This window comes from Dryobates pubescens, chromosome 10 (genome assembly GCF_014839835.1).
Source record: "Dryobates pubescens isolate bDryPub1 chromosome 10, bDryPub1.pri, whole genome shotgun sequence".
Classification (NCBI taxonomy): domain Eukaryota; kingdom Metazoa; phylum Chordata; class Aves; order Piciformes; family Picidae; genus Dryobates; species Dryobates pubescens.
In genome coordinates, this window is record NC_071621.1 from 21,963,081 (window position 1) to 22,107,259 (window position 144,179).

General features: G+C 42.9%; 1 protein-coding gene across 1 annotated transcript; it reads left to right on the plus strand.

The window, feature by feature from the left end:
* Positions 1 to 27,238: 27,238 nt before the first annotated feature.
* On the plus strand, positions 27,239 to 90,436 carry UBL3 (ubiquitin like 3). Its single transcript, XM_054164805.1, has 5 exons — positions 27,239 to 27,320; positions 79,830 to 79,938; positions 83,747 to 83,833; positions 88,287 to 88,364; positions 89,316 to 90,436. The coding sequence occupies exons 1-5, from the start codon at positions 27,294 to 27,296 to the stop codon at positions 89,366 to 89,368; spliced, it is 354 nt and encodes a 117-aa protein (XP_054020780.1). The 5' UTR covers positions 27,239 to 27,293; the 3' UTR covers positions 89,369 to 90,436.
* The last annotated feature ends 53,743 nt before the right edge of the window (positions 90,437 to 144,179 follow it).

Consider the following 144,179-nt stretch of genomic DNA (forward strand, 5'->3'; position numbering starts at 1 on the left):
CAGGGGCATGCACTACAGCACCTGGCACAGAATGCAGAAGTCCCTTGGTGGGTGCCTGCCCTTCATCATGCACTGCAGTCTCATGGTGATGCCTTATCCTCCAGACCCTTGCTGATACACACAGGTGATTTGTCACCCAGTGAGGGAGCATGGTGGCATTAAAACAACCAGATGCAAGGGGCCATCTGCTCCTCTGTCTCTGCCATCCACCTGAGTCCTTCCTTCCCTCCCTCCCTGCCTCTCTCCCTCCCATTTAGCTCTGTAGGGCTCAGTTCAAAGCACTCCTTCAAGGTGAAGATGACTTCCAGTAAGTCTGCAGGAATGACCCAGGAATTTTTCAGCACCCCTCATAGATGGGGACCCCTGTATAACCCTCTCAAGTTCCTAGACTTGCTGGAGGGGCAGCAGCTCATCTACAGAAGATTTCCTGTATGCACTTTACCATTTCATATTTCTTTCAGAAGTGTTTAGTCTGAATGAGAAGCTGCCTGTGTCTACTGTGCCTGAGCATGCCTCGCCCACAGGCTACAGCTCAGAGCACTCACAGTGCATCCATCTCATAGTCTTTGGGAAGACTGTAGTTAATAAAATGCATTGCAAACAGAAGAGGGTCACAACTTCCCTAACACTGGAATTACTGAATTTGTCTCCTCAAGCTTATTTCTTCAACTTCCTCCCTATTTATAGCAAAATAGTCTTACCAAATCACTAGGGATCACAGGATCACAGGATGTTAGTGGTGGACGGGACCTCTGAAGACCATTGAGTCCAACCCCAGTGCCAAACCATAGAATCTAGCACAGGTCTCACAGGAATACATCCAGATGGGTCTTGGCAGTCTCCAGAGGAGACTCCACAACCCCTGTGGGGAGCCCGTTCCAGTGCCCTGTGACCCTCAGTGAAGAACCTCCTGTGCTGTAGTTTAGATCCATTACCCCTTGTCCTATCACAGGGTGCAACTGAAAAGAGACTGTCTCCTCCCTTTTGACACCCACCCCTCAGATATTTACAAGCAGTCTTCTCCAGACGAAACAGCCCCAGGGCTCTCAGCCTCTCCTCACAGGCCAGGGTGCTCCAATCCCTTAATCATCCTGGTAGCCCTCCATTGGACTCTGTCCAGTAGATCCCTGTCCCTCTTGAACTGGGGAGCTCAAAACTGGATGCAATATTCCAGGTGTGGCCTCACTAAGGCAGAGAGAGGCAGCTAAGCTTTCCAAGGGCAAGTTGAGAGAAAAGGCAGGCATATGTTCCATCTCAGCTCTGTTCCTGACTCCATGTGTGGGTTTGGGCAAGTCATGCACGGGTAAGATGCACATAAAGTCCTAGGCAGCACTGTCTGCCTCTGGCCAAAACTGATCTGATAGCCAAAGGGTATGTTGTGTGATTCCTGTGGTCTTAGGTGTTCTGGAAGAGAAGGTGTGCCCACTGTGCACTGGGACATGAAGGGCTTTGGGACTGAAGTACTGCTCACCTTCCCTTCCCAGCATGGCTGTTGCAGCTGCTCAGGAATAAGAAGCTTTACAGCTCTTGGGAGCAACTTAAAGACATTCCCTATCTGCTCAGACATGTCCTGCAAGCTAAAAGTGAGCCTGGAAGGGACTGTATGGCTGTTGAAATTTCTTACCTTTAAGACAATCAGGCACAGGAGAGAGAAGAGAAGCCTGACTATGCTGCTGAGCAGGCAGCAGACCAGGCAGGGCAGAGAATGTGCAGTCCGTGTTTCTGGGCTTGTTTCTGAGTTTCTCTTTGTATTTTCTCTTGTGAGTTTGTGAATCACCAAGGGAGACTTCTGCTGCTACCCACATAAAGCCCTGTGTCAGGGGCACAGAGGAGGCCTGTGGCAGAGGGGGAAATTTTAGATAGGTCCTCTCAATGCCCATGGAGCTGTCTGAGCAGCACCTGAGCGTCCTCCAGCCCAGCATCCTCCCTTTCCACCCCAAACCCACCTGAACAGTACTCCTCCTCATGCTTTCTGACAGTATGTGTATGGACCTCTGCTCCCCAAGGGGGTTAGTTACTGCCGTTGGGGTGACCGGTGACACAGCCACCTGCACTTCGGCTCCCACCCACACACCCCATTTGCTCAGCCTGGGACACCCACTCACTGCCACCGGTCTGCACCCTGGCGCTGAAAATCACAGTAGTGAAACCAAAGATTGTACGGTACAGGGTGCAGAGCTGTGTGCTGGGCGAGAGGCAGGGAGGGGACCAGGCTGGCTGTGGCCAGCAGGTGGCATTGCCACGCTCACCGTCCTCGACCGGGAAATCAGGAAGAGAGTCTTTTTCTTCTTTTCTTTTTTTTTTTCTTTTCTTTTCTTTTCTTTTCTTTTCTTTTCTTTTCTTTTCTTTTCTTTTCTTTTCTTTTCTTTTCTTTTCTTTTCTTTTCTTTTCTTTTCTTTTCTTTTCTTTTCTTTTCTTTTCTTTTCTTTTCTTTTCTTTTCTTTTCTTTTCTTTTCTTTTCTTTTCTTTTCTTTTCTTTTTCTTTTCTTTTCTTTTCTTTTTTCTTTTCTTTTCTCTTTTCTTTTCTTTTCTCTTTTCTTTTCTTTTCTTTTCTTTTCTTTTCTTTTCTTTTCTTTTCTTTTCTTTTCTTTTCTTTTCTTCTCTTTTCTTTTCTTCTCTTTTCTTTTCTTCTCTTTTCTTTTCTTCTCTTTTCTTTTCTTCTCTTTTCTTTTCTTTTTTATCTTTTCTTTTCTTTTATTTTATTTTCTTCTCTTTTCTTTTATTTTCTTTTTCTTTTCTTTTCTTCTTTCATTTTCTTTCGTTTTCTTTCCTTTTTTCTTTCCTTTTCTTTTTTCTTTTTCTTTTCTTCTCTCTTCTTCTCTTTTCTTTTCCTTTTCTTTTCTTTCTTTTTTTTTCTTTCTTTTTTTTCCTCTTCTCTTCCTTTTCCCCTTCCCTTCCCTTCCCTTCCCATCCCTTCCCTTCCCTTCCCTTCCCAAAATAAGCATATAAACCATGCAAACCTAATGAAGGAACGCTGCCCTGTTTAATTCCAGAAAACGAAGGGCTGGGTGTGCAATATGCCAAGCATTATTACATCTTCCTAACCCGAGGAGCTGAGGGTATTCAGTGCCTTGGGTAAGGCCCCAAGAGGGCCACATATCTCTTGTGCAGCATCTCAGAGTGCCTGTGAGGTGACAAAGAATTGTGCTGGATGCTAAGCACAGCCTGCTTGCCTGCCAGCTCCTACATTTCACCCTGTGTCGCCGAAGCCCTGCCTGAGCAAAGCACTGCCCAGGGAAGACAAACTGCGCCTTCAAAAGCAAGTGAGTCAGCAAAATAAGGCTGACTAAGCATTTGCCTGTTAGATGCCGGACATCCAGAACAAAGCATCAATGACTTTGCATTTATTAGGAGAATTACTGGGAAGGCTACAAGCTGTAAGCCCTGAAGAACCCACACACTCTCTTTCAAATGTAACAACTAAGTCCAAGTGATAAAGATTTCAATTCCTTCCCTCCCAGAGAGAGGCAGATTTGTCCTGGAGAAGCTTAAAACAATATAGCCTGTCATCTCTTAAATACTCTTCCAACACATCACAGGGTCAAGCATGTTATATTTCACACATACCATTTATGATTAACTGCTGTCTGTAGATGAACTTGGTTTTTTTTTCTTGGCTTTAAAAAAAGAGACCTTGAAAGATTAAATGGGAAACCAGCCTGGGGTTGGCTCCAGTGGGTGTTTATGACAATAGCATTGATGGTACAGAAGATTAGAAGGCATTTGAAATGTCAGGCTTTTGGATTGTTTTGTTTTGTTTTGTTTTGTTTTGCTTGGTTGTTTTTTTGAGGGGTTGGGGGGTTTTGCTGATCTGTTCCTGGTAGGTTCAAAAATGGTTAGAAAAGCATGGGAGAAAAAAAAAAACCAAACAGGTTTGTGGTTGAGGCACATAATTTCCTGGTCTGGTCATCACCTCTATGTGACTTTGAACAGATCCCTCAGAAAGAAAAATGAGAATGGAGTATCCATGACTCCTCTTTCTAAGCTTTTACAAGTCCAAGTTGTGACAGAAAACCCTGAGTCAGGGTCTTCCCCTGAGTTCTGGGGGCAGGTGGCACAAATACCATGGGCTTCCCTGAAGGTGGTTGTGTAGGTTCTCCTTACAGCTGATGAAGGGTAACTCATCCTACCTCCTTTGGGATAGGATGAAGTGTTCTTTGGGAGAACCTGCTAAAAATAACATTTTGGAAGAGAGGTTGTTGACTTAGCTTAGCTGCCTAATTTTGAGATGGCTGAAGATGGCTAGCATGAATCCTAGCTTTAATGTCCCCAGGATCTTGCCTTTGAATTAGGAATAACTATCCCTCCTCCTGTCTCATCCATTTGTATATTAAGATAGTCCCAGAAAGGATCAATTCCTACAGTACAGTAGAAGCCTCCAGCAAGCTTGTGTGCCCGCTCATGCACACACATGGCAGAGCTCTACAGACATCTCTAGTAGCTCTTGGCTGCATCAAGCCTTTTGGTACATGCCTTGTGGGATCACAAAGGTTTGGTCAGCTCTCCTCCAGGCACTGTGTGAATGTGGGAATAGGTAGCTACAGTGATGGCAAGAGCACGGCAACGCTGGTTTGCAGGCATGTACCTCAGCTGGATGACATGAGATACCTTATTGTTGACTCCTACCTTGGTGGCCAGTGTTGGACAACACATTTACTGGCAGCCCATGAGCTCTCTGTGCCAAGGCTGAGAGTGCCTGTGCAGGAAGCTAGTTGCTGGGTGCAGCTCTGCCGTAGCTGTAGAAACCCCCTCAAAATGGACATCAAAAGGACCACAGAAAGAAACATCTCCCAGGAGAATCATAGAACAGTTTGGATTGGAAGGGATCTTTAAAGGTCACCTAGTCCAACTTCTCTGCAATGAGCAGGGTGGAAAAGGACTTGGGGATACTGGTGGATCCCCAGAAGGCTGATTACATCTCAGGCTGCATGAAAAAGAAGCATGGCCACCAGATCAAGAGAGGTGATTCAGCCACTCTAGTCTAGTGAGACCTCAGTGTTCTGTGTTCAGCTCTGGGGCCCTCAACACAAGAAAGACTTGATGGAGCGAGTCCAGAGGGGTGCCACAAAAATGGTCAGAGGGCAGTAACACCCATCCTATGAAGACAGAGAGAGCTGGGGTTGTTCAGCCTGGATAAGATCAGGCTCTGAGGAGACCTTATAGCAGTCTTCTAGTACCTGAATGGTCCTACAGGAAAGCTGGGAGGGACTGTTTACAAAGGCATGTAAGACTAGGACAAGGGGCAATGGTTTAAAACTAGAGAAGGTAGATAGAGGTTGGACATTGGGAAGAATTTATTTGTTATGAGGGTCGTAGAACACCAGAGCAGGTTTCCCTGGGAGGTGGCGGAGGCCCCATCACTGGAGACATTCAAAGTCAGGTTTGATGGGGCTCTGAGCAACCTGATACAACTGGGGATGTCCCTGCTTAGTGCAGGGCGGGGGTTGACTAGATGACCTCTAGATGTCCTTTCCAACCAGTGCATTCTATGATTCTATGATTCTGTGATTCTATGATTCTATGATCTTCAGCTTGATCAGGTTGTTCAGAGCCACATTTAACCTGACTTTGAATGTTGCCAGAGATGGGGCATCAACTACCTCTCTGGGCAGGAGGTCCTACCTCTCCACAGCTCAGCTTTCACATACATATACCCTGAAGATAAAAAAAAAAATTATATGAAAGTAGCTATGACCAAATTATGGTTTAAAAAACAGTCTCTGGTCATTGAGGGGGAGATGGAAGTGCAAATATAGAGTCACAGACCAGTCAGTTACTGTGCACAGAGACTGTATTGATGGGCATGTTAAAAATATCTGGATGGTTGTAAGCCATAAACCATTCTGTGTCTAAACTGGGATTTCATTTCCTTGCCTTTTGTTTTTGTTCCAATTTTTATGAAGGCCTCTTTCCATTATTACCTATGTCAATGCTTCACACTCCAGTTGTCGTGAGGTAGGGAGGATTTTTTTAATCTGCTAAGGTGCTCACAGTGACATTTTAAATGGTATGATACAGACAAACTTGCAGGTACAGCTCTGGTTCATTGCTGCAGAGTCTGCTGCACTGAGGAGCAGAAAGCTCAACACATCACTTCTCCCTCCAGCTCTGCAGGGAGCTGGTCTGTCCTGGGGAAGAGCAAAGGGTTAAAAATCATAATGTCCTAGGAAAGGTCAGGTTGGAAGGAGCTTCTGGAGATTACCTGGTGTGACTTTCCCTTGAAAGCAGGACCTTAGATTGGATTTTCCAACTTGCAAAGTACTGTGGCAGCCATCCACTTTTCCTCAGAGGTTGCTCAGAGCCCCATCAAAGTGTCTTTTGAACTGGGGGCATCAAAACTGGATCAGGCCTATGAACTGTGTAGAGGAGTGCTGCAGGGGCATGCTGCTGACTTAGATTTGGGAAGCTGCATTTCTCCTTCTCAGAGATAGTTTGGAAGGCTGATTTCAGGGGACAGGTACATAGTAATATGTGTGGATCTGTTTGGGAGCAAATAATTGATATACACTGGATATGTGTATCCAACAAAGGATAATCTGTTAGATGCAACAAGACTATTGCAAAAGAAGCAGAAGAATATAAAAGTCTTCTGACCAGGAGCTACAAGTATTTTAAGTGATCCTCCAATGAGTTAAACCTTTCCTTCAAAGCAGCCAGTTGTATTTCAGCATATAAATGTAGTGCATTCCTCAAAATGAATGTAAGCATCAGGAAGCTTCTACCAAAGGTTCCCAATTAGCTTCTGGACAGAGTTTCACACTGCAAAATTCCAAGACATTGTGTGAAGAGAGCAGGTAGATCTTCTCTAGCATAATGGTGGTCCTTTGTGAGACGTGACAGCTAACTTCCTAATTAATCTTTGAAATGTCAGAGCCTGCTGGAAGTAATTGGGCCTGACAGTTCAAGGGCTAATTAACTTCAAACTTTGCATTTTCTCTTGCTTCCTCCACAGTTCTAGGTAACTTGTTTACTTAAAAAAAAAATTAAACACAATTTGTAATGTTCTAGAGTGTGTCCATATCTGCTCTTCTGGACATGAAGTTTAAGACTGAAGGTGCTAGGTTGTGTGTGTGGCACCTTTTGAATCCTTCTGGAGTATCTTGACTTCACAGGAGAAGAAAGCTGCTGTAAGCAGAGGGCTGGTCCCTGGGGAGCAGCTCACTGCACAGGATGCTGGCTACAGCCTCCTGGGGCCTCCTGTTTGCTAGGAGGTGTCAGCAGTACCCAGGAGCAGGGATCAGGTTGTATTCCTGAGGCCCGGCATCCTATTGAGTGGAGCCAGTGTCAGTCATCGTCATCCCCATCCCAGCGAGGCAGCAGAGAGCAGTTTTCAGGGGCTTGTAGCTCTGCAGTTGCACAGCTCAACTTCATGTGAGCAGCGTTATGTGTGCTACAACCTGCTGTCTCGGCAAGCCTCTGCTGGCCTCCTGCATCAGGTCTCCTGGGGCTAGTGTCCCATTTGTCTTTCTCTCTCTGCAGTCTTGCTTGACCCTTGGCTGAAAAAAGATGAAGGACTTTTGCAGCAAATCCCATCCCCTGCTGGCTGTGCCCATGCTGAATGACCTTGTGGCTATTACTAGTAATGCATGAAAAGCCTTTTTTCTGGTTGACAGGCTCAGTCTCTGCTAGCACATGGATGCAGAGCACGACTTTGTGAAAGCAGTGTGTGTAGACTCCTGAGCTGACCCCTGCATCTCTTTGGCTTCCACAAGGCAAATTTACAAGGATGAGAGAGGCAAAGAGCTACTTGGGAGGCATTTCCCATAGGCACACCTGCACCAGGAGCCATGGGGCTGCCTGCAGGCTCCCTGGCAGGAGAAGCCCAGCAGTGGAGCAGGGTCCTTCACCAGCTGCTGACCTCTGCCAGCACTGCCCGGGTCCCTGCTGGGGCATGAGCACAGAGCAGCAGCAGCCCTCTGCTACCTCCTGCTCACAGGGATGGAAGTCACAAGGGCCACATTAATTCAGTCTCTTTTTGCCTCAGGCCTAGCTGTGGTGACTATATTTGCCCTCAGTGTAAAAGAGTATGAAGAATGGGAAGGAAAACCTATTAGACTGCAAACTATTTGGGAGGAAGAGAGAGTTTCCATCTGCCCAGGTCTGAGCACAACAAAGCTGCAATTTGTGTCTCTAAGTGACTGAAGTGAAATCACGGCAGCAGGAATCTCCCATTTAGCCATTAGCCTCAGAGATACACAGCTCATACCTGAGCAGAAGGATCATCTGCTCCGGAGAGCAGGGGCAGGAAAAGCTGTATCTGATTTCTTTGCTTTGTTTTTTAATCCTCACTTCCTCTCAGCTAGGGCTTTCTTACAGCTGCTGTGTAACACTCTCCAGACAATATCTAAGCTGTCTGTCACAGGCGTATCAAGATGTCCCTTGAGTGTGGTACCTAGTGGTGACTGACAACTGTCATTAAGTGCTACTCCTCAAATGACAAGGCTCATTTCGTTAACAGGATTGCAGAGATTCAGCCTGCAATCTCAGAAGAGGGGGAGAAAAAAGCCATATGTTCACCATCCCTGTCATTTGGTATCTCAACAAAATGAAAAACGTGTGATGATACTAACCATATATTTGATATATATCTTTGTGGCTTACTTTTAAGGGTTCTGTCAAAGAAATGGAAGCTTGATCTTATTCAGGCTGTTTTCTTTGACCAAATGTTGCCCAAGTCACAGTAAGTTGTCAGAGCCAAAGAAATAGAGGTGAAACGTTAAAGGAGAAGATGTTTCTGAAAAGCCACTACCTTATGGTAAAGCAGTAGTGGTGGCAGAAAGCAAATAGAATGAACCAGAGAGCAAATAGCAGTATGAATCCTTTCCATACAGACATTGCAATACTTCCTCTGCAGTTATGGCTTTTTTTTCCTTCACACTCTTCCAGGAAAGCAATATGAAAGCACTATTATTTTCAGTTTTTCCTGGTCACCTTTCTATCCTGTGTTGAATGATGCCATGGTGACAACACTTCAACACCACCAACTGAAATCAGCCCTGCTATGAATTAAACTACTTGTTAGAGAAGTCAGGGGTTCATCAGACACAGGAATCCAATATCAGAAGTAATAAGTCTTTTGTTCATGCTAGAAAGGTTCCAGAAGTGTAAGGAAATCACCTCCTCCAGCTTCCCTTCCTCAGTATTGCAAACAAGGCACAGCAGGAGCTGGTGATGCTGAAGGAGGGGGAATGACTTTGAGCAAAGACTCCTGGGTTTCTTGCCTCTGTTTGCATGGATGAGGTATTTATCCTTGCTTCAGTCTGCAAATGCTCCACCACTTGCCCTGGCTACTCTGCCTGGCTCTGGCAGACAGGATAACATGGAGCCTCCCTTCTGTGAATAATGGAGAGACCACCACCTTGGGTGCCCTCATACAGCACCACAGTACATTGATGCTCTTCCGTCTCGTGCCTCTGTCCTTTGTGTCTGTGCACAAACTTTACCGCATACAAAGATAAAAGTTAAATGAGGACCATTTCTCTTTGAAGATGTTGGTATTGGGGCAGGATGCTCCTGGAGTGAAAAGGTCATTTGTTTTCCTTAGTGAGGTCCAGCTGCAATCAAAGCAGAGAGACACTCCTAAATGTGTAGGTGCTTCCAGCAGCTGAGATTGTTGCCCAAGGGATTTTGTAGGCTTATTTTCTTCTTGACTTTGCATGAAATACTGTCTGCATTAAAACAACACCGCTAGAAACACTACTTGACAGATTCCAGCACAGAGCCACAAGGATGATTAAGGGAATGGAACATCTCCTGTATGAGGAGAGACTGAGGGAGCTGGAGCTCTTTAGCTTAGAGCAGAGGAGACTGGGAGGAGACCTCATCAGTGTCTATAAATGTGTAAAGGGTGAGTGCCAAGAGGATGGAGCCAGGCTATTCTCAGTGGTGCCCAATGACAGAACAAGGGGCAGTGGGTGGAAGACCTGGCATAGGAAGTTTCACATAAATATGAGGAAAAATCTTTTCACTGTGAGCGTGACAGAGCAGTGGAACAGGCTGCCCAGGGAGGTTGTGGAGTCTCCCTCACTGGACATACTCAAAACTTGCCTGGATGTGTTCCTGTGTAATACGGTGGAGGTGATCCTGCTCTGGCAGGGGGGTTGGACTAGATGATCTTTTGAGGTCCCTTCCAGCCCCTGAAATTCTGTGTTTCTGTGTAACATTCAAATTTGGGTTTAGCCCAATTCTTCTTCTGAATGTAGCTGTTTCTTCCCTCCCTGTCACTGATGTATTGGGAGGAAACGGGAAAGATCAGGGTACCTGGGTTCCTGACTGCAAGCGTGAAGCCAGGCACACCAGTAAGTCCATCCAGATAGAGATAACCATTCTTTGAGCTGTCTGTCAACAAATCAAACAAACCACTGGTGTTTTCTCATGAGAGAACTTCTTGTGGTCTGGAAATAACCAAGGAGAAGAGCAGCTACTTGTGATTATGCCTCTAGCAAGCATTGTGCTCTCAGGGGTCTATACCTGGTTACTGCTACTTTTTTTTTCCCCCCTTCACTCTCCACCAAATCTGTGACTTTTATTGCATCTACAAGCAGAGCCAGATGATTTTCATTGTGCTTCAAAAGCTAGAGCAGAGCAGTAGTGTGCAGCAGTGAGTGGAACTGATAGTATTTACTCGGACCACCGCTGCCTTCTCCGTTTTATAGAGCATTGCTGGAGGAGTGTAGGAATGGCAGTGGACCTTCTGTTGCTGTCTCCAGAGAGAGGAATGGTTTTGCAGGCATTTACATTTTGGCAGATGGAAACCCCAGTGTCACATGTAGTGCTGTGCACTCACTTTCTAGCAAGGTGCTCAGGCACTGGGCTTTTTCCTGATGCTAACAAAGATTTGTCCATCCTTTCTCCTCTTGCACTCAAGGACAAGCCTGAAAGTAATCAAAGAAGGCTTTCTCCTCTCCCAGCCAGAAGGCATTCGGGGATGGTGCTGGGAGCCAAAGCCAGCATGTGCCTTTCTGGGTGTGAAATGTGGAGCCAAACAGTGGAGAGAAAATCCTCATGGGTTCCTGCATCTGGCTGTCATTACAAAATTAAGTGATTACATTTTCTGCTTTGTGTGTGTTTAGATTTTTTAAAGGCACAAGCACTTTCTGGTTTCAAATTGAGAAGCAGTAAATACGCTGGAACAGAAGTGGCTTTTGAGTGTTCCTATTGTCTTCATTTTCCAGCTCCTGCATGAGGAGAGACTGCCAGATTTTGCTTTATGGGATGCACAAGCTACCTGGGGCTCTGTGCTATTGCCTTTCTCTGACTTCACTGTGTGTAGGTGAGACCATCATTTCCATAACGTACAAGTAAAAGCTCATTGGTAGCGCAGGCGTTTCCAGTGATTAATGCTGGAAAGGTTAGGCATAGATCCCTTTTTCAGATATCACTGTGCACTAGCAAGGATTGCTTTGCTACTGTGCACAAGTGGTTTGTTGTTTTAAGAACAGTGAAGTGTTTTGTTGCTTTAAAATTATGGAGTTGTTTAATTCCAAAGTACTGGCCCAAATCCCTTGAGCACTCCGTTGTTCTCAGCCCAAGGCTGCTTGCTGCAGCCGGAGGGGGTATTTTTCCTTTTCTGCATATCAGCAGAGCAGGAATGCTCTGGCAGCAGGAATGCTACAGTACCACATCTCAGCTGAGAGGCAGCCACTTCTTAAAGTTGATCTGGCATGACATGAAGTACTTGGGCTTTATGGGAAAGGAACAACAGGCTCTGTAGGGGGACCCACAGCCACTCAGTTTGTCTTAAGATTGAAAATTAAATGTTAGGGTTTCTATCACTCAAATATGGCTCTTTGGGAGTCAGATATCTAATGTAAGACAGCCTCTTTGGTCAGAAGAGAGATGGGTTGCCAAATATGGTTCATCCCTCCAAAGACAGGTGCCAGTGTGGATGGGATGATTTGCCCACTGCTCTTGCTTTTCTTTGTTGGTCATTTGAATCTTAAGTTAAACACCAACATTTCAGATGGCTTTGAGAGGAATCTACTTCTAAATGTTCAAAGCTTCTCTAGAAGACTTCTCTCTGCACTGGGCAACTGATATTTTCTCCATGAGACTATGTTGTTGGAGTGTTTTTTTCTGAACCAGCATGCTTGCAGCAAATGTGAAACGTGGTAAGAAATTAACAGAGGGGGGTTTCTGGCTTGGTTTGTGGGTTTGGTTGTTTTTTGGGGGGTTGTTTTGGTTTTATTGCCCCCCCCCTCCTCTGCCCCTCCCCCCAATCTATGTCAGTATTTTCCAAGGGAGATATTTGATCTGAGACAGGCTCATGTGAGGAATGGGTTGTAGAGATCCCCTCAGAAAAAAGAATTCTGGTTCCCCCTTAGGGAAGAGAAGGTGGTCACAGAGCTGAGAGGAGGATAAAAAGAACAGGACTCTTGGCATTTCCTCTCCCATTTGCTAGCAAAACAAGCCTACCCAATATTTAATTTGGTAGATTAACAAAAGAAGCCATCCCTGCAGAGCTAGAAACAAGCTTCATTATGCCACATCTTTAAAATTGCCAACAAGTCTCTACAGGACCTAATTTAACACATTCATTTGCTCACAAAAGTGCTTGAAGAACAACAAACTTGTCCTGTACAAGGACAAAGAAACTCTCTATTCCCATACTTTGCCAAGCTGAACCAATCATAACAGCAACTGTAGCCTCCTCTGCTTTATTTGTACGTGTACAGCATTCTGCACAACAAGTGAGAACACCCACCAAACATCCATGGGGCCACAGAGTGTTTTGGACTCTCAACTAAAACATGCCAAATGCCCTTCACTAGCAGACCCCACCAAATATGTCAGTCTGCAACAATCCAAAATACCCAGAGGACCAAGCACCAGGTAACAGCACTTGAAGACAGGGCATTTTGGTTAAAATAAGCAACCAGTTTATTCATGTACACACTCATGTAGGTTTTTTAAAATACATATATATTTTTATAACTGGTTGGTTGGTTTGGGTTTGGGTTTGGGTTTGGTTTTCTTTGTTGACTTATCTGATCAATACTTTTCCTTGGCTTCTCCAAGAACTGCTGTTCACTGGTAGGAATACCTGGACTCTCTCAGGAGAAATTAGCTGATTGATACATAACACATCCATCAACAGCAACCATCAGCCTCCATCACACATTGCTCTTACACAAATTCCCTGACAATGAGCCAAGGTAAGAGTGAGAAGAGACTGTTCCCATGGCACTTCTGACAGATCTGGTCACCTACTTTGTGAGAAAAGAGCAAGGAATGATTCAGAGTCCCTGTTCTCTAGAGCTGCAAAGTCAGGAGTTGGTCTGCAAAAAGGAGTGAGAAAACAGGGCTGCGGCCAGATGTGCCACACTATGGACCTTACAAGCAGAATACATGCTGAAACATCTAAGATGGACTTCAGCTAACCATTTGAGCTTGACTTTTAGATCGGACCTCCTGCATAGCTTACTGATCTCCTGAATTTGGTTGCCAGAGCAGGTGCCTAAGCCTGATCTCCATGGACATCACGCGCATGACCTGAGGGCTGTCTCATGCCCACAGGGAGAGGATGTCTTCTTTCCACCATTGCCCAGTGGACATGGGCACGGCACACATGGTATAGGCTTTCTGAGGAGATGACAGATCCCCTCACAATCTCAGCACAGACCAATAAAATACTGAAGTTTATGGTTAGTAGCCACACATCGATAGCCTGGAATTACTGATGTTCTTCAGATTAAGCTTTTGCAAAAAAAACCCTTGTCAGTAGAAGGAAAGGAAGAGTATGAGAATGGAGGCCAGTGGTAAGGAGACAGATACACATTCTGTTAGCTGGTTTAATGCAAACAAAATATTTGGGACAAGATCAAATTAATGCTGCCCAAACTATTCAGCTACTTGTTCACCTGCAAAACATCACATCAAATCCTGTTAAGCTAATTGGAAAATACTTTTAAAATGGGAAAACTACTCTCACCTTTTTCATTTTGTCTAGCCATTTCTGAGTCTATAGAGATCTTGTCTCAACCATCACTGTAAGTGCTTATTTGTATTTGCTAGCATGCAAATTCCTTTTAAGAAATCAGCTGTCTTTAGCTTAGAGGGCTGAATGGAAGCCTCAAATGCCAAAGAAATCAGCGCATTCGTTTATTTGTCAACATTCCCTGATACAGTGATCCTGTGACGCATCAGTCAGATGCTCATTACCAAGAAGGAATGGGACTGCAGTCAGTGAAATGAAACTGAATCTAATGATGCATGCCAGCAGCAGGGGGAAAAAAAAAGAAGGGGAAAAAATTGCTTTGAAAAAAAATAATTTATAAGCAAACTGTTTCAATTGTTTGTTTCTCCAAACCAGTACAGCCTCTGGTGTCACCCACCTTTCCTCCTCACTGCTCTTGATACAAGTTGCTACAGCAACTTCTTGTTTATTTAAGGATTCAGGGGCAGAAAAGGAAAAACAAATGTGGAAAAGCTTACTGCTTTGCTGCTTTCACCTTCTACAAAATACTGCCAATGGCTAAGAAAATACAGGAAATGCACCAGTTGCTTCTGTGGGTTCTCGTGTAATTTCAGGAAGGCACATACTGCTGCCATGGCTCACCTGGCAGGGAAGTGACAGTTCAGTGATGGTGAGAGTATGGCAAACACATGATGCTCAATTCTTCACTGGTCTTTCAACTCTGTATCTGCGTTACTACCTGGGCAGTACATAAGGACTAAGCCAAAACCAGAGGTAAGAATCAGCAGGGTAGTGTTGGTAAATGGCTGTGTTTTAATGAGAATGTTCTGCCTTAGTCCCCGAGTTTATGAATTGCTTAGCTATGTGTTCATTCCTCTTTATTGCTCTTCTCTATCTTAGAGGCTGTGAGCTACTCAAACTTAATACTCTTGCATTTCCATGTTCACACTGTTTTTCTCATGTCTTTTTTAACCTGACTCATATTTGCCACATTCTAGGCTCGGATGTGATTAAGAATCACCAGATGGTATTACTGGAGATGGCTTTGCTGATCTTATTTAAACAGACTTAGATTTCCTTCCTGAAGAAATGTTTATGCCCAAGCGAGATACATTGCTAATCTCAGTTGTGGAAAGGCTGATGAATAAAAACTATTTTGTCTAAGTGAGGGGGTTTTTTGAAGACTGATGTGTGGTTTCTGCCTGTTGATTACGTCTATGCAAGCAAGCAGCCAGAAGCCTTGTAAATCCAAAATGAATCTATGAAGAAGTTTGCCTGTATTATTAGGTTTGTTGGGATCCTAAAAAGAACTGTGAAGGTCTGACACTCTTGGGAGATGGACAGTCAAAGCAGCACGAAAGCTTTGCTGGATCACTGACAACCTACAGAAATGTCCTGCTTTGAAACTCAGATCTTTATCAAAAGAGTTTTGGGCATGTATTGGCTGTGAAAGTTAAAATGGAAAAGCAGTTTTTCTTTCATCATGCTATGCACAGTAATCAGGAATAGAACAATTCAGTCTGATAAGTTTTCACTCCTTTTCTTTTAGGGGAAAAGCCCCATACTGAATAGCTCTTTGCTTTTCAGTACTTACCTTGTTTCTCTACGCTAATGTACAGCTTTCACTTGCTTTTTCAACTGCCACTTACACACTTTCTAAAGCACAGGGAAATTAGTTTTTCACACAAAAGGGAAGAGGTGTTTCATAAATAAGGAAAAGCAGGAGTTCACTTTTACTGCAGTCATTTGTCACAGAATGGGCAGGAAAAGTGAACAAGGTCTTTGTTTGGTGGCATTTTTAGTACTCTTGAAAATACTCTGTAATATTCTCTGTAACCAGTCTCAGTTTAAGAACTGCCTCTTGCTGCATCTGCAAAGAAATCTGCAGCAGTGAACTAGAAAGGATACACGTTAGAGGCCATATTACAGCATGAAGAAAAAGAGATCTAGGCATGGTTTTTCCAGGCTTTCACTTCCTCTTATTATTCTCTCCCAATAAGCCTTTAACCATCAGCTCCCTCACTGTATCCTCAGTGCCCTAGATATAGACCCTTCTAGAAAAATGAAAGGTTTTCAGACCAAATGCAATTCTCACCTTGGTAGTGGGACTCTGCCCATACAGTTTAATAGCAGCCAGACGGGGCCTTGAGGACCTGACATTGCAGACTCTGGGACAACCGCTGTGATCACTGAAGAGCCTCATTTAGTACAACAGGCAACCCATAACCTTCTCACCTCTCTCAGGAGAGCACTGAGGTGTTTTAAGTGATGCCATGATTGTAAAGCTTCCAAAGTTACTACATAATTTCAAAAACTGAGCTAATTAAGTGACAATAGCAAGTTTTGTGCTGCAAAGGAAACAGAAGAACATTTTCTTGCCTTGAGGTGATTATTGTTTAAGCCTTGATCCTGCCAAAGTTTATGCACCTGCTTAAGTACATAAACAGTTCTGCCTGCTCTTAGCTCATTCAGCCTGTGCTCGCTGACTCCAGCCACAGCACTATCATTTCCATGCAGAAGGTCCTGCATAAATGTCTGCAGCATCCCTGGTCTTGAATTGCAGCACCCTGGAACATGAACAATGCCAAGGTCTGGATGGGTTGGTAGAGGACAGCTACAAATCATAGTCATCTTCCCAGATAAGTGGTGTGTGGAGCTGAAAATGCCATGTTGGTGGGGAGAAGTGGAAGAGATTGGAGAAAGATTCACCATATTTATGTTCAGCTGTATAAAACTTAAGCATCAAGCCTAAACTAATTGTACAGGCTGTTTTAATAGTCAATAGAGTGAAGTTAAGTGGCTCATCTAAGAGGTCAAAGTGGTGGATATACCTTGCTCCACTGATGACAGATGGAGGCTGGACAAGTAGCTTAGATAAGATATCCAGTATTTATAGAGGACTACATTTAGGTGAGTTGAATCCCACAATAAGTGTCTGATAAAGGGAATCTGAAAATGTGGCATATGTTTTTTGCACATGGACAAATATTGACACTACTGCTTCTCATTCATTTGTTGTGCCTGCAGCTGGCACCCAAGACACCAGTCCAATGCCAATGCCAGACAGTGAGTAATGAGACTGATGTCTCACAAATTCCTCTTCCGTTTACCTTGAAACTAAAAGAGTTTTAACAAATTAGTAGAATTAAAATTAATAAAAATTAATAAATCTCTTCAACATCAACCACACATATATAGAACAAACTCTGATGTGGTAAAACATGTCCACTCAGTCTTTCAGAGTCTGTTGCTCTCTTGCTGACAGTAAAGCAATTAGATGATTTTTAGTTCTGGCTGTTTTGGGAGCAGTTGCCTATACTACACAGACACCTATTACTGTTTTTGTAGGCCTAGGGACTGGAATGAGAAAGGGAAGCTAGAATTAAATCAGGCCCTCTTGGGTTTTATGGTCATGATGAGTGAAAGTGAAAATAGAGAAAAAAATCAATCCCAACACTGGCAGCATTCAGAACCCAAGTGACTGTGAGCTTAGGAGTAACATGGAATTCAAGCTCCTATTAATTTGCCCAGTCCCTCTCTCACCGTATTGTAAACCTTGACTCATTTGGATTACATCAATGGGACCAAACTCATATAAAATGAATGTAAGATCTCAATGCAGCCCAAAGCTTCTGCTCAAAAAAGAAATAAAAAATTTTCTATATGCAAGGGTCCATTCCCCAGAGCTATTTTGTTCTGTATTTTCCCCTGTAAGTCTGAAAGAAAGGGGTCCTTTCAGCAAAACAAAAAGCAGTTATTCAGTGTTTCATATACTGACAACATTCATGCTCAGGAAGTCTTTGTTGATTGTGCCTCGCATGTATAGTAATAAAGTAAAAGCAACACAAAACTGTGCTGTCTCCATATCCTATGGATGACATGAGACTATTGTCCTGTTATATTTAAACAATGCGCCCCTGCTCATGGAGAGTCTCCCCAACAACAGTAACCAGTTACCAGGGGTCAAGCAATCTCTTCAGCCAATTAAAAATAGCATTTGTAGACACTGCCTCATTCAGAGATTGTTTCTGGTTTGGAGCCTAATGAATGATAGAAAATAAGGCAGATGAAATGTTATATTACATTGGCGTAATGTAAGTAAACAACAATTATCTCCTCAGCACAGTTTTTGTTTCAGTTTAAGCAGCATAGAATCAGACTTGAGTGCAATCTATCTGAGTGCTACAGTTCATTAAAAAAATGTTCAAAGAATTAATACATGTGTACACAGAGATTTAAAGCCTATATAAACATATTACAAGAAGGATATGGACTTGCTGGAGTGTGTCCAGAGAAGGGCCACGAGGATGATCAGAGGGCTGGAGCTCCTCTCCTATGGAGACCCACTCAGAGAGTTGGGGTTATTCAGTTTGGAGAGGAAAGGGCTCCGAGGAGACCTTATTGCGTCTTTCCAGTACCAGAAGGGAGCCTACAAGAAAGCTGGTGAGGGACATTATAGGATGTTAAGTAGTGATGGGACTAGAGGGAAAGAAGCAAAACCAGAAATAGGTAGATTCAAATTGGATATTAGTAAGAAATTCTTCACCATGAGGGCAGTGAGACACTGGAAGAGGTTGCCTAGTGAGGTAGTGGAATCCCCATCCCTGGAAGTTTTTAAAGCCAAGCTGAATGGGGCTCCGAGCAACCTGCTCTAGTGTGAGGTATCCCTGCCCATGGCAGGGGAGTTGGAAGTGAATGATCTTTGAGGTCCTTTCCAACCCTAACAATTCTATGATTCTATATGTACACATGCATATGCATATAAGTAAGAGTCTTAAATTAAAGACATATGAAAATCCTTAAATAAAAAACCTCAAGAATTCTAAGGTCCTGTAGGCAAGAGACAGGAAAATCAGAAGTGCAATAATGGTTTTTTTTACCTCAATTTAGTATTTTTAGTACTAATTTTATAAATAGTAAATATGAACTACTCATGTTTAGCTGCTTGCTGGAGACCCTTACAGTTTAAACAAACAAACAAACAAACAAACAAACAAACAGAAAACCACAACAAAAAACCTAGCCTCCTGATAATGTAAAAAATAACCTGCTCTAGTCAGCAGGACAGAGGGATGATAAAACACAGTCAGTACTCCAAGGTCCCCACTGAGTTTGGTTCTGCGCAGCTAATAGGCTACACTCAGCCTTGAGCTGCAGCAGCTTCTGTAAGGCATAAATGAAAGCTGGGATCCTGGTGGCACCAACAAGCAATTTGAGCTTTAGCTGCTGTGTCTAACAGTTTCACAAAGCCATTTTCCTTATACATCAGACTGAGAGTAATTTCTGGTGCTCTTTCACCATCCCCTCTTGAACATTTACTATGTATTTTTCTTTAATTATTTTCTAGATGGTTTCTTTTGTAATGCTGAGTTTGGCAACCGCCATTCCCCAAAACTCTTGTTCCTTTTTCTGCTGAGCTGTCATTGAATGTGAAATGGCACTGCCAGGGGTCTTTGACCTCCCTCTTCTCCAAAACTTTAATAATTTTTGCCACCATAATCCTTACAACCAGTTGCATAGGACTTTTGAATTTCCAGGCATTTGATTTCTCGCTATAAGGATCATTTTACTGCTATGCTTTGAAAATCCTTTGATAAATTTGTTTCAAGTTCAGAGCCTGAGCAGTGTTTCAATGTTCCCCTCAGTTCCTCTTTGTCAGTAAGCTGATATGCAGAGAGGATGCTTCTCTGCTAAAACTTCTTCCTGGTTCTTGTCTGTTATATAATAGCAATCTTCTTCCAATTGTTTTCAGGTTTATTTTTCTGTATGGACTGAAGAGATGTATCTGTTAATTCCTAGATGTGCAGATAGTCAAATCACCTCAAGAATGTTGGTGATTTGAGCACTCTCTTGAACAGGCCTGGGGACTTCTTGTTCTTATTTATGTTATTCCTTTCCTTCTCCTTACTCCACCTTTGTACCCTCCTCTATCAATCTTCACCTCTGCCCTTAGGAGTTCCCTGACTTAATTGATGGCATGAGTAACTTTAACACCATTATGACATATCTTTCCTACACCCATCAGAATGGCCTTGTTCAGCTGTGTCAGGAATAACCTCTAGCACTTGGTATCATTTGGTTACCTCCTTTTGCCTTGTATTTGAATACAGGTAATGCAAATGTGAGAGGGGAAAGTAAATGCTTAAAGCACATTGGAACATTCAGAAGCACAATGTAAGTTGTTTTAAATAGCTGTGCAATTCCACCTTCCAGTAAGATCTGTCTTACAAGTAACTTAAACAATAAATAAATAAACCATGATTCTGGCCAGCAATGTGTATTATAAACTCTACAAAACCTCAGAGGTCCTTTTGTTGCCACCTTGCTGTTTCTGAGACAGGTGAGGATTGCTAAATCCTATTCCCAGAAGCCATCTGGCACTAAACAAGAGGCCAGTAGCACCCACATGCTGGTTTGGCTTGACACAGAAGCAACAAACAGGCAAGAATTAATGTTCTTCTAATGGGAAAGGAATTGGTTTATAGAACAATGGAATCATATAATTATTTTGGTTGGAAAACACTTATAGGATCATCAAGTCCTACCATCATTTAGTCTCAAAAAAAAATGTGAAAATGCAAAATCTGAGGTTCTTCCTGTGGCCACCATTAGAAACTGACAGTACACAGGAGTGGACAGAAGGCAGCAAGCATGCTGCAGGATCCAGCCCTCATTTCCAGTGTAACTTTTTGCCTGAACACTCCCTTGCAAGGTGCATGAATTCAACAGGACTGAGTCACACAAAATTAAATGCAAGCTTGGCTCCATATGAGTTAACAAAAATGGCCACGTGTTTCTACAGAGGTATTAAAAGTATCCTGTTGACTAACTCAGTGTGTTTCTTGCTGCCCTGGATATCTTGCCTCTGTGGCTGCCAGAGAGGGAAAGAATCCTGATCTGTCTCACAGCCAAACCTTGGAGAATTAAACCCTTTGTCTCAGGAGCCTTTCACTTTCTCAGGCTGCCCTGAAAATCTGGAGAGAAATCAGAACCGATGGACGTTTTTGTCGTAAAAGAAATTTCATCATGATGTGTTCTGTCTCCTGAAGATGCTTCTCTCCACAGCTTGCCTCAAGTGGAAAATGCCAGAGCGCTGCAAGGGGCTGAAAGCTTTTAATGTCAACCTGTGAGTGTAAGTTTGATGTGGTCTCTAACCCCAGCAATAACAACCATCGGAAGACAGTGCTGCTCTTTTGAAAAATGGCAATTGGTCTTACGTGCTATCGATGGGTTGTTCTGCCATTTAGGCTGCAAAGGACGTGAAGTTTTGTGCTTTGGGGCATAAACCAGCCTCTCTGATAGCCTTGGCAGCAGTGGAAACTTAGCAAATAAGAAGATTATAACATGATTGTCCATTGTGGAGGTTTGTGTGTCTTTCTCTGAAGCATTTCATGCTGGCCACTGCTGGAGACAGGATATGACATTGGCTAGACTACTAATCTGATTTAGAATAACAGAGCTTTTATTCCTATTAAGCACATCTCAGTACAGAGTCAGGTTTCAACTAGTACTGATGACCATGGAACACTAGAACCACAGCCCAATCTACTCATAGATACAGGCACAATTCTTCTCTAAGGGAAGGCTGCTTGGCAAAACTCTACTTACTTACTTATGCTATGTCATATCTTTCAAATGAGGAGCAAAATATCAGTTGTATACTTCTTCATTTTCCTACATCAATTGCCAGAGTAATGATGATGAATGATTTTGTACCTCAACAGCTAAATTCACATGACAGTTCTGAAAGGGAGATTTAATGGAAATAAGATTTGAGCATCTGAGTACAGGATGAGGTCCTGAAAGCAGAATAGCCTTTTTAGCTCTCCGTGTTGTTAGCACTCCTCTTAAACAGCACCGCCCTTTTTTCTTGGTCCTTGAATGTGGGAAAGATTTGTTTTCAGATGTGAATGCCTGTAGCACTTTCTCAAGGTTTATCTGAAAGCTGATTCCAGACCTAGCATGCAGTTATGCTTTTTCAGGGTCTCTTGCTCCAGATGATGACTGCTGACCACAGCTCTCATTTCCTCTCTATGCAGAATGAATGCTATCAAAACAGCCTTTCTTAGTATGTGCCAAAAAGAAAAGATCTTTTTCAGTTTGATATTGGACCATGCTGGATTTCAGATGCATGCAAAACTGGTGGGATTTACCCCTGTTGTCATACATAGTACAACTTCTACCAGCACCTTTTTGTATTTATTTGCCCAACATAAAATGCTATGTAGCATCTATCAGCTGTGTTGGATTCTCCACATTTTTGTGTTGGGTGATCACAGGTGAGAGCCAGGGTAAAAACTCATGCAAGTGTGATATAAATGTCAGCTCTTGAGTCAATCCAGCACTATGAATCTTTGAGGATGGAAACTGGCATTTGCTTGTCTTCTGCTATGTCTAATACAGTGGCATTGGGGCCTGAAGTATGTGTTTTTACTACTACTAATGATTAAAAAGCTATTGTTTTCATGTTGTCTCTAGGACAGCACAGCTGGGTGTCGGAGAGGAACTGATCTTCATCCATACAACACTTGGCAGAAAAGCTGACCAACTTAAGTGAATACACGAAGTAGTAAGGACAGTCCTCTGATTCCTCCTGTAATCCACTACTTCACCAACATGAAATGCATGATCCTTAATTTTAATGGATTTTTACACTAGAGGCAAAAAAAGCAAAAGCCACAGAATCATACTGGTTTAGGCTGTATGTCTTCTGAAGTCTTTCTTACAGTTCTGTCCTACAGAGGTACCTATCTGTATGTGCCACAGATGAGCTCATCCATCTAAATAATTTAAGAGAGTCATCTTCAATGCAGCAGATGTGCCTTGCTGCTGCCTGCTTGCCTTGCTGACCCCTCATCCAGTTTGCCTGTACTTCCTGTTGTCCTTGCTTGCCTGACTTGCTTGGGCACATGGACTTCCTGATGCTCAAGCAAAGAGTGTTTCCACATAACATTTGGCAATTCACCCTGTGAACGGTAAACTATTGCAAAGCCCCTGCCTTCTTGTAGCAGAAGAGGTGGGAAGGGGCCATGCACCTCAGCTGTCATGGCACCACCAAGGACAGAATTTTGAGTTGCCACCAATTTCAGTTTACATAAGGAGATGGTTATGAGCTGCAGTGCCTGAAAAGCAGGCAATGGTACCTATTCTCTTGCCTGTACTATGAGACTGTTAGCAGGAAAGGTATGGACAAAACTCCTCCTGGGTTAAACTGAGATCATCTCAAGGCACCAGTACAGGGCTGCTGTCTGCATAGAGTGAAGGTCTGCAGGATGGCCTTGGAGTAGATCTCAAGAGCCTGTTTAAACTTGAGCTGTTGTATGAAAGGGGTTTTTATTTTTTTTTCAGGGAAAAGCCCACATTAATCACATTCTAAGTATAAACTCTATTCAGCAAGATCTATTTATAGTGCTTCAGTCTGTTGCTGATTTAATCAGAAAGTTATGTATGCCCAGGAATGCATATTATTTGGGAGGGAGAGAGATCTTCAAGTCTTATCCTTTGGACCCTCATCTGTAAGTATTATTATTTAGATGATAATATGAAATATTTTATGAAAATAAAATATTAAAATAATATTTTTAAAAAGATGAGAACCCCTTGTGTTTTCTCTGTCCTTCAAGGTCAGAGGAAAAGTAAGCAATGCTTCAACAATGTGCTATTCCTCCCACAAACACAATCCTTTTTATTCCCTTAGTGGCTAGAAGACCTGGCTATGATTGAAGTTAATGATATAAGGTACTACAAAAACATTTTTTTTTCAGGGGAAAGTCACAGCCACAGCATCATTCGTGTTGGAAGGGACTTCTGGAGGTCATCTGGTCTAATCCCTTGCTCAAGCAAGGTCAGCCAGTGCAGTTTGTCCATGACCATATCTAGTTGGGGTTTGGATATCTTCCAGACACAGGCTTCACAGCCTCTTTGGGCAACCTGTGCCAGTGTTGGTTACCCTCACAGTAAAAAAAATAATTATTTTCTCGTGCTCACATTGCATTTATTAATTCTCATCTGGTTCTCATTGCCTTGTTCTGTCAGAGAGCACCACTGAAAAGAGCCTGGCTCACTCTTATCCCTTTCCTCATACTTCCACTGCTGAGATCCCTCTGATACAGAATCACAGAACCACTGTGGTTAGCAAAGACCTTTAAGATAATGAAGTCCAAGCATTATCTAACTCTACCAGGGCCACTATTGCACCATGTCCTTGAACATGTCTAGAATATGAACATGTCCAGATGGCTTTTAAATAGATCCAGGGATGGCAATTCAACCACTTCCCTGGGCATCCTGATCCAGTCTTGGATAATGCTTTTGGTATAGAAGTTTTCTCTAGTGTCTAACCTAAACCTCCCCTATTGAAACTTTATGCTATTTCCTCTTGTCCTCTCAGTTGTGAGTTGTGAGAAGAGACCAACAACCACCTCTCTACAACTGCCTTTCAGGGGGTCATAGTAAGCAATAAGGTCTCCCCTCAGCCTCCTTTTATTCAGACTAAATAACCCCAGCTCCTTCAGCTGCTGCTCACAGGATTATTCTCAAGACCCTTCACCAGCTTCATTGCCTTTCTCTGGACCAACACCAGAGACCCAATGTCTCATACTGCAGCATCCAAAGCTGAACACAGTACTGAAGATGTGGCCTCACCAGTGTGGAGTACAGTGGGACAATCACCCCTCTAGTCCTGCTGGCCACACTATTCCTGATGCAGGCCAAGATGCTGTTTGGCCAAACAGCCCCAGCTCTCAGCCTCTCCTCCTGTGAGAGAGAGCTCAGTCACTGCCTCCCAAAAAAATGTACCATCTAAGCAAACCAGGCTGACAAGGGAGGGAGTGATGTGCCTGAAGTTACACAATGTGTGACAGCACAGGATCCTCATGGAGGGCATGTGTGTGGGGCCACCTCTGCGGGCCCCCAACTCTTCTCCCAGGCATCAAACAGGGCTGCTCGCTGTCAGATCTGTCTTCTGAAGCCAGTAGCTTTGTGCTATTTTGGAACAGAGTATAAAGAGAAGAATTACAACCTCTGCAAGGGCCAGTGTCATGCCAGGGATTGCCTTTGCAAGTCCTAAAGAGGAAAGGCAGCCTCAAACTTTTACTGTTAAAGGGAACAACTCTTGTCTTAATTTCCGGTGTTTTTACATGAGATCTGTCCCTGAAGGAACCAGGCTGCATCTGTCACAAGCTCCATCTGCCTGATCTTTTTTTTTTTCTTGGACAGTTTTACAGTATGAGCATATGAATGTGTTTCTACACACTCTTCTCAGAAGGCCTACACATTTCTTCAGGTAGATGTTTTGTCAGGTTTTCTTGTGGCTTTGAGGTGGGATACATTTTTCACCAGGTACAGTCTTTTTTTTTTTGTTTAATGCTTATATCCAGGAGCAGCCTGGAGTAAGGAATTAAATACCCACTGCAATACACCATTTCAGATAGCATGGATCCATAACGTGAAGCTTTTCAGGGAGCAGGATGATTTCTGAAGGGAGCATTTTGCATGCTCTTTCTCCAAGACGCTTCCAAGCTGGGGGTTATAACGACCGGATGATCTTAGAAAGTCTTTTGCCATTGAAACGATTCTATGATTCTGTAATTTTCACTGTGAATCTTACAGGAGCTTTCTTCAACAAAACTAGACAGTTAAAAAAAAAAAAAAAGAAAGAAAGAAAAAAAGAAAACCAAGAACCTTGGTATTTCAAATGCTAGAAAATAATGTAAGAAATGAGAAAGACACAGAAACGGTGTGCAGGCCTGGACTTGTGGATCCAGGGCACAAGAAAAATAAAATGGTTCGATTTATGGTGGTTGTAGGTTGCTGGAGTTTGGGGTCTTTTTTTGGTGTGGGTTGTTCTTGGGTGTTTTGGGGTTTTGGTTGGTTGGTTGGTTGGTTTTTTGGAAGCTGCCCACGCTCTGGGAATGGGATCCATGAAGAAGGGGCTCCAGGGGCTCCACGGGAAGCCCCGAACGACCTGTAGAGACTGCAGACGTCCTTGGGCAAACGACACCTTATTTGTCCGGGTGGTGGCTGGGGGTTTCCCAGCTGCCAGGGCGACGAAACGGCGGCCAGGCCCCCGCGGTGTCCCGGGGACCCCACGGTGCGCCCAAGCCACAGCAAGGAGAGCGTGGGGCGGCACGAAGGGCCCCGGGGAAAACGGGAGGCCCCGGCACCCAGCGGAGAGAGGCCCCGCGCCACGGCGAACCGCTTCCCACCGTAGCAACCGTTGCTGAGGAGCGGGGGCGGGGCTGCGGCGCAGCGCGGCTCGGCGGGACCGTGCTGGCGCCGCCCCGCTCCCCCCGGCAGCCTACAAGCCCCATGGTGCCGCGCGGGGTGGCGGTGCGTGACGCGGCGGGAGCGGGGAAGGCGGAGGCGGAGGAGGGGGTCTGTCTCTCCCCTGCCGTGTCCCCTTTCTCGGCTCCGCGGACGCCATGTTGGTTTGAGCCGAAGATGACAGGGGGCGGCTGCGGGCGAGGATCGCGTTGAGGACTGGCAGCTCCGGTTCGCAGCGGGGCGAAGCAGCGCGGCTCGCGGGGAGGTGGGGCGCCCGGAGCCGCCGGACGACGAGGCGACGGAGGGCGGGCGGGCTGAAGCGGCGGCGATGCGAACGGAGACGCGAGCGGAGACCTAAGGCTGCGGGAGGCGGCCGCCGTTGAACGTCCCCCGGCCCCCGCCGAGTGCTGTCGCCGCCGGAGCGCTACGGGGGAGGGCTTTCCCCTCCGGCCACCCCTCAGGCAGCTCTCCCCGGCCCGTCGCCCTGCCAGACCCTGTTGAATGTCGCACACCGCCTAGAGGGGATCCGAAGCTCGGCGTCCTGACCCCCGCCGCGAGCCCACCCGGCCCTCCCGTCTTCCTGCCCTGCCGCCGAGGGCAGGACTGAGGTCCTGCCTGACTGCCTGCGCGACCGGGTCGCCTGCGCTGACTGAGGAGGTGACTTGGACGCACCATTATCCCGTGAATCATCCCGTCGTCATTTGTCAAGACTAGGAGAGAAGGAAGAGGGAGAGAGGGGGGAAAAGCCCGTACACAGCTCATGTGGCGGTGTAGTCCTGCCTGGTCTACCTGGCACCGCTGGTGCTGCTGCTGCTGCCGCCGCTGCTGACAGGAATCTGCTGCCATCTCTGGTCTCCCGCTGGCTCCTCTGGTACAGCCCCGGCACCGCTTGTCCCTGGATATTTCTCCTCCTCAGCCGGCCGTCTTTCCCCTGCACATCGGGCACCTCTTCTTCGTAGGCAACGTGGAAGTTGCTGCCTCCGACATTAACACTGGTTTTGCTTAGTGAAGATCTCCGGCGGGCTCTTCTTGGTGCTTTTTTTTCCTTTAAATTTTATTTTTTTAATTTTTTTTTCCTTTAAGTTGATTTTAAGCCATTTAGGGTAACATCAAGATGTCCAGCAGCGTTCCAGCTGATATGGTAAGTCTTATACTCCTCATTTGAAAGGATTACGGTTAACGTTTATTTCGACCTGTTTTGTCAGAGACGATGGAAAGAGGTGGGGTATGGGAACAAATAAACAAACAAAAAGTCATGGTTAGACGTTTAGGGAACAAAAAGTTCCCAGTTCATACCCCCCCCCACCCCGCACAAAACCAGAATGCTGGTTCTGCTTTGCTTTTGGTAGCTACGTGGGAAATCTGCAGCGTCGCCTTCTGTGTAGCAAGGCAAGGGGGCATGTCTGCTTTCTGTTACCTATGGCAGTTAATATCTGGCTGCTCTGCATTATTTCGTGTAGCGCTGCTCTTCAGCTCTGCCGAGTATTTCTGGGGGGAAGAGAAAGGAGAAGTAGAACATTCAGAATGGTTGAAGCGACCAGTTTCTCTCTTCTTTCCTTCTTTCTGAACCAGCTGAAATTTAGTCTCAACCTTCTTCCTTTTTCTCTAAAACTTCGCTTGTTTCTTACCGATGCTTTGTCTTCCCATGTTGATAGGAAGTTAATCTCATCACTTGCTGCCGGATCAAGAGCGAGACAGAAATTCTCATGCTTTTATTTACATAGCGAGGTCCTTTGTGCACTAGCTGCAATCTGGACATTTTTCAAGGGCACTCCTTGTACTTCTTATGGCGGACTGTACTTCAGCCTGTATTGGATAATCGTCTCGGTACATTTAAAATAGGAAGTTATAGCAAGGCATGAGGAGTGAGGATCAATCAGGTCTGCTAGATAGTCTTTCTGTCCAGCACGACTTTTCCAATTTGTATATATTTCCATAAATCACTTAACTGGGAGGGGGGAAAAAGTTGTGGCTGCAGTTTGGTGTGTTAGTTCTTTGTTCTTACAGCAGAATATTTTCGTGTATCTGTTCGTGTTTAAAGGTACTTTTATTCTATAAACAGTGGACTTGTCCGTGTATTTTTGTATTTCAAGATGAAGTTCTGAGAGTAAAACCTGTAGGGATAGCAGTAAAACCGAGTAGCCCTTTTTTCAGCCATCAATATTACAATTAATGGTGCATATGTATGACAAAAGGGCTATTGAAATAATGGTATCCTTTAGTTGCTTGCTTTCAGTGTTTCCTTCACGGCTTTTGTACTGCAGTTGAAACGAGTGAATTCTGAACAAAAAGCAAAACCAGCAAGATCCTAGATGATTATCACATACAGTTTATTTTGGTTGGGTTTTTTTTCCCCACCCTCCCTCTACTTTTCTCGAATACCGTGAATAAAATTTGCCTCTGATACCCTTTCTGCTATCAGTTTTCATATATTTCTTTTTAGGATCTCTCTCTCTGAACATCCTTATCACTCCACACGTGTCTGCCTGGCATTATATCACAGAAATCCTCGCCTGAGCTGTGGAGGGTTAGATGCAAATCTCTTAGTGCCGCTTTATAAATTGCCTGGAGGAGTCCTTTGAGGGTGACATGAAGCACTATTCTTCCTCCTCACCCTGGGCAGAGTGCACTGCCACCTTCACACTACTTTTAGGTCCTGCCTGCCAGGGGGGCATGATGCTGCCACTAGGTTTGTAGCGTTTGACATTTTATACAAAAGACACGCATTTTAACATGGGTAAAATACTATTTTATTTCTATGAACAGTGTTTCCTTCTGTTGTTATGATGTAAGGAGAATACTGCTGACAGGGATAACTAGGCCTACTGATGCTCTGTTTCTTCAAATCAGGAAGAAGCTTGTTATACATCATGATGTTTAAATACTGAGTCATTACAAAAACATTTCAATGAAGATGTTACCAATGTTGCTAGTATTGAACTAGATACATAGATATATTTTCATCTCTTAGGATGATTTTGTTGAGTTTCTACATTATTAGCTGCAGTTTCTCTCTGAAAGTTTCAAGTGTGTGGTAGAAACACAGTGTCAACAGAGCTACTAAATATTACTTTGTAAAAAGAGTACTTGAAAACTCATTTTGAGTCTCCTTTTGACACTGTCCTCCTTATTTCAAAGGAGATTGTTCAGGAAAGAAAATGGAATTGTTTGGGGTTTTTTTTGATGGCTTTTTAAAGAGGAACACTTACCAGGCTGTCACCTTTTTTTTTTTTTTTCTGTATATGTTTTTATTTAATGTAGGATTTTGCAGTTTGCATTTCTCTTACCCACCCACTGTGCAATTTGCATTTACAAAAAAAAATTTTCCATTCCTGTAGGAGTTGGCATCAATGTGATGGCATGTCATGGTACAAAGACTATCACACTTCAGTAAATCTGCTATGAATTACTTAAGTGTTATAATAATTATGTTTCAAACTGTTTACCTTATCATCACCATCATCGTAAAACAATTATAATTGCTACTTCTTACCAATGTGTTAATTTGTCTTCCTGTCCCATCTTTGAGAAGGATCTGCTATACATAAATTCATAGTAAATTTTCAGATCTTTGGTAAGTATGTAGGCATAATTTGGTCTAGCTTCCTTCTCGCTGACATTTAGTTGATTTCCTTCCAGAATTACAGCAAATTTTACAAGCTAACCATTTAAGCATCACTTCTTAAACAATTAACACAGTACTTTATCATTTACATTCCACTATTAAATTGTATAGTGACACACCACATTCCGGGTATTTTAAGTTCGTGGTGCATTATTCCTTAGCAATGTATGCTGCTTACAGGATACAACTCCACTTCTGGAATGAAACCTGCTAATATTGACTTCTCTACTTGAGTAGCTTCATTAACTTAATTGGGACTAGAAATGTATGAGACTGTGCTTGAAAACTACTGTTTATGTAGACCCTAATTTTATTTAGTTTTCTTCACTAATGATTGTAGTGGCAAGAGGGCATCTCTGAATATATTCAGTAATTTCATCAGGTAATTGATCAGTTTTGCCATTTGGTAGCAGCTAGTGCTTGTGAATTGCAGGGCTGTTTGTAAGTTGTATTTGTTTTGTAATAATGAAGAGGCATGAAGTAGTTTGTGGACTTGTGAAGTAAATCACAGGGTTTTTTGAGTGGACCAAATGAAATTGGTTTGGTAGCTGTAGCTGCCTATTTTCAAACAAGCTCTGAAAAAAATGTACTTAGTCCAGAAGTTATTACTCAGTAAAATAATCCCCTTCGTTTCAGTGAAGTTATCAAAAGAATATGGGCAGCTGCCTCGGTGTTCTGTGTGCCTCTGGTATTCTCTTTAGAGATAAAATTCTTCAGGGATCTTAGAAATTCAGAGTAAGGGACCTGTGTGACTGAAAACTGTGTGTCCACTGTTCCTGCATTGGCGTGTTCTGTGTAGATACAAAAAGGCTCTGCCAGTGCTTTTTCCCCAGGTGGTTCTTTGCATGCCTTCTAGGATATCAAATTATTTTTCTGTCTGAGTAGTAATGGAGAATAATGCTTGTGGCCCAAGATGGTTTCGTTTGCTTGGGTGTTTTCTGCATTTGATAAACAGCAGAAGACTGAAATCTATCAAGCACTTAAACTGAAGATCGTTCCATTATTATGTACAGCTTCTATACTTAAGAAATGTAGGCAGTATGGGAGAAATTATTGTTTAAAAAAACCAGAATTTTTAGTGTGAGACATTTGCAGACATGAAAGAGGATGGAGTCTATGGTCTAAAACACTTATATATGTGGACAGTGTTAGAACAGGACGATAGGGTAGAAGAAGAGGAACAAGTAGAAACCCTGCTCAGTTCATGTCTTCTTGTTATGGGCATCTTTAATGGACACGTGTGTGCCTGTGCTCCTTTTTGGGAAATTCAGTATAGAATGGTGAAGAATAGCTTAATGTACACAGGGACTTCCTTTTCGATACAAATTAATAGAGGTTAACAGGGGAGAAGGGTGAATGTGTAACTGATGCTACATCAGTAGTGGAATCTTGGCAACCAGGAATAGGGTTAGACAGGAGAGACTAAGAGGAGCAGCTGATTGTATGGCAGTTGAGTTTTGTTGCCCATGATTCAGTCTAAACAATTATTTCATTTAAGAATAATAACTGTGGTATCATGATAATGATTGGAACAAAGAATGAAAATACTTGTTCATTCATAGAATTTTAATGTATCAGAACAAAATAAGTTATGCATTTCTGTTCTAATTTAATTTAACTACTTTCCCTTGTGCCTTCAAGTAGATCCTTTTTCTTGGTTTTGGAAATTATTGTATCCCCAAAGTAACCTTTGTGCATATAGTTTTAAGTTAGGCCTTTATGTTTGGGTTTTGTTTTTAATAATAATCTAATTATTTCTCTGTATTTTTGCACTCCCTATGTTGAACATTCTAATTTATCACATTCTAAGATAAAAATAGCTCATTGGGTTTTTCTGTATGGATATTTTTCCTTTCTTGATTTTTCACTATTGTTTGCTGACTGTAGTAGATAAGAGTATCCTGTCCTTTGTCATTCTCAGTGTTTTGGGTTTTTTGCCTCCTTTTGGAGAAGAAATTGATGGGATCTGTTATGAAAAATGTGAAGAAGCTCCTTGCTGACTCCTTAAATACTGAGCCATCTTTTGTGGCATATTGAAGTTTTCATGTAGGGAGATGAAGAACCTGTTTCTTTATCTGCAGCAGTGGCCAGGGATAAACATGCCCAAGTTATCTTGAATGTATGTATTTGGGTATACTTCAAAATTATTTGTGTTTACAGTTGCCCTCCTCATCTGGTCCCCTTTTTTCTTCAACATGTTAAAAAAAAGAAAGTCTAACCTATTCATCTAACAATCAAAAAGAAATATCTTATTAATGACTGGCCTTCTTATGTATGACACTAGTGGAAATTCCACAGCATGCTAACACATTAAACATACTTCAAAACAATGTTTGCATGTCCTTAATCTTATTTTCTTTGAGGATGGGCAGCTGTAAGCTGTGGATGAGATAATGACTGATATTTGTGCTGGGCTTTGGTGCAGCACTATACTTCAGATAGAAGTGCAGGCTGGCAGTGTAAACTGTCTCTTCCTTCCTGCCACCCACCCTTGTTGTTGTTACCTGAATTGTTTCTCTCTACTTTTGTTGTCTAGCTCCATGTAATACTGGAGGGGATGTATGCTGAAGGACATTTAACTCCTCCTTGTTGGGAGTACTGGAAAGCCATCAGGAGCTGCTGGCAGGTTCCAGCAGGGCTGAGAGACAAAGGGTGGTGGTGGGGAAAGAATTATGAGTATCTGAGTGTAGCAAAATGATCACCTCTGCATCAGGAACATTGAATTATGCCTGTTAAAAATTGCCAGGCATCATCTGTGGGAATTGAGCTCAGCCAGGACCTGAATGGGGACAAGTTGCAGCTCTTGGTTGTGGAATTAGGGACAACTTCAAGTACTGGTAATCTGTATTTCACCTTGGAGCTTGTGAATGCTGTTCATGCATGTCTAAACTTAATTTTTAGCTCATTCAAGGCCCATAGCTATCTTCCTTGGCTTGGCTTAAGGCTGTAGTAGGAAATTAGCCTGTCTGAATGCAGTCCTTGCAGCAGACTTGGTAAGCAGTGCTTTTATGGTATTGCAAACAAAATGACTAAGAGCATGCTTTTCTGTTTTGGGGTTGCTTTTTTTTTGTTTCCTTTTCTGTTCTTTTTTTGTTCAACTGAGAGTTCTTCCTAAGTGCAGCATCTGTGAATGCTGAAAGCCATGGTCATGGCATACACAGTAAGTGGGGTTTACTACTTTTACATTTCAGGTCAGTCAGGTTTGTTTCTCAGTAAAAGTCAGAATGTAAACTTTTGGTTTGCCTCTATGCAATCACTTATGCAATAATGGGCAGAATGAAGAGTTGAGTTCTGACTCAGCCTGTGAGTGCTACTCTAGCTTGCAGGAATCCAGAAATATCCGGAATGTGACTAATCATTCTTGTGGTTTTATGTAAAAAAGATAGTAAGTCTTATTTTCAATCTTTTCTTATTTTCTCTTTGTATGATATTGGATTTGCTAACTTGGTTATTTCTCCTAACTATGCTGAAAGGCAGAGCTGTTGATCAGTACTCTTTTCAATGTTAAGTCTGGTTTTGCAGCAATTATTTGAGCCTACTGAAGCAGCAAGCCTTCCATGCCACAATTTTGCATGCATAAATGTTAGCTCCCCATAATTATTAAAGGGATATGACTGAGTGCAGTGCTTTCATTTTAGAGGCTATTGAAAATGAGCAGAATGTCAATGAGAAATTTTAATGTCACTGTTCTCATGTCAAATCTAAACTCTGAGACCCCATCTCTTCATCAGTTTTAACTGATAATTTAGAGGTCTGCCTTTTGAAATACAGCTATTGTTAAAAATTGCCCTGTAAATTCTGCTAGGAGGACAGCCTTAATTTTTGACAACTTCTGTTATACGTGTCTTGCAGAGCGTTTTAAAGCAGCGACTGGAACGTTTTTCACTTGGTATACCTCCAGACAAATTTGAATTCACAGCTGTAAAATTAACCATTGCAAGCAATGCTAGTGGAGAAGATACTGAGAGAAGCAAAGAATTAAGAATCAACACCCTGCAAGAAATGTTTTTTAAAAAGGAAAAAAGTTGCTGAGACATAGTTGGGGTTCTGAAAATGTTATTGTACACTCCAATACTATGGGTTGGGGGGTTTGGTTTTTTTTTTTGTTATATTTGAAACTGAGGGGGAAAAAATTGCTAACAGGCTTTCTAAGAATTCAGAGAAAAATACTTAGGAGGTCTCTTTATTTTTGAGAGTAACAAAGAAAAAGTTAAGGCCTTCTTGTAGGTCTGCTGGGCCTCAAAGCTACAGTTCTGCAGAAATACTTAAATGCTGTTGTAGCTGAATACTGATGTATTTGTGGAAATCTGGTGTATTTTGTGGTCATTTACCAGGATTGTGTTTAGCTCTTTGACAGAGGATAAATTTGCTACTTGTAAACCATCCACAGTGAAGGTGGGCTCAATTTGTAGTAATATCCAGTGTGTTGAAATTTGATTTTTAAAAAATGTAGTGTGTGTTTTCCACTAATAGAAATGTTGTGTAAAATGGAGATTTGACAGGTTACACAAATCTGATGCTGCCATCAGTCTTGTAGTTTTTTGGGGTTTTTTTTGTGAGTTTGATTTAATTGGGGTTTTTTTGTGGCTTTTTTGGTTGGTTGGTTGATTTGTGTTGGTGGGGTTGTTTTTTTGTTTTGTTTGGGTTGGTTTTTTTTAAACTTACTTGAGAAACTTACAGTTTCAAGTCAAATGGAAAGTTTGTGGCAGAGTTTAGCTGAGGCTTTGTTCCGTGATACTGTTGTTATGGAGACGGAAACAAGGAAGAAACTCCTTGAGTTTTATGTGTCCCATATGAATTAACCAAGTGAAAACAGACATTCTGCCTACTTCTTCCTACTTCTAGGTTTGTTCTACTATGAAAAAATATATCTGTGCCTTACTGAGATGTAAGTACCAAAATGGCACTTCATGTTCAACAGTGCGGGGATGCAATCTGGAGATGTTTGTGTTGGTGTCCACCTGCTGTGACTGTTTCGATTTCTCCTAAGAGCTGATACCGATTACTGCTCAGGCTAATCTTATTTATGTCAATGGCTTGGACCACTGCTGAGGAACAAAGGTGGTCTTCTCCTGGAGTGCTCTTTAGCTGCAGCTGAGGATCTGGATTTTAGTCTGTGAATCTGTTGGCAGTTTGGATGAGAATGAAAGTTTACCTCAATTCTATTTATTTTCTTCATTTTAAGGATGATCCTGGGCTTTTCACGATTTGCTGTTTCATGCAAAATTGTCTGTAGCACTTGAAAAAGCATAGCATTAATTAAAAAGTAAACCCAAGGAAACTAAATATGATTTTATTCCAGAGACTGAAAAGAACAACATGCTAAATCTAAAAAAGAACTATATTTCGAAATCATATATTCCAGCTTTGGTTGGTATCTCCTCAGTGGAGTTACGATATGGTAATGCGTTGTGGTCTGGCAGAGATCCACATCACCATAATCACATATATTCTAGATGGTACTACTTAATCTGTCTCCAGAATATGACATATCTTTTAAATACAGAGAAATAATGGAATAGTGGTGAAATAGTGAAATGCAATGTTAGTCAGAAGTCTTTAATAGCTGGAGGTGTAAATTTATGATTCTCTGCTTAAAGGTAGATTAGTGCCAATCTAGATGGTGCATCTATGTGGCATCTACTAGTGAGCCTCAGGAAACTTGTTACAAACTGTAATTTTATGAAATAATTCTTCTAAAATAATAGTCCTTTTCAGTATTCCTTTTAAGAGTAAATATTGTCTAATGTTTTTCAGGCATGTTTATCTTTTATATGCTATAAGGGAGTGACGAGAAGCCTTTGTATGCTTTTAAAGCCTGAAGTACCTAGTTCCAGTATTAAAAAAAAATTAAAATATTAATGATAGAATTCATATTTGTAGGGGCAGTAAGATGAACATGAAATTTAATTCTTGGAGCAGTGTTGTGTGGTTGCATTTGATGCTCAGCACATGACTTAAGGCATATTAGATCCAAATATTTGTCATTTTGCCTTTGAAGGAACACATTTTTTTTCAGTCTGCAAATGAGTTACACATAACAGCTGTAGTTGTGCTAGGGAAAGCTCACCTCTCACTTCTGAAGCTGTTTTCTTGATCTCTGATGGAAATGAAGTTTATTGGACTTGCAGGGTTTAGCAATTTATAGTTTGTATACTTTCATGCTATTTTTGGCAATAACCCCCAAACTTTCAGAAAGCTTTATTAAAAGATACTAAGTGAGGGGGAATAAATGCCCATTGACTAACTCCATATGATTCAGGAAGAATTAACATGAAATCACACACAAAATTAGTAACTTCCAATATCTCTATTGCAAACACGTAAGTGACACTGAGGATGTATTACGGTGTGTTTCTAAGTATAATGAAAAAGCTGCTCTGTCAATAGGGTTGTGTGCTCTATTCCAAGGACTTTCTAAGCTTTCCCTTGCATTAATTTTCTGGATTTGAAGTGTTGAATTTCCATGTCCCATATTAATCAGGACTGATTGTAGGGCAGCATTGTGTCCAGTTTAGGTGCCCCCGATAGTTGTTCAGTCTGGGCAGTCCTGCAGGTAAATTCTGCCTGGGGTCATGATGCCTTGCTCTCATTAGTGTGGTTGGGGCACGGGAATCAGTGGCTTAGCTGTTACTGTGAACACTTAAGGAGATGGATTGTTTTCTATGTTACACAAAGGTCATGGTAATATTTCTTGGAGTCATTCTAGTTGACTGTAACTCAGTCAACTAGATATAGTTGACTGTATCTAGTCAACTGGTCGGGACCTCTGTATATGTAATACGAGGTTTGTCTGGCTTGTTACCTTTGACCTTAAAAATGTATAGGGATGATTTGACTTGAATGTTCAAGGGTTTTTGTACCAAAATGTGCTGTAATGTGTATTCTTCATGCTATAGATTTCCATGAGAAGCTATTTTAAAACCACCTTTATAATTTAAAGATGTGGCAAGCATTTTATGTGAGCAGCAACTCTCTGCTAGATCACGTCAAGCTCAAGTGAAAATGAAGTGAAGCTTTTATCTAAAAAATAAATAGACTAGCATCTTTTAAAATTGTCTAGACACGAGACCAGGATTTTAAGGTGCAATATGTCAGATCTGGCACAAAGAGAACGGCTTGTTACTGAGAAATTTGACTTGTTTTGAGGATCTCGTTTTCATAACTAATGTCAAGATGACTAGGCACTGTTATTAAAGAGAAACTGCAACTGTGTTTGATTTCTGTCTGCTTATTGTCTCTGGCCAGTATAGTCAGGAATTAATGTAAATCTGGAAATGGATATTTTGGTTTTTTCCACCTTACATATGTCTAAAATTATTGGGAGGTTTAAAATATGCACTGTAGTGGGTGCAATACTGGGTAAACCATAAGTGGGGTTGTGATGAAGACTTCAGTAGGTATGGCAGTGGGTATTTGCAGAATCATTTGAGCTTGGATATGGTTGCTTTTGCAGTCCCTGTAGAGGTGATTCAAGGGAAGAGGGTAGGTGCTCAAAACACGGTAGCAGAGCGATTTGGTGATGGGCTCTAATGTTTCTTCATTAGCAAGGATCTGAAAGATTCTAATTTTTCAGATTAATCGTAAAAAGGATGGTTTAAGCATGCAGTTTTGTAATGAACTTGCATCATTCATCTCAGCTATGATGGGACTCTTCAGCTTTCTCCTACATGTCATTTTCATTCCTATAAAAACTGGGCCCTTTGTGCCCATTTCTGTCATGGTGGAGATAGCCAGGGAGATGTCCTTATAGAGAGGCTTACAGTGTAGGTTCCAGCACTCTGGTGCTGGTACTAAATGATGGTAGAGTGTGTTCCTCTTGGGCTTACTGTGGGAGATAGGTGGGACTTGGAAATTTTTTAGTGGGGAATGTATAGTTTTGATTGGGGTAGACTTTAGATACACAGCTGTATCTTTCCCTGAGTTGACTATGAAGAGTATAAAAACATATCAATAAACAGTGGCAGCTCTAAGCTGAGGCTGTCTTTTTCAATACAGATTTGTGAGTTTTGATCAAACCTAGTTTATTTTGCCACTGTGAGCATGGTCTACATAACATAGAGCCATTTATGTTGTACACAGGAAAACTCGTATTAAGAAGGAAATCTTCCACTTGTAAAATGAAGTACAAAACTGGTCATATATAGCAGGATCAAGACTGTGCAACTATATTTATCCATCCTGTGGTATAAATGCATATTTTTGTCTCCTTCCAGAACCATGTGCTTTTCCCACTCACAGGATCTCTTCCTTATTCAGCACTTCCTCATTGTTCAGAGCCTGGATCGATGCCTTACCTTCCTGTACTGCTCAAATTTTTCTTGGAAGATAATTCTTAGTTCATTTTGAGCCTTCCTGTGATACTAGTCTTCTTAACAAGAACGTCATAAAAATCCATTTATTTGGGGAAAATGAGTTACAGAAAAGGTTATTTATTGGGGAAAAAAAAAAAAGTGGGTATTGCAGAATGTAATTTCGCTTAAATGTACTCTTATAATAGATAACTCTGCACCAGAGCTGCAGGGAATTAAACCTTATGGTTTCAACTTCAGTCAGAAACAAAATGCAAAAAACCCAAAGATTTTCTTGTGGGTTTGATTTATTTTTTTCCACTTTTTTTTGTTTTTTTAAATGTTGTTGTGTATTTTAGTCAAATTCTGTTGAAATTTCTCTGGTCAATTCTGCTCTGGTGCATCTTCAGTGTCTTTCCATTTTGGTTGTAGAGAGTAGTCATATTGCATGACTACCAGCATTTTTGTTAAGCTAGTATGCTCTTTGATGTGAAAGTTATATTCCAGAAGACCTGTGGGCAGAGACTTACAATTACAAAACCCATCAATAATGTATTTATAAATGGCTGTTTCCAAAAACACTTGGAGAAAGGTTGTAACCATATCTAACAAGTTGTAAAAAGTGAGTTTCAGGGCTAATGCTTTAGGGGAAGCTGGTTTTCATACCTGCTTTGCTGTGGGGCTACATTAGCATTTATTGCAACCTTTACTATTGATTGTGAATCACCTGATTTTTTTTAAAGACCAACCAAAGCACTAAAGTAAAGAAACAGAAATTTTGAGCACTTTATTATCAACTACTGTCTCAACATAGCTGTCAACTTTCACATTTCTACTTTCCAAATAGCGTGCTACCAATTTAAAGCAATCTTGAGAGGAGAAAACAAATCCACCACAGCAGTTTCTGATGTTCAAGGACATGGGGATTTAGTTCTGTTCTTAAGTTATCAAATGCCAGATTCTGTATTTTACTTTTGGCTTCTTTTTTTTTTCCTTTTTTTTTCAGGAAGTGAAATGTAGTAAAGTCACTTTGCCCTATCCATAGAGTACAGAATGATTGTCAGTCAGTGCCTTTATCTGCAAATGTGCTGCTTGGTAAATTTCAATCTCGGTTAAAAAAAAAGGCTAGCTCTGAAGTGAATAATTCAGTTCTGACTAATGCCAGATAAGGTGGAGTGAAGGTAAATAGTTTCCTTACTTCTGTAGTTGATTGTGCTGCTGCTATCTGCCTTGACTTTGATGTTTAAATTAGTGTCCTAAGTTATGAATTTTATTTGTAATGAGCGTGGGCTTAGGAGGTGATTTCTGTTCCCCTTTGTTCTCTTCTGGAAAATACTAAGCAAAAAAAACCCCAAAACCAAACACACCCACCCCCCACCCCCCCAAGCCCCCCAAACAACCCCCAGATTTTCATCTTACAGTTCTAGCATACAGAAATAAAGACAAGAGGGAAAGAAAACAGACATAGTTGATGCCTCTATTAGTACAGTTTTGAAGTGTTTAGGGGTTTGGTGGGGTTTTTTTGTGTTGAGTTTGTTTGTTTGTTTGTTTTTTCCCCTGTTACTAGTTGTTGTGCAGGAGATGGAAGAGAAAAGATTTATACTTGAATAAATACAGCATTTTCTACAGTCTTTACTATCACATAGTTGTTCTTCATGTGAAATCAGATTGCAGCATGTCTAAAAAGTGGGATACAGTTTTTAGGAAGAATCGTATCTCTTTGTTCTGGGTGTTTGAAATTTCCTGTACAAAAATCACTCACTTAAACACAATAGTCTTGTGATTTTGTTCTGTCTCTAACTTTGGAGTAAAGCCAACAGTTGTTTTATGATGCTGTATTGGAAGATATATTGGCTAACCATGGAGCGTCCATGGTGCTCCTAGGATGGGGAAGAGAAACCTTTTGTGTTGTTTCAAAACAGTTCTTGCTGGGTTGCAGGAAAACATGGTGTTCACTTTCTGCTAAAGGCATTTTGGACTGCTGTAGCAGTTTGTGAGATGGGTGGTGGTGGCAGCTGAAAGGAGTAGAGGGAGAAGCCAAATCATGATTATACAGCCATCCAGTGACAAAGGTACAGGCACTAAACATAGCACTGTCAAAGCCTTCAGGCTTATTTATGGACAGTAATTTGCCACACAAAAATGATGGGCAGCAAAAACCAGTTAAGGAGTCATAATTTTCTTTTATCATGCATACTCTTGTTGATCGAATTCTGTTGAATGAAGTTTTTGTGTGTTTTTGTGGAGTGTATCAGAGAGTAACAGGTTTCAGATGAAGTACATTCTCATCTTTCCTCTGCCTACCAGAGACAAACATACCCAAATCCATGCCTTAATATTTGCATTTCCAGTGCTGGTGCTGAATGAAGATGGAAAAGCAGTGTGTGTTACTTTGCAGGATATGTGTCCATGTAAGCATTATCACGCCTTCTGTCAAAAGTAAATGTTATACTACCAGATATAGGCTCTAAAGCAATAAGGCTTCACAGACTTGATTCAATTGCCTAAACATGGCATTTCAAGCCCGTTCACACTTGCCAATATGTCCAGAATGGGCAGACAGAGCAGGCAGCAATGACACGACTTGTGGGAGACTCATGCCCTTCTGGAGGAAGCAGCTGTACTGTATGCAGGGAGTACTGGGCCCCTCAGTTTAGGAAAGATGTTGACTTGCTGTAATGTGTCCAGAGACATTATTGCTGTCTACAACTACCTGAAGGGAGGTTGTAGACAGGCAGTGGCTGGTCTCTTCTCCCAGGCAATCAGCACCAGAACAAGAGAACACAGTCTCAAGCTGCACCAGGGGAGGTTTAGGCTGAATGTTAGGAGGAAGTTCTTCATAGAGAGAGTGATTACCCATTGGAATCTGTTACCTGCGGAGGTGGTGGAGTTGCCATCATTGGAGGTGTTTAGGAGGAGACTTGATGGGGTGCTTGGTTGCATGGTTTAGTTGATTATGTGGTGTTGGATGATGGGTTAGACGCGATGATCTTGAAGGTCTCTTTCAACCTGGTTTGGTCTATTCTATTCTATTGTATTTCACAAATAGCACGGGATGGATATGTTTAGGTAATTCCTTTGAACTCTGGGGGCTTTGTAAACCCTTACTTGCAACACTTTCCTACTGGTTTTCAGTAGGATGTCTTTTCCTAGTTTGTATCCAATAAGTAGAGCTTCAAAATCATTAAATGTTTTAATTTACAGTAAATCACAGTTCTGACAGCTTTGTTATTTCCTACAGAAAACTTCAACATCTACAGTTGTAAATGCTGCAGTAGAGGGAACATTTTCCAGCATTTTGTTCCCTTTAGCATAGCAGATCTTCCTCTAATTACTACAATTATATGGAAATGTGAATCATTGTAGGTGTACTACTGCCTGTTGTGAAGTAGGTGCAGTGTGACTGCAGATCTTTGCCAAGCCTGATCCAGTCTAGTCTGTTGCACATGATCTGTTAAAGAGAAGAAAATGGGAGTCATGATGTTGTCATAGTAAATTTAAAAGTTAGTTAACTGTGATGTTTTGGCCCTGTCTGGAGATGTGATGGCCACCAATGCCATTCTATCGCTCCCCTTCTCAGATGGACAGGAGAGTGGGAAAATAAAACAAGACACCCACGGGTCAGGATAGAAACAGTTTAGTAAGACAAAAGCAAAAGCCCTGTGTGGAAGCAAGAGCAGACAAAGAATATTATTCTCTACTTCCCATCAGCAGATGATGTCCAGCTGCTCCCTGGGAAGCTGTTGCTCTGGAGGACAAATGCCATCAATGAATGCCCCCACACTTCTGTCTTTCCCTTAGCTTTTCTGGCAAAGCTGAGGAGGAGACTCAGGGGTGACCTTATTGCTCTCTAAAACTACCTGAAGGGAGGTTGTAGACAGGTAGATGTTGGTCTCTTCTCCCAGGCAGCCAGCACCAGAACAAGAGGACACAGTCTCAGGCTGCACCAGGGGAGGTTTAGGCTGGATCTTAGGAAGGAGTTCTATACAGAGAGAGTGATTGCCCATTGGAATGGGCTGCCTGGGGAGGTGGTGGAGTCACCATCATTGGAGGTGGTCAGGAGGAGACTTGATGGGGTGCTTGGTGCCATGGTTTAGTTGTTTAGGTGGGTTGGATTGGTTGATAGGTTGGACGCAATGATCTTGAAGGTCTCTTCCAACCTGGTCTACTCTATTCTATGGCATGGAATACCCCTTTGGTCACTTTGGATCACCTGGCCCAACCATGTCCCCTCCCAAGATCTTGCCCACCCCTCAGCCTACTGTTTGGGAGGGGTTGAATGTTGGAACAGCACATCCTTGGTGCTGTAAGAGCCCTCCTCAGCAGCAGCCAGAACACTGGTGTGTTGTCAACACCCTTTCAGCTACCACTACAAGACGCATCACTACTAAAGGTGTTATGGGGAGAACTAACTCCATCTCAGCCAAACCCAATACAGTTACCAAACAAATCAAAGTTTCTGTACAACTGGGTTAATTTTGCAAATTGTCTGAAGTCCTTCAAAGTCCATCCTTTTTGTAATCCATTGCGTAAAATGGGACTTGAATGGTCTGTTCGAAGTACCACAGCAGAAATAGGGTGTGCTTTTGCCTAAGTGTGTGATTGCTTGTGGAGCACAAGCAAAAGAATATTGGCTATACAAATGCTATGTTCTTTTAAAGATACTGAATTTTTTATAATGACATCTTGCAAAGAAAGTCAGATGTAGTGTTTGGGTTTTTTAAAATATGAGATTAAAAGAAGGAGGCTTACTGCTTGAAGCTTGACAGGTCTCTCTTGATATTTGGCCTGAAATGTTTGCAAGATATTTCATGTCCTCAGAGCAGAAATTAATACGAGTGGGTTGAAAATTTGTGCTTACATAATTAAATAAGACTAGGCTTTGGCATTACATAAGATATGAATGTGGGGAAGTTTGTTGTCATTGCCCTGTCAGGGTTTCTGTGGTATACTGGAGTATATATCGTACCTCTCATTTGATAAATACATTTTGCATATGTATTTTGGAGGGCAGCTTTTGATACATGTGTTGTGCTAAAGGCTGAGTTATGGATTGAATAGAGCCCTTATGCTGTGTTTCATATTAGCACTTTTTGTTTGGCTTAATGAAACATTAATTGAGGTATTGGGATGTGTTGTTTTGGTGTTTTTTTTAGTTAAGGTTAAAAACTAACGATCATAAATGAATTTATTTTTTTCCAGCAGAAATTGTAGTATTTTTAAAAGAGAAAACGGTATCCAAGCTACATCATGATTATCTTGAAACTAAACATCTTTTGTTTTTGTGTACTTAAAGGCTACATCTTATTTTGCTTAAACGCTTCATGTTTTGGGGAATTTCATGTGGAGGAATCTACCAAGAGGAACAGTGTAAAGAGATCTGTATAGGCATAGTCTTGGTTGCTTTCACAAGACTAATCTTTGCATTTGTTCTTCAAGCAGACCTCTGTAGGATAGCTGTAATTGATATACCAGGAACGCTGGAAATAACACTTGACCTGAAGAGTTGCAATTAAAAATAAATAAATAATAATTAAAAAACCCCAAGTGTAAAGAAGCAGACAAGTAGCAGCCAACAAGATTTTAATCCAGCTCTATCCATATTCTGTTGCAGATACATGGTCTGTTACACTTTATAATACAGCTTCTATTTGTGGATGAGTGTATCGTGATTGTTGAATGCAGGCAGCTTATTCAAAAGACTTTTATTGTTCAAATTAAGCTGAAAATGATCTGTAGGCTAAAGCAGTGACCTAGTTCTGGATTTGCATGCTTTGGAAAGCATTATATTTCCAAGTCTGTGCACGTGTATGTTTTTGTTTAATTCTCTTTCCTTCTCTTTGAAGATTGATAATTAATAAATTATTTTTAGGTTAGTAGTTACCTATCTACAAATGGAATATGCAAAATATTTTGTTCACTGTTACACTTTAGGGTTTAATTTTTGTGGAAAGACAATTTTTTACTCAATGTATTAGAGAGATGGTAAGCCCACCTAATTCATGCTGGCTCAGAAGTGTAATGCACATTTGTAACATCAGCATGCTGCCTATGTAGGAAGAACATGCTGCCTAATCTGTAAGCCAGGAGAAGTGTAGGCTCCAGGTGAGGAGAAAGTTCTTCACTGAGAGAGTCGTTAGCCATTGGAATGGGCTGCCCAGGGAGGTGGTGGAGTCACCATCCCTGGAGGTGTTCAAGAGGGGATTGGAGGTGGCACTTGGTGCCATGGTTTAGTCATGAGGTCTGTGGTGACAGGTTGGACTTGATGATCTTTGAGGTCTCTTCTAACCTTGGTGATTCTGTATTTGAATTTTTAAGTTCAATAGTGTTCACATTTCTTTATCAGTAATGGTCAGGTTTCTGTAAATTTATTATTAAGATGTATGACTATTAGTTTTTAAAAATCATTATGCAGAATTGCAATTAAGCAGCTGCATTCTCTTTTGCTTTGCTTTTCAGTCAGTGAAACGTGGGGCTGTGCTGCTTCTAATAGTAGCTTGACTCCACGTTGAGCTTGACATCTTGTGGCATTGAACTTCCTGGTTAAGGGTTCACAGGACATTGCAGACATTTATTTGCAAGTTTTAAGAAAGATCCCTACTGTAAACCAAATAGTTTTCAAGAAGATAATTTTGCTCTTCCCTATACCATGTGAAAATGATTAAGACTTTGATTTTATAAAGTAATGGAAGGGAATTGTTATTTAAAACAAATCTCCTTTCCCATAAACTGTGATGTAAAACAAAGACGATGGAATAACTCTTTTGTCTGTGAAAACTGGGTGTGGTGGCATGGGACTGCATGCCCAAGGAGTGTGTGTGTGTGTGTGTATATATATATATATATATAAGGTAGCTTGGTGGATATATGATCAAGGGGAAATTTTTTATCATTCAGGGCTCTTTTTCCTAGCAAGCAATATAATATTCAGACATATTCTATATATCATAGCTATATTCAGACATAGCTTTTTTGCTTGGCATTTTTTAAACTTTTTTGCTTGAAGTACAGGAATGTAAACCTTAAGCTCCTGCTATTTCTAAGCATGGCATTTCTTTTTGTTGGTTGGTTGTTTTTCTTTGCAGACAGCAGAAGTGTGGCATAGGATATAATCTACCGAAACACGTTTTGTTCTAAACATAAGTGTATGTTCTACAATGAGTGCTTAGTTGTATTTAATTTGTGAAATATTCTAAGGCTATATTGTATCTCAGTTATGTTAAAAAATTATATTTGGAGACTGAAGCAAAGACCAATTTCATAACCTGTGCCACCATCTGTTAAATACACCAGAAGCTTATTTTTTTTTCTGGATGGGTTTAGCCAGCTGTCCGTTTTGCACTGTTGCCTGGCTGGAGGCGTGCATTTAAGAATAACACAGTAGGCTTTCTGTGAGTTGACAAAAAAGCTTTTTTATTTTGATCTGAGACTCCTTTAGCTTGTCTGACACTTCCTTATATTTAGTCTCTGGCAAAGGAATGTATTTGAAACCTTTCCCCTGTTGCACTCCTCTAGTCTACGCTTTCATGTTCACCCACTTAGATCTGGAGCTGCTCCGCAGGACAGGACATGTGCCTTCACACCAAACCCTCTTCGGGGCATGCAAATGTGTTTGCTAGTAGCAACCCAAAGTCCATTCTAATCCTATTGACATCTAACCCAAGTGGCATTTACTTAATCTGTCTGGCACTCTCCTTTCTTTGTCTGACCCTGCACGATGATACAGCTTTTTGTAACCTTATTTTCTGTTAGGTAAGTGTTTCAGGATGGTAATACAGACCAGCAGAGTTTAGTGAAATAATTTCTCTTTTTAAATGTTGTCCTTGTGACAAATAAGACCCTATTCAATAAGAGTGGATCGCCTTAAGGTGATATGGCAGATTTTAGTGTTTAGTTAGTGCTTAATTGCAATTTATGTAAGGGCTGATGAGACAAGGCAGAAAACGGGTATTTACAGAAATCTGGGAAGAATATTGTGCAGGTCAGTTAATAATTCTATTCTGCTGCTCAGTTTGCAGCAAAACAACCTGTATTCAGGAAAAAAAGTAATGCAGGAAATGGTTTAGAAATAGAAAACAGCTTTTTGCTGACTGCCATTTAGAGATAACTTTAGAACTAAAGTACAGCCTTAGAAATTAATTCTCTGACTTCCATGAGAGTTTTGGTTCTTTAAGATTGTCAAATATCACCCAAGAAAAATCTAGCAGAAATCACCTGAAGAAGCTACCTGAGGCAACACACTCTAATTTCTGATTTGGATTGCCATAAAATATGTTGTGTGCTGTGTCTGATCACTCACACCAAGAATGGCAAAGCTTCTTTCATTGCCTTGCTCTGCTCTGTCAGGTTGAGACTGCTGTATTGAGAAAGGATTTGGCTTCACTTCATGTGGAAATCTTTGTTTATTCTTCATCAGAGTTAGCTAGAGATGTCTGTGCCACTTAAAAGCATGAAACCCCTGAATTCAGTGTTGTGTATGAATACTCCAGTATAGTCTCATCCTGTCTAGCTTCATTTTCTGATCCTCTCAGAACAGCAGCACTCTGTTTTGGTGCAGCTTGATGGAGCAGCATTTTGCTTTTTCTCCAGAGTGTAGATAAGCATATGAAATGGAAAGAAGAATTTGTCACTATTGTATGGAGGACATCTGTGCTACTAATGAAGCTACAGCATCAAAATATTTGAAATGCTTGCTATTCTTATATGCATGTGTCAGTTGGATAAAGTGAACTTGAGAATTAATTGCATCCAGTCTCTGCTGTTTGTACATGGCTTGCTTTGGCTTAACTTTATTGGCCCAGCTGATCAGGGGCTTATTCTAGGAAGATCAAGGACCTCAGATCTACACTTTCAAAATCTCCTTTGCCCCAGCCTTTGTATTCAAAGTCTCACTGGAAGCTTTGTAGCTAAAACCAGGGTATATAAGGTGATTGCAAGACAGTCCATTTATCTCTGTTCCTGGCAGGTGGACAGTCAAACCAAGTGCTTATTGCCTTTGTTGAAATGTTTTGATGAACTGATAGGCCAAATTGTGCTATAAGCCCTGTTCCTGCAATTCAGTTTCTCTCTCTGCTTTCCCATCTAGTCAATTGTGTCTGTATGTGACTAGCTGTATAACACTTGCCCTCCACTGGCAAGGGTCCACCATGTCACAGAACCACAGTCATTATAGCAGGGTTTAGTTAGTGGTCATGCAGCTGAAAAAGGAATTGGCCCCTGGGTGATTTAATGGAAATCACTACTGGAAATTCTTGCAAATCTTTCCCATACTTCCAGCTTTAAACCACTCATCTGATGATGTTAGGTTCACTAGGTCTAACCCTAGCAAAGGGGAGAAAGCAGGAGCATCCCTTTCATTGATAGCCTGCATTCACACAAGTTCAAATGTAACAGAAAATGCACTCTTCATAAAGAGACAAGCATGCTTACATTTATGTAACCACCAAAGTACTGAGACGATGCCAGTCTCCAAGCAGGATTGTAACAATGAACATAGCTTAAAGGATTAGTTGCTTGTCAGGCAAAACAGAAGCACTCTCCTAATTTTTTATATTATGTGTGTGTGTAGATTGAATATTCATAGTAAAAAGGCACACAAATACCTAAATACTTGTAATTTTTAAATAGGTATTGCTGTTGTAAACTTCAGACAGAACCCAATAACCAAGAAGTGAATTAAGGAGATAAATTTCTTACATTGTAATAGCTTCTTGATACTTATTTATTCACTCCTCACATTCCTGGTGCCATATTTATCAGACATTGATCTCCCTACTGGTGCTGCTTTGTGAGTGTATGTGTGAAAATCAGAAGAACAGTGAGAAATTTGTAGGAATAAAAATCATTTGGCCTGACAGAGGACATAATCTTTTAATAAAGATACAATGTACATGTGTGTGGAAGGCATTCACGGTGTTCATCTCTTCCTTCAGTATTGTTTGTTTGTTTGCTGTGTTGGTTTTTTTGTTGTTTGGCTCTTCAACTATCAGTTGTAGGAATGAGATGACAGTGTGAATTGTTAAGGTAGACTAAGAGGTTCTTTTCTTTCCTTTTAACTCTGTGAGTCTCACAGAAAATTTGTGAGTCAGAGGTGGTTGTACAGAGATACAGCTCTACACCCATCACACATTATTTTTCCAGAATTATTAGATGGGCTTAAACCTGATGGTGGGGCTGCCAAACTTGGTCTTTGAGGCTGTACTCCATTTAGTAGTGCCTTGATATATGGAATGTGATTAATACAAATGGTATTTGAAAGCAGGAAACTCTAAATTTATTTATCATTGGGTTTTAAGGTTATAAGAGACCTATGTGTGTTGTGTAGCTCAAAGCAGAACTGGCTGTGGTGGCTCAAAGCAGGGCTGTCCTCAAACTTAGGTGATTTTGATTGAGCCTTTGCCACTTAAATTCTGGGTGTGTCCAAAGATGGTGATTCTGTTGCTTCTCAGGGCTAGAGCTTAAAAAGAGGTCTCTCTTATCTGCATGTCCAAGTGGGAATTTCTCTTGCTGCAGCTTGTGACCATCAAGATCATACAAAATGCTGTTAAGTGCTTAGCTCTTTGAATAAGAACTTGCACCCAGAATACATCACAATTCCTTGTATTTTGAAGTGTGTAAGTGATGAATTTGAAATTTATAGCAGATGAGGAGTTTGTCTAGGCATAGGAGTTGGAGAGATACACTTGTGAGGTTTTTTTCAAATGAACCCATCCTTCTGCATTCTTGATTGCTCTTCATTAAGGTATTTACCCTTATACATAGATGGAATGGTTTTGATTGGACAGATATTTATTGGAAAATGGGCTTTAGGTGAAATTTCACAAAAAATTGTCCATCTCAATTATTTAGATGAGAGTAGGAAAGAGAAAGTATATTCATATTTTGGGTTGAGGGACTTAAAAAGGAGCAAGACACTGCAATTAAAAATAGATGGCTAAATAAAAATAAAGGAAAGAATTCTCCTCAAATGCAAAACAGGCATTTGTATGTGTGAAGCTTTGGAGAGGAGCACTTGATAAGATTTTTACAAGGAAAAAAAACCCAAACCAACCAACCAACTAACCCAGAAACCCCCCACAAATAAACAAAGAAAACCAACCAACCAAAAAAACCCTAACAAACAAACCCAAGGAAAAGTCCATTCTCTTTGTGTTGTTGCTGCTTGTGACAGGGAAAAAGTACTCTAAAAATGGGTGTGCAATGTTATGTTCTTCCATCATTTGAGAGTCAGAAGTTAAACTTTTATTCCTTGCATGTAGAGTAACCTGTGCTTTGTTCACTCATGCTCTGTTTAAGGTCTTGGGGATTTTATGTATTTAACTTTATTTTAAGCACCCAGGCTACTGAAAGAAACAGAAAAGGGGAAAAAAAGACACCGTGAATATGTCTTCTCTGGTCTTTTATGTCAATGGTAATAAAAGAGATGGGGGGGGAAAGTGCCAATTGGTTGAGTTGCTCTGTAAAACACTGCATTATATGCATTTCATAATTTGTTGAAAGCACATATTGGAGGTAAAATTCTCATCTCTGAAATATGCATCCTGGTGGAATTTGGTACTAACTGCTGGAAGGGAGGAAGGTCTTCTGGAACAAGATATTAGTCTTTGCTTTTGTTATGGAAAAGGAAAGGGATATCAGTTAGTGATCTTGTCTCTTGTTGGGCGTACACGTGCGCTTCACTGTCACTATGGATGCTTCACTTGGATGTTCGTGCTGTCACTATACTTTGCACATAACAAAGATTCTTTTATATTAATCTGTCTTCTTTTGGCTTTATATAAAATTCAGTTTTCTGAAGTGTGATAAAATGTTGTGTTCAGGTGTTCAAGCTGTGCATGGACCTGGTGCTTTATGGACGTGGTTTGGTGTTGACCCTTCAGTTCTGGGTTAGGGGTTGGACTGGATGATCTTTGAATTCACTTCCAACCAGGTAGATTTTGTGATTCTGTGAGAACACAGCCAACATTCTTAGTTTAATCCTCCGAGGCTATTGGATCCTGTACTCTTCCCATACAGATAATGTCACATCCAAGGTATGGTACCTCCACCTGCATATTATCAAACAATGTCATCCTCACAGCAGGTTGTGAAATGGCTGGGTGGTATTTTAGATGAAGGGACAGTATTTCAGACAACATTCTTCACTTTATGACTGTTTATGTGTACCCAGTTTGCTCTTTCATTCTAACTCCAAGTGTATACAGGGAATGAGTCAATGAAGAGACGCGTGTGTGTGGTATTTGCATATCAAGGGAATGTGAATGACTGCTTATTCCTGTTGATGTTTTTGATCCTTTCAGTTTTACATGCCTGTCACTCAAAGAATTTCAACAGTAGAAATAAAATTATAACATAAGAAAACACCCAACCAACCTATAAAGCTTTATAGTCTCATTAAAGGGTTTGGGTAATATTCCAGGGAAGTGAAGCTTCTGAAGATCTTAATTTTAATGGAAATGACACTGTGGGTTGAATATAATTTTTTTTCTCTCTCTTTGAATATAAACCATGAAGAGAAAAGTTCATGCTGTTTTAATGAATTTTTAAAATGACCTTTTCATAATCTTAGTAGTTACAAGAAGTAATAAAAAAAGCACAAAAAATACCTTCAAATCCCAAATTACTTTCCGAACAGATATTTATTCCCTGCAATATGTTTGTCTTTCTAAACAGATCCAAGAATTGGTTTATTAAGTTTACATTTATTCCCAGTATGAAGGGGAAGAGAAGCAAAATGAGAATAAAGTTTAAGTAGGTTTATATATCAACAATTGAAAACATTCTAATAAGGCATGCCTGTCTTCCCTGGACTCCTGCCTGGCCTAAAAGTCCTAAAATTCCTGTTCTGGTTGTAGGAAATGCTGTGTTAATTTGGGCATTATGTAGACAGCCATATGGTTGGAGAATAACCAGATTTTTTTTAATTAAGTAATGGTGGAGATACTGTACACTACAGCATCCTACAGTGCCAGCTGGAAACTATGGCATGCCCCTTATCAAATTGCTGAAGCTTCCCTTTTCTGAACTTTCTTCATCAGGGCTTTGTACAAGTTCCAGTTTGTCTAAGCATAGGGATTAGTTCATCTCTGTAATTAGGAAAATGAGTAGATAAGCAAGGAAATTCATGATTGGATCATTAAGTTTAAGAGGTGGTGCATAATGGTTAGTTTCCTACATGCAGATTGGTTACAAGCAGACCTACAGGGGTCTGTTGTAGGACCTGGATTGTTTAATATCTTTATCAGTGACCTGAAAGAGCAGACAGACTGATTAAGTTTGTGAGCACCAAGCTGCAGGTGCAGCTGACCTGCCTGAGGGCAGAGCTGCTGTCCAGATAAACCTAGGCAGGCTTGGGGAATGGACCAACAGAACTTCACAAGATTCAGAAAGAACAAATGCCATGCACTTGGAGTAGACTAACCTCCACAGGTAATGCATACTAGATACCCAGACTGACTAGCTGGGGAACAAGGTGGACCAGATATGAGCTACCTGTGTGACTTGGCAGGAGTTAACAGCATCCCTGGGTGATGCCAGGAGGAGCATAAACCAGGGAATTAAGGAAATTGATTCCCCTTTATTTGACACAGTAAACTGCATCAGAAATACAGTGTTCAGCTTTGGACAGTTTTTCCTTTACCACACTGGAAGATGAGGTGTATTGATCAACTGCAGCATGTCCATCAGAGGCCACCAAAATTGTCTGAGCTGGAACACTACTTCTGTGAGAGGAGGCTAAGGGAACTGAACTTCTTCGGCCTGGAGAAGATCTGGCGTTGGGAACACCTAACACCAGGCTCCTAGCACTTACAAGGATGTTATGTAAAATAATGGATGCAGGTTCTTTACAGAAGTGAAAAGGTGGGAGGGTGAAGGACACTGGTCACAACTGGGAACAGGAGAGTTTTTGAATTAAAGGGGGAAAGCACACTGTGAGAACAACTGGGGCTTTGCCTCTGCATTCATTCCCATGGAAATTTTTTGACTTGTAGCGCATCTTCGGTGTTCAGGTTTACTTTCCTCCATCTCATTGCTTACTAGGGAAGTGTGCTGGTCATAAGAGTTAGTAAGGTAACTTCCTCCTTTTCCCAATCAGTGGTGACCCAAACCATCCCACACAACTTTTGAGGGTAGTAGATAGCCAGCAGAATGTGCTGGGAAATAAAGATTCTTTATAAACTGACCAAATCTTTTAAGTTGAGTGACTGCTTTATAGTTAATAGTACTTACCTTGAAATAATTTTAGTTAAATCTACATATAATTTGTTTTCTACTGGAAATAGAAGACCAATAGAAAACAGATGCAGAAATGGAGAGAGTTCTAGTTAATTGATTTACATTAAGATTGAATGTAGAAGACCTTCTTCTTGTATACAGATGGTTTGCCATATTTTATTTCTGGAAACCCACCATGGCAGGAATGCTGTCTTTTTGTGTTGTGTTCCATATGGAGTTGCTTATTCACAAACCTTTTAATTTTTAATTTCTTTTATTTTTATAAGTCTCTGGCTTTTTAAAAATTCTGAAGGGCTGTGAACATATTTAATCTCCCTCCTGAAGCAATGTGATTAATACTTCAGAGAATGCCTTCCACTATGCTAACACAAATACTATCTTGCTTTCTTGAGGATGGAAGTGCAATTTTAAGTGTCATTTTCAATTGATTATGTCCTGCTAATAACAACTAAAGAAGACTTAAGACTTCTTGTTCTTCCTTGTCTTACAATACTTATAAATCTTTGAGAGAAATGTCATCTTGAACTACATCATCTGCCTGTCCAAGAGTCATTAGGTAGCACACTTGTTACTAACATCTAAATGAGATAAATGTTTGTACGTCACTATTGGTTGTAGATTAGAGACCAGGTGTGGTGGTAAATTACAGCTATTGGGGTGACAATGAATACAATAGAATAGAATAGAATAGACTGGGTTGGAAGAGACCTTCAAGATCATCGTGTCCAACCTATTACCCAACCCACTTAATCAACTGAACTATGCAACCAAGCACCCTATCAAGTCTCCTCCTGAACACCTCCAGTGATGGTGACTCCACCACCTCCCTGGGCAGCCCATTCCAATGGGCAATCACTCTTTCTGTGTAGAACTTCTTCCTAACATCCATCCTAAACCTCCCCTGGTGCAGCTTGAGACTGTGTCCTCTTGTTCTAGTGCTGGTTGCCTGGGAGAAGAGACCAACATCCACCTGTCTACAACCTCCCTTAAGGCAGTTGTGGAGAGCAATAAGGTCTCCCCTGAGCCTCCTCTTCTCCAGGCTAAGCAACCCCAGCTCCCTCAGCCTCTCCTCATAGGGCTTGTGCTTGAGGCCTCTCCCCAGCTTTGTTGCCCTTCTCTGGACACCTTCCAGCAAGTCAACATCCTTCCTACACTGAGGGGCCCAGAACTGGACACAGTACTCAAGGTGGATTTGAGGGACTCCAGTTTCGGGTTTGTGGCTTGTTGGTTTTTTGACTGGTTGGTTCAGTTTGGTTTTTTTAGGTAGGTTGGTTGGTTTGTTAGCATGTTTATTGTACCCTCTTTAGGTGACTCTTAAACTCTCCATTGCTCCAAGCTTTCTTTTAGAGATTTCTCAACACTCTTCCTTTGGTACTTTGCTCAGTTGCATTTTGTGCACCCATCTCTGTTCTGTCTCTCCCTTGTTCACAGACAGAACCATCTGCTGTGCCAGGTTCACCTGAAAACCTCTAGTCCAGGCTTATCTCCTAGTCCAGCTAAAATCTTTCTGTTGTTCTGATGCACCTTTGATTAACTCAAACGAAACTGAGCCTAAAGCCATCAACTTTGCCTCTATTCTGGTTAGGTGGGCAGTGTCAGCTTTCTGATCATCACTTGGGCATATAATCTGGATGCCATACAAATACTACTATAATGAGATCTTCATCTAAATCTTTCGGTTTCTTGTTTCATAGCAGCTCTAAGCAACTTGGATTCCTCTTGAATTTTCCCTGCAGACAGAAATCTCTGGATTCTCCTCATCTCTTTTTCACAGTTACTGCAGCATTCTTGTATGTGCTTCTGGAATGATCTGCAAAGACAAAAATGTAATATTTACTTTTTTAATATTTCTGGTTGACTATCTCTTTCTTTCTTAGTTCATGAAAACCAGATTGCTTGTCTTTGTATCACACATGTTTTCTTCTGGGTTGTTTGCCTCCCAATGGCAACTGCTCTTGCACATGCACTTAATGATCCAGTGAGTACATCTTGACCTTTATTTCATGCTGCCCATTCTGTTCAGGAAGAGTAGTGTGTATGTCCACTGCAAAACTGGCATTTTACTATTCTTTTTTTCTACAAGAATTTTAACAACACATAGGTGATTCTCTCAGACTGTTGACTATAATTATGGTCAGCAGTGCTGTCTGATTTATCTGTATTTTCTGGATTTCCTTAGCAACTTTGAGTTATAAGGGGTGGTGTAATTTATTCTGCTCACATATGTGTTAGATTTGATTTCTAGGCAGTATTGCAATACAGATAAGCAAGGAAAAGCAGAAAAAATAATATTCAAGGCAATCTGAAAATTATATGCTTGAATAATGAAAGTCCTGATAGTCACATCAGTCAAAAATGGGACAATAGTAGCAGGTATAAGTAGGACAAGAGTTTGGATTTAAGATATGAGCATTGGATTGTGCTGAGACTGAGCTACCTGCAGATGAAATGAATTGTGAGGTGTGTTGGAGACTGAGGAAATGCATGCCTTTTCCTTTTCATAACACAGTATCACCAGTACTTAACAGTTCTAGAGACTGCAGAGTCTCCCTCTCTGGAGACTTTCAAAACTCACCTGGATGCATTCCTGTGTGATCTGGTATAGGTGATCCTGCTCTGGCAGGGGGGTTGGGCTAGATGATCTTTTGAGGTCCCTTCCAACACCTAACATTCAGTGATTCTGTGATTCTCGTCCTCACTGCAGCCTGAAGTGTATTTGGTCACGTATTATGATATTATGCAATACATTGTGTAAAAATGCAAGGTGGGTTTTTCCCCTGCACATGAGTCTTGTGCTTTTTCTCTCCATTTCACCCTTTAGATACTGAAGTTTGGTCCTGCAGATCCATCATCTGATGGTTCAAGGCCAGGAGAGATGAGGCCTTGAATGATCTGGTCTAGTGAAGGGTGTCTCTTCCAATGATGGGGAGTTGGAACCACATGATCTTCAAGGTCCCTTCCAACCCAAACTGTTCTGTGAATCTATGAAAAGTAGTTTGATGTATAATGGCAGATAAATATGTGAACACAAATCAGTTACCTTGGACTGAGTGCTGGTAAGTGAGGAAGAATTAGGAAAATAGATAAAAAAATTGATAGGAATCTGAAGTTTTGAAAGGCATGAGGAGCAGAGAGCACACAGAATCACAGCAATTCATAGGAGATGGGATTAAACAGAGTGTTTTATTGCAGTTCTCATTCACCTTCTGGAAATAAATTGGGGTTTTGGCTTCTTGACAAGTTGCAGTCAAACAGTAAGAGTGATGTAATATGCGTTTTCCAGTGATTTGTGCTGTTCACAAACCTTCCTATTGAAGAAGCAAGAAATTGCCCACCTAGAAAAAGTAAATTGTATAGGATAATTGATGAGGGAACTTGAATGGGATACATAATGCTTTATATAAAGGTTTTCTCAGCTGTATTGCTGTGGATGGTTGGTTTCTTCAGTTTTATTTACTTTTTTATGTAGTTGCATCTAATTGTGAAGTAAGAAATAAACCTTTATCTACAGAACAGTATTGTTGGCCAATGGATTAATTACCAGAAAGCTATCAGCTTATGACATCCACAAAGGATCACTTGTTTTGAAACTTCTCTTGAAGATACAAGTCTTTGAGGAAGGGCTAAATGGTATGCTCTGATATGGTGTCCAAGCTAACTGTAAACAGGTGAATTTTATTCTCTTGCATTAGAAGGTAGCTTTGTATAGATCATCAGTTAATATTGAACATATGATGTGTCACTCAAGCCTTACTGCCGCACCTTTGAATTCATTCTCATTTTTCTTAATGGAGTTGTTTCAAAACTCTGACAAAAGGAAGTGGCTTTTTAAAAAATACATGGAAGTGCTTCTCCTGTTTCCTTGTGCCTTCCCTTCTCTCAGAAGTGGTCATTTCATTCTTTTCCTCCTTTTGGCGTCTCAACAGTGTTGTGTTCATTGGCAGAAAGCTTTAAGAGAAAACCTTGGTGAACTGTAACCATTTCTTCCTTTCTAACACTATGTATTACTAATGCAGCAACTGTGGCTCTGCCTTCCTCTAAAAATGTTTTTCTAGACAAGTTGGTTTGAGGTGGATGTACAACTGCAGTTTTGTACATCAAAAAAAATACAATCCTGTTGTTTCAAGAGCAATTAATATGATTGTGACTATTTAAAGACTGAAACAGCTCTACTAGCCCTTTATTGTACAGAAAAAATCTATTGAAAGATACCTTCTATTTATAGTTCATGAACACATAATGCTTGCATTTATGGAAAGGGAAGCAATCAGTGTTGCTTCAAGATATTAAATATTTGTCCTGTGTTCTCTACTGCTTTCCTACTTGAAGGTGTGCAAAGGGAAAAACATTTTGATTAGTAATACAATTGCTATGCTAAAGCACACTTTAAGTTAAAAAAAAAAAAAAAAGAAAGAAAGAAGCTAGCAGAAAAATACATTAAAATTCTTTGAGAACGGTGTGAGTAAATGAAAGCTGTTCTCCCTGCTAAGCACTCTCAATCAGAAGTTGCAAGGTCTCTGGCTGTGCTTGAGCACAGGGCACTTGTTACGGTTCTGGTTTGATTAGTGCTTAACATCTGTTCAAGGAAAATCTCTTCCTTTTGGAAGCTGGTGGTTCTGTAGCTTTATTCTTTGCATAGTGAACCACTGCCTGTGGAAAATGCTGGTAAAAAATGATGAGTTTTGTTTTGTTTGGGGTTTATTTTGTTGTTTTGTTTTCTAAGGGCATGTGCTTGTACATTTACACTTGTTAGACATATGTCTAAAACTATTTAAAGTGTGCACAGGTCAAAATGGAAATGGAAGGCTTTCTTAGGCTGAGGCTTCTGCTTTTGGCCTATTTTCCCGAGTTCAAGGTTCCAATTGTTAATCTTCCTGTATTCCTTATATGATAGGGTTTTTTTTCCCCATATGTATTTCTTAGTGTTTCCATCTGCATGTGTTTCTGTGCAGGAGAAAAGTCATATGACAGCATACAAATGGTTTTGGACAGACAAAAGGAGATGGAAGGGGGTCCCTTTAGCAGCTTGTCATCACTAATATTTGTCTTTGGTTTTCTTTTTAATGCTTTTCTACAAAGTAGCAACAACTCTTCAGGATAATCTATTTGGCTTCAGCCTATTGCTAAGAGGCAGCAGAAGCAGCAGCCTGGAGAGCTGCAAGTCACACTTACAGGTCTCCCCCAAGCACATAGGAATCGTACAGAAACCCCTCTTTGTAATCTTTGCATGTTGAATCAGTGTTGGCCACTCGGCATCCCTTCAGAAGACAGGGGCACAGGATTGAGAATCACTACGATTTTATCTTTTGTGGTTTGCAATGTCAGTTGTACTTCCTTCCTTGATGAAACAAACAGTACAATAACAAAGGATTATTAATTACTGTTGTATTTTCCTTTGGAAAGTTCGAAGTTATTAACTGAGGAGTGTCTGTGAATGTAGCTTGTGAAGCAGAGGAGTGAAATGCTCGTTAGGTTATGTCCCTCTATTTAGCATAAGTGCTGTCCCTCTGTGTAAGTGCTGTTACCAAGCCACAAAAGAGATAGTTAGCACGTTTTGTGTTGCAATTTGCAGAGTTCTGAAGAAATGTATTTCCTCTGTATATGCTTGTGTTTTGTGGTAATGACTATCAGTATTTAAAGAAAGATCAAAGTTATGTCCTTTGAAACCTCCTCAAGCAATTTAGACTTACTGCAGTTGTATTTGCCTTCAACTTTATGTATTCTTGGAAATACCACATTGTGAATTATATTTACCATTAAACATTAACTTTTAAAATGGATTCTGAGTAGCTGTGAATTACTAGCCCTCACATTCAAGAAGAAATGTGAAGTTCTGGTATATGCAAGAGTAAAAATGCTGGTTTGGGAGTAGAAGTACACATTTCTTTAATAAGTGCAATCTTTCATAATAGACCAGACTTGAGAGGACCACATGCTGAATTACTGCTTTTTTGGACATGAAAAATACACTTAATCCATCATTTGAGATGGAAGTGCTGTAGGACTTCATGTCTGCATCAACTGTCTTTGGACAGGGAGGCAGATGGATTGAAAGATTTAAAGAGCACAGAGCTCATGTGAGGTAAGTATTCAGTAGAATTTACTAGTTTGTTTTAATGAGGCAAAAGCTGTAATTTGATAATAATAAGAATCCTTGTGAAAATTATTGTCATGATTTATGTCCAACAGAGCTGTTAATTTTCAAGACCAAAACCAGTCATTGAGGGCAGGAAAACATTCTTCAATTGTAGCACTGTGAAACTGAGACTCCCTATAAAGATTTTACTCCTTTCTCTGAGACACCCAAAATAGGATTGTGTCAAAATAAGACTCCAGCTATTTTAATGTCCTTGACTTAGTGTAAGCACTTCTCAGCAATAACTAAACACAAGTTTATTCTCATCACACAACATTATTCTCATCCTAAATCCAAAACACAGCACTGTACCAGCTACTAGGAAGAAAATTAACTCTATCCCACCTGAAGTCAGGATAATTGGATGCATGGATTGATCTTCAATGCTATTTTTCATTCCTTAGCTTTAATCTCAAAGGCAAGAAAAGTTCTAAACAACAACTCCCTCTCCCCTGAAATTTTTTTGCTTTGTAACTTCCCACTTGTGTTGCAAAAATAACACAGTACTCTTTATGTCTTGTTTCACTTTAAATTCTGCATTATGTCTTGTTTCACTTTAAATTCTGCATTAAAAGTCAAATGTAGCAAAATTTGAACATTTTGGAAACTTCTCAAATTGGAGTAGATTTAGTTGGGTTAACTTTGACATTCTTACACTGTAATTTAATAAGTGATTACAAAGTGTAGGTTTGCCATGCATTAAAGTACACTATGGGGAGATCCATCTGCAAATTAGTGTTCTTTGTAGGTAGTGTTTAATTACAGTATTACATCTCAGTTTAATAAATGTAGAAATCTTTACTGGTGTATGGACTTTACTCTTTTGTTCATTTAAAGGCTCTGATAATACGGAAAGGTGGAGGTGTCATTTACAGAATGGCAATAATATTTGAGTTGTAAAGGAAGTATATCAGAAGTTTAAGAGAAGTTTAAATTTGTGAGCTGACAAACATTCTAGAATGTAATATTGAAATACTGTCTTGGTTTCTCTTTATCTTTGAAAGTGTGAGTTATTAATTTTGTATCTAGACTCAGACTATTCAGAAAACTGAGTTCTACAGACAATGTATCTTAATTTTTCATAGCAACAGTGAGTGTGAGTCATTTTTCATTGCAATGCAACCAGATTGACTCAACATATGAGTTCCAGGTAACACTTAAAAAACCAATGTGTTTTAACAGCACGAGTCACTTTTGTACTGCTTAATCCATTTCCTTATGTGCACTTGTGTTTGATTTGGTTTGAAGTTCCAGATTATTTGCCCTTCTCTTGCACTGCTTGTTATAATATGGTGACTGTAATTCTGTGATTATGGAGAACAGATCTGTTCTCTGTTCCAGGGCTTGGATGGGTAAAAGATTGTGAAATCTATGCTACTTAACACATGAGCATACAAGCAATCTTGCCTACATTGTTTTAAGAAGCCAACACCAAGGCTTTTGAGATTTGACTGTTAGCAGGGAATCACAATAATAATCGCTTCTTCCTATAGCAAATAGAACCCTGATGATTTACTGACGCACTTGGGGAGGAAGGTGAATATGATCAGCTGGTTTAGTACTTGCATGAGAAGCTAATTAAACTTTTTAATCCTACCTTTGAGGCATGTATTGGAAAGGTCAAAAATACCATGGGTTTTAAAGAGAGACATTTTGCTTACTGTCTGTTACTACTCTCTCTGCTGCAGTTTTTCTAATATGAAACTACTTTTTGCCAGCGCAGAGTATAATTTTTGATACTTGATTAAAAGCTTCACAACCTTTGACTTGGAGGTACTTTGACCACACTTTTTGGTGGGACATAGGATGCTAGGTCGATTTAACTAGTACTTCTCTGAAAGGCTTGCAGTTTGAGATTCTCAGATGATTAGTACCTTGGGTTTACTTATTTTTAACCAGTTGGCCATGAATATTTGTCACCGGTTACTTTTCATGACTTAAAGCCTCGTAGGCTTCACGTAGCTTTACAAAGGTCATAGCTGATGGCCACCAGTCTCATTCCATGTACTTCATTTTCTTCCTTTTGCTACTGTGCTGTTTCACTTGCTGATGTTATTCTTGATTTCTGTGGAGTTTGTTTGGCTCTTGTTTGCGGGTTTGAGTTGTTTTGTTAGGGTATTTTGCTTGTTTGTTCTTCTGTTGTTCTGGCTTGGTGGGTTTTTTTGTTTTGGTTTGTTGGCTTCTGGTTTGTTTGGTTGTTTTTTTTAATTGGTTTGTTGTTTGGTTGGTGTGGTGTGTTGTTTTTCTTTTTTCCAGGGAGACAATTTCCAGGCTTTACAAATTTTTGTAGCTTGCCATCTTGTGCCACCTCTGCCAGATTCTTTTTTTTGCTCTTTATTGAGCTACTTTGTTTAGTTGCTTTGTAGTGGTTTCAAACATTTTAATAAAGTCTGAAATTAAAAATAAACCTTGAGCATCATTTACACTTAAGCTAAATCAGAACTGAACTGTCCCAGGTGGTACTCACCTAGCACTAGCAAAAGGATTTTCAAGAGTCAACCTTTCTGTAATGTGGTGATGTTTAGAAATCCTGGACAGTAAAAGGCACAGCTAATCAGTTTTTGATTTGTAGCATTAACACTACACAGTGTTCATGCAACACTTACTTTGTAAAATTTGATAGGCAATGTATTATAATTAAACAGTCTTGCCTGTTGGAAATAATCAATTAAATAGTTTTATGCACATGAGAATTCGTTATGTTCTTTGAAAACTAGTTGCTGAATGAGCATGTTAGTATGAAGAGCAGATGATGCCATAGTTGTCTGGCACCACTGAGTGACAGTATCACTAGTCGCAGGTTGATGCTAATTGACTCTCAGATGAATAGAGGCCCAAGACATGGGTAGCTTAAGACAATAGTTTTCTTGATTGCTGTTTTGTATGACAAATGCACTTTTCTTTCTAAATGTCAGATCCTCCTTTCAGCTTTGTGTAATGATTTGTCTCCCAAACTATTGGGAAGAATGGACTAGTTCTGACTGTGTGGACTTCCATTCTCTTTCTGTAGAGCAGCTGTATTTTCTGAGTATATGCTAGACCTTTTGTAAGACAGGGTCTATACCTACAATTCTACTACTGTGCTGTGCCTTAGTAATGAGCTAGAAAATCAGTTGGCTGATAGCTAGAAACTTTGGAACTATATCACTGTTATATGCACAGGATTGTCATTTGGTCAATATATATTTCCCCCAAAAAGATTCATCCTAATGGATGTTGCTAAATTCTGTTCTTAAACTCTTCTCTGCAAAACCATAGTTTCAGATTTTATCATGTTAGTGCAGCAAATGCAAAGATATGGCATCTTTCTTTCCTATAATTAAAAGATATTTCCTCTTTTTTTGTATCCTCTCTCCTTTTTTAAATAATTATTTTTATTAATGATTGGTCATCACGGCTGACATGGATGTCTGTCCACAACTCCAAGTTGAACATGTTCAGTCCCAATAAGAAAGAAGACCTTCTGGCTTGTTTGCTTTTGTTAGAGAGTGTTTGCTGTTTCTTGCAACATCAAAGTAATGCTTCAATTGAGATAATTGTAAAAGTTTATTAATTGTTCAGGAAATAATTCTCCATTAACTGTAGTTAGTCATAACCAGTGGTACCAGTGAGATTTTTTTTCATTACATGGTCAGTCATTGATGCTCTCTCTTTAGACTGTCATGCCTTTTTCCTTAATGACACATGCTGGTGAGATGGTCTTTAAAACCCATTATAAAATTTGTGGAACTTAATAAAACAATTCTGGTACTGTAAATGAATTGTATCTTGGAAGTACGTATAAAGGCAGAGAAGCTATCCTAAAAACCAAATAATCTGAATAGACAAGACACAAAATGGAAAGAGGCATGTCATCTCTACATCTTGGAGAATTTGGATGTGTGGAGGTGGTGAGTAGTATGTGCTAGCTGTAGTGACCACATGTACTACCAGGATGAGAACAGTAAAGTTTAGACTTTGGAATATGACATGTCCAAAATTACTTTATTCCAGCAAAAGACACAGTGTATGAGGAGAAAAGCCTGTTAAGTGGTTTATTCTATTTTTACCTATGTATATAGAACTAAACAAATTAGTTCAGAGTAGTACTACTCACTGTTTTTTTGTTTTAAAGGAGAGCATCATAGATATTTTGTGAAGCTTTCAATAACATTACCTCTGTAGTTGTCCATATATACTGTTTTGTAAACTGTAATTAAGATGCAAGCTATAACACATGTTGCCCCAGATTCACAGAAGCCAACCTTACTCACCACTTTGACACAGAGCAGATGGCTTGTTATAATGTAGTTGTTGATGTGCTAAGAACTGAAAGCCATGATGGGTTTTGCTTATAATCACCACCAATTAAAAGGCTATAGTGTCTTCAAGAAGGCATCACTATTCTCCACTCCTGCAAAGGGTTTAACAGGGTTTTAGACCAAGATGACACTTACGGTTGGAAGATGCCTCAGTATTGGATCTTGAATTTGTGCTTTTTGTGTTTGTTTGTAGACAAATTCTTCTAAAGGGCTAGAATGAAGTAATTTTATGTCATTAGATGTTTGGGGGGTGGGGGGGGTACGGACTCTGGCCAATACAAGACTAATGGAGAAAGGGAAGGATATTAAATGCGTGCTCTCTAAAAAGCTTGTTTCATTAATTGGTTTTTTTTTGTGGGTTGTTGTTTTTGTTGGGGTTTTTTTGGTTGGTGTTATGTTGTTTTTTGGTTTTTCCCCATCCTTATTAAGATCTTAATTTCTTTAAGGAAAACTTTTTTTGTGAATGGAAATAATTAAGGTACTTTGCCAGGCAGATGCAGTTTGCTTTGGAAGCACTTGACTACTGTGGTGGCAAATTCTTCACAAAGCTGTGTGGTAGATATGCAGGGTTACTGCACCCGGAACTAGATCGTCAAAGGAAGCTGAGCAGTAACTAGCAACTCATAAATTGTAGGTTTCTGACTTTGTAGAAGAAAAATACTGGAGAAGGAGGAGGCCAAAATGAAAGGGTAGCTTTAATTGTTTCAGTCATTAGTAAGCAGTCTGAATGCAGTAGTGCTCTTCATGATGTAAATAGGATAAGAATTACTATTAGAGTGCCAGCTGGTTGGGAGAATACAAGCATTTGACTAGCATGCAATAACAGAGAGGTGGATAAACTGTGCCTTTTTGTATTCAACAGCGAAGGTGGGGCACAATAAATAACTGAATCAGACCTTATGTGTGATGCCAGTCCATTAACCCCAGTCAGCTGACTTCAGCAGGCTCAGCTTGGGGATGAGTTATTGCCATAATGTTGAAATAGAATGAAAGCGTAAGCTTTCTAGAAACATTTTTGTTGAACGATATTAAGGTTAACTCATTGAGGAAGGTAAAAATGGAAGGTAAAGAATGTTCATTATTGTGTTCTGAGAGGTAAAAGCATAGGTCAAGGTTTGCTCTTGAAGAGTTATATTTTTAATAAATTGGGACCGGCATCATTGTCCTTAATCTCTTATCACATAATTGTTTTCTCTGGGCTATTTCAGGAGGAAAACAATTAGAAAAGGCTATGTTCTCATTCATATCCAAGTTGCATGCTTTTGCTAGGGTAATGAGATCTATGGTCATTGAAACATCCATTTTGACTGAAATTTGCACAGTGTTTTTGCATCAGAGACAAAAATACATAATGCCCTGTCTCTTACCTTTAATTATTGCAGCTCAGTGATTTACATAATGCTTTGTAATGGTGAAGCTTTGGCTGACTGCCATAATACACAGTGAGCCCAGAGAAGCTAGGAACTGGTAACTAAATAAGTAAACTGATTTTATAGTATTTCTGCCCGTGTGAACTCAAATACCTAAGTCAAGGTCCAGTTCTTCGCCTTTTGCATGTTTTAAGGGATGCTTAAAACTTTCTCCATTATGTTTTTGATACTATCTCAAGGCTTGAAAAATCTGGTATTTTAGTGCTAACCAAGATAGAGAAGTATGAGAGATGAGGCATCTGTCATCAGAGTCCCAAAATGACTCTACAGTGAGAAGCTATAAACTTGCCTCCCTTCACTGGCATTTCCATTGAGATGTAGGTCCTGAAAAATCTTGGAGAATGTGGGGATTTTATTCTTATAGCTCTTATAGTTCTTATAGCTCAGAGCTGATACGAGGTGATTTCTAGGGAACTAAGTCAATCTTGATTTGACTTTAGGGAGTGGTTTTCTTTTTTTTCCTAGAAGTTCTCATGCAGTGTCTAGTTTAAATGGTGAGTAGTGTTTCTATGAGCTATAATCCTCTGCTTGGTTGTGGCGTGATTTTTGTACTGCAGAGTCAACTGCATTAAAACCATATAATGCCACACTTACTGCAAGTAGAAGGCAACATTGGATTCAGGAGGCTGTTTCCTTGCTTTTCAATTATTTCTCTTCTGCTCCACATCACGCTATTTTTGTACTTGGTTGTCAGGGTCCCTTTTGTGGGGCCTGAGGACTAGCACATTTTAAAAACAGGCTTTGCTTTGGACATTAATTTGTTTCTAAAGAAAAGTGTCATCTCATGAATCTATATGCTCATATATATGCTCTAAGGGCTGGAACTTTAATTTCCAAGATAGTTGTGTTTGATGTTCTATTGTGTCCTTTTAAAATAAATGCTTTTTTTTCTTAAAGACTTTTTTCCAATGAATTTTCTAATTTGGCTAATGACCTGTGTTGGTTTGGTGAGAACTGGAAAATGAATATATACAATTCAAAGTGATCTTTAATTGCTGTCCCTGTCTCATGTGGCAGAAAGTGGGAACGGGGGAAAAAGCGATTGGACTGCAGTAAAGATTAACTCAGGAATGTAGAGAGCCCAATACATGTTTACTATGTTTACACAGCTTAAAATAAGAAGGAGATACTTTTTAAAACTCCATTAATAAAAAACAAAAACAGAACAAAACCTAACCAACCACAAAACACCACCCCCCCAAAAAAAAACCAAACCCCCAAAACAAGTGAACCCCCCCTGCCATTTCTCCCTCTTGAAAGTTAGCATATGGAACTGATGATATCCATGACTTTGTGCTGCTTGCAGTTGTTATTGTTTTAATTGCTTCCTGTTAATAGTACCTCCCTTGAGATGTCCATTTTCCCCCCTGTGTTTTTAATGTTTTCTTTTTGTTCTTTGGGTTCAGTTTTTTTGGTGTTTTGTTTGTTTGGGTTGTTTGGTTTTTTTACTTCTCACTGAACTTCATTTCTGGCCAAATTGAAGCTGATACTTGTTTTCATCTAAGCTATAACAGAAAAATTACTTTCATCTTTCTCTGTGGTCTCCCTGACATGTTCTGGTTATAAAATTGCAATGCCTTCTTGTCCAGGTATATTGTTCTCAGTTTTAGAAACTTCCATTATGCAGCAGGGAGCTCATTTTTCTGCCTTGCTTTTCTCCTAGTGCGCAGAGAGAGTGTTTGGTATGCTCTTGCCTGCCCATCATTAGTTTTTCTTTCTGTAACCATGTAACAGCTGTATCTGAAACTTCTAAGAATGTGGGTTAAATCAAATTAAGCCCCACAATTTGGTTAAAGATAGGGAAGAATAGTTGATGGAGGACTAAGGAGGAGTGGAGGGCATCTGTCTGCCCCTTGGACTTGCCAAAAGCAGCTATGTATGAAACTGATTCCTTTAGAATTTTCTCTTTTGTTAGCAGCAGCAGTATTAATTTTGAAATCAAATGCATTAGGCTTTTCACAAACTAAGCATTCACAAGCTTGATGGTCTTGCTCTTTTTAAAGATGACTCTGAACTGTTCTAAATAACATTTTAAAATATTTTTACTAAAGACTACATGAGTTGTATCAGATTCAATACAAGTTGTATCAGAAGGAAATCCAAATTTAAGTGCTTAGCATTATCATTATTCATATATATACATGTATATAGTTGTCATTGCTGGTTGATGGTAGGCTGAACATGAGCCTGCAGTGTGCCCAGGCAGCCAGGAAGGCCAATGGCATCCTGGCCTGCATCAGGAACAGTGTGGCCAGCAGGAGCAGGGAGGTCATTCTGCCCCTGTACACTGCACTGGTTAGGCCGCACCTCGAGTACTGTGTCCAGTTCTGGGCCCCTCAGTTTAGGAAGGATGTTGACTTGCTGGAGCGTGTCCAGAGAAGGGCAGCAAAGTTGGTTAGGGGCTTGGAGCACAAGCCCTATGAGGAGAGACTGAGGGAGCTGGGGTTGCTTAGCCAGGAGAAGAGGAGACTCAGGGGTGACCTTATTGCTGTCTACAACTACCTGAAGGGGGGTTGTAGTCAGGCAGGGGTTAGTCTCTTCTCCCAGGCAGCCAGTACCAGAACAAGAGGACACAGTCTCAGGCTGTGCCAGGGGAGGTTTAGGCTGGAGGTTAGGAGGAAGTTTTACACAGAGAGAGTGATTGCCCGTTGGAATGGGCTGCCCAAGGAGGTGGTGGGGTCGCTGTTGCTGGGGGTGTTCAGGGCGAGGCTTGACAGGATGCTTGGTTGCACGGTTTAGCTGATTAGGTGGTGTTGGATGATAGGTTGGACACGGTGATCTTGAAGGTCTCTTCCAACCTAGTTTATTCTATTCTATAATTAAATAATATTCATACTACCTTTATTCCTAGTCTAAGCTTTGAATACCAGTTGATATGAAAGGCTGAAAACATGGTGATGGGGCTTATCCAGGGGCTGCGCCTGAGAGGAGATGGCAGGATGGTAACCCAGATGGTATCTGCTTATTTTACTTTTAAATTCTGGAGTCAAATGTTGAGATGTGTGTCATTAGAAGTTATTTTTAGGAAGATAGAAATTGAAAATGTAGAAACAGACACCTTCTTCTCTCTCCTACTCACATGCTTTTCCACTTCAGATAGAAAACCTGGAGTGCATATATGTTCTGAAGAAGTCACCAAAGCTTGTCTTTGTTGCTACTTCACCACTAACTCCACATACTGCAGCCCAGGGACCCCCAGCATGGGTGGGTTTCACCTTTACTGGGAGAGCTCTAGAACACTGGAGTTACCAGGCTACCTCTCTGTGACCATGCTCACCAGAGCTAAGCAGTTCAATCTGCAAGTGCCAGTTTTTCATGTATGCTTTGTCATTTGAAGCAGTTTTATTATTATTTCCACTTTTGTGTTTTGAAATGGCTGGTTCAGCATGGTGTACTGAGTGATACAATTATCTCTGCCAAAACTTCCTATTAATCTGAGTATATCAATTTCTCTGTGTATTAGTCACTTTATTACCAAGTGAAAATGCACTCACTCCAACACCAGGTTAAAAGGATGAACTTTGAAAACAGCAAGCTTGGATGCCCTGTGGTTAACTCTTACTGTTGGTTTTGCTACTTACTTGTATTAGAGCTCAGCTCCAAAACATAGTCTTCTGTAATCTACCCATCACAATTATGGTGGACTGAGACAATTCTGACCAAAGAGAAAGTTGTTTTTTCATGTGCAGGGTAAATGTCTCTGGCTAATGAGTCATTGGGGCAGGTCTTTCTTCGACTCTTTTCTGTTGAAGTGTATTTGCTTGGGGCCCAGCAAGAGAGAGGTTAATTCTGTACTCTATTTAAAGCATGCACCTGGGATACAGCAGACAAAGTGCCATTTGAGGTGAGAAGACCGATTACTTGACCACTTGCAGTGTTTCAGGTAATGGAGTGCTTCTGTTGTCATGTACTGCTGGGAGAGGAGTTATTTCTGGGCAGGCATTTCTGACCCTTATTTCATCAAATTATTGAAAAATCTTTTGTTGATAGAATCAGTATATTTCAAGAAAATATGGTTACTCTGGATTTATTTTCATATTAAACCTGATTTTCAGTGAAAATTTTCACTTATTTACAGCTGATGTTTGCTATGTTCACCTCACCCCTCTGGAGAAACAAAACAAAGCAACCCCCCAAACAAACAAAAAAGGCAAAAAAGGCCTTGATGAGAGTCAAGTGTAGTAAAAGAAACGGTATGTAAACTCCACTGCAATCCATTGTATTCTATTAATGATTTGTGATATCATCTGTACTAATTTATTTTGAAGAACAATGTTTCCTAGGTATTTCTTCCTAAAAGATAACCTTGGAACTTATAGGCGGATATTGAGGAATATATTACCATTGTTCCTGTGTTATTTGAACTGAAGTGAGGGAAAGGATGAAGTGTGTGACTGAGCACTATGATTTTTAAGTTCAAGAATGTAATGGTTTCCATGGAAACAGCTGGCTCTATCATAGCTACCAAGTTAAATGCTTACAGGATTTTGCTTTTTCCTCCTCTAAAAACTGATTATGCCCCATTTTGGTTTTCTCTTCACTTCAGACTTCTCTGAAATTTGCTAACTTAATTTTTCAGTTCAGAGCTGCCTTAGGCATTCCCTTTTTTGAGAAAGCACTTGCACATAAAAATGTATTTGTTTCTCTTTGTAGTAATCTAAATATTAGTATGGGATTTGATCTGGCTATGAAGTTTACTGTAGAGGGGGGATTCTGTCACACTTTCCACGGTGTCATGTTGGGATTGCCCAATTTCCTCAAGTAGTATGGCTCTGAATGAATGATTGGGATATGTCAGCTGACTGGCAGTGAAACCTCAGAGCCCTGTTCAGTCTCACTGACAATTTACGCTACTTGTTATGTTCCAAGTCCATTATTTATTTACTGATATGAAGTAAACTTATCATAGGTGCATGGTATTGTAAGGGCAGAGCAAAGTCCCTTTGTACAGCTAAAGCTAAATGCGGGGTGGGGGTGAGTGTTGCCAAATGTAAGTCGTAGGTGTTCGGCTGAGGAAGTGCAATTAAGATACCTGTATTCCCTGTTAGATATTTGGTTAAACCAAGTGTGAGTGTGACTCAGAAGTGTTATGTCTAAACATGTGGAGGAAAATAAGATTAGCAGGAGTGGTCAGCATGGATTTATCAAGGGAATAGCTTTTTATGATGGCATGACTGGTTGCGTAGAAGAGGGGGGAACAGTGGATGTTGTCTGCCTTCAGCACTGTCTCCCATAACATTTTCATAGGTAAGCTTAGAAAGCATGGGTTAGATGACAGTGAGACAGTGGGACAGTGAGATGGATTGAGAACTGGCTGAAGGACAGAGCTCAGAGAGTTGTGGGCAGAGACCATTTGGAGGCCCTTTGCTAGTGGTATTCCCCAGGGATCAGTACTGGGTCCAATCTTGTTCAACGTATTAATCAATGACATGGATGAAGGTATGGAGTGTAACTTCATTAGGCTTGCAGATGATGATACAAAGCTGAGAGGAGTGACTGGCACACCATAAGGTTGTGCTGCCTTTCAGCAGAACCTGGACAGGCTGGAGAGCTGAGCAGAAGGGAACCTCATGAAGTTCAAGAAATTAAGTGTAGAGTCCTGCACCTGGGGAGGAATAACCTGCTGCACCAGTACAGGGTAGATGTTGACCTGCTAGAAAGCAGCTCTGTGGAGAAGGAACTGGGAATCTTGGTGGACAAGTTAGCCATGAACCAGCAGTGTGCTCTTGCGGCCAGGAAGGCCAATGGCATCCTGGAGTACATTAAGAAGAGTGTTGCGAGCAGCTCAGGTAAGATTGTCCTCCCCCTCTACTCTGCCCCAGCGAGGCTACATCTGGAGTATTGTGACCAGTTTTGAAATCCCCAGTTGAAGATAAACAGGCAACTACTGGAGAGAATCCAGTGGAAGGTATGAAGATGATAGGGGACTGGAGCATCTCTCTTACGAGGAAAGGCTGAGAGATCTGGGATTTGTTAACCTGGAGAATAGAAGACTGAGAGGGGATGTCACCAAAACTTACTAACAGCTAAAGGGTGAGGGTCAAGGTTATGGGCCCCAGAGACATAGCACAAATGAGAACCCAGGAACTTCTGTCTGAACATAAGGTAAAGCTTCTTTACTTTGAGGGTTACAGAGCACTGGAACAGGCTGCTCAGTCTAGTGAGTCTGTTCTCTGGAGATAGTCAAAACCTACCTGGACATGACCCTGAGCAGCCTGATTTGGTGAGTCTGCTTTAGCAGCAAGGTTGGACTAGCTGATCTCAAGAGGTCTCTTCCAACCCCTATCATTCTGTGATAAGAACTAGAGTTCTATTTATTTTACCAAGGGACTCCTGCATGAGAGTTCAAAATCAACTGTCTCTTCTCACTCATGAGAATGCTTCCATCATTGGGCTACAAAGTCATACTTCTTGCTTACTTTCCTACCTTATACACCTGCTTCTCAGTCTCTCTACCAGGCCAAGAAGGGGCTAATGTTGTTGCTCTAGACGTATCTCATAATTCCCCAGAAAGCTCTGGAAATCTTGAGAGAGGGGAGGATGAGAGAGGATGAATTGGTACAGTTAAAAACAAATGGAAGAATCCACAAAAGTAGGACACTGGAACGCTGCCCAGGGTGCCCTAGAGGTTTTTAAGGCCAGGCTGGATGTGGCTCTGAGCAACCTGGTCTAGTGTGAGGTGTCCTTGATGGGACACCTATTGCCATCATCAGGTAAATGATCCTTGAGGTTCCTTCCAGTCCTAACAATTCTATGATTCTGTAATTACCTGTGAGAAGAGACCAGCACCAGCCTCCCTACAACATCCTTTCAGGTAGTTGTAGACAATGATGAGGTCTCCTCTCAGCCTTCTTTTTGTCAAACTAAACAGCCCCAGCCCCAGATGAATAACCACCTCACAAAGGAGGTGAGAAGAAAAGAAAAAGCAGAGCAGAGAAGAAAAAAAGGGAATAAAATTCATAGTATATATTGACCCAAGTTACCTTATGATGGATTCATTAGCCAGTTTTTCAGATGAGGGAAATGCAGAATAAGTGTCATCTGTCTGGAATTCAGTGTAGTTGATGCTGCACTGGAAGGGATGGTTTGGGAAGGCAGGGTTTGCTAGAGTGTTATTTTGATGGAGAAGATGGGAAGATGCAGTTCAGTGTGGAAATGTCGGTGTGGCAGTTATGCTTAATGGAATTCTTTACAGATTAATTTGGGGTCCAGCTATCTTTGTGATGTTTTCATTTACACCACTGACACAGGGAAGATCAGTATGCTGATGATGAAAATTTGGAGGCACTAGTGGTACAGATGATGATCATAGTGTTGTGTGGGAAAGATTGGATTATCGGGAGTACTGAATAAATAGAAATAAAATGAATTCCTTTAATATAAAAATACTCTGTACACTGTGAGTGGTCAAAAGCAGTGTTTTATAATGCAGGCTTGAAGGCTTATATCATGGGAATGACAGAGAAAGAACATTGTAAGGCTACTGCCTTGCAAAGGTGAGACAGTTGTGATGTTCCTATGCAAAATGGAGAGGAATTTGCAGTCAATTTGAGGTTTTATTATCATTGTATAAATTCCTGGAATGTTAGGTATAATTGTAATCATTCATACTTAAGAGAAATGAAGTAAAACTAAAGCAGCTGCAGATTAAAGTGAATTGTAGAATCGGCCACTTGGGAAAGGATCTTGAGAAATTTTTGTGCCCACCCTACTGCTGGAAACAAAGTCACCATTGAATTCAGACCAGGTTACCAGGAATTCGTTGTTCGGGTCTTGAAAACCCCCAAGGAGGGAGCTTCCAAAGCATTTCTGGGTGGCCTCTTCCACACTGCTTTGATGTCCTCAGAGTAAGAACTTCTTTCCTTTTATCACACTTCAAAATCTCGTTCCCATTTATGACTATTGTCTCTTGTTCTTCTGTCTCGGACCTCAGTAAAGAGGTTATCTTGGTAATTTAGGCTTAGGAAGGTTGTTAATAGGTGCCTACTGGGCCTCCAGGCTAACCAAGCCCAGTTTCCTTAATGTTCTTCAGAGCTTTGAAGACAGTGATCACACCAAGGGCTGGCCTATTAATGAGGCAAACCTGTGCTTGTTTATTTTAGCAAAGCATGTCCTTGTCTGCTGATGTGAAAGCAACCCATCGCACCCCCAGGGAGCAAAAGAGTCAGTTATAACTAAGACACAAAGTCAGTCTGACATCAGTGAATGGAGCCTATCCAAGAATCAACTTTTGCTGAGAATTCGGAGAAAGCTCCACTCAGTGGGACAGTCAGGTTCTAGAGCAGCCTTCCAGGGAGTGTATAAACTGAAGGACTTCATTGTATTCAGGTGGATACATTTCCAGAATGATTACAGGAGATGATGCATCTAGCCAGTGGAATCTAGATCCTTCATGTGCCTGCAGACTTGGTTGGTGTAATGCTGCTGTTTGAATGTTATTCAGGCTTAGTTCAACCTCCTATGTGAATTTAGTGTAATTCAGTCTTTGGCATAGAGTTCTAAAGAAACTTTTGATACACTTCTGGAGCACAAACTTCTTACAATTCTGTAAGATGATTCTGTGCACTCTGAACTTGAACTAGGAGGTAGAAGTACAGGATTTTGAGACATGAAATGTCAGTCTGTATTTCTGGATGGTCTTACCTCGTAGCTTTTCCTTCTGGTCCATTGTTACTTTTAAATTCAATTTCACATCTATTAAGAAAAGTTTAAAAAAAAAAAGAAAGGGAAAAACATCTTGAATATGTATTTTAGTCTTAAACACCTGAAGAAAAGAAGTTAGTTTAGACTTGGGGTTGTATAGCATGTGGCAATATGACACTTTTCCTCCTCTGCATTTTAATTGCAAGGTGGGAAGAATCTTAAGATGCTACTGGAGCATAAAATTGATAACAAAATAACTTGTCTAACTGAATAGATGGGAAATCACTGAAACATCAAGAAACATCATGTAGGTTGTAAATCTCTCTCTTCTTTTGATGTTTAAATGACTTCCCATTTATTTAGCTTTAGCTGTGAAATTACAAGTACCGTGGCCTTAAGACATTTTGTAGTTATACCTTAAAGAATGAACAAACTGTTGCAGATGCCTGTAACAAACAGAGCAACTTATTCTATGTATGCATATACCTACATATACATGAGGGAATAGAGTTAGGCTGGAGAAGGGTAGATTTAGACTGGGTATTAGAAATAAATTCTTTAAGGATGATGAAACATTAGAGCAGGTTGCCCAGGCGGGTTGTAGATGCCCCCTCCATACACATGTTCTGGTGAGACCCTGCCTGGAGTACTGTGTCCAGTTCTGGAGCCCCTATTACAAGAGGGATCTGGACATGCTGGAACGTGTCCAGAGAAGGGCCACGAGGATGATCAGAGGGCTGGAGCACCTCTCCTGTGGGGACAGACTGAAAGAGTTGGGGCTGTTCAGGCTGGAGAAAAGAAGGTTCTGAGGGAGGTGACCTTATTGTGGCCTTCCAGTATCCGAAGGGGGCCTACAAGTAGGCTGGGGAGGGACTTCTCAGGATATCAGGTAGTGATAGGACTAGGGGGAATGGAATGAAGTTGGATGTGGGGAGATTCAGGCTGCATGTGAGGGGGAAGTTCTTCACCATGACAGTGTTGAAGCCCTGGAATGGGTTGTCCAGGGAAGTGGTTGAGGCCCCATCCTTGGAGGTGTTTAAGCCCAGGCTGGATGAGGCTCTGGCCAGCCTGATCTGATGTGAGGTGTCCCTGCCCAATGCAGGGGGGTTGGAACTAGATGATCCTTGTGGTCCCTTCCAACCCTGACTGATTCTATGATTGTATGATTCAAGGCCAGAGTGGACAAGACCTTGTGCAGTCTGGTCTAGTGGAGTGTGTCCCTGCTCAGTGTGGAGTTGCAATGAGATGATCTCTTAAGGCCCCTTTCCAGTCAAACTATTCTGTGACCCAAATTTCTGTTCCAAAAGTCGTGGTCAGAATTATTACTACAGTCTCTGTGTGTGTATTTTAATATATGGGATTTGGTTTTGTTTACAGTATTTAGTCAAGTCTAAGGTTCTTTACTGTGTATGCAGTATAGCTGATGGGGTATTTACTGGAGCTGTAATTATGAGACTGGTGTTGGCTGTGCTGTGGGGGGAGAGAGGGCAAGGTTTGCATGCTTGAAATCACAAACAGAATGTGCTATTATATAACTGTGCAGAAGGGATAGAGTCCACAAATTGTATTTAATCCGAGTTTTGATACTCTGTCTCTTCTTAACTGCTTTCATCAATGACATTACAGTTGGTCCTGTAATGCAGAACTGTGAGGATATGATGCTTATCAGTTTGCTGTAGCAAAAGGCTGGAGAAGAGAAAACAATGATTTAAAAAACATGAGGATTGTCTTTATGTCCCCTGTGGAAGTGCAAGCTTGTCAGGGCCGTGATAATCGTCAAAGCTTCACGCGACGAAGTCTTTGTTAACAACAGGTGGAAGAGTGTTAACCATGCAAGGGATAGAGATGCAGCTTCCTTGATTAGGTATTTTCCTGTGTTAAAACTTAAGTCACCAAGTATCCTTTCATAAATTGCAAGATTAAAATCTGCTGCTTTTAACATAAAGCTTCTCCACCTAATCAAGTTGTGTTTTTTCTTTTTCCCTCTACTTCCCATGGACTAAGTGTGTATACATGTATGCTTGGGGTTTTTTTCCCCCTTTTCTCTTCTAGGTACAAACTTTCGTTGATGGCATTTTGACGTAGATGCTTTAGATACCTCGTAGGATGTTGACTTGCTGGAACGAGTCCAGAGAAGAGCAACAAAGTTGGTGAGGGGTTTGGAACACAAGCCCTACGAGGAGAGGCTGAGGGAGCTGGGGTTGCTTAGCCTGGAGAAGAGGAGACTGAGGGGTGACCTTATTACTCTCTACAACTACCTGAAGGGAGGTTGTAGACAGACGGATGTTGGTCTCTTCTCCCAGGCAGCCAGTACCAGAACAAGAGGACACAGTCTCAGGCTGCGCCAGGGGAGGTTCAGGCTAGATGTTAGGAAAAAGTTCTATACAGAAAGAGTGATTGCCCATTGGAATGGGCTGCCTGGGGAGGTGGTGGAGTTGCCATCACTGGAGGTTTTCAGGAGAAGACTTGATGGGGTGCTTGGTGCCGTGGGTTAGTTGTTTGGGTGGTGTTTGATTAGTTGATGGGTTGGATGCGATGATCTTGAAGGTCTCTTCCAACCTGGTTTATTCTATGTATTCTATGAAGCAGGGTTCTCAGGCTTGTAAAAGTAGTAGTACAGCACTTGCAAGCCATTAAATTTCCAAGTGCTCTTGAGTGGAATGAGATGAGATGATAAATTTTCAAGACAAGTTTTGGGATTCCTTGCTGCAGACCCTTTGAGGTAGTGTCATGTGCAACTCCAGACTAACGTTCCCTCAGCCGAGATGAATAAATATAAAGAGATATATAGATATCATATCTTTAGACAAACGTGCAAACTAAATGTGTCAGAGGCATGCTGTACTATAAATAAGAAAATACTTTAACCTTTCATTAGAGCAGCTGTTTCCTTGCACTTGATGCAACATCTGCTTGACTGATTTAAGGCTCTATTTTGGGCTTCTGCTGATACTTGGTGATATTTTTATTCTTTTTTCTTTAAATAAAAATATTCCTCTTGCATGTTACACATACTTTGTAGTACATCTTGTAGAATTCTGAGTTTATCTTGATGTGCCTTTGATATTTCGTAGTAAGGCTCTAAGAATTGTTCCTCAGTAGTAATCCATCTTGGGGGGGGCGGGGGGTAATAGAACTTACATTTTTCACTCCCCTTTCCCTCCCCCCGTGTTGCTTATTATGATTCTACATTGTATGTTAACTGCAAAAGCATGACTTAATCAAATTTTCCAATAAGCCAGTTCAGTTTTGATTATTACTCTGTGATATTCTTCTCCTTTCTGTAGTCATCTTAGTCTGCCTGCTGCTTTTAAAACTCCGTAGCACAAATACAAAGAAATGTCTCCTTAATGTTATGCTAGATGAAGAATAACTTTAGTTGTATATTAATGCTGTGCCCTAGTCACATTTTAAGTTCTAAGCAGGATTAATCTTCTGAGTTGGGTGTTTTGGGGTTTTTTTAATCATCTCCTTGTAGGATCCAAATCAGACAGTTGTAGCAAGCTAATGATTTGGTGTACTTTCTACTACCTAGGAAAGTGTTACGATCTCCAAGGCAGGTAATCCCTGCCACAGAGGAATTACACATACATGAAGGAAATGAAACCCTTAAGATAACCTGCATAAAATCAGAGCTGATGGACTGGTTGGCCAGAGGGAGAAAGATTGTGAGAGGGATGCCTCAGGAGCCAGTTAAAGTAGAGGAAGTTAATGCAGGGAAATTGAAGTGAGAGGCAGGAGGGCTGCTGCTGGTGAAGAGGCTCCTCACCATTGTTGCCTACAGCAGGCACTGCTGCCAAATATTTGGGGTTTGAACAGGTGGCCCATGCCTAAGTATACAACAGTTTGTGATGCAGTCTAAACCTCCTAAATTTTTGGCAGTATGTTGGTGTTGTAATGAGAGGCATTGATGCTTAAAGGATAATTAAAGATAATGAGGTATAAAGAAAGCGGATGGAGCAAGGTACACCACACTTATAAAAGCCAGAGTGGCAGGCTTGACTCTTGATGAAAAGAACTTATTTTGTACATAGGCATTTTTATAGTTTCATCTGAATATGTACATGGTAACTGGTGTGGTGTCATAGTGCAAAATGTGGGTTAAGTAGAAGAAATTATGATTTAACAGAATAATTGTGAGTGTATGTAGGGGCTTAACATAAAAGACATAGATGAGAGGAGGGGAAACTAGCTCAGAGAGAGCTTGTTATTGGTATCAGTATGGATCAGCTGCCTGAAACATCTTTGTGGTGTGGAATGAGCTGCCCAGGGAGGTGATGGGGTCAGTGTCCCAGGAAGTGTTTAAGAAAAGACTGGATGAGGCACTTAGTGCCGTGGTCTAGTAATTAATTAGGATTGTGTGATCGGTTGGACTTGATGATCTTGGAGATCTCTTCCAACCTGGTTGATTGTGATTAATACTTTCCACCTTCCTTTCCCTGAGAGAGATGGAGTAGTAGGAGTCAGGTGAAATATGGAGCCTTGTGCTTTAAGACATTACAGCCACAATGTCAGTTACGAGTTCAGAGGCTGCATAATTGTAAGGATCAAAGCAGAGAAGGGTACTAAGTAACTGAGCAAATCGTATAGTGCATTGTGAAGCAATACATGCTCTTGGGACACAAGCACAGAAGTTGTTTGCAGCAGACAGAGGAAGTTACTGTTGGTATCTGGTGAGATATCACTTAGTAGGCTTCAGAAATAGCCATCTGTTTTGAGAAGAGAAAAAAAATTCAAATGTGCAGAGACTGACTCCTAGAGTTGATCACGGAATATGGAAGAGACCTCAAAGATCATCCAGTCCAACCCTTGACCCAGCATTGAGGCCTCAACACTAAATATTAAACCATGTCCCTAAGTGCCAGGTCCACACACTGCTTAAACACCTTCAGGGATGGTGACTCCACCACTCCCCTGAGCAGACCATTCCAATGTTGGATAACCCTTTTAGTGAAGAAGTGTTTCCTAATATCCAGCCTAAACCTCCCCTGGTGCAGCTTGAAACCATTTCCTCTAGTCCTGTTGCTTGACACTAAGGAGAAGAGGCTGGACCCCTACTCGCTGTAACCTCCCTTCCGGTAGTTGTAGGGGGCAATAGGGGCCTCCCCTCAGTGTGGAAATGGGTATCTCACTAGAGGAACCTTGAAGAGCTTGTCTTGGGTAGTTTAGCTAAAGAAACCATATATGCAAGTGTTGTCTGCAGATACACAGATGGATACAGTTTAGAGTGGGGAAACTACTTGAACTGAAAGACAATACAAGCAAAACAAGAAGTGGACAGTCTAGCCATCCTTTAGGCATAACGTTTTGAAGATGCAGTTACAGTAGTCAAGTTTTTGGAGTAAACAGGGCTAGTGGAACTTGATCTGCTTTCTGCTAGATCTTGGTAAGATTTGAAAATAATTCTTTAATCATTCTGGAAACATCAAAGAAATTGGAGCTGTAATGTCTTCTGAATTTGGTGAATTTGGTCTTTGACTAAACAGCATTCCTGCAGCTTCTCTCCTTTAAGGTTGGAATTGTTTGTTTTTCCCAAATTTTCTGGTATGCAGCAACACTCTCACAGTAACAGTGGTGCCTTCTCAGAGTCAGCTTCAACTTGGCTTCTTTTCTGTGCTAATGGCAGAACTTGTATTTTCTGAAGGGTGTTAGCAGGGAGCCAGAGATGGGAGCCTCCTCCTTTTATGCTCTTTTTATCCTTGCTACGCTTTGAAATAGAGACTGGATTGCTTTATGGAGTGGTCATTTTCTTCACTGACCTTGAAGTGTGCAGGGTGATAGAGATTGTAATTTGGGTATCTCCATTAGGTGCTTAAAGATAGGTGAGATGAATCCAAGCCAAAGCATTCAAAACAGAACAGGCATGATCTGGAGAGCTGCTGAATTAAGTGGTGAATAGGTGACTGAGGCAGGGCTGTCATCTTCAGTGGATATAAGGTGCTGAGATTTTTGACTCTGCAGAAGTCTTGAAAATGTTGGACATCACTGTCAATTTTTCCTTTTCTTGTTTAATCTAGGAAACAGTTTATTGAATTCCAACAAGGAAGGCTTTGTTGCAACTTAAAATGAGAGCCACAATTTGAGAGTGTGATTTGGAAGGGAAAAAAGAAAAAAGTATCCAAGCAGTGTGTATGCCAAAAGTTGATGCAATTTAGGCTTGCAGGCCAAAACACAAAAGCAGCTAGACTGAAACTTGCCAGGGGTGTTGGTAAGTGCTAGCTACCCAGACACATTTTGTGACCTTGCTAGCAGTTGCTTGAGGAGTCAAAATGTAATCTCTTGCATACTATAACGAGCTCTTTACACAGATTATTTTAACGCTACATGGAAAAGGAACTGTGTTCTGTAATGTGCAAGTAGAAGAGTGGAAAATTACAACTGAAGATGTTGGTGGTTGGATAAAGCAAACCGATGGCAGAAACACTGTGGTGTAGTGTTATTACTGTGGAGCTCAAAAAAACCTACTTGTTGTGCAAGACAGTGGTGGAACAAAATTTTGGATTCAGCGGACTGGCAGAGAGATTCAGCTTCTGTGGCAGTTGGGACTGAGGAAGGATGCTGCCTGACTCTGTTTAGGTTAATTTTTCAGGCTTACAGTTTTCTCTTCATTCTATACAATATGCTGTCAGTGTGTATTGACTGGAATTTTTATATACTTGGCTGAAAGCTGGGTGTTGTGTTTGGGTTTTGTTTTTTTTCCAGTGGCAGAGTTGATTCACTCGCTGCCTATCAGAATCTCCTGGTGTTTATCATCAAAAATGCCAGCTGTTAGAATTTGATCTTCTTAGATGAAGCGTAAACAAAACATCTTCATTGACCTCTTCGAGACCCTATTTTTAACACCATCCTAAACCGTTCTCTCAAGTGACTTCAGTGCTTTCTTCTAAAACCAATGACAAGGTTTTGGTAACTTTAAAAAAGTTTAATAAAATAATTGAAGCCTTCTTTGGATACTTCCCTAATGCTGCACTTATTTTCTTTCTTTTCAGATAAATTTGCGCCTCATCTTGGTGAGTGGTAAAACGAAAGAGTTCTTGTTCTCACCCAACGACTCTGCCGCAGACATCGCAAAGCACGTGTACGACAACTGGCCCATGGGTGAGTACCTCTGTGTGTGGCTGTGGCTTTGTAAGTGGTGAGCTAGAAGCTTTCCCTGTGTTTTCAGACTAAAGCACCAACAAACCAGTCTCTGTTCTCAGCATTCAAATGAAGTATGTTTGCTGTGTATCGGGGCCTGGATTTACATGGAAATACAGTTGTCTTGCCGCCTTCTCCCTGTTTGTTCAGTTGGGCAGAGATTTAGATGTCTGGGCCATTTCCCAGTTAATTTGTCTCCTTCTCTGGAGACTTCCAAGACTCATCTGGATGTGTTCTTGTGCAACCTGCACTAGATTATATGGCTGCTCTGGCAAGGGTGTTGGACTTGATGATCTCCAGAGGTCCCTTCCAACCCCTAAGATCCAGTGTGTAATTTCTAACTTTTTTTCCTCTCATACTGAAGTACTTCTTCCTTTCTATCTTTAGGCCCTTTTCTTGATCAGTTTTGTTAGAGGATGAGGTAAATGTGTAGAAAGGTTGGAGATACAAAACTTCTTATGTGAGCTAATGTAAAACATGGCATGTCACAGGAATGCACTAGTGAAATTGAGTCCGAAGTACTTCTTCCTCATTGCACTATATTGGAAATTATCTGTAATAGTTATATAGCCCCAGGAAGTGAAAACAAAATTAAATAGAAAAAAACAAACAAACAACACTTTTTTGAGAGACATTAAAAGGCTGAGGGAAACTGAGGTTGTTTGTATGGAAATACTTGGTGTTATGTGCAGGAGCACTAGCCTCTGAATATGAAATTGAAAACCTAAGATGTATATTCACACATGTGAACAGTTCCACGAAAACAAAGTGCTTCTGTTCTCACCAACTATGATTTCATGGGAAAATAGCCAATACACAGAAATAGCATTGCATACAATGAAAGAAAATGCTTCTTTTGGTACAGGACTTCGTCTGGGTTGCTGTTCTGATGTTAAAGACTAGTCTTTACACAAACTAAAACATTGCAGTATCTGTTTCTGTACTGTAGTTGGCAAAGAGGTATGGTGGATGATAATTCATGCAAAGAAGTTAGTGTTGACAATCCATTTTTTAGGCCTTAAACTGGTCTTTGAGGTAAGGAAAAACAGTTTCAGGGGACTCATTAGTCGTTCGTTTTGCTGGGATGCAGCAGTATGTACATAGCAGAACATGCAATGAAGGAGGAGGTTTTTAGTCCTCTGAAGTATTAGATACAAGATGTAAAATACTTTCACTCTTAAGAAATTTGGTTGATGTATCATTTGTATAGCTACTGCACATATCTTAATATGTGGCTGCAACATAGTTGTCATGATAAAATGTTCTTTGTGTACTTTTATCTGTACTAGTAAAGGCAGAACAGGTTTTTTTTTTCATACTCAGATTTATTCCTGAACATGAAGGTTGCAGATTGAGTTTAAAGTTGGGAAGGTACCCAGACTTTAAAATCTCTTTATTACAACAAAGAAAAGTAGAACTGGACATTGAAGCCTAAGTTCAAAGACCTGCTCTCCTGAGGGAGCGCTGTAAATCTTGATGAATATTTAATTGCCTGTGCAAAGAAGAATAGTGTCAATTTAAAAGACTGAGGAAAACTCTACTTCAGAATAGCATATAGGCTTTCACAAACATCAGCCCACTAGCTGGTTTCAGACTGAGAGTGCTTTTTCTTTACAACAGGACTGAGAAATTTTGATGAGGACTGAAGTTTCCTTGAAAGAGAGATGACATGAAATTATTTTGATTTCCTGTGATCTTGTGGGGAAAAAGTCATGAGATAGCCTCAGTCACATGCTGTCAGGATTAAGGCAAACCTCCTGCTTTTGGCAATACAGTTGTTAATTAAGAATCTCTTGACATGTAGTGGAAACCACCAAATTTATATTAATGTCTATTATCTACATAGGTATCAGCTCTGTTCTTCCTCCCCTCATGTTCTTCTAAAAGATGTTAAATTTTTTCTTGCGAAGCAATTATCTGCTGAACTTAAGTAAAAAGGAAGTTGTAGTTAAGTATTTTCTCTTTGGCTCATTTAGTCATCAGTGGAACTTAAAATTTGAAAATATGTCAGAAAGAAATGTTTCAGACTGTCAGCCAAGAAGCTGGAATTAAAAGGATGGGTAAATTGGCAGCTTAACAATGAGCAAATACCTGTGCCAAAATACAGGCTGTCTTCTTTTGATTGCTGTTTTATGTCATTATGGCACTGTGAACTGGCTGAACCTTGCCTCTCTACAGCCATAGGACAGTGGAGTTCAAACCTTATGGATTTAACCAAAAAAAAAGAGAAAGTTTGGTATCTTTCAAAATATCCTTCACCTCTAGCAGTGTGGTAATTCAGATCCTTAACGTAGCCAACTTCACAGAGCAGCAAAAAGGGCATGTGCTCGAATTGCAAGACAATTGAATCAGCCTGTGAGTGGAAATACTTGAAATTCAAATAGCTCTGGTTGCCTAATTTGATCTAATCTTATAAACTAGGCACATGGCAGCACCTAGGGATATTGCAGCCTCTGCTGTGGATGCCCTGTGCCCTGCCTCCTCCACAGGCTGCAGTGGCTCCTGCGGCCTGCCTCTGCCTGCTTGCTTTCTCGCACCAGATGCCTCTCTGTACGCTCGCTGCAGCCGTGGCTTTTGTTTTAGATGCTGCCCCCTTCTCCCCTTTTCATTTCTTCTTAGTTTGTGGTGCCAGTTGCTACTGCGTGTATGTTAATTGTATGTTCCCAGTGAACAGGTTGGTTTCTGTTGCTTGTCCTGATCCCTTGCTGAATATTCATCTTGGTATATAAACACTACAAAGGCAGAAAGAGTGAGCATTTGTGAACAGCTGTTACCAGATATTTGGTCAGCTAAGAAACAGAAGACATTGTACTCCCAGAGAGTCCATTGAAATTCAGCATTTCAAGTTTTTATAATGTTTGTTCTGAAAGAAAATTATGTATTCATTTGTTGGTCACATTGCAACTGGGAACAGTAAAAGAGAAGGAAAAGATCATTTAAGTTTGTAAATTATTGATGACGACTTAAGCATTATAGGAAATGCATTACAGGGAAATGCATGCTTGATTTCCTGAGTGACTGCTTGCCACATTAAAAACGTCCACAGACTAGCCTTTGAGAAGTTCCTTAAAATGTGTGGGTCGTTGTGTGCTCTGTGAGAGCCCTCTGTTCTGGCTCTCCACAGTGATGCTTTGGGGCTGCTCAGGTCACGGCCCCCTCTGGACATTTAACCGGTTGGATCTGGTCATCATCGAACACCGCTGAGCAGCCAGCTTCTCGGGGCTGTGAGCTGAGAATCCTGCTTCAAATGGCCCATCACATGCACTTCGGATGTGTGTGGGCTGCTTTGCATTGCTCGAGAGTGGCTCCAGTTAAACAATGAAGTGGTCAGGAGCGTGTCTTGAGAATCTTCTGAATGGGAGGAAATTAAGGCACTTTTAACCAAGTGGATATCAAGCCTCAGGAAGCAACTCACAGAATATTTTATGGAATCTTTTGTATGGTCTTGTCTGCAGTAAATATCTCGATGAAATATTTGTGTAGGACTTGTATATGTGGCAAGTATCTCAGGCAATCAGTGTAATAAGTTAGTAATATTTCTGTTTGCAGGCATGAAGTTATGTGTTTCGATGCCCAATGTCAAATAACAAAAAATAGATTTCAGGGCTGCTAGCCTTGAATCGTCTTTCTGTGTCTGCAGTCTGTGCTTTCTCTGCAGTGTTTCCTGCAAGAGAATACTGTTCTTAGTTTTCTTCCTGGGTAGAGGCAAGAGAAGTAACAAAAGGTGTTTTTATTGCAACATAGCTGTGAAAATTCTCTCTCTTTTCAGACTGGGAAGAAGAACAAGTCAGCAGTCCAAATATCTTGCGGCTTATTTATCAAGGGAGGTTTCTTCACGGCAATGTGACACTAGGAGGTATGAAAATCATTTTCATCCCTGTTCCAGCCAGGTGAAGGGGTTATTTATTTACAGTGCAGTAAATATTGCTTTACTGTTCAAGATCACAGTATGGCTTTCTATTTTAACTTGAACTTCAGGGGGTACCCCCTGGCAAGTCAAATCTCCTCTTGTATAAGAAACAGAAATACAGTTTTTATTTGTCGCCTTTTTAAACTGAATACTTTTTTTCCCCCCTTCAGCCTTACACTGCTCTTGCAGGGTAAGATTCTTCATAAATGTCTGAAGTATTTTTAAAAGTTTGGTAAAGATTATGATAATTGTTTAACAATACTTTAAATCTTAGTGCAATGGAGGAAGACACCCTATGAATGAGAATGAGGGGAAGCATTCTTGCTGTCCAGGGCTCTCCCAGGGATACAATTGCATAGTTATGTGAAAACAAAAGTAAATGGCTTTGCTTCATATGCTAAGGAACTGCAATTCAACTATGCCCCCTTGTGGCAAGTAATTTCCCACAACGGTATATTTCAATGGGTATCTTTGGTACAGATGTGACACAGATCTGTAACAGTAATCTTTCCGTTTGTAGGTAAAAGCTGCCGGTGTGGTTATCAGCTATATCCACAGCTAAACAAAATGACTCTCTTCTCAGCACAGCTTTAAAAATAAAATAATGCTCTTGCTTCCTCTGGATGTTCAGATTGTTCATGCATTGGTCCTCAAGTGCAATACAGAGAGGAGACTATAATGCAAAATCACTGATGAAGTGGTTTTGAAGTTAAGATAAACCTGAGAAAAATATCTCTGGACTGCTTACGATGGTTATTCCATGAGGAAGTGACTGGGATGACACAGTAATTGATCCACTTGCTACTGTTACTGGTGTTGGCTAGTGATGTACTTTTAGAATAGATTTACTCTCCACATAAATCAATCTTTAATGCTGCTGTATATACAAATGAGATCATTGTAGGTTCAACTGGGAGAACTCTGACAGTTTTATTCACTCTTTAATTTGTGTGTTTACCAGGTGCCAATGAGTGCAGCTAGTAACAGTTGAAGTAGGGTTGAAAGACAAATGTTACACAGCTCAGATCATCTCTGCCAATTATAGAGGTGCTAGGTTGACCTTATATTTTGCCAGGCACGGATAGCTAAATGGGTTTTCTTGGCCATTCATCTCTAGGTGTTAACTCCTGCCCACCAGTGCTTGTTCCCAGTGCATTTACCTAAATACATAACACCTTTGACTATTTGTTTAATATATGTAATATATTGTTCAACAAATTCAGCTGCAAAAACAAATAATAGTTGCATGCTGTTGACTCTTGCAGTAACTCAGGTCTATGGATTTTGAACACTCACTTGGATTCAGGGCATTGTAGTTCATTCTGGTTCACTCATGCGTTGCAATTTAATCATCGTGACTTTTACCCTAAGGATCTTCCATGTACATTAGTGTTCTTTTTGTTGCTATATTGTTTTAAGAAAAAGAATCCCTGAACCATAGGCTTGCTTCATTCAGTGCTAATGAAGTTATCTGGAGTCAGATTATACAGCCGAAAGGGGAACAGCTAATCATGAAGCAACCTGAAAAGGCTGTTGCTTCAGTTTGTGGTGTTCATTAGATGTAACCTGAAGTGAACTAGTTATCTTTAAAAGGGGGGAGGGGGGCAGTTTCTTGTTAAATACAACATTTGGTTTCTTGTGCTGTTACAATACAGTTCCATTATGCTTTTATGTCGGCAGCTCTCTCTTCGTGTTTTATTTGCTTTAGGTAATTAGGAAATATTGACTGGAATTTGGACAGACTGTGTACTGAAAGTCACTTTATCAACTAGTGAAACAAAAGTTTCCAAGGAAACAGTTCAGTGCTTTCTTTTTTTAACTAAAGTCCATTTTTGTGCACATTTTAAAGTGACATTGTAATGTTCTAGTTGTAACCTCACATGTCTATATACTGTCTCAGGAATTTGAGACTCCTATAACCTAAGAAGCATCAAAAAAGAAATTACAAATTGATAGGAAAAAATGGCTTTTGAGAAGAAAATTTCCTTTTAAAGAAGCCATCTCTTTTGCCAGCTTCTCTGAATGGTGTGTCCCCAGAGGAGTGGTAGGGCTAATGGCTTTGGAAGTGGAAAAGAAAATCAGACCCTCCTGTAAAGCTTGCTGTGCCAGGTTTGCCGGCGATCCTTGAGCCACACTGTTGAGTTGTGTCCTGCCTGTGCGAAGGGTTAGGGAGTTAGCTAGCAAGGCAGGGTCTGTTGTTGAGCTTCCAACACAAAATTTCTTCCTTCAGCTGATTTTTTTTGGTCTGCAGCTTGCATTTGTAATGATGAATTAGAGAGGTGATACGTAACTGACGGCTCCTTTTTTTTGTATTTTCCATAGATAATGGTAATCAGCAACATTTTATTTCCATATTTGTTGGGGAAGGGGGAAAGAAAGCCAACCCACCATGTGCCACACACATGCCAAAAGAGGGCTGGCAATAGAAAATCTGGAATAAAAGTGGAATTAAACACGTGGGGAAAGAACAGAAATAAAAGTGTAGTTTAAGTGAAAGAAAGGAAGAAGAGAATAAGGACAGGAGCAAGGAAAGATTAGTGAGCATAGGTTAGGGTACTCAGATTGTCATGGTGCTCCAAGCAAGGAGGTGGAAATAGCTAGTAAGAACTTGTGTGAACTATGCAAGCTGAAATTAGTTAATTGAAATATTAGCATACTTTTACTTGATTACTGTAAATGTTTAATCTCCACAATTCACCAGTCAAGTCTCCTCAAGTGTCTTGATGCTAGGAAAAACATCCCTAATCTGATTAGTTTATATTATTTTGCTCTTTCTGTGATGGCTTTGTAGGGTTTGTCACGGAAGGCAACTCTTTCCCATTGAGTTTAACAGGCTGTTAATATGCTCTTTGCAGAGCTTTCAGTTCTTTGACAGAATCAAGTACCCAGAATACATACTTGTTGTCAAACTAAGCTATCAATAGCTTCTAGTTGCAGGCACAGGCCATGCCTCAGGTAAACTGAGCAACTGACCTAGTAAACTAAGATCTGACCTTCTATAGAGATGGCTTTGCCCAAAGCCACTTCAAAGAAGCTTGTGGAGCTGTGTATCCCTCTGTTGGCTTACACCTATGTTTAAATCATACCTTGCAATTTTTCAGACAAATGTCTAGGCAATAAACTTGATTAATAACAATGCTGTAGCTCAGCTCATGTTGAAGATGTGTAGTAAGCAAATACAAGGTGTACCAATTTAAAATTTTAGCACTGAATTTTGAATCTTCAATGTTGTGATTGAAATTGGGGCATTTTCCTCTTCAGTTACCTTCAGGTTTATTGGACACTCGTTATTCATTTATTCACTTAAAATGTCTTGGGATGCTGCCTGTGAAAATGGAAGATGTAAACTGACTTTGAGATGACAAATTCTACTCAAGTCAGACTGATTTGTGTATTTAGGATTAAATTCTTGTCACATTTATCACTAGTGTTTATTCCTTTATAAGGGAAGGAGGACAAAACTTTACCTTAACATTTCTCAGGAAAATAATCAAGGAAGATGCTTAATCTTGCAAGCTGGGGAGAGGAGATAAAACCGAAGTTACGTGCAACATGTGAAAATAACTCCCCACAACCAAATCATTGGAAGAAGTCAGTGTTCAGAATATTGAATCTGGCAATGAGAGTCTGCTAAATAAAATGAGCAGCAAAGAATCCTTTTGCTTCAAGGAGACTAGAAGTTTTGATAAGGGTTACACAGTGCTCAAGCCATAAATACAGCATTGTGTTGGTATGCGTGGATCAGAACGTGAAAGTGATCATTTTAGTGTCAAAGAAGCAGAACCAATTGCAGAAAGCTCCAATTTTGTTGCTTTGTGTTACTAAAGCTCACCAAAGCAGCATTGTGACAACTACTTTATCTGACTTAGTGTTTCACATTTGCTGTTTTTCACATGCAGCTGCTGATGTTAGAGATTAATATTAAAAGGCAAGATGCAGGTATTAATGTATTTTGGCAAAGTCTGTTTCGTGGATCAACGTGTGTTTGGGGAAAATCTGTCCTGCAGCAGTGGCTCAGCATTTGGGTGTCTCAGGAATGAGAGTTTAGTTAGAATTAGCCACTTTTTTGCATCCATATCAATAAAGAGTACTTGGCACCTGAGCCTCGGTATGAATGCCCACTACTACTTTTACTTAACAGAGGAAGGCTGTTTCCTAGCAGAAACGTGATGTCTTTAAGAACACAATGGTTTTAAGTGGTGATTATCAGGTCCCAAGACCCTGATCTGTAAAATTTCAGCCAGAGACACCTTTATAAATGCATTTAACAAGTGATTCAGACCTAATTGTATGAACTTCTGAACTGATGCTAATCTAATTATGGTTAGTTTCACTTGGGTATTTTGAAGAAAGAAGACTGTTGTACTGTGTTAATACATCTCCCTTTCTCCTTTTGCAGCATTAAAACTTCCTTTTGGCAAAACAACAGTGATGCATTTGGTGGCTAGAGAAACATTGCCAGAGCCAAACTCTCAAGGTACGCTGTGCACTAAAGGTATTTTGTACTCTGGTACCCAGCAAAGGCACCAGGTCTCTCACAGGCTTTGAGTATTTCATGAGTAGGGAAATGTCCTTCTGGTCTTTTGTGAAGCAAGTCATGAAATGAGAATAGAATAGAATAGACCAGACCAGGTTGGAAGAGACCTTCAAGAACATGGTGTCCAACCTATCATCCAACACCACCTAATCAACTAAACCATGCAACCAAGCACCCTATCAAGTCTCCTCCTGAACACCTCCAGTGATGGTGACTCCACCACCTCCTCAGGCAGCCCATTCCAATGGGCAATCACTCTTTTTTGTGTAGGTTGATCATGGAAAACTAAGAAATTATCTTGCTGGCTTGGTATATTTGTAGGCACTTACTCAAACTTTAAAAGCTTTCATTTTCACAGTATCACAGTATAACTAAGGTTGGAAGAGACCCCAGGGATCATCAAGTCCTACCTGTCTCGGTAGACCTCACGACTAGACCATGGCACCAAGTGCCACATCCAATCTCCCCTTGAACACCTCCAGGGATGGTGACTCCATCACCTCCCTGGGCAGCACATTCCAACGACAAACGACTCGCTCAGTGAAGAACTTTCTCCTCACTTCGAGTCTAAACCTCCCCTGGCGCAGCTTGAGACTGTGTCCCCTTGTTCTGGCGCTGGTTGCCTGGGAGAAGAGACCAACCCCTTCCTGGCTACAACCACCCTTCAGGTAGTTGTGGAGGGCAATGAGGTCACCCCTGAGCCTCCTCTTCTCCAGGCTAAACTTTTCTTATTTAAAAACCAGTTCTGCTTTCTTTTTCAGTTAGATATGCATGTGTTTCCTAAGAACACTAAATAAGAAACCCCATATTTTTATCAAGCGCACTCACACACAGAATGCCCTAATTGCTTTAGAGCTTGCATGTAAGCAAAACTTTCTTCTTGCTCCACAGGTCAAAGGAACCGTGAAAAAACTGGAGAAAGCAATTGCTGCGTAATCCTGTAAACCCTGTTAGCTTTACCTGCTAAGTGTGATGTAATATAGTCTTTGTCTTTCATGCTGCTGGAATAGAAGAGGCCCTACCTTGCTTCAGACACCTGTAGGAAGAGCCTGTCTGTAAATCCATGGAACTGAAATATTAAATGAACACTGTCTCATTAGTTTTTGGTTCTGTTTTAAAGAGAGAGAGAAAAAAAAATCTATGAACGCTTTCATTGGATTTTTTTTTTTTTGGTTCTGTTTTTGGCTTTCTTTAATTCCTGCTCTTTGTTTGTTGAATAATCTTACAGTACATCAGTTCTTGAAAGAACTCAATCTCCAGAAAAGTTAACGTGGTGGTTTTGGGTTATGGTTTCTTGTTTTTTTCATGGCAGGAGTCATTTTGCTACCACAAAAAAAAACCAATCTCCATTCACTGGATCTAACCAGTCAAGCTTTCTAGATGCAATTTGCACTAAATATGGTTGACAGTATATTCCTCACCAACAACCTCTAACAATATTTGAGACACCTAGTAGTAACCTACAATGTGTAATGCAACACTGGAAGATAGTATAATTAAAACAAATTTCACTTACGGCCAAATCAAAGGGAAAAAAATCAAACCAGTTCAGTCAGTTCTACCTAAGTCAACCTTGGTGGCCAAACTGGCACAGAATACTAACTAAAGCAAGTCTAACTATATATATTTTCACTGCAACAAGCAAACAAAGGAAAACTTATGTGCCTGTAATTTAAAAGCACTCTGTAGAGGGCTGATGAAACTGATTCTTTTCGTTACTGCGTGCACTCTGATCTTGTACATGAGTTGAGTGCTTATTCAGACAGCACAAACGAGTGCAGGGAGTGCATTTCCTAGCCTTAATATGGGAGGGGTAATTTCCTGTAGTTCATAGGCTTTTATTATTGTGCAGCAATGTTAGCAAACCTCATTTACTAATCGATTTTATGTATTTGAATATTGGCAGTTGGTGTTTTTCAGTCACTTTTCTCATCTGTACCTTAGCGTCCAGTGTCACGCTTCCTCATTAGAGACTTTGGAAGAATTATTAAGAGAGTTTAAAAAGGCAAAAAAAGAGGGGGGAGGGGGAGTGGAAAAAAACCCAACCCTCTGCCACAGTACTAGTTTTGTTTCTTTGAGTAATCTGCCTTTGGTACTAGTGCTTGCAATTGTATTAAAAATCAGAAGCTGGTATTTTTTTTTTGGGGGGGGGGGTGGGTGGGGGAAGGCATACATGATTAAGCAGGATGCCATTCTCTTTTGTTTCATATCAATAATTTAACTGTTGATATGCTGAAAGAAATTTGCACAGCACCGAAGCATGAGCTCGTTTCATCCTTAAACCTGTACAAAAGAAAAAACAAAAAAAAAAGACATGGGAAAAAAAAAAAAAAAGCTTAAAAAAAATAATAATAAAAATAAATAAAAGATTTTATATTATTTTTTTTTTTTCTCTTCCACTGGGGAGGCATTCTTCCTGGGTGAAATTACAGATATGTGTAGAATATATTTAATAAAGAGAAAATAAATCTTATAAAAGACATAACCTATAGAAGTTAACTCTAGATTGGCGTGTAGCATAATAGGACAATATTCCATAGAAATAGCTTTAGCCTTTGCAAAAGAAACCGAGTCGCAGGTTGACCTTGTGGTCTGTACTGAAGTGTCCACAACCCTTCGGGAGGTTCTCTGTGATCCTCTCTGGGTTGGGTTTTGGTTTTGCTTCTGTTCGTTTTGGGGTTTGTTTCTTTTTCTCCCTGAATGATTGGCGTCATCCGAGTGTAATCGAGGTTCTTTTGTCCCATCGTTGCTGCTTCGAGGACATGCTTTACATGCAGTAGATTTGCAACAATATTGTTCATACTGATCAGAATTAAATTTGTATAGAGCAGAGTTTTAAAATGAACTGTAAATAGCACTAAACAGTTTCTTTCTGCAACCTGTACTGATAGACTCTTCTGTAAACTAAATAAAAGAATACTGTAGTGCATTTTGGTGGTGGCTGAAGGGTTGTAATTTGGTCTGGAACTACTTTTAATAATACTTCTTAATCTGGAAACTAATTAAGGACTCCATTTCATTTATTAAAAAAATAAAGGTGGGGGAGAGGGAAGAGGGAGGGTGCAGAACCTGCTGAATGCTGCTCTTGGGGTTTATCAGTTTGGTTTCGTTTTCCTACCCTGTCAGCAGTGGCCTGGAGGGTTTTTTTGTGTTACAGAAGAATGCAAGCATGGACAGCTGCTCTTGCAAATGTATGTATGGCCTGTCACACCCTGCTCTACCTCTCCACAGTTACGTGCTGTGAGCTTTTTTTGGTGCTTGCTTACAGCAAAGAGCATCCACAGAGCTCTTAGGGCACTGGGAGCTCAGATGGCAGCATTATTATGTGCTCATTGCCTAAGTGATTCTTGGGAAGGAGGATTTCACAGATTGCATTGGGTTGGAAGGGACCCTCAAAGGTCATCTTATCCAACTGCCCTGCACTCAGCAGGGACACCTCCAACCAGATCAGGCTGCTCAGGCCCACATCAAGTCTAATCCTGGACGTCTTCAGGGACAAGGCCTCAACCACATCCCTGGGCAACCTGTTCCAGTGTTTTACCACTCTCATTGTAAAGAATTTCCTCCTTGTGTCCAACCTAAATCTAATTTGTTCCAGTTTAAAACCATTGACCCTCATCCTGTCACTACAAGCCCTTCTAAACAGTCTTACTGCAACCTTCAGATATTGAAATATAGTTATAAGGTTTCCTTGGAGCCTTCTCTTCCCCAGGCTGAACAGAATCAATTCTTTCAGCCTGTCTTTGTAGGAGAGGGGCTCCAGACCTCTGATCATCTTTGTGGCCCTTCTCTAGACTTGTTCTAGCGGGTCCATTTCTGTTGTGTTGGGGCCCCTAGAGCTGGACACAGTGCTCCAGGTGAGGTCTCCTTGTACTCTGTGGTGTGATTGGTAAATCATAGAATCAATAAGGTTGGAAGAGACCTCAAAGATCAAGTCCAACCTATCACCCAACACCTCATGACTACTAAACCATGGCACCAAGTGCCATGTCCAATCCCCTCTTGAACACCTCCAGGGATGGTGACTTCACCACCTCCCTGGGCAGCCCATTCCAACAGCTAACAACTCTCTCTGTGAAGAACTTTCTCCTCACCTCAAGCCTAAACTTCCCCTGGTGCAGCTTGAGACTGTGTCCTCTTGTTCTGGTACTGGTTGCCTGGGAGAAGAGACCAACCCCCTTCTGGCTACAACCACCCTTCAGGTAGTTGTAGACAGCAAGAAGGTCTCCCCCTGAGCCTCCTCTTCTCCGGGCTAAACACCCCCAGCTCCCTCACAAACAAGTAACTGCAGGGACATAAATCTTATTTATAAAATAATAATTGTATCAATATCAGCTTGAGAGAGCTACTACGAGGATGCTACCACCTTCTAACTATAAAATGAAATCTTCCTCTTCCACAATGCTGACCACTGACACAACAGAGGTGGAAAACAGCTACAGTGCAAGAAAGGCATTGAGACAGGGCATGTTTCATTAGTTCAATGAATCTTCCAGATGCCCTGATTTTCCAAAACCTATGCTTAAAATGTGGTCTTGGTTTGACAAAGTAGCAGGGTGCTTCAATACCATACAAATACCTGAAAATCCAGTAGCTGCCAGCTAAAATATTTGGCAAGCTTGAATGGTAGAGTACGTGGAGTTCCCTTTTGCTGAGCTGATAAGATGCGTATATGCACATGTCCGAGCAAATCCTTCCGTGCTGCTTGGCACTTAAAGCACGGGCTTGCCAAAAGCACTCCTGCAGGAGGCGGGTGGAGCCGCTGCCTTAATTCTCCTGCAAAGTGTCAGAGCCCACTGCAGAGCATTTCTGTTGTGGTGTGAGGTAGGTAGTAATCCTCTCGGGGGGAGAATTTACTAAGAGACTTGTGCTGTTCCTTGGATCCTTGGCAGGGTGGATTGTGTGTTTGCCAAAACAAAAGCAATAGCTCTTAATCCCTGATTTCTCATCCTTGCTAAAGTTCACATATGTGCTTCTCTTCTGCATTGACTGGAGTCGAGAGGATATGTGCAGCTCATAAAGATTAAAGCTAGATCTCTGCAGGGTCATGCTGTTGGACAGTCTGATGATAGGCTGAAGAGTCTGACATTTGAATTTTACTGTTAGGTGGAAATTGTATTTTCCCTGTGGATGAGTTAATAGATGTCACGAAGGAAGGGAAGGATGAATTGGAGCCCTTCATATTCTGAAAGACCAGGAGGAGACCACATCTGTCTCCCATACCACTGTCTGTGTTATCAATCACAAATTAATATTCACACTTGTGAGGAGTAAGGTCTGGTAGCAATGAAAGTACTCTGTAGCTTCTGTTTTCTTACACCAGAGCAGAAATATGACTGCTGAAACAGCCTTGGGAATTGGCTCAGCTGCTGGAGGAAGAAAGTACAGCCTCTCCAATGTTAAAGTGCTGCATCAACATCAATCCAGCAATGACCTCTGCAGTATCTGTAATATATAGTTCATGGTATTAAGCTCTTAAGCTCTTCAAAATCCTCATGAGGTAGTTGCACACTTGTCCTTCTGTGCCACAGGTAGGTGGGGGTGGGGGTGGGGGTGTGGGGGTGTGTGTATATAAACACATACACACCTGAGGTATTGGAGCATATCCAGAGGAGAGCACTGAGACTGGTGAGGGGGCTGGAGGGAAAGTGATGAAGAGCAGCTGAGGGAGCTGGGATTGTTCAGCCTGGAGAAGAGGAGACTTAAAGGGGACCTATCACTCTCTACAGCTACCTGAAAGGAAGTTTCAGTCAGTTGGGGTCAGGCTCTTCTCCCAGGCAGCTAGTAACAGGACAAGAGGGCATGGTCTGAAGCTGTGCCAGGGGAGGTTTAGGTCAGATATTAGGAAGTACTTCCTCACAGAAAGGCTGATTAGGCACTGGAATGGACTGCCCAGGGAGGTGGTAGAGTTGCCATCACTAGAGGTCTTTAAGAAAAGATTGGATGTGGCACTTGGTGGCATGGTTTAGCTGATGATGTGGTGGTAGGTCATAGGCTGGACTTGATGATCTCAGAGGTCTTTTCCAGCCTCAATAATTCTGTGAGTCTGTAATGTAACAACTGATTTGCTTACCAATTTATCACACTAAATTATGGAAGTATGAAAAAAACCTCTATCCTTTGGGTTTTTCCAAGTGTTATGGTTGACATTTGCCCCTTTAAGTGTATGAGTTTGGGGTTTTGTAGTTACTATGCAAAAAATGAAATGGGAGATGGTGAAGGCTGCTAAAATCAAGCTCAGGAAAAACTAGTGATACCTTGCCAAGCTCATGGAATGGATCACAGTGAGGAAGCTCAGTTCTGAACATAAAGCATGGTGTCGATAAAGCAAAATACTTGCACAGCTCATGAGTTTTAATATAGAATGGAATGGAATGGAATGGAATGGAATGGAATAGAATAGAATAGAATAGAATAGAATAGAATAGAATAGAATAGAATAGAATAGAATAGAATAGAATTAACCAGGTTGGAAGAGATCTTTGAGATCATTGAGTCCAACCTATCACCCAACACCATCTAATCAACTAAACCATGGCACCAAGCACCCCATCAAGTCTCTTCCTAAACACCTCCAGTGATGGTGACTCCACCACCACCCTGGGCAGCACATTCCAATGGCCAATCACTCTTTCTGTGAAGAATTTCTTCCTAACATCCAGCCTAAACCTCCCCTGGTGCAGCTTGAGACTGTGTCCTCTTGTTCTGGTGCTGGCCACCTGGGAGAAGAGAACAACCCCCACCTGTCTGCAACCTCCCTTCAGGTAGTTGTAGACAGTAATGAAGTCTCTGAGCCTCCTTTTCTCCAGGATCAGCCTTTTCTCCTGGATCAGCCCAGAACTGAGCTCTGGGGCATCACAGGCAAACACCTCATACTGCAGGTTCCTTAAGGTTTGGAAGATGTTAACAAAAAATAATGAGACAGCAGAATTTTTACAGAGAGAGTGAAGAGAATGAGTGGTTAAAATAGCTACAGTTGTGACTAACACAGAGAAAATGATTGGAGACTTTCCATTTTTATCTTACAACCTTATGGGCTCAGTTTTTGCATGTGTCCTTAAGGGTGATAAATTTGATAGAGAAGTTTTTTGTGGAAGTTTTTTGTCACTCATTTGCCTCAGAAGTAATTAAAGGAGAAAAGCTGAGCAAGATTGAAAAGGCAGATGGATTGTTGTATTGATGAGAATTGATAGAATATTCAGAATTATCACAATCAGTGATAACAGCAGGGGGGAGTTCCTCTGCAAGGTAGTAACCTATCCTTCAGTCATTGTGCTAATTTTTTTGTTAAGAACCCAACCCCAGGGGGGGAAAGTTTTTCTGGCACATTACCACCTTCATTGTGTGCAAGCAATTGCATAAAGTGAACCCCCCAGCCTGTGCAGGACAAACCTGTTGTGTACCCTGGTGAGAGCTTATCTCTACAAACCTGATGCTTCATGGGAAGAACTTCTGGTCAGAGTCAAGGTGATGTTTGTGCTTTCCTAGAGCAGACCAGAAGGACTGGAAACATTCAAGATCAGACTTGATGTGGCCCTAGGCAGCCTGACATAGCTGTGTTTGTGGTGGTTTGGCCCTGGCCTAGGGGCCAGATGCCCACCAAAGCCACTCTTATCACTCCCCTTCTTCAATGGACAGGGGAGAGGGGGGAAATATAACAAAAGCCAGTAATAAGATAGAAGAAATTTAGTAGCAATAGTAAGCAAAGGCAATAGACCATGCAGAAACGAAAGCAGAGAGAGAGCAGGGGGAGAGAGATGTTAGTCTCTACTTCCCATCAGCAGGTCGATGGTCAGTCTCAGGAAGCAGGGCTCTCTGAGCTTGGTGGTTCCTTAGGAGGATAGACACCATGGATGAATCCCCCACTTCCTCCTTTCACTTCATTCATGTATCTGAGCTGACCTCATATGGCATGGAATATCTCTTTGGCCAGTCTGGGTCAGCTGGCTCAGCTGTGTCCCCTCCCAAGATCTTGCCCACCCCTCAGCATATTCTTGGGGAGGGAAAATATTGGAAGGACACAGCCTGGATACTCACTCAACAGTAGCAAAACACTGCTGTGTTATCAGCTACTGCTGCAGAACACAGCACTGGACAGATGCTGTGAGGAGAATTAACTCCAGCTCAGCCAAACCCAATACAGGGTTCCAGCTGCCTGCAGGGGAGTTGGATAAGATGACCTTTGAGGATCCCAATGCAATCTGTGACTAAGTGTTCAGCTGGTGGAGAATGTGAATAGCACCCCGTTCCTCAGGACAGAAGTTGATGCTTCTTGAGCAGTGCAAGATGAAAGAACCTTGCTTTACCAATTCAGAGGATGCTGAATTTATAGATAGCAAATGGTTTTATTTTTCTACCAGAAAGTACTCTTCAGCTATTATATTTTATTTTTCATACAGTCAGGGTAAGGGAATGAAACGAGGCAACCTGTGGCAGAACAAGAGGACACAGCCTCAAGCTGCACCAGGGGAAGTTTAGGCTCGAGGTGAGGAGAAAGTTCTTCACAGAAAGAGTGACTGGCCATTGGAATGTGCTGCCCAGGGAGGTGGTGGAGTCCCTGTCCCTGGAGGTGTTCAAAAAAGGATTGGATGTGGCACTTGGAGCAAGGGTTTAGTTGTCATGAGGTGTGAGGTAGTAGGTTGGACTTGCTGACCTCTGAGGTCTTTTCCAACCTGGTTGATCCTATGATTCTGTGAAACAACAGTTTTCTTTTTGTGCTGCCTTTTATCTATCCTTTGAACTATAGATCATGAAGAAATAATGGGAGAAGTTTTAGACACCTAATGTTGCATTCAACCATTAAAGGACTGGTCAAAATTCACCTACCAGCAGCTGTGGGACCACAGCCCACAGTGTAGGAACCCTAATTGTCAGGGTGATGCAGCTCAGGATGTGAAGTGTGTAATACTGGCTGCTTCATGTTGTTGCCTGACCAAAAAAAGGGGGCACTGGGCACTCTGCACTTGTTTTTGGGTGGCAGAGTGGCAGAGTAACAGAGTGAGAGGGTGGAACTGCCTGAAGAGTTTAGATTAAAAATAAATAACTAACCTCATGGTACTGGAAGTCAGCTCTGCAGGATGCTGGATGCTGGATACTGCACTTCCAGACAAAGACAGGGAAATACCTATTGGTGTCTGTGTTCCTTGCATCTGTCTGTTTCCTGTGCTTGCTAAGTTAAAGAAATATTGAGTTTCAGTTCTTCAATTTCTGCAGCTCAGATGTGTCTCTAAAACAAGATCACTGATCCCCAGTGGTGCCAAGGTTACAGTTCTGCTGTGGCTGGCAGGGAATTTGCACCCCACAGCCTTGCCGAGCGGGGAGCCAGCACCACAACAGCGCGCAGCAGTGTAAGATGAAAAGCATGCAGGGCCTGAGCTGGAGAAATATCCCTGTGGCAAGTCATCAAGTGCCCAGGCAAAGGAACTCTCTCAAATCCACGTGGCTGTACCAAGAAGCTGAGTTTTCTGTCTTTCATTGGAGTAAATGCAGTGTGTACTCTTCCGGAAAGCAAACAAGCAAGAGTCTTCTCTTCCACTCCTGGCGTCAACTAAGTGGTGTCAGCCAAACCTTTTGGCTTCTGATCTCCCTGATGGCCAGCATCCCAGGGAATGTCCTTCTCAACAAACACTTATGAAAGCTGTCTCAGTCTCTATTTCTCTTGTCCTCTGAGCAATGACAGTCTCTGGCTTCATCTCCAGAGTCTTCAAGCTTCCTGTCATTCTGATTTTGTCCCAGCCTGGTGCTTCTGGCAGCAGATGGAGCAATCACCACTGGACACTTGCTCTGCTGAGGTGAGTCCATGGCAAAGAACTGAAAAAGACATTGTCATCATGGATGTGGTGTGTCTCTGCAGCCATCTCTGCTGAGCCATAGACACGACCCCTCCATGGCTGTTGTTGATGGGCAGTCTCAGCTGCTTAGAGGAATAGGCCTTGAGGTTGCAAGCCAAGGGCAGACCCTTCATGACATTGCAGCCAGGTCTTGACTCCAGCTGTGTCTGCTTCTTTCAAGCTGGGCACGACTGAGTGTTGGAGGAAAGAACCCCACTGATGATAAAACTGGTAAGAGCTGTTGCCTATCCTGCAGCAGGGAGGCCATAACCCCTGGGGTGCTTGTCCAGGTCTAACTGTGAGAGCAAATATGGGTCAGGAGTATTGTCACCTCTGCCCCACACTGCTAAGGTGAACATCAAGCTGGTGTAGGGCTGCCCATAAAAGTGTGGGAAATGGACGGGAGAAGGGAACATGGGGAGGTGGTTTGGGACCTGGCCATGCTCTTCTAAACTGCTGGAGCTCCTTCTCACAGCAGGGCATGGCTGGGTACACCACCTCCAGCAGTCCAAGCTGCCCTGAGAAGAACTTGCTTGGGGACAGCTCAGATGCCAATGCAATGTTAACATCTCAAGGTTTGCTACAGTGAGAATAGTCTTCAGTGTGCTCTTGGGAGGCCCGGGTGGAACAGTGGGGCTGGGACAGCCTGAGGCAGCCCTGGTCGTGGAGAGCCGCTGGCAAAGTGCAGTCAGTGCAGATCATTTCTGCCAGCTTCCCATGGCTGCACAACTGCTCATCTTTGCTTCCAGCTCTGGTTTAAAAAGCTGACTTTGCAGGGCTCAGCCTATCTACCAAGTTGCAGCCGTACTGCCTCCCTCTTATCCTCAAGACCACCACTCATGCCTGAGCTGGTATCTGCTGCAGGGCAAAATGCTCTGCTGAGCTCCCCAGAGGTGTGCTGCCACCCGTGAGATAAGGAGACCTGGGCTTCCAAAAGCTCTTGCAGGGGACCAAATCTGAGTCCATGGCTTTCATTTGCCTCATCATCCCAGCAGCTGCTGCTAGCCAGCAAATGCATCACCTCCCTCTGGGCTCAGCCTGGAGAAAGGAAAGCTCTTGTGAAATCTCATAGCAGCCTTACAATATTTGAAGGGGGCTACTGGACAGCTGGAAAGGGACTTTTTACAAAGGCATGCAGTGAGAAAATGAGAGGTAATGGCTTCAAACTGGAAGAAGCTAGATTTAGATTAGACATTGGGAATAAATTCTTCCCCATGAGGGTGGTGAGGCACTGGTACAGGCTGCCCAGAGAAGTTGTGGAGACCCCAGCCCTGGAAATGTTCAAAGCCAGTTTGGACAGGCCTTAAGCAACCTGATCTAGTAGAAGGTGTTCCTGCCCATGGCAGGTGGGTTGTAACTAGATACTCTTTAAGATCTCTTCCAACCCAAAGCATTCTGTGATTCATCTGGGTGGGGACTGAAGGAGTGATGGGGGTGACACAGGCTGTTTCACTCTTCAAAGAAGTGGTTTCTTCTGCCTGGTGGTTAAAAGCTAGGAGGAGGCTTTTGTTCATGTTAAGTATTAAATTCTGTGCCTGGCTGTTTTAATCAACTGCAAATTAATGGTTAAGCTCAGAGACTGTGGCCAGGCACTGAGAAGCCTCTCATTACCTCTGGTAATGAAGGCAGCTGGAAGGTGTGGTGACTTGCTGCCTGCGTACGTGCCAAACTCCCTCCCTGTCTTTGAGGAGAGCTCTCTTCTCATTGGTGTACAGCTGTGCTCCCTTGTGACTGTTAGAGGTTGTGGCTGTGGCAAGACTTGCACGCACAGGTTCATGGGCTGCTTAAAGAAATGTGATCTTAAAGATGTTGGTTTCGTGTAGTGGTAGCTACATTTTTAACTCTGCTTTGATTCAGCAAATGAAGTTCCCCCATTTCCTGGAAAGGGGAACCATGGTGCAGAAATCATTCAGTTCTTTTGGGTTGGTGTTTGTTTTTGCTTTGTTTTGTTTTCAGGTAACAGTTCTGCTGGAAATAGTTGCCTGGAAGGCAAGTGCAAGTATTTTCCTGTGCTCCAAGAGGGAAGAGTTGGCCAACAGATAGTCAGTGTGGAGGATCCTCACATCCTCCTTAGATTGAAATGTAGCTCCTGCCAGGGAAAACCTGAAGGGTTCCTCTGATCATTTCAGGCTGATTCTAACAACCTGGTGAGACACTTCTCCTTTCTCAGGTGGAAAAAAGAAAAATGGAGGCAAAAATCCTTTTTCTTTTTTTTATATTGGTGCATCAAAACAAATGCAAGAGCCTGGAGATAACTGCTGAGAGCACCACATGATTGACATTTAACGCACAGCTCTTACCTTTTCGGCTGCTGAGAGGTATTTCAATGTGAGTCATTCAGCTCCTGCACCACTGGGACACTGCAGTCATTAATGCCTAGGACAGGACATGCATGTGAGAAGGGGAGAGAGAAGATGACCTTGTGTAGAAAACATCAAGGGCACATAAATGTACTGGGCACCAGAAGCTTGTGCTGCCATTCAGTGAGACTTAGGCTGGAGAGCTGGGCAGGGAGAAATTTGATGAAGTTCAACAAGGGCAAGTGTAGAGTCTTGCATCTGGGAAGGAACAACTCCATGCACCAGTGTAGGTTGGGGATGGACCTGCTGGAGAGCAGTGAAGGTGAAAGGGACCTGGGGGTCCTGGTGGATGGAAGGATGACCATGAGCCAGCAATGTGCTCTTGTGGCCAGGAAGGCCAATGCCATTCTGGGGTGTATTAGAAGGCAAGTGAACACTAGGTCAAGAGAGGTTCTCCTCCCCCTCTGCTCTGCCCTGGTGAGGCTGCATCTGGAATATTGTGTCCAGTTCTGGGCCTCTCAGTTCAAGAAAGACAGTGAGCTGCTTGGAAGAGTCCAGCACAGATCCACGAGGATGATTAAGGGAATGAAACATCTTCCGTATGAGGAGAGACTGAGGGAGCTGAGGGCTCTTCAGCTTAGAGAAGAGGAGACTGAGAGGTGACCTCATCAATGTCTACAAGTGTGTAAAGGGTGAGTGCCAAGAGGATGGAGCCAGGCTCTTCTTGGTGGTGCCCAATGACAGGACAAGGGGCAATGGGTGGAAGTTGAGGCAGAGGAAGTTTCACATAAATATGAGGAAAAAAAATTCACTGTGAGGGTGACAGAGCACAGGAGCAGGCTGCCCAGGGGGATTGTGGAGTCTCCCTCTCTGGAGATACTCAAAACTCACCTGGATGTGTTCCTGTGTGATGTGGTATAGGTGATCCTGCTCTGGCAGGGGGGTTGGACTAGATGATCTTTCGAGGTCACTTCCAGCCCCTAACATTCTGTGACTTTGGTAGCTAGGAAAGCAACATTCCCTGACTCAAAAAACCCCAAACCAAACCAAAACCAAAAAATTCCTTGAGGAAAACCAATGGGATTTGCAAAAATCAGACTGAAGCTTATTATCTGCTGAGTGAGAAGACAAAGAGATTTGATAGCCTTCCAGTGCCCTTGTCCCCACGTCGGGCAGCGAGCCTTGGGCAGCCCCAGCCAGGCCGGCACCGGCGTGGGCAGGAGGGAGCCGGGGCTCGGCAGCTGCGCGGCGGAGCCGTCTGCGGTCGCGCTTCGTCTGTGTAAGGAGGTCTAAATTAGAGTTGCACGAATCCCTAATTGCACAGCTTGGCCAAGTATGTCAAAAAGGGGGTTCAGCCAAAACTATTTGTGGAACAAGAAAAAGATTCCTATGTGCAGCTGCCCTGAAGCAGAATTGCAGTCAGGGATGCTGATTTCCGAGGCAAAAGGAAGCACAGTTAGTGGAGGGGGAGGGAAAAAAGGCTGAGGGCAATTCAGCTGGAGAAGAAAGCAGGGTACCCCGCAGCGCCTGGGCATCAGCAGTGAAAGGCTAGCTGTAAATAATGCTTCTCCTGGCACTTTGGGATTCTGCAGATTGTCATATTGAGGCTGTATCGATTCCTGGATACAGGTGCTGAATTTTGACACCTAATAGTCATTTACACTTGCAGTTCTCGAGCTTCTTTCTTTATAGGAGACCAATTTCTCTTGGTTAAAAGAGCTTTGTGTCAAGAAATACTCCAAGGGAGGAGAGCTGGTTTTATTAGGAAATGCAGAAGTGACTGCTGTGAGGACCAGAGGCTTTTTATCTGTCATTCTTGCAAGGTCCTGAAAAGGGACTCACAGCACCTACAGATCAGGACTTCTTGCTCCTGTGTCTGCTGCCATTCCTGTGTTGGGATATTTTCTTTAATGTGAAAACAGGGTCTCTCCAAATGATAAATACCAAAGCAGGCACTTTGTAGTCAGCTTTACTGTACTGCAAAATAGCTTGACTTGTTGCCCCAGTTTTGGCATGAAAACAGTATTTTTCTACTGAAGACCAGGGGAAAAAAAATAATTCTACATGACACACCAAAGAAGCAGAAGCAGACAATAGAAGCTATTGTTCATTTCTAGACTGAAAAACCAGGCACAATGATTGAACCTGGTTCAATGAAGATTTGCTTTTTCCCATGCGATGTTTGTTCTTTACACCTCTTTGAAGTACTGAATTCACTGCATCAACAAGAAAAATCACCTTTCTGTGCAGCCTAAACTCTTGGCAATGCTTGCAGCATCAGTCTTGCCATGCCTGTAAGAGGAACTGCATCTTCTTCTCTATGGCTGCTCCATCACTGCTCCATTTTGGGACTGATGACCCAAACATGGAGAGAGGCAGGGGTGGTGGTGCTTGCCTACTCCTCTGGGTGTGGATCAGGCCCAGGATGAGGCTGCCAAGTTTTCAGGTGCTATCAGGAAAGTACCAATGGGCAGGTCTCTGAACTTCTGTAGGAAGACCCTACAGTAGTTTCCCTATTTTGTATCTCTGCATGGATCCAGTGGTCTGTGCATGTATAGGTTTTGGGGGGGGGAGTGGTGTTTTATTTTGTGTTTGCTTTGTTTGTTTGTGTGGTTTTGCTTTGTTTTGTTTTCAGTAATTTAGGAATCACTGAATTTGGTTACCCAGTCTGCAGCAGCAGGAATCAACCTCCTTTCTTCATGCAAGGTACATATCTTCTAGGATGCAGTTGTGTGTGGAGTAAGAGCTGCTAGCTCTAATGCAGTCCTTCCTAAGCAATCAGAGGAAAGGTTCAGAGAAAATAGCTGACAACCACATCCTGCAAGTCATGCAGGGAAAGAGGAAATGAGGCTGCTCTGCTCCAAACTGATATATAAAATGCTTTATAGATGGGCAGATGAGCTGAGGTGCAGATACATCCTGTGAAGACCAAGTTTGGGCTGGTGTAAATGAATGTCCTGGGACAGTGGAGACCAGACTGGGGGGCTCTTGTCTGCTCTTGCTGGCAGCCATCTCACAGCCTTGCTCTTAGTTTCTTCCTCTAGTGCATTATCTCTCTTGGGCCTTTTGCCCTCATTTGGGTTATGCCAAGGTGCAGGACAATATTCACATGTGATGAGAAGCAGGGAAGGGAGATTTTTTTTCCCTACCAGCATGTGAATATAAATCTAAGCTAGTCTAGGGCAGAGGGGAAAGGAGGTTGTGCTGCTTTTGCCCTCTGTAGCTTCACTCCTGTGTTGGTCTCTCAGTGCTTCTTCCTTTTTTCTTTTGTCTTCCTCCACCTGTAAAAGCTGAGGATCAGCCTTACATAAACACATGAAGCTCATGTACTATATGATGCTGTTGTGCAAACTGGTCTGTTAAATCTATCAAATCCAACTGGCCTGATGAACCATTTGAGAGCTGTGGCTGCCGGGTTTTACCCGGTCCTTCTCAGCCCAGAGCACCCTGGGGTTTATCAGCAAACTGGAAACTGCTGTGCAGTTTCATTTCTTTCCTTTCAAAGGCTGCAAGTTGTGACTGGGTTGCTTCAGTCAGCTGTTGGGAGTCATTCAGCAGTTGTGTGTTGCCTCTGAACAGGCATGTGCTCTGCTGAGAATGTTTTGGAAATCAGAAGGGCTGATGCTCATTCAGGTGAAGGACCACATGTGCCACGAGGAGGTCTCAGCATTAGCAGATGTGAATTTTGCATGTGGATAGAGCCTTTCAGTGCCTTTGTGCTGACAGTGATGCAAAGGGCTCCCAGTCCACTGAACCTAGACGACACTCGTGTCATTCAAATCAAAGTGATTCCTACTAATGCGTAAGGGACAGAGAGTCCTGACAGAGCACCACATCAGGCTAGCGACTGCAAAAGGGCTGATCAAGGACCCAAGACCTTTTGGAGTCTCCTCCAGAAGAAATTGTATGGAATGACCTACAGAATGCTGGAGTGTCAACACAACTGTTTTTGCAAACTTTAATTAGCTGAAACTTCATTTTGTCAAGCTATCCTTGTAGCAGGAAATTATAATGCACTAGCACAAGTAGCTAGTGCAAAGCTATTGATTTTTAGGTGTATGCTGATAAATGAGGAGCGCAGGAAGCTGACTTGGCTGGTCTCCAAGAACTGCCAATAGATAGGACAAGCAAAAAGGAAGAGGTACTGAGAAATGTGGCCCCATCTGACTCCCAGGGTAGCTCATCGAAGGCTACTGTGGGAATCAATTACTTCGGTCATTTATTCTTGCATTTGGCCCATACCATATAAGGTGAGAATTGTGATGGAAGTTTCCCTCTGAAAGACTTTCTCCTTCTTCTGAATCCAGGAAATCTTAGTCCTTTTTGAGACCAGAGTCAAGTCCCTCTGGGATGGGGATCCCTCTGGATCACGGGCTCACAGGATTTTAGGGTTGGAAGGGACCTGTGCAGATCATCAAGTCCAACCCCCCCTGCCAGACCAGGACCATAGAATCTAGCATAGGTCACACAGGAATGCATCCAGATGGGTCTTGAAAGTCTCCAGTCACCACACCCTCTCTGGGGAGCCTGTCCCAGTGCTCCATGACCCTCACAGTAAAGAAGTTCCTCCTCATGTTGAGGTGGAACCTCCTCTGTTGTAGTTTATATCCATTGTCCCTTGTCCTGTCGCATGGCTGAGTGAGTCAGCACCCTGGCTGGTTCAATCTTCTCCTCCTGCAAGTTTCCTTGGAGGAACCCCTGCAAGTGGCTAGAAGGGGAGAGTGGTCTTTCTCTTGGTGTCTTGTTATTTTTCAATGTTACAAATGCAGCCACAGAGAAATCCAAGGACAAATGTATCTGTCTAAGTGATTATGGTACCAGGTAATTATGGCACCACTTCACGGGTGGTGCTGTTAGGTTTTACTCTCCCTAAAGCTTTGTCACGTCTACTGTCTTTGAAAGCAAGCTACTGTGCAACACTTCCAAATGATTACTGAAGGGGAAATGCAATTTGTGAAGAGGAAAGGAGGTTTTAGTGCAATACCTACCATAAGGGAGGCCAGGTCTCAGACTGGGTTGTCCAGGGACAGCATCCTGGTTCTTTGTCCTCAGAAGTTTTTGAGACCCATCTGGACCCCAAGAAACCTGACCAGACTTCACAGCTGCCCTTGCTCTGAGCAACACATTGGACTAGAGACCTCCTGAGGTCCCTTCCAGCCTGAAATGTTCTATGATTGTAAAGTCAGTGAAATGCTGAAACATGGTCAGCATAATTTGGTGCATTACCCTCTCACAAATGCAGCAGCCCCAATCTCACTTGGTATCTGTTCCCAAGTGGTTTCTCAACAACGTCAAAAACCCGGTGATACTTCTGTTAAGAGTTGTCCCAGTGTGGTCAGGGATGATGCTGCTGACTACTAGGTCCAAAGCTATTTATTCCTAATTCTGCCAGAAACCTCCTTACCTAAAACCAGGCAGAGTACAAAAACTGGATGGCAGAGCGCTAGGAAACTGCCACTCATGCTCTTTGAAGTGGTCCTGGGGAGGACAAGAGGAGCAGGAATGGCTACAGCATCCTCCAACAGGGCTCTGCTGGGACAGAGAATGAAAACTATGATGTGTGAGTGCTGAGGAAGAGAAGAAGAAAGGCCCAGCATGGTGGGTGGTAAGGACCCCCACATACCTGAAGGCTTTTGCCTTCTAGTTTGGAGCGAGGTAGGCAATCCATATTAAGATAAATGTCAGAGAGGCCACTCTTGAAAGGGATAATTCATTTTCTTTGTCATATTCAGTGTTTCAGCTCAGATGATTCTGACCAAAAAAATACATGGGTAACGAGACAAAAGTATCAGGCAGTTCATTTCCTATCTGGGCCATCTTTTTCCTCTGGCAGATATCTCACAGCTTCAAAGAAAAATAATCATATGCCTTCAGCTAACCAGCCCTGGCTTTCCTCTGCATGAGAGTGGTCTCTGAGCCTCTAAATCAATACATTCCTTCCTGTCCTTCTGAGATCACTTACCTGCTGTTACTTCACCACTCTTCCTGCAGACTGCTGAGCTTGTTGGTTTGCTTATTGAGCTGGGCACACTGCAAGAAAGCTTCAAATTCCCATGCCCTAGCTCTGTTTGCCAGTTTGAAGGCATTTCCCTCTTTTGCTGCAGCAAAGCCCCGTCCCTGGGAGCTGCAATTCATTCTGCTGCTCCAGTCCCTGTGAGGCCATTTGCCATCAGTGACATAACATGAAGTCAGTTCTTGATAAATAAATAAAACCTTCTCAACAAATGACCCAAAGTGCTGTCTGGCTTCACTACAAGCCCATGCAGTGGAAATCCAGTGTTTACTTTAGAGGGTTCAGGCAAGGGTAGTGTTGTATCCCCCTCCTGCCTGCCCCACAGCTGCGCTGCACCCTCACAGTTCTACACCAAACTGCAGCAGCGAGAGGAGGTAGCTGAAGACACTTTTACTCCCTCCAGCAAGTTTTGGCTACTGCCTAGCTGATTTCTGAGCTGTCATATGACTTTGGCTTATATCTTGGTACAACGTTCACAGAACCCCTGAGGAAACTGCTTCTGAGCTCTGTGCATTTCCCTCTGGGTGTGTACCCTGCACCAGGGGATGCTGCTGGCCCCTCAGCGCTCTTTCCACAGCCCTGGCCCCTTGCAGGGCTGCACTCACTGCATTAGTGCTTCCAGGCTCAGCAGCAGGGTCACAGAGTGAGACTGGTCACTCACAGGAGTGTGGCACACAGCATGGCTTTCACTGGGTGGAGTGCTTCACTTGGCTGCTTGTAAGGAGAGCAAGAAAAAGAAAAGTATTCATTTCACAGCAGTGTATGCAGCAGAGCCACATGCGATGTTTCAGGGAGGAAGACAGCAGCTTACCACCACCACAGTCCTATGCATCAACAGGCACAGATAGAGCCTGCGGCACCTCCAAATTGGGACACAGGGGGCAACCAGGCCATAGCTCAGCCCTGGTGCTTCCCCAGCCGTGGACCATGCATGCACACGTTTGTCCTGGCATCTCTCTGCTAGGGGTGAATTTCATCCTTGACACAGAAGGCTTCCTGAGTCAGAGCTGTTGGCTGCGTGGTGAGAGGTTGGGTTCAGGAGGCCGTGTTGGCATCTACCAGCTTGACAATTTTCTCTCATCCTTATAATTGACTTAATTATCCAATTACAGGAGTGAGATGCCTACTGGGATTCATGTTAAAGGGGGAGCCAGGAGGATGGCTGCAGCCAGGTGAAATTCTGGCTTAAAGGCAAAGTCCCATGTCTCTGACATTTCGCAGTGTCACAGCATATTGGAGGCTGGAAGGGACCGCAAGAGATCATCGGCTCCAATCCCCCTGCCAAAGCAGGATCACTTAGGGTAGTCTGGGACATTTGTCTGAGGCATTTTCATCTCTGGTGTCCCTGTTTTTTTTCACCAAGGAAAACATGCATTATTTTGTGCTTTTGCAAACACAGGAAGTTCATTAGTGTGCTGTTGCCTGGCCCCAGGAGCTCAGCACATCACTGCCGTGAAGATGTGGGTCCTGCATGTGGGTTCAGCATGTGCTTCACTTCCCACAAACCATGAAGAAGAGGGAGAAGATAGAGAGGAAAGCCATCTCAGCATTGTTATCTAACTCATATACAATATTTTCTTTTAGGGGCTATTTAATGCTGGCAGAGATGGTTCCAAATCAGAGGGCATCTTGAATGCTTACATTCTGCCTGCAGAGATGGGCATGGCTGAATGTGGTGACAGCAGGTAAATGTGCCCTGCTTCTCTGCACAGCCTTGGCATCTGTATGAGCAAACGGTCATGAGGGGAAAAAAGGGCCACTGCAGCACTGGGATTGCTGGCTGCACTAAATCTGAGGAGCACTGAACAGTGGCCACTTCTCTGCCTGAGGAGCACCCCTTGGGTTTTGCTCATCTATTTTTAAAGTACTTTTTATTGAGGCTTATGTGTGTGCAGTGATGTGGAGGCACAGCTGAGCTCTGAAGCTTTTGGGCTCCTTGACAGGCTTCACAGAATCACAGAATCATAGAATGCCAGGCTGAAAGGTACCCCAAGGATCATCTGGTCAGTTTAAGAAAGATGTTGAGTTGCTGGAACGTGTCCAGAGAAGGGCAACAAAGCTGGGGAGGGGTTTGGAGCACAAGCCCTGTGAGGAGAGGCTGAGGGAGCTGGAGTTGCTTAGTCTGGAGAGGAGGAGGCTCAGGGGAGACCTTATTGCTCTCTACAACTACCTGAAGGGAGGTTGTAGCCAGGTGGGGGTTGGTCTCTTCTCCCAGGCAACCTGTAGCAGAACAAGAAGACACAGTCTCAAGCTGAGACAGGGAAGGTTTAGGCTGGATGTTAGGAAGAAGTTCTTCACAGAAGGAGTGATTTGCCATTGGAATGGGCTGTCCAGGGAGGTGGTGGAGTCACCATCACTGGAAGTGCTTAAAAAGAGCCTGGATGAGGCACTTGGCTCCATGGTTTAGTTGATGAGATGGTGTTGGGTGATAGGTTGGACTCAATGATCTCAAAGGTCTTTTCCAACCTGGTTAATTCTGTAATTCTAATTCTGGTTGAACCTTTCTAGGTGATAATGTAGTTTCAATGAGATAGCCCAGCACCCTGTCAAGCTGTGTCTTAAAACTGGCCAGTGTAGGGGAATCCACTGCTTCTCTTGGGAGATTATTCCAATGCCCAACTGTTCTCGTGGTGAAAAATATTCCTCTGGATTCCAGTTGCAAGAAGGAAGTCTCCATCTTCCTGGTAGCTGCCCTTTATTTACTGGTATGTGGTAATAAGGTCTCCCCCAAGCCTTCTCAAGGCTGAAGAACCCCAGGTGTCTCAGCCTTTCCTCCTGTGGCAGGCTTCACCTAAGACAAGCTGCCTGAAGAGGGGCTTCTGGCCCCTGCTCTGTCTACTGCTGCTGGCACATGCTGCCCATGCTGGCCTCTTGACCCTCTGGCTGGACACAGGACATGCTGGTCTCAGCTCATGCCTCTTAATGGTATTTTCAATTGATTTTCAATCTCTTTTAGTGACATGGATCTAAAAAGCTGCCATCCTGTGCCTTCTTCCAAGGAGAACTGGGAGGGTTCAAGACTAACTGTCCTTGAGGTAGAGAAAAGGGGCTGCTCTACCCAGACTCCAGCTCGTGTTCGCTGTACAGTGTTGTAGGTGTGCTGTGTGGGAAGCACCCTTCGGTGTCCCACTCTGGTCTGGCAGCTGGGGTGGGAAGGAAGATAACAGGAATCTACAGCTGCAGACAGCTCATGGAGTCACCAGCACATTGTTAATGTCATTTTGCTGTGACTGCAGTCAGACAGAGCAGAAATGATTGCAGCAGGAGAACGTTCCCCCTGCTCTTCCCCTGAAGTCAGAAACATCCCACAGATACACCATGGGCTGGCACAAGTCTGGCAGGCAGCGGTGCCAGCCCCTTGAAAGGGATGCAGGTGTGTAGTGCAGGCAAGTCCTGCCTTCAAAACAGGCTTCTCTGTTTTTAAAAGGAAGCTGAGTAAGAGTGGGCTGCAGGTGGGCTGGGACTCAGCACTGCATGAGTGAAGATCCTGCTGGCCATGAGCATATTTCTGTGAGGTTCCCCAAAACACCAGAAGCATGGAGGGTGGATGGATGCATAGCCAGTGAGCAGCAGACAGACCACCCCTACACCCCCAGGCTGAGTGGCAGTGTGGGGCAAGGGGTGCCAGCTGAGGAGCACAAGACTGGTTTCATATTTAAATGGCTCCAGCCTTATTTTCTGTGACTTTGCTTCTGTGCCCAGGGATGGATTTCTTGTCACCCAAAGATAGGAGAAAAATCTGTGTTATTGGGAGATTCTTGTTGCCACATATAGGTATCATTTCACAGAACCATAGAATCAATAAGGTTGGAAAAGACCTCAAGGATCATCAAGTCCAAGCTGTCACCCAACACCTCATGACTACTAAACCATGGCACCAAGTGCCACATCCAATCCCCTCTTGAACACCTCCAAGGATGGTGACTCCACCACCTCCCTGGGCAGCCCATTCCAGTGGCTAACAACACTCTCTGTGAAGAACTTTCTCTTCACCTCAAGCCTAAACTTCCCCTGGTGCAGGGGGATTGAGACTGTGTCCTCTTGTTCTTGTGCTGGTTGCCTGGGAGAAGAGACCAACCCCCTCCTGGTTACAACCTCCCTTCAGGTAGTTGTAGACAGCAATAAGGTCTCCCCTGAGCCTCCTCTTCTTCAGGCTAAACAACCCCAGCCCCCTCAGCCTCTCCTCATAGGGCTTGTGCTCCAGACCTCTCACCAGCCTCACTACCCTTCTCTGGACATGTTCAAGAGTCTCAATGTCCTTTCTTAAATTGAGGGGCCCAGAACTGGACACAATACTGAAGGTGTGGCCTGACCAGTGCTGGGTACAGGGGCAGAATGACTTCCCTGCTCCTGCTGCCCACACTATTTCTATTTCTACTTGACCTTTTACTCTCAGTTGTCCAAGACATGAGTAAGCCCAGAGCAAACTTTTCACATCATCATCAAAGAAACTAAGCTGCTGTCATAGCACAGAAACTTAATTTCAGCCTAGATTTCTGAGGAAACTGAGTGTGTAAACTCGCACTAGCTGACTCTCCATCTGTTTCACCAGCCAGGCAGCCAGCTGGGTCTGCCTGCTGTCAGTGGCTTCTGATGTCATTGATCTACTCTATCTCAGTCTTACAGGCAGCTGATAGTCCCAGTGGTAAGAAGATCCTACAGGTGATGCAAGGAGTGATGGGGGAGTGGGGATGAGAGGGATGAAGATCCAAAGTGGGAATGAAGGTGCATGAGTTAGATTATTTGTTGCTGGTTTGATCCACCAATGGCCAACACAGGGAGCTGGGGGACATGACAGCAGCATGTGGAGATGACTGATCTCCACCAGAGTTACTGAGCAGATGGATGCCATCTGAGGACATGAGTGGGAAACAGGACTTGAGTTACAATGTGATAAAGAGATGAACAGCTGAGGGGCGAAGATTTTGAATTCAGCTCGGTAGGAAATCAGATTTTGTTCCCTCTGCCATCTCCAGAAAAAAACAGCTTCTGCAAAGTGGAACTCAGGCTGGGCAGCCAGGAAAGGCAGAGGTGGGGGAGAGGCTGCCTGGGGCTGGCTCAGAGGGCATCATTATTCTCCCATTATTTCCCCGTGGTCAAATCAGGAAAATGCATTTGCATTTCGTGGGAGGTCTGAGGGACCAGGCACTTTGCTTCCCTCCCTGCCTGCCCCTGCCTCCAGGATCTGCCTGCCTTAGGAGACCACAGGCACATTAATTTAACTCCTATTGTGCAGGCTACAACCACAGCTCGGAAACCCTGATTTACATTGCCAGTGAGCGCCAGGAGTGGCAGATAGAGGCCAGGGCACCACTTGGTACAGAACAGGGAGGCAATGGTCTTTTTTTTCCCTGTGGATGTGCTCTCTGAACTCAGGACACCCTTGGGTTCGTGGGCTCCATAGAATCATAGAATTGTCAGGGTTGGAATGGACCTCAAGGATCATCTAGTTCCAACCCCCCTGCCATGGGCAGGGACCCCTCACACTAGAGCAGGTTGCTCACAGCCACATCCAGCCTGGCCTTAAAAACCTCCAGGGACGGGGCTTCTACCACCTCCCTGGGCAGGCTGTTCTAGTGCCTCACCACCCATGCAGCAGGAGGATGGTTGAGTGCAGTGAGGAAGAGGTATTTTCCATGTTGAAAATAATATTTTTTAATAGCTAATAATAACTCTTGCCTCATTTATCCTCTTTCCTGTCTTTCTGGCCCTTTAAAACACGTAGGCTTGTTCTAAAACACAAATCTTTGCAAGATTTTACCTTCAAATAATTCCACATCACAAATTCAAACATACTAGGTATTCTGTTTCCAAGCATCACGAGCCCTGTGGTGATGCTGCAGGGGAAAAGCACAGGGAGGTATTACCAGGGCTTGCTTTGCCACATCGCTGCTTTTATGGGGCTAACACTGTGCTGCAGACTGGGCGCCAAGAGCCCATGGCATTAATACCCCTAACTTTCTTTAAACTCTTATAATAACTTATTTTTAACAGGTTCTAGATGAAATGTAACCTTCTCTGACTTCTAGATGCCATTTTGTTGTATCCAAACATCTTGCCACTGTTGAGAGTCTTGCAAGCTGTTTTCATCTGGAGGGAAAACAGCCCCGGGAAGTGTATTTCAAAGGTTTCTTCTGCTGTTGTTTAGCATTTTTTCCCTGGTGCCTGTTGTTATTTTTACCTCCGTTTTTAGTTATGCCTGTTCCCACTTGTGAATATCCAGGAAAACCCACCCCTGTGATTTGTTGTCTGCCTGGGCCTTGCAATGGTATTGCAAGAAAGGAACTGCTGACACCAACGGGACCTCCAGGCTCCAGTGTGACAATATGAAGGAGAAGCTTTTCAAGGGCAAAAACATGATTAGGTTGTACATTGGCCACTCCCCACAAACCAAAGGAGGGCATGCCAAAAAATGCAGGTTTGCAACCCTGGAAGACCTTTGAGCTCCAACAGAATGCCCCAACTGTGCATGCATCTGTTTCCATGGAGTGATTGGGCATCAGTTTCCTTTGGAACAGAAACAGAATCACAGAATTGTCAGCGTTAGAAAGGACCTCAAAGATCAGCCTGTCACAAGCCCCCTGCATTGGGCAGGGACACCTCACATTAGAGCAGGTTGCTCAGAGCCTTAAAAACCTCCAGGGATGGGGCTTCTAACCACCTCCCTGGGCAACCTGTTCCAGTCTCTCACCACCCTCATGGGGAAGAACTTCTTCCAAACATCCAACCTGAATCTATTAATTTCTAGTTTTGCTCCATTCCCCCTAGTCCCATCACTACCCAACACCCTAAAAAGTCCCTCACCAGCTTTCCTGTAGGCTACCTTAAGGTACTGGAAGTCCACAATAAGGTCTCCTCAGAGCCTTTTCCTCTCCAGACTGAACAGCCCCAACTCTCTCATTCTGTCTCCATAGCAGAGGTGCTCCAGCCCTCTGATCATCCTCGTGGATGGTCTTCATTTCTAGAGCTTGTTCTTTCAGAAGTCTTTTGCCCTTCTGGAGCCTTTCAGAGTCAGTGAGATGTTAAACAGGCCACTGGGGTGAACTCTATCACATACAGGGTGTTTATGTACCAAGTTGTACTCCCCTCCTGGAAGCTGCATGGGCTCTTACACTGATGTTCATCACTGTTATGATTTTTGAGAGTAATTTGGAGCAACTGGATATACCTTTAGCTTCACAGGAAGAAATTGAATAATATGCTGAAGTCCAAGATAGTCATACAAGGACTGATGCTGAGATGAGATGAGATGGGTACACAGAGGTGGGTTGATCTGAGCTTGCCAGGGGTTTCACAGAAAGGGTCTCACCAGCTATGGGAGGAAGGCTGCAGCAAAATCAATGGGCAATGTCCACTTACTGTAATGCACTTTGGTTTGGGTCAATGGTTTCTTTGTCCTATTAATCATTGTTGCAGCCCACCATGCAAAGGCAGTGCTAGAAGCTGAAAGGGAAATCATCCTGTCCCTGCAGAGGATGAAGACAAGCCATTAGCAATGCACATGATGCTCTTTCACTTGCATGTGCCCTGTCTTTTAGCTGTGTCAGGGGTTACAAGTGGAGGAAGGGCCAGGCTCAGCTCCTATCTCCATTTTTCATCAAAAGGATTACTTGGAAAGAGATGTTCTGCACACAGGTTCCCCTGATTAATCCCTGGCATGTCTGAGGGTCAGAGGTCTCTCCACACTATTCAGCTTCCTGACAACATTTTCTTCTGGCTTAACTTGTTCTGAAATCAGATTTTAAAATGACCTGTAAGTCCATGTGGGTTCTCATGGAGAAGTCAAGTGGGTTCTTATGAAGAAGGAGTTTGTCATGTGATGGGAGCTGGGTGAAGGCTCCCAGCCATGTGCCACATCCCCTGATCCCCTTGAAAGCCCCATGGGAGCCAGCTGCCATGTGTGCTCGCCCAGCCCAGTCTTACTGGTGTTTGTTCTCAGTGATGGGGAATAGCTGAGCGGCCTCCACAAGTGTGTGGCATCTCTCTTCTGCTTCTTCCAGTGGAGAGGATCAGCAGCAAGGCATCAGATGCAGGGAAAATGCCTCGTCCATCAGCACTGGCTTCAGGTGCGAATCATGGCTGCTTATGGGCTTGGTGAGACCTAGGCTGGATATCCACGGGGTTTGACTTCTCCTGGGCTGATGTGCCTGTAAGTGACTAATGAAACTGTTAGTGATTAGATCTTTTAAATGGGGCTAGGACTTGGAGGCAGTCCAGGGAAACACAAGCTGCTCATGGCTATGACATGACACACAAAGGAGTTGCACTCATCAGATAAATTATTCATTGCCATTTTCCCAGCTGGGCTCTCTTATTGACCTGCTATCACTGATGAAAAAAGACCTGCAGAGAATACCTGACAAGGTGGACCAAAAAAGCAGAAAGTTTAGACAGGTGCAGGTAAACACCATGTCAAATGAAAGACATCAGGAAGAGGCAAAGATTGAATTGGTAGGTGAAAAAAACAGGACAAGCTGAAAAGCCTGGTGAACTAGCAGCAGAGGTGAGGGCTGTGAAACTGGCACCAGGAGAAGCATGGGGCTAGAAACTCTGCAAGGACTGGAGTGAGCTTCCAATGTTTTGCTAAGCCAGGAATGAGCACGTCTAACACAGCTCCACTGAATGGGTCAGGGTGCTGGAGCATGAGAAACAGCAGCAACCCTGGGATGGGGACCATGGAAACAATCCAGCTGGGAAGAAGGCTGCCAGGACTGGAGCTGCAGAAAATAAAAGATGATGTGATGAGGGAAACAGATAACATGAGAAACTGTGCTGCCACTGAGGAGTTCAAAAAGGCAGCTGTGATGACTTGGATGAGTGTCAGGAATGGCTCCTAGGAGATACCCTACGTGGAAATGCACATGGGAGTGCGAGGCACTAGAAATAGAAGAATACTGAGCATGGGGCAGGCTGAATGAAGAGCAAAAGTGGTTTAAACTTTACTGAGCTGATGGACTAGGAATAAATAACAATAATTTTCTTGGTTCAACTAATTTGTAGAAGAGTTTAAACCTTGGCTTGATTCGACCAAAGAGCACCTCTGGTCCAGGTGCTGGAGGCACTGGGGCCCTTGGAAGGAACTGGAAAAATCTCTCTTGCTCCAGTGAGGCAGTTAGGGTCCATCACTATCCTACAGCTTCTATTTACAACCAGGACACCAGCATGCACTCATGACCACACATGTGCTTGGGGGACACAATTCATGGGCAGGCCTGGATATTTTACTGCAACCTATTAAACAGTAGTCTCCAGACTGTCTGGGCACCTACATCCCACCGTAATCCCTGGAGGAGGGATTAGCACTGGAAAGGCACCATCCTTCCTTCACTTTTTTCTACCAGATAGGAACCATGAGGCATCACAGATGCTTGTTTGGAGTAGGGATGGCTCAGGAAGCTTTTCATAGATTCATACACTGCATCAGGTTAGAAGGGCCCCTCAAAAGTCATCATGTCCATCCCCCCATGCAGTGAGCAGGGACACCTCCAACTAGATCAGGCTGCCCAGCACTACACTGAGTCTGATCTTGAATGTCTCCGGATGAGGCCTCAACGACATCCCTGGGCAACAAGTTCCAGTAGTTTACCACTCTCATTGTAAAGAAATTCCTCCTTGTGTCCCTAACCTAAATCTACCCAAATCTACCCTGCTCCAGTTTAAAACCATTGCCCCTTGTTCTATCACTACAAGCCCTTCTAAACAGTCCTTCCCCAGCTTTTGTGTTAGTCACCTTCAGATATTGAAATGTAGCTACAAGGTTTCCCTGGAGCCATGCAGTTCTGTCTGTAATTCCTCTTTATTTATGTGAATTTTGTTGCCTCTACCTCACGTTTCAGAGCTTTGAAGTCTACTTGAGGTAGCAGCAAAGGGATGGCAGATATTAAACAAACAGTGAAATGAGGAGAAGTGGTTAGCACAGACACAAGGCAGAAAGCACTGCTGCACGAAGAAATTATCTCATTGCTTTTCTCATAAACATAAAACATCTTCCTTATGCAGATCAGATCATTTGGCTCTCAGGAATTCAGATGGGACTGACTCGGTTGAAATAACAAATATGGCCAAGCAAGCAAGCAAGAGCTTTGATTTACATTGCTGAAGGAGTGCTCTTTCTTCAGCAGGATGGCTTACACTGCAGTGGCTCTTGTGCCCACCAAAAATGAAGGGGGGTTGTGCCTCTGGGCACAGCTACCAAGGAAAACAGGGGTAGGAATCAGTGCATTGAGTGAGAATGTGGCTGCCTAGGATTCGCTAAGTGAAAGCAGGGCTTTGCAAGCAGCAGTGTGAGTTGCATATCTCCTGCTACCAATTGCCTTTGGGGGGGCTCCCCCAAAGCAGTGAGCCTCCTCCCTTCCTTTGTGGGTAAGGTGGACCCATGAGCATCCAGGTATTCAGGATGCTGCAAGAGGACTGTGATTTATGGACAGCTGAGGACATGGACAAAGTGTTTGTATTTCTAATTATTGTTGAAAACCTTAGCCACAAACACACGTGCAGATCTAGTCTGGCTGATGGATCCACTGGGGCTTGCTCTTCTCCAGGATTTAGCTGTCAATCTGTCAAGGGCAGCTGCTCAGAAGCTGAGTTTCATTTCTGCTTCCACAGTCATCAGTTTTTCAGTCAATCCCAGCCCGGCTGGCTGCTGTAATCTTTCACTACATTGGCTGTGCTACCTTCTTTCCCCCTGGTGGGAGCCCTGGAATGGAAGGGAAGCTGGGACAGGTGCCAGTTGCCCTCCTAGGTGCCATCAGGGGACAGGTGCCAGTTGCCCTCCTAGGTGCCATCAGGCTATACCTCCAGCACTGTTGTTGCACAGCTGTTTTAATTCACCCAGAGCAATGCTTTCAAGACAAGATGTAAGCAGGCAAAGAAGTTTATTCTGTTATACAGCAAAGTTATAGAGTCTATCAGAAGGCACAGGTGTCACATCTCAATTGGTCATTTGCTACTGGCATACATGTAATTAAGGCATACAATAGGCCAAAATAACAAAACAATATTTTAACACATCCAACCAGATTCTGCCTAGTTTCTCTCCTTCAGTTACAAAGTGTTTACATTATTCTCAGAGTCAAAGACAAAACATAGCTTTCTCTAATTCAAGCAAAGGCAAACCTTCGTAGCCTCCCACAGCTATCTGAAAACAACCCTTCTCCTACACTCCAGCACCTCCTGGAATGGGTGGCACTCGAGAAAACAGAGGGGAAAGGAAAAAGTGTCTTTTTTCTCCCTTCCATAGGCTGTTTTTCAAGCATTCAAGAAATGCTGGAGAAGGACTTGCAGCTGAAAAAGTAATAAAATTGCTTGGCTTTCTTAGTAGTAGTAGTAACACAGGAGAAAGTATAATGCCTTTTTTTCCAGGAGGAAATATCATTTTAAGGGAAACTTTTAAAGGGGACATTTAGAGAAACAGACTGAAAAAATCCTGGAAGCAAGGAAGGAAGCATTGCAGTAAAGTCAGAAAATTACTTTGCTTTAACCCTTCCACTGTGAAATGCTGGGCTTATTCTTTAGTGAGGCAACACATTGTTCTGAAATGCATTTAATGTAAAGAAAACCCCTGTCAGTTGTTGAAATGACAACAAGTACTTTGAGAAGCATCAAAGACTCTACTCCTCTTTCTCAAGCTCAGTTTCATAGGAAATTCCAAAACTTGTTGGTTTTAATCCAGCAGAGAATAAAAGCCCATTGCAAACCTGGGGAATTCCCCACAAAAATGGAAGTTCCAGGTCCCACTCACTGCTAGTTACTCTCAGCAACTTTGCTATCCCTCTGCTTCCCTGAAACTCCCTGGGGGAAATGCAGAAAGGCACCAGCCCAGCCACGTCTGCCTGCCTTGCTCAGCCATGGCCCCCCAGGTGAAGCACCAGCTCAGAAGAGCGAGGTGGGACTGGGAGAGGGACAAGTGTTTTTGTGTTTTGCCACCAGAAGCAGTCCAGGGAGAAAGCAGAACAGGGCTGATAGTTTGGCTCAACATGGTCATGAAGGCCGGGAGTGTGCTTGTCCTGCTGCACAAGCCCTGCTCCAAACCTGCAGGTAAACTGAACTTGGATTTGAGCAAACTGTCTGCAAAAGAGGAGTATCAAAGCCCTGCTGCAGCTGCAGCATGAACCAAGCCTGATCCCTTGTGGGCTAGTCCCTGACAGGAGTATGCCCACATGGATTACCTGCCTAAGCAGGAGTGAATTCTTCCTCTTTGCCTAAACATCTGTATCTACCAAATGAATAGGATTATTCCTCTTGCAGCTATCTTTGCTCTGCAGTGAAGTTATTTGTTGAGGAATGGATGAATGGATGTTGAAGCACTTGTGGGATAACTGCCCTCTGGAAGTCCAGGGAGCCCATCCCTTACTCCTCCAAGAATGGAGAATTATATCATCTTATGATCACTATGCCCCCTCCAACCATCATATCACCCACTATCCTTCTCTGTTCACAAGCAGCAGGTCCACCAGGGCACCTTTCCTAGTTGGCTCACTCACCACCTGCATCAGGAAGTCATCTTCCACACACTCCAGAAGCCTTCTAGACCGTTTCTTCTCCACTGTGTTGTATTTCCAGCAGGCATCTAGGGAGTCAAAGTCCCCCATGAGAACAAGGGCTAGTGAGTGTGAGATTTCTCCCATTTGCTTATATAATAATTTACCTGTCTCTTCATCCTGATTGGGCAGTCTGCAACAGACTCCCACTGTGGTATCTGCCTTGTTGGCCTTTCCCCTGATTTTAACCCATAAGCACTCAACTACATCATCACCACCATAGAGCTGAAGGCAATCAGAACACTCCCTAACGTATTAGGGCCACTTTTCCTTCCTTACCTATCCCATCTGAAGAGCCTGTAGCCATCCATGGCAGCACTCCAGTTATGCAAGTTGTCTCACCATGTTTCTGTGACAGCAGTCATAGTTTTCCTGCTGAGAATGGCTTCCAGCTCCTCCTGTTTGTTGCCCATGCTGCATGCACCCATGTACACACACTTCTGTTGGGCTACTGATCTTGCCACCTTTGTCTAGGGAGAAGACTTCATTCCTACCTATCCATTCTCAGGCACTCCCATGGTTACTAACCAATTAGTAATCCTTGTGTCTCTGCTACTGAATAGTTCTGTGCTTCTATCCCCTTCTCCTTTCAAATCCAGCACTACAAAAGAACAGGCTAAAGTCACAAAAACTTCTATTTTCAAATTAGGAACTCATAATGTCTGTCCTAGGTAGGGGCTCCTCTGCAAGACACACTCAAAGTACTCAGTCACCAGCAATTAGGCAACTAGCTAGTCAGGATTCAGAAGAGAATAAATAACATTGGGGCTAATAAAGTCCTATTTCTGCTTCCCACAGAGACTGAAGCCTGTAGGACTGACAGGACTCTTCTGGCTCATCGAATTGAACCCCCTTTCGCCCTCAGTGCCCCACCACATAGTACTGCTTATAAAGTCACAGTGCTTTAGACCCAGGTGGATGTGAGGCTTTTTGTGTTGGGTCAGAGACTGCTCTGAGGCCACTGGGACTCCTGTAGAATGCCCAGCTGAGATGCACACATGACAGGCTGCCATCAGTTTGCACTTGTGACAGCCAGTTTTGCATCTCAGAAAGCTCCAGCCTTCCACTGCTTTCCCTTGAGGTATGAGGAGAGCACTCTCAGCCCTCTCATCAGGCTTGAAATGCCCACTCCATCAGCATCCCCTCCAGACAGGGAAGTGCATTCAGCCTCTGCTGTGCTCCTCAAGGTGAAATGATCAGTGTTTTGGCAGAACATCACCATTTGAAAGAGCTGCATCACCAGACTTTTTGAGGTGTTAATGTCTCACCTACAGGAGCGGACATTCGTCACTGGATGTGGGTAGCCCCTTGCATTATGCTCACCCTAGGTGAAGTAATAAAGCTTGAAGGCACCAAAAGCCCTGTCTTGAGACAGAGGCTTTCACAGGAGATATAAGGACACAAGCAGGACCAAAAGGCTTATGGACTTAGGAAGCTTTTAGTGGTAGACAAATGCATCTAAGTGTGGCTGATGCTACAGCTACATTCCTCATATGGCTTGCTGCTGTGATGGAGGTTTAATGTTTAGATTAAATTTTAATTTATAGGAGAAGTTGCTTCATCTGCTTTTTCATTTCACATTTACATTTATAAAGCACAATTATTGCCAGCACCTGGAAGACTTAAAGTGAACAATTGATATAATTGTTTTTATTAAGATAACCCCAAAAAGCCCTCAGTGAAGGCAAGCACCCTGTGATTTCTTGTGCTGTTCAAAGACAAGGCAGAGGCTGTTTCTGCTCTGTCTTGTAGTCTGTCTCTTGCTTGTTATTTATTAAGGTAAACAGCAGTCAGTCTCTTAAATAAGTCCAGGACAAAGCCTGAGCAAGATCTGAGGATTTGACCTACTGATGTTGTTGGGCAGTCAGAGTTAAAGTCATGGAGAGCTGTCTGTGAGAACATTTTCCTTCCAAACTAAAAGCCCAGGGAGATCTGACAGGTTTTGCAGTTTCCTTCAGAGATTGCTGGGGCCCCTAAATCACTGCTCCACTGTGAATCACTGCAGAAATATTGCCTCTGGCACCACTGTACTGGTGAAGCACAATTCTTGTGGACTGAGCTGAGTGAAAAGGAGGAACTCTGAGGGCTCACAAGCGCATGCCAATGCAGAGCTGCTTTGGAGGTCAACAGAGTATGCTGTCCTCTGTGGAGAGGGTTATTTGCACTGGACTCCCGCACTATGCAGGCAGTAAAATTGCAACAACCTGCAATAAAAGCAACTTGGGTTGTTATTTAGAAAACAACTTGCCCCATGAAGAGTGATATTAAGGGCTAAGCCTTAATGTAACAGATGGTTGAGGCCTTAAGCATCCTGCTCAAATGTCTCCTATGATACTGGCATCCAAGAGAGCAGTTTAGACCTTTGACTTCCCAGTGCTGGCTCTATACAGCCTGGCTGAGGAGGTGGGCCTGTATCTGCAGGGCCATAATCGACAGGTACCTCCCCAGGGTGTTTTGATGGTTTCTCTTTATTGATCATATAAGCAGGTAGGGTCTGGGAATGCTGGGTAACTGCAGCTTTAATTGCTCACTACTCTCTTGAACATGGACTCCACGGGAGGCATGAGTGCCAGCTGTCTGTGCCATAGCTAATGCCCTGCACAGCATCCTAATCTCTTTGTGAGAGATTTGTCTCACCTAAGACATGGCTGATCTAGGTGGAGGTTTGTAAATAATGATTTCCCTCAAATGGAGCTCCAAATAAAATTTCATGATGAAAACCTTAATTATTGCCTAAACAACTTGAGTTTAATTGGCCAGCTCCAGCTGCACAGAGCCACTGGGACATGAGAGACTTACAGTGAGGACTCCAATGTGTTTTCTTCACAACATCGTGTTAAGTAAAATCCTTGGACTCCTCCAGTGTTATTTTAAAGAACTATGTGTGAGAAGTCAACTTAGTTATGTGCTCTGTGTGAAAAATTGCCGAACATCCCACAGGGCAAATATGAAAAGGCAGCAGAGAAGACATTCTGAAGAAATGAGACTTTATTGACTTTTTTGGTTGTTGCTGTTGAAGGCTGCAATTTCACAATTTGATTGTGATTTCAGAGAGTGAATCTCCTGTTGGCAGGACACTGATTCTGTGGGTTTATTATTTTATTTTTTTTTCCAAACAAAAAAAAAAAAAGAAACAAAGCAAGAGGGAGAACAGCGATGGAAAGCAAGGAGACAGTCACAGTCCTTGATTCAGTCCCTTCTGGTATCAATGACATCTGGTGCTGGTCTATCAGGAGAACAGGATTCAGAGAGGAGACGAGCAAGATGGAAAAGCAAAATTCATCATCAGGGAAATAACTTCTGAGCAGATCAAGAAAATCTGGATCCCATATTTGGGCTGGTATGGGTTGTTTGGTTTTTTCCTTCTAAGCAGAAAAATAATGAGTAGTGACAGAGGTATCTATTTAGTCTACAGGATATTTTTCTTGATCTTTTCTCTTTCGCAGTTGCCAAATACTGCTCTTCCAGCAGATCAAAACTGAGTAAGCCTTTTACTCTGTGCCATATCATGTTTCTGTTTTGCAAGTGGTAATGTCTTAAACAGAAAAAAAAACACACCAAAACCAAACAGATGATAAACCTATTAATTCATAGAGGACCACCCACTGTCACAGATGAAGTTCAGCTGTAAAGCTCCCAGCAATGAGTCAGTGCTCAGGAGCCCAACTGTCCTTCAAGGGCCTCCATTCACATATGGTTGCAACAGCTTTCTCCCTCTATCTGACCACGAAGATGTAGGGGCTGCTCTACCATCTCATTTCTACCACCCTCTCCAAAGCTTTTGCAGTTCCAGAAGACACACTCCATTACCAGGGGACACCTATGATTGTTTTCTTAGCTGTATGTCTCATACTTCAAGGGCCAGAAGTTTTCTTTTTCCTCCTAACTGTTTAGATTCTAGGTAGACCCTATAGACATCTTATTGTTTCTGGTTTTACCTATGGCTGTTGTAGTCCCAAAGAACTTATACTATGAGTACAAGCCCTATGAGGAGAGGCTGAGGGAGCTGGGGTTGCTTAGCCTGGGGAAGAGGAGGCTCAGAGGTGACCTTATTGCTGTCTACAACAACCTGAAGGGAGGTTGTAGTCAGGTAGGGGTTGATCTCTCCTCCCAGGCAATCAGCACCAGAACAAGAGGACACAGTCTCAAACTGCACCAGGGGAAGTTTAGGCTCAAGGTGAGGAGAAAGTTATTCACAGAGAGAGTTGTTAGCCATTGGCATGGGCTGCCCAGGGAGGTGGTGGAGTCACCATCCCTGGAGGTGTTCAAGAGGGGACTGGACGTGGCACTTGGTGCCATGGTTTAGTAGTCATGAGGCCTTGGGTGACAGGTTGGACTTGATGATCCTTGAGGCCTTTTCCAACCTTATTGATTCTATGATTCTATGATATCCTCCAGTGCCTTAAGTGGCCTTGAGCTGGACTACCACCAATGACATCAGGTGGGGCTCTGACACTGATAACCTCCAGAAGCAATGATTTTTAAACACAATCTCCTTAAGTGAGTTTGTGATGTGAGCAACAAGGGAATAGGAAAAACTAGAGAGAGCTGCATGGTGAGGAAGTAACAAGGGACATCACAGATGAATGACATTGCATATGGAAATGTCAAACTGAGGAGGGTTCAGGCAATAAATAATGAAGTAATTTGTGCTAAATTATAGCACTCAGCTGCAGGTGAATTGTTGCCATGAAGTGGTGTCACAGGTGAATTCAAAATGTGCAGAGACTTTCAGAAGTTTCCCTGGGATCCTGCTTCCAGATGTTGCTTCTCAGGGTTTGGGTCCAGCTGGAGATGGGACAACATGAGTTCAGATGCTGACAGTCAGTAATGCTTCTCCCTGGAAGGCTGTGAAGAGCTGCTCTTATTAACATTTCAAATGAAATGTCCTTGAAATGTTGGTGTGACAGTGTGATGAAAAGGATTTACAGCAGAGCTGCCCAGAATGTGTATGAGGCAACAATGACAAGCAAGAAAAGAACAAAAGAAAGCAAGCAGAGCTGTATCATAGTATCAGTCAGGGTTGGAAGGGACCACAAGGATCATCTAGTTCCAACCCCCCTGCTATGGGCAGGGACACCCCACACTAGATCAGCCTGGCCAGAGCCTCATCCAGCCTGGACTTAAACACCTGCAGGGACAGGGGCTCAACCACCTCCCTGGACAACCCATTCCAGGGCTTCACCACTCTCATGGTGAAGAACTTCCTCCTCACATCCAGTCTGAATCTCCCCACCTCCAGCTTCATTCCATTCCCCCTAGTCCTATCACTACCTGACATCCTGAGAAGTCCCTCCTCAGCCTTCTTGTAAGCCCCCTTCAGATACTGGAAGGCCACAATTAGGTCACCTCAGAGCCTTCCCTTCTCCAGCCTGAACAGCCCCAACTCCTTCAGTCTGTCCTCACAGGAGAGGTGCTCCAGCCCTCTGATCATCCTTGTGGCCCTTCTCTGGACACACTCCAGCACGTCCATATCCCTCTTGTAATAGGGGCTCCAGAACTGGAGGCAGTACTCCAGGTGGGGTCTCACCAGAGCTGAGTAGAGGGGGAGAATCACCTCCCTTGACCTGCTGGCCACACTTCTCTTGATGCAGCCCAGGATCTGACTGGCTTTCTGGGCTGCAAGTGCACACTGAGAGTTCATGTTGAGCTTCTCGTCCACCAGCAGCCCCAAGTCTCTCTCCTCAGGGCTGTTTTCCAGCCAGTCACTGCCCAGCCTGGATTTGTGCCTAAGATTGCCTCGACCCAGATGCAGGACCCTGCACTTAGTCTTGTTGAACCTCGTGAGGTTGGCTTGTGCTCACCTCTCCAGCCTTTCAAGGTCCCTCTGGATGGCATCCCTTCCCTCCAGTGTGTCTGCTGCACCACACAGCTTGCTGGCATCAGCAAACCTGCTGAGGGTGCATTCAATGCCACTGTCCATGTCACTGACAAAGATGTTGAACAAGACTGGTCCCAGGACTGACCCCTGAGGGACTCCGCTTGTCACTGGCCTCCACTGGGACATGGACTCATTGACAGCCACCCTTTGGGTGCAGCCATCAAGCCAGTTCTTTATCCATCTAGTGGTCCTAGCTGTAAAGGAGTGAAAATATAGGGTTTGTTTATTAGCACAGAATTCAACATCCCAGTTGTTCACTCTTCCACTAGAATACGTGTTACATACCAGTGTTCTCCTGCAAGGTTGTTTCTCTTAGCAGTGAGAGACTTTCTTCCCTGATAGACTTTGAATGTGATTTTCAGATCATCTTAATTACCTTCCAGCTGAGTCAAGATACAGGAATGTTTCTTTTGGAATTGTGCAAAATGAGTTTTTCTTGGAGATTCACTTCTGTTTCTGTATGCATCTCACGAAGTGCCTGGTCTTAAAATCTTATGCAGCTGGCTAGTTTCAGTGGCATCTTTGCACACAAAAGGCATCTAGACAGACCCCAGGTGCTGCTGTGGATGAAATGCATGGAATGATCCATGTGAAACTGCCTGATTAGACAAGTATTTTCCAGTGAACTTAAAGGGAGAGGAGTACCCAAGTTCCCTGGACAAATTCTGTGATGAGAATGGCTGTCGAGAAAGGAAGTGAATGATGGGGAGGTGCATTGAGCTGCTTCTCTGTCATGTCTTGATTAATACAACCAAAAGGCAGAGGCTGTAATTGAACATGGGGTCCCGTGCTGGGGTCACTAACAGACGTGTGCTTTGATGAGAAGAGAGCAGACAGGCCAAGATGTATTGGGGATGCAAACATTGCTAAGTATTGTCTTTACCTCAGCATTAAGGAGAAAAAAACCACAACAACAAAACAACAAAACCCTAACCCTAAAAAAAAAAACCCTGCAATTTTCTCTAAGTTTAAAATATTAAACAGAGGCTAAATAATCACTTCTGAGTTCTGAAAAGCCTCCTTACATGCATTGTTGAAGAAGTGAAGATGTGTTATTTAATTTCAGCACTGGTTAGGCCACACCTTGAGCAAAGTGTCCAGTTCTGGGCCCCTCAGTTTAAGAAGGATGTTGAGTTGCTGGAACGTGTCCAGAGAAAAGCAACAAAGCTGGGGGGAGGCCTCAAGCACGAACCCTATGAGGAGAGGCTGAGGGAGTTGGGCTTGCTTAGCCTGGAGTGACCTTATTGCTCTCTACAACTACCTGAAGGGAGGTTGTAGACAGGCAGAGGTTGGTCTCTTCTCCCAGGCAACCAGCTCCAGAACAAGAGGACACAGTCTCAAGCTGCACCAGGGGAGGTTTAGGCTGGAGGTTAGGAAGACGTTCTACACAGAGAGAGTGATTGCCCATTGGAATGGGCTTCCTGGGGAGGTGGTGGAGTCACTATCACTGGAGGTGTTCAGGCAGAGACTTGATAGGGTGCTTGGTTGCATGGTTTAGTTGATTAGATGGTGTTGGATGATAGGTTGGACACGATGATCTTGAAGGTCTCTTCCAACCTGGTTAATTCTATTCTATTCTATTCTATTCTATTCTATTCTATTCTATTCTATTCTATTCTATTCTATTCTATTCTATTCTATTCTATTCTATTCTATTCCATTCCACTTGGCTTTTGTGAGTGGTTGTCCTTCCTCCTGCAGAGGTGCTTGAAAGAGGGAGAGTGTAGCTGGGTGTCATAGCTATAGCTGATGGGACTGGATCTATCTGTATGCTGGGGAATAGGCTGATCACTGTACTTTTGCATGAACTGATTTATTCTGCCTTCTCATGATGAATGTAAATCCTTAAGGGGAAAGACTTCCTGACTGCAGTTATATTTGTGCATATTACAGAGCCATTCCTCATCTTGTGCTTAATTTACTTTCCTAATGTTGTCAAGCTGCTCCCTGAATTAGCATCCAATTTTTGATATACCAAAAATACCAAGCAGGACTCTCCAAGTCCAAGTCGTCTGAAGCCGGTGTAGAATCACCACCTTAGAGACCAGGGAACTGCTGGAGAGAATTTTCTAGAAAAAGATAATTAATAGTAGGGCTATTTTGGGATGTTCTTTTAAAATCGGTGGCTAAGAACAGTAGCTTCTAGCACAGGCTTCATTGTGACTAGAAAATGGATCCATCCACAGAGCTCAATCACACATATATCACACAGGCTGATGGCTCACATTCAATTACCATTCTTTAATGCTACATTTCAAAGTGGTAATTATTTTAATGGGTGATTACACCAGTTTTGAGCAGTTCAAGGAATTTCTGATACAAGTAAGCAAGTGTAACTTCAAAACCTTTGCTTCATATAAATTTGCCCTATAATTGATCACATAAATCTCCATGATACAATCTCCAGAAAATGAGATGAGTAAAACCGTTTTTTTTTCCCCTGCTTTTAGATACTGAGATCCATTAAACAAGGTTTTCCAGTCTCTCTTTAATTATTTGTTCTGGCAACAAAACCTTTGGTGGCTGTCTCAGAAATAAACCTGGAGTTCAAAAATTCCCAGTAGGAACCAGTGGTGAATATAATTTTATTATACATAGCATATAAAACACATTATTCTATTACCCCTCTGTGGTCTGTTGAGAGAAATGCCTCCTTCTGTAGGCTATAGGCTGAATCATACCTAGGTTTTAATTTTGAGCTCTGAGACATCAGTGTCAAATGAGTGACTGGCCAGATGAAGAAGAAATACAACAGGCTCCAATTTTATCTTCTGCTTGTCAGTCTCGCTCTGGCCCTGTTTTGGACACGAGACAGACAGAGGCTTGTATAAACCTCCTTCATTCTGCAGGGAGCCACAAAAAGCAACTGCCTGGAGGTCATATTTTGGTGATCATTGGATGAGTAAGAAAAGCATAACCACGAAAGTGGTTGACACTATGTCTGTTAGGAGAGAGATTCCTCTAAGGGGAAATGTCCCCAAGAAAACTGCAGCAAGTGGGTACCCAAGGAAGGAGAAGGTGTGCTTTTTCAAGAACCACCATTAGATGGGAAGGCTCTGGAGCTACTGGTGCTTTTGCTTCTCATGGAGAAGAGTGGGGCGGGGGCAGATGTAGCTGTGTTGGATGTTTTCCCACTTACTGCCACAACAAGGTAGGGAATTACCCAAGTATTTCCCCTATTCTAAATGGCCACAAAGGCAGATGTATGAGTATGTGATGAACGCTCTGGGAAAGAAGAGCTGCTGCAAACCACAGTGCTCCCTACTTATGGTCAAGAGGGAGGAGAGCAGATGGATCAGGATCTGGTTTTGTCCTGTTTCTTATAACCCAGAGGAGATAGCCAGGAGGAAGCAAGGCAAGGTAAGGCAAGGCAAAGCAAAGCGTGGCAAGCAGAGGAGTATATGGTTTTCAGGTAGAAAATAAGACATAGGATCTTGACATTGTCTTTGACTTGTCCCTGAGTGTACATATTAGCACCAAAGACCTAATTGGCCTATTTGGCATTCAGAAGGCCTGTGGTACACAAAATGTCCATCATTGTTTTGTTTTGTTCTTACTTTCATACTCCTGATGAAAAAATATGTATGTATGTATGTATATATGTATGTGTGTGTATATACATATGTATGTATGTAAGTATGTACATATATCTCAGATTTGTGATAAATTGGAATAAATGTATTGGTAAGAGAGGTCAGCCTTCTTTGTCACAGTAGGACATAAGTCAATAATTCCCTGTATGTGGTATCAGCTCCCACTAGGCAGACCCTCATAATTTTCACTACTACCTCAATGTGTTCTGTGAATAGGGAGGTCTCCAAGTGATGTGGATAAAGCTGTAGCCTTTGTGAAAAGTCAGCTTTGGAGTGCTGGGTCTTGCAAAGATGACTTTACATTATTAAGAGCAGCATTAGGATTAAAAGCAGTATTATATTATGAAAAGCAGTGTGGCTGGCTCAGAACAGTGTGATACCAGTCAGACATGAAACAACATCACTCTTCATTGACAAGGATGTTTGAAAAGGGCTGATTGCCTGAATGTTTTGGGTGGTTCCATTGTTCCCAGACACCCGACAAGCAAATCTGGATACAGCTCAGAGAAGAGGTCTGGCCCCAACTCACTGTGCATGGCTACAAGCACTATGCAGTGCCACAACATCCCCTATGCAGTGGTGGGAACGTTTCTGCCTGCACAGTTCTTGGATCCACAAGAAGTACATCTCAGTCAGCTCTCCAGGAGTAGTGCTCTTTTGTCTGCTGAGACTCACTGAGTGTCCTGAAGGGCAAGCGCTCCTTTGATCACATTTCATCAGCTTGCTTTGCCAAGCGGTTTTGAGCCAACATTTGACCTGTGGCTGGAAATGCAGTCCTAACAAGCCTGCAGCCAAGTCCCCAATCAGATGGCAGCCTCTGGCTTCAGGAAGTGGACTTAATTGAGAGGGCACCTACTGTGGCAAGAGTCTTACTCTAGGCTGCCAGGACCACCAGATACTGCTTTGTCATGCTGTAAAAAAATGTATATTTTTATATATTTTACTACTTAGTTCTTGGGCAGTGGCAGCTTCAAACACCACTGTAACTCATTTACTAAATGTGTTCACAGGTTCAACTATTTGGTTGTGGGTTTTACACTGCACATATAAAGACAGTTAAATCATTTAAGCACAGATCTAACCTTTCCAATACAGCAATACACCTGGAAATACAGGTGCTGTGATCTGGGATTCCGAGCAGATGAGCTGGGTACTCACAACTTGCTCCTCTGTCTGGTATCTTCCCAGATGCTGTGCCTATAATTCAAGCAGTCCTTGGCTGAGAGAGGGCTAGGGGGCCTCTCTTCTTGTGCCCAGTCACTGGACTGTAGCCTCTTCTGGGACTCAATTTACTTGGAGCTTTTTCCCTTTCTGCCTTGGTCCAGGTGCAAGGCCTGGGTGAAGTTGTCAGTCTGCTGGAGCAGGTTCTTTGGCTGCTACTGAGGCAGCATTCGGCTCTTGTCTCTGTGGTAAGTTGCTACTCCAGCAGCATTTGGCTCTAGTTGCTGTCTGGGTGAGAACAAGGCAAGTTGCCTGACTTCTTGGCTTGTCCCAAGACAATTAATACCCATTGGTAACACAGAACCCTGATAACTGGACCTATGGGATGGGGCATATCCAAATGTGGCCAGGGGCACACACACAGTTCACAGCTGTGTTACAAAGTTAATTACACGTGGTACATGTTTATCTGGACCCCAGGAAGTGTCCAGGTTTGCACATTCACAGGTGCTTACAAGGTTAATCACATGTGCTATACATTTGCCTTGGCCATCCGGACCCCAGGAACTGTCCAGGTAAGCACATTTGCAGGTGCTTAGCGCATTGTCTGGTCTAGGGCATGTTTGGGGGTTTGACCCTTCAGGACACATACACATCTGGATCCACTGCACTCCCAATGTGAGCAAGCTGGGATTTTCTGTCAGGAAGAACTGCTTTTGGTCAGCTGTAAGTGCTACACAAAAGCCTGTGGTGAAATCTCAAATGCAGTTAAAACACCCGGTCAAATGCCAGAATTGTTTTTCTTACCTGTAAATGTATTTTGCCTCTATGGAACAGCATTCCTGAGGCATATGCCAACAGCTCAGTCTCACCATGTCCTTCTTTCTCAGAAGAATGTCTCCCCTTCAGTGTCATGACAGTAGAACATTTGTGCTGGATGAAAACAGGTGAGCTTTAAGTAGAGCTAATGATGGTCCTGTAACATAATTCCTCCTCTGCCCACCCTCACTTCCATTTCTGCACTTCAGTTGAACCACAGCAATACAAAGATTGCAAGGTACCAATGTGACAATCTAGGCTGTGCCTTTAAGAGAAAGATAGCTGCAAAATTCTCTAGCTGAAAAGTCTTGGTGTAAAAAGGTAAACAAAGGTAATTCTGAACGAATTCCATTGGTAGATGAGTGGGAGGCAGTTTTACGATCTTACATTTTGTTCTCAGTCTGTCTTCTGTTTCTTGGCTGGAATGAATGCATGTTGCCCTTGGACAGAGACTGACAAGATAAGCAGCTAACTTCCAACAATGCTTTGAGCTAAATGAACTTCTCCTAACATATTTCTCCTTCTTCTCTTTTTCTTCTAATTAACTAGAGGGAAAAGGAGAGGGAGAGAGGTTGGGGGGGGGGGGGAAGAAGTGAGGTGGAATCCTCCTGCTGAGGAGGATTTCTGTGTTGTTTTTTTTCTTCTTCTTTTGTAAATACGTGTATAGTATTGCAAATACTGTATATTTTCTGTACTTATTCATTGCATACCATTATTGCTTGTAAAATACAGCTTCAATCGCTTTCCCAGCTGAGTTCAGCTGAGCTTTTTGTTGATGTCGCTGGGCTAAACCATCACACGGCCGCAGCCAACTATTTTGGGATGCTTCTCCCCATCCCCCAATAAGTTGGTCACACCCAGCGTTCAGCTCCATGGAGCTGACAGTTCCACCTGCTCTGCAGATGGCCTCAGCTGTCTCTTGCCAGGGCAGTACTGGACATGGCAGTCAGTGATTTCTCTTGTTAATCCGCATGTGCTCATGTTTGGGTGAGTCCAGCTTCAGTTTCTTGAAGCAGTCACGGCATTTTGCCCAGATGATCACAAAGCATCTAAAAAAATAAAGCCATGGACTAGGAGCAGTGAAGGCCACTCCAGTGGTTTTAGGCTATGCCTTTAAAAATTTTTCACAAATCTTGAACAGTAAGCAGTAAAAATGTAAATAAATCTCTACTGGGTGTAAAAAGGAAAATAATGATAGTTCTAAACAATCCCACTGGAAAGGTAACAGACTGAAGCCAATAATGTAAACAACTTCTCTCTCTTCTCCCTTCCTCAGGCTGGGAGATACTAACTTGCCTCTGCTTGACCTGCACTGCTTTTGTTGTTACTGGTATTAACTTCTTTGCTTCTGTCTCTTGTCCCTTTTGTACAGGGGCTTAAGGGGGAGGCAGGGAGGGAGAAGCTGTTGCAGCTCCCCTGGTCTTTGCCCAGGGGGTTCTTGTGCTGCTTGTTAATTGTAAATACCTGTAAATATTCTAAGTTTGTACATATTCATTGTAGATTGCAGTTTTGCTGCTAAATACAGCTTTCATTTGCTTCCAACTGAGCTGGTCTGGCAAATTTAATGGGGGGGGGGGGGGGGGGGGAGGAATTACAGTGAGTGGTTAATTGTCTTTCCAAACATCTTGTAAGCAAAAGATATTTCAAAGAAGAAATACCTAATTCTTTGCCTTTGAATGCTGTTAGTGAGAGCATAGAATTTACAGCTTAGCATTTGCAGCTCAGACATGACTGACACCCACAAAATGCCATTGAGTTTAGCATCCTGTTTGCACTGAGTTTACCAGGCCAAGTGCATGCCCTGCTGCTAGCCTGAGCTAGAGGATGTGTTCCAGCTCTTCCTTATCATTAAGTTGTCATACACATCCAGAGGGCTCTGCCACAAATATGAGAGCACCTAACAGCCTGAAGGCACACAACCAGTTTACCAGCTAGGACCATGCCATGGACCTATCTCCTTTTCTGGGCTTTGTTGTGCTGGACTCATTTTGAGAGATGACAGATAGGTATCAGTAGTAAATAAGCTACCAAGAAAGAGGATAATTTTCCTAATTGTTACTAAATCTCCTGTGTGGGAAGTAGGGGAAGGAGTAGAGAAGGAATCTGTGTGTCACCAAGCTGTTTGTGTTGGGTATCACTGTTTTAAGTCTTCTGACAACAAAACATCACACTACAGCTCTGAATAGTAAGACAGCTCTTCTGCAAGAACTGAAGCTGTGTGGGATCTGTTGGCCTGCCATGGCTTGCCTTTAGCTTCTCAGCCTCTGTTATGCCTACTTCTTCACTTAAATTACAGCTCAGCAGAGGTATCTAAAAGGTTTTAACTCAACAGATGGCTTCCTGTGTGGACACCATCTTGAACCATGCTGGTGCCCTGCATCCTGGCTGCAGGGACCTCTTTGGTACAAATAATTGCCAGCCAACAGGGCAGGGCTTGTGTTGAGCCAGAAGAGATTTGTACATCTTCTCAGGAGTATCTGCCTCTGTCCCAGTCTTGGAACAGACTGTCCTGTCTCTGTATGAAATCTCTATTCCAAGTGATGTATCTCCTCACAAGAGACAGATGTGTGTTTGCTGGCCCTTGTGTTCTTTATCACTGGAGCCACTGGAATAAGGCAGCTACCACTGCATCAGACACCTACAAAGGCTGTTTGGTTTTGCCTTGTTGCAAACACTAAGCACAGTGATGCCTGCTTTTGGCTTGTTTGCAAGACCTGCTGCAGATGCAGGTTAATGCTGACATTTCTTTAACTGGGTGTCAAGTAATAACATGGTTGATGTTGCCTAGGGAATTAGCTGGGCCCTGCAATGCCTTCTGCTGCTTCTTGGTGCTCTTGGCTTGTGTATCTGCTGTAATTGCTTTCCCCAGCATCAAATCAGTGTCAATCTCTCTCACAGGAAAAAAATCTGTAACATTTAATCATGAAACTTGATGGTGAATTCTCTACGCTGTGCTGGGACGTGCAGGGCTGTGAACGCTTCTTCAATAGAATCAACCTTGCCATGACTAAAAACCTTGCCTGTCTCTCATGAAATATTAAGTTGCCAGCATCAGCATCCTAGGATTTTGCTTTTTCGAAGTCATCAGGTTGAAGCAAAACATGTTGTCAGCCCTTGGCCCACCAAATACAGAACAGAACTGTTCTGTGAGCTGTTTGTCAGCCTGACTCTTGCCTAAATTGCTTGAGTCTTATTTTCCATTTGATCCAATCATCCTCACCCTTGAAATTAATTGTTCTGGAGCCAGCATCTGGCAGTGGGAGTCCCCAGCCCTTGCAGGCATTATTAGAGTGGGTTCCTGCAGAGACCATTCAGAGAACTCCCTCATTCTCCTCCCAAGTTTGTTTCCCCACTGTCACCATATAGTGCTTTCTTGTTTAAATAAAAGCTGCCCATCTGCTATGGTCTCTGTAGTGTGCTTCTAGTCAGCTTTTAGCAAACCAGCCTGAGGAAGTGCAACACTTTCTGGAAAAAATCTCAGCAACCTCCCCTCTTCAGCAGCCAATAAAGCAAAGCTCTCACTGCAACACCCTCTGGCAGAAGGGTGCAAAAATGGCATTACTGCAAAGGGGGAAGGAATCCCAGGCACACACATAGAACAGTGATAAGAGGAGACTTACAACAAGGCATTCCTCAGCACTAACAATGTTTTAGAGGCTCTTGCCAGAGCTGCTCAGGACATGCTGTGGTGCTGAGCAAAGGCTCCTGCTACACAGTGCTGAAAAGCTAACGCTGAAGGGAGCAGTCTCTGTCAGCTGCCTTAGCTCTGTGTGGTTACTGAGCACCACATGGTACCACATGTGAAATAAAATGGAAAAGACCCCCAGTGAAAGGGAAACCATTCAAGGGGGTCATCATGCAAGGGAAAGACACAGCACAAACAGCACTTTGCAACATCAACAGAGGTTGCCAAGAGCTCTAGAGTGCACATGGGTGATCAACCCCAAACCAAACCAGGTATTTGTTTATTTTAACTTAGATCCAGATTCCTGAACCAGCATGGTGACAAACCCCTCTTTATTAACACTGGAAGAGCCACTATAGATAGCACAAGACATGCAGTGAAACCTAAAGACCTACATGAAGTAATATTGACCAAGGAAGGGTGTGAAATGCAAGCTCAAATAAGAACCAAAGTGAAAGTAAATGTGTTCAGTTCAGGAATATCTATGTGCAGGAAACAGTCTCTTTATTATTTGGGAAATACTACATGATGGATATCAGCAGAAAAGATGGGCTCTGATGGCAGAGGAGACTAAAAGAAGTGAGAAACCAGAACTGAGGAACATACAAAACCCTCTGCTGATGGACAGATTTCAAAGGATTCTTGTAAATGTGTTGGAAGTGAGATATTTCATTGCATGCAAAGGCAATGTTTTCTTGGGAATGTTTTCTTAAGGGTATATTTGATACCCAGATAATTTCCTATACTTGCCTCTCCAGCATTAGCAGGTCTCTGGCAGGGCCATAAAAAACCCAGCACGTTTGTTTACATTCAGCACTTTGTTTGGGAGATGCTGATGTTCTCCAAACACCACTGAATTTGCATTCAGCAGCCCAGATGTTTCATCAGCCCAAGCATCCATCTTTTCTTTCCCTTACTACTGGAAGGGATGGAGACTCCCCTCACAGGTCTTTTAAAGAATGCATCAAGCAAACAGCTATCTGGTGTAGTACTGGTAAAGCTGATGCTGCTTTTGAGCCAAGAACCTGACACAAGGCCCTTCCATTCTGCATTTCTACTATACTAAGACCTGGGAAAACATAACAGAAGAGATCATGCCAACTCACCAAGCTGATCTGACACCAGCTAAAGCAAAGAGATGGTAGTGGAAGACAGTTACAATATGCTTCTCCTACCAGACAGGAAGATTTATGGAAAAATGTGTGTCTCATCTTCCTCAAGCAACACCTGTCAGCTACACAACACAGAGACTGAAAAATTGGAAGGCAAATCTTATTCAGGTGGAGAAACTGAAGGAATCACTTGAAGTCCTGCTGTAACAGCAACAGCAGGCTGGCTGAAGCAGATGTAGGCAGAGCCAGAGGATAAGTTTGTCCAGGGTGCAGACATTCCCACCCAAGTGCCAACATGTACACCTCAGAAATTAAGAAGACATTCTAAATCTGTGAGGTTTATTTATGCTGGATGCTACCTGTTATGATCAACCCCTAACATCTATGATTCTACGATTCTATGAAATTGTTACTTGCGATTATATTTGGCTTGGGGGAAAAGCTAGGCATGAGGAGCTGCCTCTTTAAGGGAGCGTGGCGAGAGCTGGGCAGAAAAAGCTGTGCCTGCAGAGATGTGTCAGGCAGCCCAGAGCGGCTGGATGTCAGGCTTTGAAAAGAGCATGTCCCTGTCCGTGTCCTTTGCTAGGGCTGATTGCAGAACATATTCAGTTTTCTACCATTTAAATGTATAAATGACTGCTCTGTGACTCAATTAATAGCTCCAGTGCTCCTGGCCAGGCTCTCTCCCTTGAAGGGTAAAAGGCAGTTCTCTGTGACTATCAACGCTCCTATAATGCTGAAGACTTGTTCTGGTTTCCGTGACATGGCACTCCAGAGCAGAGATGATGCTGGCCTCCCAGCTGGATCTCCTGGACATGCCTACCCACCATGTTCCCTCTTGTCAGGGCAGCATACCCCCTTCCTCAGGGACAGATCAAGAGCAAAGCTTTTCTCTTTGTTTTGGAAGAAATTCGCTACAATTTCTGATAAAACTGAACTTAGGAATCAATTCATTACCTCTGAGAAAAGGGTGTCACAGTGGATGCCTGTCCCCTCTTCAGGCACTGTGACCCACTCCTACAAGCAATTCTCTGCCACCCCACACCAAGTGACTGTGGGGAAGGATTGGAGCCTGCTGCTACTCTTATTCATGCTATGCATGGTCACTAAAGTGCACTGCTCTGAGCTCTGTCATGAGCTCCTGCAGTCCCACTGCACAATCACTGGGTTACTGGGCAGAGCCAGCACTTGCTGAGGGACAGTAATGGTCTTGCCCGGCTCAGTGAACCCAGTTCAAGGTCAGTGCCATGGGCCAGGTGGTGGGCCCCCACAGGGCATGGGCTTTCCCAGTGACGTGTTTTCACATAACACTTCTTTGACTTACAAAGAGCAGGCGAAACAGACTTGTTTGGGGTGAAAATATTGCGTAAGGTAATCAGGTATTTTCTGACTGAATTTAACTTTGCAGAAAGCAGTGAGGGAAGCAGGAGACAGTGAACACCAAGGTGCTACATTTCAGAGACAGTGAGGGTCCGAGAGGACAAGGCAAAGATCAGAGCAGCCCCTGCTGTGGTAAGGACAAATGTTGTTTACTGACTAAGTATTGTGCTCTGGAGAAAGGTAATAAACTATGGGAACATTGGGAGATTTCTAGGTGGCGTTACAACAGGGGCAGAACATAGTAACTCCTCTGGCTAAAAAAAACATAAACAATAGCCAACCACCATGATGTCTCAGAGGACTGCATCAAAGATTTGTGCATTAAAATAAAGCCACTTAGAAGTGGTAAGTAGATTACTAAGAAAGCCCAAAGTCTCCTAACACTGCAGAGGAATGGGTGACACTAAGAAGGTATAGAAAGACAATCAACATGTGCACTTTCTCCCTGAAGACTGCAGAAAATGTTCCTTCTTGATTTCTTGGTTGAAGGTAACCATCTTGGAACAGCAGAGGCGACAAAGGAGAGATGGTGGGGGAAACCCATGATCAAGTAGAAAAGCAGAGATTTTTGCAGGAAGGGCAGTGAGCAGAGATACAGGAGGCATATTCCTGCCTGGGATAGATGGCCATATCTGCTTCTCAATTCTTTGCTATGGTGCTGCTTGAGGGGGGAAAAAAAAGGAAGCAATCTCAAAGATGCTAGCTTGGGAGGGACTGGTTTCAAGCCACAGCTGGACTATGAGAGTTTACTCTCTACCAGAAGAGCTGTGAGACTCTAAAGCAGAGGAGAAGATACAGGCCTGAACTGTCCCGTAACAGCAGGATTATTGAATACAGAAGAAAGACAGGGTCTGAAAGGCTGGAAAAGGCTGAACAAGCTAACTAAAACAGAGGATCTCATCTGAAGCTTTTGAGCTTATCTTCAAAGACTTCAGAAGGAACAGGAGCAGGGTCCTTGCCAGGCCACCTCCAGCAATACTGAGAGCACTCCCACTCAATGCTGGTGGCTGTACCCAGGCAAACGCGGGACCTTGTGCAACAGCTAGCAGCAAAGATCCCCACTTCTTGACTCCTGGAATTGTGGATAGTTAACCAGCAGTCTCAAGCTGTGCCAGGGGAAGTTTAGGCTTAAGGTGAGGAGAAAGTTCTTCACCGAGAGAGTCATTAGTCATTGGAATGGGCTGCCTGGGGAGGTGGTGGAGTCACCATCCCTGGAGGTCTTCAGGAGGAGATTGGATGTGGTACTTGATGCCATGGTCTAGTCATGAGGTTTGTGGTGACAAGTTGGACTTGATAATCCTCGAGGTCTCTTCCAACCTTGGCGATACTGTGATACTGTGAACACAGAGCAACTCCCAGTATTCACCTGTGGTATAGCTGCAGAAGAAGAAAAAGATGTTGAATGGTTGAGTGCTGGGGAGCACAGACCACCACAGAGAAGAGGAAGGGGAGGATTGATGCTCTTTCAGTGGTTGGGACTGCAAAGACGTATACAAGGTGGCTTTGCCCAGATATGATTTAAGATAACCAGGAAGAGACTGGGCAGGTTGAGGCTGCAGAAGGTCATGAGCTGGTAACCTCATGTTTTTGACCAAGAACAGAAGGTGCCTGGGTCAAGGCATGCCAGATCTGTAGATATAAGGAAAGGTACTGGCTATACAAAGCTCTTTGAGGGAGGGGTTTTAATCATGGGAATGCCTTGGTGTGCTAAAGGTGATGCTAGAAGGAAGGATGAAGCAATGAGATTTGAGATCATGGGAGGAAGGTTTTCTGGAGGTATCAGAAGAGATAATCTAACACTTCTTAGGGCAAGGGAGGTATCATAAATCTTGCAAGACCAAGGCCAGATCATGGACCTGGAAGGATCTACTTTTTCAGGAAACTGAAACAATTTTCTAAATGACAGCAGGATCTAGGTAGAGGAATACAGGCAAAGAGCAGTTAGCTCAGAGGAACAAAGTCTGGGGACCGAGCAAAGCCTGCAAATTAGTAAGCCAAATATGGCTTACATAGGTCAGGTGCAGCTGCAAGGAGCAAGAATCCAAGGTGTGGAGGGCACTAACCACACTCCTCATGAAGCAACATGAAGAGCAAAAAGATACTTCTAGATGGGGCATAATTTTAGTGAGGGAGAGGACAGACATACCTCAAATTCCAAACTCCCTGTGTGCTCTGGTATAATTATGCATGTTCAAGTAAAAGCTGCAGTAATGGCTCCTTTTGCAGACAATATGCTGTATTTGGGAACCTTTCAGAAGAGCATTCTTTAAGGATGTATCTGGGCTGGCTGCTCTCATGACACCAAGAACCAGCCTCGGGACAGTTTGATTTCAGCAGGTCTCCCACTGTGTTGTCCATACTGGATGTGTTAGGAGGACTCATCGGTCTCTGCGCAGGATCTAACCTGGGCAAGACTTGGGACCTGCATCAGCCCTACCAGCACCTTTCAAATTGTTAGCATCTTCTTTAAGCCAACCAAACATCTAGTCACCAGAGTTCAGATTTGAGTGGGAATGGTTTCCCCCTTACATGCTTACTGCATTGTGTCATGAGTGTGATGTAACTTCTGGTTGAGAAATACAACCACCACCTCTAGAGGATACAAGTACTCAACAGCTATGGGGGGGCTGGTCTTTTATTTTTGCTTTATTTTTGTATCAATAAAGGAGAGTTTGTAGGGGTCTTGTTGGAGAAATTCCACCTTGGCTGGAGACTCTGGAAAAAAACAGTTAATAACTACAGAGATATTTATTCCACCAAAATCATGGGATTAGGTCCCCAGATGTTTTTGTGGGTTGCTTCCTTCTTGGGAAGGTTTGGGGACAGAAGGTCAAGCTAGGCAACCAAAGGGTTGTCCTACTTTACAGCTGCAGTGACTCCTGCTACAGCAGCCCTCCATAACCCCTGGCGAGCTCAGAAGCGCACCCCAGGGGGCTGGCCCGGGGGGTTGTCCAAGGACCTCAAGCTCTGGACCCCGCGGAGCAGCCACCATTCCCGGCGTCAGGACGGGGACTGCAGGCCTCTCACCCTCGCCCCTGGTCAGCCTGTCTGTCCGGCCCCTCGTGCGCAGAGCCAGGCTGCGCCTCCGGTCGGCAGGGCCCCGGCAGGCCGCACGGGGGAGCCGCAGGACGGCGCCAGTGCCCGGCGGGAGGAGGCGCGGGCGTGCCGGCGGAGGGCGGCGGGAGGCACGGCGCTGCAAGCGGCAGGTTGGCCGCGTCCGGGCTGGCCCTGCCGGGAGATCCAGCCGGCGCCGGTCTCACAAGCGCCAGGTGCTCATGGTGGAAACACGTCCTTGATCGCTCATGATCCGGTCGGGGCCAAACGAATGGATTTCTAATAATTCGCATAGCACTTAAGCACAGCAGTGGTGATTACAGGCAGGCTCCCCTGGCTCGCCTGTGGCCTGGCTGTTTTTTTAACCACATACCTAGAAACTATCGCATAAAGCAGTTGCAAAGGGACAGTAAGAATGTCTCATCACAGGCTGCCTGCGCTGTCAGCTGTGATGGGGAAACAGAGCAAGGCCACTAGTTCCTTCCACGCATGGGGAGCCCTACCATCACTGTGTGGTCCTGATAAAGGAGAGACTCTTGCCTATTTCAAGCAGGAGAACAGACAGAACAAAATCGATGTGTTACTGCAAGGAGTGAGATGGGGAGGGGAAAAAAACAACATACCAAACCAAAAACCCCACAAACCACAAACAAACAACAACAACAAAACCCAACCAACCAACGAAAACCCACCACAATCATAGAATGACAGAATCAACCAGGTTGGAAAATACCTCAGAGATCATCAAGCCCAATCTAGTACCTAATACCTAACACCACTTCATGACAACTGAACCATGGCTTCAAGTGACACGTCCAATCCTTTTTTGAACACCTCCAGGGGCAGTGACTTCACCACCTCCCTGGGCAGCACATTCCACTGGCCAAAAAAACCCCCACAAGACTCCCCCACAAACCAAACCAACCAACAACAAAACAAATGCAGAGGAGGGTGCAAGGATTTGTATGAGCAGGATAACAGGACCATAGAAAACAGATTTGAGTATGGAAGAATATTGCACGTAAAAATATGATGGCATACTGGGTGAAGAACAGGATGAAACAGTATCTCAATGAGTTGTAATGAATAGGGCTACATCTGGCTAACAACTGGTCACCACTGGTGTTCCTCAGGGTTCAGTTCTAGGACCAGTTTTGTTCAATGTATTCATCAACAACCTGGAAGTGGGAGTTAAATGCGGAATTAGCAAGTTTGTTGATGATACCAAACTGGGAAATGCTGTTGAGTCTTGAGGGGCAGGATAGGATAGGATAGGATAGGATAGGATAGGATAGGATAGGATAGGATAGGATAGAATAGAATAAACCAGGTTAGAAAAGGCCTTTGAGATCAAGTCCAACCTATCACCCAACACCATCTAATCAACTAAACCATGGCACCAAGTGCCTCATCCAGTCTCTTCTTAAACACCTCCAGTGATGGTGACTCCACCACCTCCCTGGGCAGCCCATTCCAATGGGCAATCACTCTTTCTGTGAAGAACTTCTTCCTAACATCCAGCCTAAACCTCCCCTGGTGCAGCTTGAGACTGTGTCCTCTTGTTCTGGTGCTGGTTGCCTGGGAGAAGAGACCAACCCCCACCTGGCTACAACTTTCCTTCAGGTAGTTGTAGACAGCAATAAGGTCTCCCCTGAGCCTCCTCTTCTCCAGGCTAAGCAACCCCAGCTCCCTCAGCCTCTCCTCATAGGGCTTGTGCTCCAAACCCCTCCCCAGCTTTGTTGCCCTTCTCTGGGCACGTTTCAGCAATTCAACATCTTTCCTAAACTGAGGGGCCCAGAACTGGACACTGTGCTCAAGGTGTGGCCTAACCAATGCTAAGTACAGGGACAGAGTGAGTTCCCTGTTCCTGCTGGCCACAGTATTCCTGATGCAGGCCAGGCCTTGCAGTGGGATGATCTAGATTGGAGCACTGGATAATGATTAATGGAACTGAATTTAATAAATCCAAATGCTGGATTTTGCATCTGAGATGGAGTAATGTAAGGCACAAGTATACAGTGGAAGAGGAGTGGCTGGAGAGCAGCCCTGCACCAAGTATCTGGGTGTGCTGGCTGGCAGCAGGCTCAATACAAGTCAGCAGTGTGCCCTGGCAGCCAAGAGGGCAAATCACATCCTAGGGTGCATCAAACACAGCATAACCACTCAGTCAAAAGAAGTGATTATCCCACTGTGATCAGTGCTGGTGTGGCCTCACCTTGAGCATTGTATGCCGTTCTGGGCCCCACACTCAAATGCATCCAGAGGAGGGCAACAAGGCTGGTGAAAGGGCTGGAAGGAATGTCCTATGAGGGGTGTCTAAGGACTGTGGATTTGTGTAGTTTGGAGAAAAGGAGGGTGAGGGCATGACCTTTTGCTTTCTACACCTTAGAAGAGGGAGCAGGGAGCTGATCTCTTCTTCTTGGTATCCAGTGACAGGTCATGTGGGAATGGTTCAGAGCTGTGCCAGGGGAGGTTTAGGCTAGACATTAGGAAGCTTTGTGTTACCAAGAGGGTGATCAAACACTGGAACAGGAGTTCTGGAGAGGTGGTCAATGCTCCAAGCTGTCAGCATTTAAGAGGCATTTGGGAAATGCCCTTAATAAGACACATTAATTTTTGGTCAGCCCTGAAGTTGTCAGGCAGTTGCACTAGATGATCATTGCAGGTCCCTTCCAACTGAAAATATTCTGTTTCATTCCATTGTATTCCATTCCATTTTAACTGTTCTGGTTCAGACTGAGGATTTGTCTTCCCAAGTATCCTGCTTCCAGAGGTGGCTACAAGTAGATGCACAGTGGAAAGTAAGAGCAGTGCACAAATATATATATATATATAAACATCCACTGTAGTCCCCTGGGAAACTCCATCTCTTTTCAGCCCAGGGGATTTCCCAAGCCTCCTGTAGTTTATCTGTAGCTCTGATGGGTGGCTCTGCAGAGCATTTGTCCAGTGTCCCCACGTGTTTTGCATCTCAAGCACCATTTGTGTTTGACAGCTCCTTGGCTCTTGTTCTGGAAGAGAACTGAACACCCTCTCTATGGACTCATGGAATCCACCTTTCTCACTCATCGTCTCACAGCTCTGCTAGCCTATCTTCTATCAATCATCTCTGCTTCTGAAGCAGAAAAATTCAAGCCTACTCAGCTGCTCCTTACATATAAATCATTCCATATCTTTAATGTTCATCCTGCCCTTCTCTGAACATTTCAGGTACTGGTATCTTCTTTTTGAGATGTGGGCATGTTTCTCAAGTTATGAGCAATCCAGAGCTATAGCAATGTTTTCTGTACTGTTCTCTCTTCCTTTCCTGATGATTCTTATGTTACATTTGTCTTCTTGATCATTATTGAATGATGACACAGTGGCAGATAATAAAGAAAACTGAGATAAAGCAGGAAGAAAGCAGGATGAGTCGAGTTCAAATTCTTTGGGAAAGGGTGGTGAAGGGGAAACCCAGGATGGTGTTAGAAACCTGTCTTATAATGTCTCTTTAACATAAACAAAATAAATATACTGTGTCTTGCCAATATGCAAGAGTTTAAAGTTCCAAGCTGCAAATTGAAGAATAAAGGGATGTGATATTACACTTGCTTATCCCCACAAGCAAAACTGAATCTATTTTAGATGCAGATTTTGGTAGTGAACAGATTATAGAAGAACTAGTTTACAGTAAATAATTTTGGATCAGTGTTGATAGCATTTAAATGGAATGGGTTAAGATGGGATTAAAAATATCTTAGGTTTGGTTTGTGTTTGGTTGTTTGGTTTGGTTTTTTGGTGTTCTTTTTTGTGTGTGTTTGTGTGTGTTTGTTTTTCCACAGGGAAAATGTCAAGAAATTTAAGAAGAGCAGAGACTGGAATTAACCAGTTTGACAAGCTCAGGGGTTGCACATGAAGGAAGGCAAGAATTTACATCAGAAGTAGAAAAAGTTTTGTGAGATTTGCATGCTAAACAAGGGAAAAACAAACGAGGAAGTTCTTCAGAGTTACCTGGATAAATGTCTGCCCAAGGAAGGATGCAAGGTGTAAACAATATATGGGAACGGATAAAGAGGTCAGTTGGTCTATGCAGCTATGTTTTGAGGGTCAGAAATTCAGTGCTAAGTGCTAGAAGTCAAGCTGAGTTAGACCTTGCAAAGATCTCTGAAGATAAGTACTGAAAGGTTTGGTAATTGTATAAATAGAAACAAGATTTAAAAAGGAGGAAGTAGGGCTGCTGTGTACAGAGTAGGAGGTTGAGATCAAACACAGTATTTGGATCACACTTAGATCAAGGGCCAGACCCAAGAGGGTGTGCAGGACTGTAATGCCAGGAAGTTAATTTGGCTCTGGGAACAAAATTCACAATGCTGAGGATGATATCTTACTCCTTTGTATACTAAAGGACA

Bases quoted from the DNA above. Each gene is read 5' to 3' on its own strand.
- UBL3 (XM_054164805.1), top strand. From the start codon at position 27,294: ATGTCCAGCAGCGTTCCAGCTGATATG. The intron at 27,321-79,829 runs GTAAGTCTTATA...CTTTCTTTTCAG, and splicing joins GCAGCGTTCCAGCTGATATG to ATAAATTTGCGCCTCATCTT. The intron at 79,939-83,746 runs GTGAGTACCTCT...CTCTCTTTTCAG, and splicing joins GTACGACAACTGGCCCATGG to ACTGGGAAGAAGAACAAGTC.